Source organism: Plectropomus leopardus, chromosome 24 (genome assembly GCF_008729295.1).
Source record: "Plectropomus leopardus isolate mb chromosome 24, YSFRI_Pleo_2.0, whole genome shotgun sequence".
In the NCBI taxonomy this organism is placed as follows: Eukaryota; Metazoa; Chordata; class Actinopteri; order Perciformes; family Serranidae; genus Plectropomus; species Plectropomus leopardus.
Window position 1 is genome coordinate 5,248,750 of NC_056486.1, and position 107,779 is coordinate 5,356,528.

Here is a 107,779-nt window from a genome sequence, read left to right on the forward strand (position 1 = left end):
ACAACTCAAAGCAAAAACAAGCCCACGCATGAACGCCACTTTTACAAAGTGATATAAAAACAATGCAGGACTCACGTGATAAGTGAAGTTTCTTGTCGGTGTGGTAAATGACCGTAGATTTCCTCCCCTACATCCCCTGCAGCTCCTCGAATAAAACTCGGCTGTAGATTTTTCTCAATGAAGAGCTCTGATAGCTAGATCTAAAGCCGAGCCCTGTGCTGCTCTCCCATTGGCTGGAACATAAAGTCAGTCAACAGGCGAGCCAATCGTCTTCGAGACTGCTCTGACGTATGCTCCTTGTGTTTTTTATGAATGGCTGCGTTTCATTCATGGAGCCACAGCTCTCTTAAAGGGCCAAAACCACCAATCCATTAATTATTATTTTTTTATTTGTTGAGATACATAGAGAACCGATAACTGTATATTTGTATTGATTATTATCATTTTTTATTCATTTATTTATTTAGTTACCTACTGACTTATTTAAAGGATTAGTTCTTCTAATCAACAAATTATACATAGAAATAAAAGTGAGGCCTTGTTGCATGTTAAACATTTCTTCACTTAAGTCCACTGCTATCTGGGCATGTTTTTGGTTTATAAGACTAATTTCTGAAACCACTTTTGATGTAAATCTTCATTGTTTCTGCGTTTATCCATACATGGAGGTGTGTGGAGTGTTGTTTTGGGTGCCCACAGCATTAAATGTGAAAAATTCAACCAGATATCTTACCATAACAATGTCCTCAATATTGTGGATGATCCACAAACCTCATTGTGAACTGTGTCTTCCATAATTACTCTCATCCATAGAAATGTATCGAAGAGAAGGCCTTATGTCACCATCCTTGAAGCCAAATATTGCTGAAATCTAGAGTCTTTTGGCTAATAATGTTGGCAGCCGGCCCTGCTCCAGTTAGATCTCTTCATAGACCAAGCTATGACTTGTAAAACCGTTATAACTAATTTTACATCACTGTGTGCCAAAATTGGGTCCAAACATCCATTTAAACTGCAGCACTGTTGTCTCTGCTGATTCCTTTTGTGAGTCTTGATCAAACAACAGAAGCTTTCAGATTTATTCACAGAACGTAGCCCGTGATGTGCAGTCTGTACCAAATAAATGCAAGTTACAAAAGGTATTAAAATTAGACAGATATGTGTCCTTTAGATCATTTTAAATGCTTGTTAATTAATATAGTTGTTGTATAGAGTTCCTGCTTTGGTTAATTCACAGACATGGTTATTATTATGTTTTTATTATCTACATTTTGTTGTTTTATTGTTATGGTTGTTATATTTCTTCATTTATGGCAGATTTGTTTGTTATTAATAATCACTTTTTTGTCATTATTGACATACATTGCTGTTACTTACTTTTTTTTTTAAATTATTGCAGTTTTTATCAGTTATTCTGTGTCCTTCTAGTCAGTATGAATGTGAACTCAGAGCTTTGATGTAAAAGTGCTGTAAAAGACTTTCCATCCATTTGGCCAGATGCTAAATGAAATTCTTGTGACACATATGAAATAGGGGGGTTTGGGTCCTCTTCGAAAATATTTTGGGCGCCAAACGCTTATTTCCTGCATTCTGTTACATTTTATTTATTAATTTGTGGTGGAGATATCAATAATTTCATCAGAATAAAAGGAAACAGTCAAATATTTGTGATAAATTACATTTTGGACCAATATTCCCACTCATAATTCTTCAAATGTCCCTTCACTTCAGCTTCATCACCTCAAGATGGCGTTATTTCCCTACAAATAACAATAGTGGTCTCTTCTTCGGTATTTGTGAATAAGACATAACATAACACTACATTGTGGTCATGGTTTATGTTTTTTATATCACAACCAAAGTGCAAGAATACAGTTTTGCATTCAGTTGAAATTTCAACTCAATTGCACCATAACCACCACCACCTGATCCTCGTTTCTCCACCTTGCAACTGCTCATTTGCTTGAGACCACTCTGCTTCAACGGTTTAAGTGCGGAGCTCTCCACTTTCCAGGCGATGGCACTGGCAGGTGTGGATGGCTTAATTTAGCTTAGTTTTATCTGCAGACAGTAGCTCTGGGCTTTTGTTGAGTCTTACAGTGAGCCTGCTTTGCAAGAAGCAGTGATGTGCAGCCACACAAGCTTCAGTTTATTGTTGACTCAACTGCTTTGTTTTCTTCCTCACTGTCTCATAAATAAACAATAATCTACCAACTTTAGTCCTTCTCGTTGGTGGTTTAATGTATAACAATACATCATATTTATAAGATGAAGATTCATGTCTGTAAAGTAAATATGCATTAGAATTTATATGCAGAGGAGGACAGAGTACAATGTATACTTTCTTACACCGCTGGGAATAACATGCCCATTAGGACTCCTGAGGTAGCAATAGTGCAGCTGAGTGTGAAAATGCCCCCACCTTCAGAAAAAGCACCTCAGGATTTCACTTTGGAAACATATACAGTGTTTTTCTAACCGATTTTTGTGCTTGAATGACTCCTGAAGGCTTGAAGGGACGGAGGTCTGCCTGTGTGAGATTAGTGTTAGCCTCCAGTTCACTACACAGTGGCAGCCTCAGCCTGTCAGGCCACACCCAGAGGACACATCTGCAGTATGAGGACCTTTAATGTGGAGTTTTGATACACAAAAAGCCATATATAGAATGGCTACTGTTTGCTTAGTGAGTGTTTTTTAGTATAGACTTGTTAGTTTTGTCTGTGGTTGGTATCATGAATGGAGCTCAGATGAAATAACTTAAGTCTTGTTTGCCTTCGGTTCCAGGAGCCCAGCATTTAGCCCAGATGCCACAAGAAAATGTTTGCATTGTAAACTTCTGTCAACCCAGAGTATGTTACATTTGCTGATTTCGTATGTATGTTTGTGATGCAGTATATGAGCTGACTGTCATCACGACTTGGAGCGGATGGTGGATGGCATGACATGCAAAAAGCATGACAAGCTGTAGACTGACAAACAACAAAACCGGCTGTGTTTTAATGAGTCATTGCAGTGTTTCCGGCAGCTTTTTTGGTGCCAAACATCGTGGGGAATCGTGGCTTTTGTTCCAATAGCTTTCCAGACCCCAAATTTGGGTGATTTTTAGGGACTTAATAATGTTTTCCAACGCCAATAGTACCATAATTTTTTTTTTTTACATCAATGTGTTTCCTGCTGGGATACAAGCACAAAAAGTGATTTCTTGTCAAACTGCAGACCCCTGTTTGAGACAGCAAAGTTGTTTTTCCTGTGGCTTCTCAGTCCCCAGATGTGGGTGATTTTTAAGGACCCATGATTTGTTTTAACTGCATTTTTCAGCACCCCAATGTGGGCAATTTTTTAAAAACCTGTCACTATTTTCCAATGACTATGGTGCCATGAAAAGCCATAGTTTTTACATCGACATTGCTCTGTTTACATTGGCGGTTGCATTGGAGGTTACCTGCCAAGCTGCATACCACTGTTTGAGACCAACAAAGCTGTGTTTTCAGCAGCTTTTAATTCACCAAACATAGGCGTTTTTAGGGACTTGTGGCTCTCTTTCTTGCAAGTTTTTAGCTCCCAAGCAGGGATGCTTTTTAGGGACTTGTTTTTCCAACTGGGATAATGCTAGAAATTGCTGTGTTTCCTGCGAGGATATATCATGTCATGAAAAGCGGTTGCCTGCCAAGCTGCAGACCACTGTTTGAGATCAACAAACAGCAAAACTGGTTGTTTTTCAATGTGCCATTGTTGTGTTTTCAGTACCTTTTCAACCTCAAAATGTGATTTTTTTTCAAGGAGCCTATCGCTAGTCAGACACTATCCAGTAGTGATAGTGTCATGAAAAGTAGTAATTTTTTACTGAGACAGCGCTGCTTTTCTGCAGGTAGTGGCACACAAAGCAATTGTTTTTTCATGACCTCACGGCATTTTACTGTGACATCAATGCTTCTCCAGCGGGGATTGTTTCCCCGTGTAGCAAGTGGTTTTTAGACATAAAGTTTCAATGTATCAACAACACAATAATGTGCAAATGTTAATCTGTGGTTTGCAGAAACATACAATGCCAACATTTTATTTAGCGGCTGAGTTGCAGCATGACAGCAGGCAAATATAAACTGGAGGAATTGCTGAAAAGTGGATACAAATCATTTCACCATTTCTGCTGTATATGCATTTCACTTAAATTGACAGAAAAAGAATATTAAACAACATTAAGTGAGTGTAAGAGTAAATATGTGTTTTTGTTAACAGCAGAGATTTAACTAACAGATCCAATTGCAAAGTGCACACAAGCTTTATAGGTTATGAGTGGATAAAACAGCTTGTGTTCAACAAAATGACAGTGGGAGACATGGGCAGAGCAGCAAAACACATTACCTGTGACACACAGAAACAGCTGGGACCCTTTGAGATAATATAATAGGAAGTAATTGTCCCTTTGGGGAAACTTATCTTGGGATTAGTCATCCCCACAAACACCCAATCTATCATATTACATCTGGTACAACTGGTGGTTGCTACTATAGGGGGTGCATTATCTTTATTAAAGTCTATAAAACCAGCCATTCATTATCTGGAGCCGCTGTCCCAGTTTGCATCAGTTGAGAGGCGGGGTACACCATAGATCTCCAATATATGTAAGGGCTGCATATAGAGCACATTAATCAATGTGGCAAATCTCACACTGTAAAATTTGGTAAGTTGATTTTACTTTAAAAGAATTGGGAAACTGATTGCCTTGAAAAATGTAAGTCGACTAAACACAGATGTTAGTCTCAATTTATGCTTACTGTATAACACATTGAAGTTTAGTAAAACTTGAGTTAGATTATTTAATTTTGTGAAGTTGTTGCAACTTAAAATGACATGTTTAATAAAATCAGTCTTTCTGAATCTGAGCAACTTCAGTAAACCAAGTTTACTATGCTAGATATCTTTATTCTGCTGGTTGCAAACGTGTCAGTCATATTTGTATGCCTAAACATGTTGTGAAAACAGAACTCATAGATCCCCTGACGTCACCATTGTCAAAAAGTCAGACCAACTTGGTTTGCTGAAGTTGCAAACACTTTTTTTTTAAAGGTAAGGTAATTTTACTTGTAATTTTTTAAGTAACAAGAACTTTACAAAATTAAGAAATTACAACAAACTATTGAGTCAACATTACAGTTAAATACATTGTTAACATAAATTAAGGTTTGTAGCCATACTTTCCTTTTGGTTTCTTGTAATATTTCAACTGAGATCAACTTATCAGATTTTACAGTGCACATATGGGCAGGGGCATGCGGGTTTTGAATATCTCACAGGTGTAGCAGGCTTTTTTATATGAATGGGTGAATTTATCACTATATTTGTCCAAGAGGAGATGTTTGAATCTTTTGTCTTTGTGACACATTTTGCAGCCTGGAGTGTGAAACATGGCAGACTGCTGGAGACAATAATTTGCTAGAAATACCCAAAATGAAGACAATATCACACTTTGATTTCCCGCTGCAAACATGCATTCATCAAAGCATGAGAAGTGAAGAGAGACTGATTCAATTTCAGAGAGATAGAGAGAGCTGGGTGCACTGGTGGAGAAAATAGAAAAAAGAGATAGTGAAAAAGAGAGAAAGTGTTTGTGCACGAGAGAGGGAGAGAGAGAGAGAGAGAAGGGGAGGAGGAGGAGGAGGAGGAGGAGTAGATGGGGATTGCATTGCAGTACACCCGTGCGTAAATGTTACCATCCTCGCCGCGGTGCCTCCATCCATCCCTCCATCCCTCCGTCCTCTCCCCTCCAGCCTCCGGCGGCTGCTCTCTTCTCCTCTCTGGTCGCTGCTCAGTCTCGGACCGTGGAGTCCCGGGTGTCTCGGCTCGGCGCCCTCCTCCAGGGGTTGGGAGGGGGGCCGGGGACCTCGTCCAGATTCCTGCCGGGCTTCGTGACCACGGACAGCCAAGGCTCCGAGCGGCGCGAGAGACGCGGCTCGACCCGCTCTCGGATGCCCGTGATGCGCGGTCTGATCGCGCCACAAAACACCTTCCTGGATACCATCGCCACTCGTTTCGATGGGACCCGTGAGTAATCTCTTCGTTTTATGGTGCGCAATAGATGTTTCAAGCAGTTTATATTTATACATTTCTGAACAATATGTAAACTCTGTCAATGCAAAGTCCTCCAAAGACCTGAAAAATGCTTAAAAAGAACTGAAGACACTTAAAGTCATGAGCTTATACATTGACTGATGGATGAATTATGATGAGTGAAAGCACAGACTACTGTTTAATATATTAAGAATTCATGAAGTGTCTACCTGGGTCCCCAAAAAGATGAATTTGTGGTTCTTACAGAGCCAGCTGCAGAAATGAATGACATATTTTTGATAATTTATTCATGTTAAAGTGTGTTTTCTACAAACTTGACATGTTTACAAGACAGTTGACGTTCATTCAGAACTTACCTGCAGCCCTCTTTTGGACCTCGACCCTCCATTTGGGAACCACTGTTTACACTAAGGCTGTGAGTCAGTGTATTGATTATTATTCAAAGGAATTGGTTGAGTTGCAATTGACGAACTGTTAATGAGTTCAAAAAGTTGCAAATTCATGTGGATTTCCAATCTCATAGCCTTTTTTGTAGACTCGGTTATGCTTCACTTGTCATGGCTGAATTAACCTCCTGTGGGGGCCCAAATTAGCTGTGGGGTCCATGTCTACCCCCAGCTCCTCCCACATGTTGTGAAATGTGTACTTTGTTTTTGAGCTGGGTAAACCCAATTGTTGCATTTTACCTTTCTGCAAACCACTACATTACATTTGTACATTAGCAAGTACGTTGTGCTTACATTTCAACGCTGTGGTAAGATTCAGCACCGTAACAGAACATGTGACGTCCCCTGCAGCTAACCACGAGTTGAGCCCTCTCCTGCAGCACACAGCAGGCAAATTTGAACATCTTTCCTAGTGAGGACACTTATCATTTCAGATGCACAATGAAATTTAACAGACGACTATAGAACACTTGACACAGATTATTCTATTGAGAAGCTTTTGGGGCTTTTTGTCTATTAAGTATCACAACTGCTGCCAGCTGTTGGAGGGCTCTCCCTCTCCTAACAGTGGAGCTGCCGGGGCGCACACTGGTCTCTCTCATCTAACGCTAACACTACTGTTAATCCCAGTTTTTAAGTATAGAAAAAATGTTTTTTGTTCTCATGGTAACAGTTGTTGACATGCATGGGCGAGGCCCACTTGCAACAAAACTACTAAAAAACGTATACTATATGTCTCTTTAAAAACATTTGATATGTATGAAATGCCCAAATATAAGATATTTGTGGTTTGCAAAATCTAGCAGTTAGGCTTACTGGGTGCCTGAAGCTGCTTTATGGTAGTGTGATTTATCACATTCATTGAAGAAACTGCAAAACGTAAGAACAGAACTTAGTCATGAACTTCCTGAAATTAGATTTCGATGCAATGTTCAGAGTAGCCCTCAAGATGGGGTAATAAAGCAAGACCCACGCTTTGGTGGTTTCACAAACAAATTTTCAATTAAATTAGCGCAAAGTAGTTTAACAGCAGAGCGGTTGCCCACTTAGCCTGATTGAAAATCCATCCTCACTTAGAGTACTGTGGATTGAAAGTCATCCTTTTCAATTTGAAACTGTCTCCATATGACCGCAACATTTCAAACTGTTACATCAGCTACCGAAGACAACATAAGATCCATTCATAAAGTAAAGGTGGCACTATTTTTTTAAACTAAAATAATCATCATAACACATAATCCAACTTGTACTGTCATATTACCGACTTTACTGACAAACGCATCAGTGTGTGGATGAAGCCAATGTAAACGTACACAGAAATAACTGTTGATCAATATGCAAACTGCAGTTACCAAGCTTAACACTGTTATATAACACAGTCCCGAAGGCGCAAACTAACAGGCAGGACGGAGCAACAGACAGCATGTGTGGATGAAGGATACTGTACAAGGAATCAGAGCGGGATCTGTGTTTTTTCCGAAACAGAGCCGCAAATTAGATTACTGAAGCATCCCCGCTGCAAGGTGCTCCATGATGAGAGCGTTGTGTGGAAAAATCAGTCATCCTCTGTGGCATCTGTAGGTATCTGATGTGTCCTGTGTGTCCCCTGAAGGCAGCAGTTCAAGAGATAGCGTTAATTCAATTAGAATTTTTCATTGGGTGTCAACAGTGATCAGCTCTGCTCTAATCTGAGAGCAGAACAGATTGCACTTCTGTATCTGATCACTTCTTGCAGCTTCAGCGTGCAGACCAGCTGCAGGAGGTCCATTAGGACTCTGTTGGTGGAGCAGGAGTTGAGTTTTTCTCCTATTTTTATTGACTTAATGTCACCCATGAACTCAACAACAACAAAAAAACTAAAAAAAAAAAAAGAAAAAATCCCAAACATAACTGGTGGTCTTATTTTTCTGCGACTTTATACTGAGAATGGCTGGTTACACAAAGATTAGATAGCACAGTGTCGCAGCCCCCCACAATTTATATTCCAGGAGTGCGATCCTTCAAGATCTCCAAAGGACACAGCCCACAAAGCACATACTCAACATACAAACTCCCATGAGCCCTCCAGTGTGTGTCATTGCAAGGGTAAAGAGCTGGTCCCCTGTTCCACTACCAGCACTGAATACACATCTAGAATCAGAGGCTTGAAAGTCATCTGGATCCTCTTTTCCAACACGTTGCAGATATTTTTTCAATCATATTTTATTGTAAGGAACATTAGGTTGACAAAATCATACAAATAAAATGCAAATGAAAATTAGTATCTCTTTATTTTTTGGTATTTTTTCCACCTGGCCAAGTCCCACCCAACCATCACCCATTGGAGATGCAAAACGTCTAAAAGAAAAAATGAATCAAATCTTCAAATATTAATGACAGGTATATAAGGTAAATTCAAACATGCAACCCTTTAATGATACATTAAGTCAAATACTCAGTGCTCCAGACATAGTGTATTTGACCAAATAGAAATATCTATTTTGTCATTTTATATTTAGATTGCTTCTACATTTTTTATCTTATGTCTGATTCTATTTAAATTCAATATTTTTATTCCTTATTTATGTTAACTGTTTTGCACTAAAACACCAAGTCACATTTCTTGTATATGTAAATGTACTTGGCGATAAAACCAGACTCTGATTCTGATTCTGAAATAAGATAAAAAGGGCTGCCACAGGGGCCTCTACTAATGGCTCCTAATTCCCCTTAACTATACATTTTCATTTACCAAGTCTGTCTTTAAATCTTTAAACTGATTTAATCTAATTATATGTCAGAAAGTCCTAATGAACTCTGATTAATCGTTAAAAATACCTCACACCTGTTTGTCTACTTGTAAAACTCACAATCTGAACCAGCTACGTGAATGAAACTCTTGCTGCGTATAAAAACATGAATGACCAGCGTGTCCCCATTCTTGGTGTGAGAAAATCAAGTCTGGTATGATGTCGAGTTCTTCATTCATGATCACATTCTTGCTTCTCACCTCTGGCAGGCCCGTAGTTACAAACACAGCAGGAGGATTTTAATGAGGAGCTTCTCCGACTAAATAACTTTACAGCTGTCTACAGCGTGCTGACAAGGAGGTGTGTGAACATCAAGGGGTAGAGGAGTTGAAAAAACTATGATTTAGTTTAAATAAAAAGAAAACAGCAAGAAAAATGGAGGAATTTGAGATGCCACATTAAATCATCACGCTAATGACTCAAAGCTGCAACAGTGCAGGTTGAGAAATGCCAAGTCTGAAGCATCGAGGGCGGCACTTTAAGTCCCACTGTGACCAAACCTTTGTTTTATTCGTCACTCTGCACACTTAATAACAGAATACCGAGCATGTCCGTCGTGACTGATAGGGAGTCCTCAAGTAAGAGAAACCAGCAGAGCAGAAAAGTATTTTCAGGTCTGAAGGCTGGGATCTTCCATCTTTGCCATACAACATTAATGCAGCACGATAACCAGCGGCACTCCAGGGAAATCTCTCCAGATTTTTTTTCTTACATTGCCGTAGAAAGCTTCACTCAGAGCCCTGCTTTTTTTTTTTTAACCCAAAGATATCTTAATACGCTGCTTACATATTTATAAGAACAAAGGTTACATATTTTAATTAATCACTCAGGGATGGCAATGTTGGTTGGTCAACATTGCCCATAATGAAATACTGTCAGAAAGATGTTGTACAGACGTTAATGGCGCCCAGAAGATTTGGATATGGCTGCAACTAAGGTTTATTTATTGTTTGAATAATTTAACAATTCATTGCTTTGCCGGTAAAATGTCAAAAAAAAAAACAAAAAAACAATGACAAATACCCAAGACGCGCAGGGATATCCTCAAATTAAGTTTGCAGAACTGTCTAAAACCCCAAAGTGATTCAGTGAATCTGAGAAAAAGCAGCTATTATTCACACTGGAATCAGTAATTTCCAACTAAATCACCAGAATAAATGTTGGCATTGTATATTTCTGCAAACAACAGATATGTTTCATTTGTACATTATGTTGTTTCTTTATAGTTCAACAACACTTTGGTTAATATTTGGTTAGGTTTAGGCCCAAAAGAAAGAGGTTTTTTTTTTTTTTTGCCTACTGTTAGTGACACAATATTGGCGGGAAATGCAGCAATGTCTTGTAAAAAAGAAAGAATGAAAGAAAGAAAGAAAAAGAAAGAAAGGAGCACCCGTGTAGCATCATCTCAACAAAACACGAGACATATTTTGTTTAAAAAACAACACCCCCACTTTTCGTGGCACTATCAGAGCAGCGATGTTATGTTAAAAAAAAAAGAAAATCCCTGCTTTTCGTGGTAGAGTCCCAGCAGAAAAGCCAGCGACAGCTCTGTAAAATGCCTGTCACTTTTAAAACATACATATTAAGATATGTTAGTCTATTATTTGTTGATCATAGTGGTTTTGACTGGGCTTGGACATATCTTATTGCCCTAAGAAAAAAGTCTGTAAAAGTGAACAAATGAGACAGAGGAGTGACTCCAGACTGACAGATTTTCGTGTTTTTGTCAGGGGAGCTCCGGCACAAAGCTGTGGGCTGTAAAGTTTTGAAGCTGATGCAGAGTGAAAATGTGTTTTCAGTTCAGGTTTCGGGAAAACATCAGAGAGCTGGTTTTACAAATATTCCTGCTCGCAGGAATCATTGGGCCGTCACCGTTCATCAACTCATTGTTTGCCAGACTGCAGACAGCTGATAGATGACTAGTATTAAATAGATACATATAGATAGCATATTTGACTGCAAAGTAATATATTTCAACATGTTACCATACACATAATGACAATGCTAACATGCATTCATGATTACCATCTTGTTTTAGCTTCACTAGCATGCTGTGGATTATTTTGAGCAACCAGGTCATAATTTCTGGAAAGAGACATTGCTGTTGAGTTTTTCAAATGTATTTTTGGCACTTTGAGCTCCACAAGCCGAGTGCCATCTAGATCTATTATATTGGAGAGAAGGCAAACATCTCTACAGCCGATATCTCCAACACTTGGCAACTCACACAAAAACAGTCTAGATTGGTAAATAGCACTACAGGTAAGAGTTAGAATATGTATTTTTCATTTTGGGGTGAACTGTCCCTTTAAGGGTCCAAGGAATGAATGCAAGTCAACATAGCATCCTTAAAACGTGCTCTAAACAACTGTGTGTGGCATGTTTGTGTGTATATTTGTGCACAGCGGTGAATGTATTGTGGCGGGCTGTCGCTGTCAGTGTTATCAGCACCAGGGTTTATCGGGGTTCCCTAAGCTGCTCAGGGGCTGATTCTGAGTGGTTTTGTAGTTTCAGCTCGCACATTATTACACCTGGATCGTAGTGTGGATGTGACAGGCGTGCCTCATGCCTCCTGGGGAATGTGCAGAAAACGAGTACAACAAAAGAAACAGGAACCCGGCATTAAGCCAGAGTGGATGGAAAATGATGGAGCTGTTTCTCTTAAACCAGATCACGTCTGTGGGGGGAAGATGGACACTGTGTGCGCATAATGAACAATGTAACCTTGCACTCAGTGTAGACAGAAAACTTATAGGATAGAACAGGATAGGACTCTCAGTGCTACGTCTCTGAAAAACTGAAAAACAGATGCACGGATGAATTTGACACACCTGTGCAGGTTGTTGGTTGACTTAAAGGTCCCATATTCTACCAGAAATTTCAGTTCTTCTTGTTTTTGTACTTACCTTCACCCACTTATGTCATTATATCTATATTACTAAAAAACTTGAATTGTGTTAATATTTTTTTCAGAGTACCAATAGTGACACATCAAAGAGGAGTTTGTTGTTAACGATTTGCTTTTGAGGAGATTTAAAAATATCAAGATATGTATCATTTATCATGATATAGCCTAAAAATATCGCAATATAATTTTCAGCCCATATATCGCCCAGCCCCAGTGTGCATGCTCTTTGTGCCCCAAGATGTGGAAGATCTGAGGACTTATATCACAAAAAAAAGAGTTTTATGCTTCATGCACTTCTGAGCAGCTCTCATAGGAATGAACTGGGCCCCACCTCCATGCTGTATCCAGGTTTTCTCAAAAAATCCATGTTTAAATTAGCTACCTCCTGTCTGTAGCTTAATATTTAAAGGACAGATATGACAGTTGTGTCGATCTTTTCACGTAAATCTAAAAATAATAATAATAATAATAACAATAGGGTGTTTTTGGTTTGATTTTTAAAAAAGACTTTGAGGATTATTTTGTGAGTCTATCGTCTCACACAGTGGAAGCCAGAATCACATTTTGTTCCTCTGCTTTTCCCTGCTTTGCTTCTTCACCCTTAAAACAACGGACCACTGTTCGACTCGAGATTCAACAAGTGTGCGGCTGAGTTACTCATATATACAGCCGGATGGATTTGTAGTGACAACAGCAGCAGTGGCATCGACTGCGAGTCAGCAGGGGAGGGAGGCCGACCACGACTCTGAACACAGGAGTGATGCAGCTGGCGATTTTGAAGAGTGTGACAGAATATAATAGGATTTCATGAATCACTTCTCCCAGGGAAAAAAATAGGCTTGTACTTTTGAGATGATTAACTGGCAGAATTGAGGAATATATTAATATTTAAGGAGCAGTGCACAATTTGCATAAAAACAAGGTTAGTGCTTTTATATAAGGCAAGCTTTTACTGGCCTTCTTACACTGAAGCTTTCAGGAGAACGTGAAAGAAAAGCTCATATGTCATTTTTCATTTTTAAAGATGCATTTATATGCTGCAAGAACAGCCTCCTATTCTGTAAAGCTTTTTCAGGACATTTTGGAGCCTGGCTGCAGGTATTTTCTCCCTTACAGTCACAAGATTGTGTTTTATGGGGTTGAGGTCAAGTTCTTCTGCACCAAAACAATTTCTTTATGGACCTGGCTATGTGCACAAGGTCACTGTCATGTCGAAACAGTAAATGTTCAGCTTGTTTCACCACATTGTTCGGCTCGACATTGTGCCCTTCGTTGCTGATTTCTTGATTTCTTGAGTGAGTCATCTGTTTGTCATTTTCAGTTGATACAGAAGCAGAAAAAAATACAATACTGTGATTTTCCTTTTTACATCAAAGATCCCATATTGTGAAAAGCCACATTTCCACGTCTTTAAAAATATATATATGTATATAAACACTGTGAAAATATTAAAACAGCAAATCAGCAATCCACAGAGAAATGCACACAGCCCGTATTCAGAAAAGGTGCCTTCAAATGAGATGTGAGGAATTTCTTGAACTTGTGATGTCACAACTATACTATATAAATATAGAAACTGCGGTTAGAGTTTAGTTTCAGTCATTCCCGGTTGCAATTACAGTGTGAAAACACAGAGAGTGCGAATGTGGAAGACACAAAAACACATCAGAGCAGGCTCGACTTTTTTTGGAAGGGTGGCCTAACATTTCCCTGGTTCGCTTGTCCAAAAGCAAACAGGATTTTCATTGGATTTTGGATTATTGCGGGAACTCCTTGGCAAAAAGAAAAAAGTTAATGATACGTGGGCGCCTTCTTGTGAGGCATGCTCTTTCATCTCTATGACAGTCAAAAAGGAGACAGTTTACAATGTCTAGGAGTCGGGGTATTTCATCAGGGTCTGTAATACAGCTTTAAGTGACCAGGCCATATAGTTTATTATGATAAGTTTGTCCAAATACTGTTGCATGGCTCAGGTTATATACGATGCAACATCAATTAAGGGATGTACATAGACTGTATAAGGTTCCGGCTTTGTCAGTTCTGATAGACACCCAACTTTGCTGCTAGAATAAACTTGCTGTGTTCACGTGATGTTGGAAGGTCAGAGTTTCCGAGTTGGGAAGCTGTCATTCAACAGCATAGGATGTCAGCTGTACAACTGTTCACGCTTTGAATCCTGTTTTTAAACCTTTGAAAATCTGGGCAAAATCATTTGATTTCTTTTGAAAATAATGGGGGGAAAGGCAATGACAACTTGACCAGAAATTACCCAAAAAATTGCAGGAAATCAATAAAAAGTTAACAGAAAATTACCTAAAAATTAGTTTTGAAAAAATTGTTTGAAAAAAAATCCAAAAAAATTGGGGGAAAATGTCCAGAACACTATATTTCTAATTATTATAATCTTATATTTCAAATCATGTCACAGGGAAAAATATATAACAAATATATAATATAAATACTTTTGCTTATTTTTTGGGTAATTGTCTTGTAACTTTAAAAAATAAAATAAAATTCTTGCTATTTTTAGGCCTTGTCTTGTTATGTTGCTTATTGCCTTCTCCCCATATTAAAAAAACAACAACAAAAAACTCAGATTTTAAAGGGTTAAGCTCCACCCACTGACCTTTACCTTAACGAATAATGTTCATTCTGCCTTAGCGGTATAATTGCAATCTGCATGTTCACCCACAGCTTTAATTTCTCACTTTAAACCAACAGATGTTGCAGGATATTTTGTTTATTGTATTATTGTGATTCATAACTTGCTGTGCTGCTCTGGAGAAAATGTTTGTCTTCCATGAGCCTCCTGCACTGAGCGGCAGTTTGTATTTCTTGTCTGAGTGGCGCAGCAATGAGGTTCGGCAAGAGCGTTTACACTGGACGTGCTTTATTAATGCATGGATTATTCAATTTTATTGTCCCTGGTTCATCCCTTTGCAATCCCCCCTTCTGTGTGTCTCAGTAAATTTGTCTCTCCCTCCGTCTCTTTCTCTCATTCAATCACTCCCCTCACCCGCTCTCTCGTCCCATATTGCTTGCATTCTTCAAAGTGAGCGCTCCAGTCTTGCGGATTCATTTATGTATGGACTTTAATGATCTCAGTGGAATGAATGTCTTGGCTCTGTGAGTCACCTATCATACCAAATTCAGCTTCATAATGAATTATTCAAGATTATTCCCCATAACTCAGACTGTCAAACCATTTGTCATAGCTCCTGCACATTCTGGCAATCTGCTAACAGACACTATGCTTACATGCATGCTTTTACTTCTGCTGCACAGACCAGTAGTTTGGAAATTAAGTTTTTTTGTGCATTATTAAGCCATTATAAGACAGATGTTTTTAAATATATATTGTATTTATATTATATCCCATTATAAATTACAAGTATATACAGTTTGTGGCTGGTTTAAACACTGAGCAAACTGATTTCTTTAAAAAAAAAATTGGGAGAGAGCAACAAGTTGGCATGGCCCAAAAATTAGCAAATAAATAAATATATAAATAAAGTAAAAAAAAAGTTAGGCTACAAAAAATAACTTGGAAATAAGAGAAAAAAAATTGACCTTTAAATTAGTGCTAAAAGAAAAAAGGTAACATAATTTAAAATATAAAATATTATATAATATTATTTTTGTTTCTTCTTTTATTATTATTATTATTAGTAGTATTATTATTATTAGTAGTAGTATTATTTTGAATAATTTTCTAAAAATCCTTCCCTATTTTTTAAAACCAATTTTTTGGTCACTTTGTTGTCACCAAGACATTTCATGCTAAGTTACTAAATGCCTTTTTTTGTTTTTGAAAGAAATCCTATTAGGTTTTAAAGGATTAAAACAAGTTAACAAGTTAATTAACATCAACAGTTTATTTTTACAGTGGAGAAGGAAATATTGTGGAGGGCACAGAGGCAGAGAGAGGTGGGGAAAGGAGATAATTTTTGAAGAGAACAATAGTGGGAGGTAAAAAAAAAAAAAAGAGGATGAAGTGAATATCATTGGAAAACAGCAAGCATGTTAAATTCTCCCCGAGGACGAGCTCTTCAAAGTGAGCAGAATTACTCCGAAGCCTTTCAGAGCGCAGCAGCAAACATAAAGTGGGAATGAAAACTGTGGAAAAAAAGAAAGCTGTGCATGAAATTTTAATTGTGTTTTCTTTGAATTGGGTTGACATGTTTGTGAACTTGTAGATGATGACCACATAGTTGAGTAAAGCATTAGATTGGAAGTGTAATAAAACTGGAACAGACCACAGAAGTACCACTATCTTCTGCTGGTTAAATAATAGTAACATTTTTTGCCAAGGAGGCTGCCTGTGCTCTTACCTGTTGTAAAAATTGCCAATTTATTATCCCATAAAGTTACAGCTTTATTCTTGTAATATTAAAAGTTTATTCTCATAAAATTATTCCTTTTTTTCTTTTAAAACTCTGACTTAATTCTTTTAATATTAGTTTTTCTCATAATATTACAACTATATTCTTGGAGAAAGGAGTGATCCAACATGCCAATTTATTAATTGGCTTAATTAATTTTAAACCAAGAAGGAGCCAATCAAATGCGGGGGATAAATCATACCAATTTGCATAAATTGGCTATACAAATAAGATTTATCAGGGGGACAGAGTGCTGGAAATGGGACGTCATTGGACTATGTAGAACTTTATTTAGCCAACTACCTAATATGACCTCCTGAACAGAGAAAAACAAGGAGCAACCTTGTACCCCTGAAAAATACTCTTAGTTTTGCTGTTAATTTTTAAACATAATTGTTAATTATGAGTATGCTAGCATACCCTCGTGCTCACCGCTAATTACCTACCGTGAACAGAGATGAAGGTAACCTCAACATTATACCTACTAAATATTTTAGTAGCATTTTAAGTCTAGTGTCAGCATGTTAGCATGGTATCAGTCTCAAAAACGTCACTTCTAGCTAAAAAACAACTTTAAACCTTTAAAATATTATGTTAGCGTCCTCATTGCCAGGTTGTTAGCATGGTGACGTTAGCATTTAGCTAAAATGAACGGCTAACGAGCTGCTAGCCTGGCTGTATTTTTTTGTTAGCAGCTGTTATAAATGTCAGGGTTTTTCTTATGTTATTTTTAACAGTTTTACGGTAAGAGAACAATGTCTACATATATTTTATTGAGTAAATTAACTTGTAAGTGTAAAACTGAAAAAGAAAAACAGGTTAAATTTTCAGCGTTGTAAACTAACATTTAGTCCTAGGTTTTAACTTTTGTTCATTTTAATATTTAATAGTGACATTAACCCTTAGAAACCTAAAGCTACATTACTTTTCTTGTGCTGCTGTCAGACACCTTTCACAAGTATTTAAACCATCACACAATTGAAGAAGTTGGTTTGGTTTCTTTAAAAAAAACTTTGGAAAAAAGGGAATAATTAATAGCAACAATCCACTGTATTCATAGAGTGCTTTTCAAGGTACGCAAAGACACCTTAAATAACTTAAAATGATAATGGAAAACACGACTAAAAAGATAAAGCACAACATAAATGTCACATTAAAAGAAGTTCTTAAAAGGTGAGTTTTAATTAGTGATTTGAACAAGTGCACATCAAGATGCAGGGTTCCCTTGGTCATGGAAAACCCTGAAAAGTCAAAATTTAGGAAAATAATGAAGTTTGTAGTTTATAATGAAAGTTAATAAAACAGTTATGTATTCATGTTTCTGAAACACCGTCAAGCATCTCTCTTAGTGATGGATGTTCGTGGTCTTCTGACGTCTCACCATCTTTCTTAATCAGCTTTATCCCCATTTCTTTGTTTCCGTTTCCTGTGTCGCAATCCAGACAGTAACTTCGTCCTGGGGAACGCTCAGGTCCAGACCCTCTACCCCATCGTCTACTGCTCTGATGGCTTCTGTGAACTGACTGGCTTCGCCCGTGGCGAGCTGATGCAGAAGAGCTGCATGTGTCACTTCCTGTACGGCAGCGAGACCAGCGACCGCCTCACCTCACAGATGCAGCAAGCTCTGGATGAACGCCGGGAGTTCAAGACCGAGATCATTCTGTACAAGAAGAGTGGTGAGAGCAGATGACTGGAGGATAATGTCAAAATAATCATGTTTAACCCTTTCAAACCTGGATCGACAACTGTTTTCTTGTGCTGCATTAATTCTCTCACAAACATTTCAACTATATATACAGTATATATATATACACATAAAATTTGATGTGAAAAGTATTTTCTAAAATTATTCTCAACTTGCCTTAACCCTCCTTCCTAGGTTTTTATTAAATGAAATCAAGCCAATTTGCTTAAGTTTAAACAAGCTAATGTTTAAATGCTTTCTTTCAAAAACACAGGGGAAAAAGCGTTTTGGAGAGAAATGCCCCGCGAAATGTATGACATTTAATGAGGTTAATAATGAGAAAGAAGGAGAGAGAATTATTTGAAGTTAAAAACAGCAACTCCGGGGAAGTAAATAGTTAAAATTAGCATTTTTATTCATTTAAAATTGAGTTATAGAAAAATAATAAAAAGATATTTTATTATTATTATTCTTACTTGTTTCCAGGTTACTTTCTTTATTTTCTCTTCTTTAATATGCTATTTCTTAAGTAGGTTTCTAGCAACTTTTTATTAATGTCTTGCTTCCTCAAATCTTGGGTAATTTCTTGTCAAGTTGCTCATTAACACTTTTCTCAGGTTTCAGAGGGTTAATATAGTGTGAGTCAAAGTTGTCTCTCAGTCCACCCTGATATATTTGAGGATAATTTGTCTTCAGGCTGTAAAATTCAAATCTTTTTTTCTTTGAACAGGCTCCAAGTTCTGGTGTCTGCTGGACATTGTGCCCATAAAGAACGAGAAGAGCGAGGTTGTTCTGTTCCTGGTCTCACAAAAGGATATTACAGAAAATAAGGACCTGGACCACGGCAATGAATCTGAAACTGGTGAGAGAAAGCATAAAAAATATCATGAGGCATTTTCCAATTCCACTATAATTCACATGAAACCATCCAATCGAGGGTTTGCAGCTGGGGCAGGAATCTATCAGCAGCCCTGACCGCTGTTGTTATGGAGGCGGTTTGGGAGCAGTCACCAAGCAAATAACCTATTTTACTCTCTCAGCAAAACAGTACGTCGGTTATTTTGTCCAGATATAAATGGTAAATAATAAATTGCAGTTTCTAGAGCCAAGTTTGGGAGCCATAGATTTGTGCGCTGGCAGTTTCTCCAGTTTTGTGTCTTCGCTTTCAGACGAGGAAACTGGCCTTGAGATCCACCAGATCAGCCGCCCCCCAGGCTTCAACGTGGAGCGCCGCCGCAGCCGGGCCGTCCTCTACCAGCTGTCAGGACACCTACAGAAACAGGACAAAACCAAGAGCAAGCTGAAGATCAACAATGTGAGACATGCTGTCCTACATACCTTCTGTCCCACTTTGGATCTGACCTACTGTATTTTTTTAAGTGTATTAATGATCGGGATATTTTTGGAGGATGAATGTTTTGATTCCAATGACCCCGTGGCTAATGAGGATTAGACGGTGTCAGCAGATACATTTCACATTTGCTGAAAGGGGCAATTTGTGTGTCCAGACATGTTTTCAAGGGCTTCGATTTGCATTAATTTCTACGTCAATAAGATAAAAACTTGTAAATTTAAGCAGCTGAGATGAGACGTGCCCTTGCAGTGTGATCTGAACAACACGGGAATTAAGAGGCAAGAAATTAGCATAAAAGCTCTCATTAGTCATTTGAATTAATCATGAGGTCGGCGGATCAGGTGCAGTATCATAGTTAACAGGTTTCATCCTCTTGCATCAGTTAACTCATCAGTGGATGCTCAGTTAAAGAAACACTTGATTTTGTCAGCACATAATTTGTAGATACAAGATGTGCCAGTGTAGCAGAGGTTTTGAGGACGCAGGAGGCACTTCAACTGGCTGTGCAGCTTTACAGCCTCGTTGTGGCGGTGACACTGAAGTCATGCCAATCAGTGTAGTTCATATTTAGCATAACATTAGCATTTTGCTTCTTGTGATTGCATTTAAGCTTCAAAAATAACAAAAGTGGTGTTAATTTGTGAAAATTATCTTTCTACAGAGCTTATTTTTTGCAATAATCCAAAATCCAAAAGTAAAATCCCATAGGCTTTTTGTTGAGGGAAACAGGGTGAAGCTAGCATCTTTGTTGGCCTAGAAATAAACGAGATACCTGCAGCACTCTGTAAAAACATAAAATTAGCAGAGGACTCTTATTTTGACATTATAACAGACATTTCCAGCCTAAGTTGATGCAGAAAAGGCAAAAATTGATGCATAAATAATCATCAGAATGCAGGAAATGATGTGTTGATGCTCAGTTTTTTTTCTTATTCTTCTAAACTTTACCAAAGTAACCTTACTTGCCGAAACCTGCGTGTATGTGGTACGTGAAGTTATCCAAGGGGCACTACTTCTTTGGATATCATATGAACTGATAAATGAGGATATGTTGCTGAGACATAATATGTCATAGTCTGCGGTCTGTTTAGTGTTTTCTTTTCTCCCTCATGTTTCATGTCTTGTCTTCCTGTTTTATTTTGGTATCACTCACCTCTGTCTCCAGGTTCCTGTCTGCCCCGCCCCTCCTTTTCGGTGTGCACCTGATCCCTGATTGTGTTTCCCGCACCTGTTTCTCATCACACCCCATTAGTACCGTATATAAACCTTGTTTCGCTGCTCTTACCTGGTCTGAGTTTAGCATTTGGGTCCTACCTTCCTGCGCCACAGTTCATGACATAATATGAGGACAACATATTTTAAAACCTTTAAACCTTTGTGCTCTCTGATGAAGACTCCAGGGCCAAACGCAGTCTGTGATTTAGGTGTTTTATAGCAAATAGCCATGTTTTGAATAAATGCTTTTTAACTCATTTCAAGTGCATTTGATCCTGCTCCGCACATGAGTGCCTGAAGTTTGTTTTTTACTCTCATTTTTGATCACTTTCTGTTTATGTTTCCAAGTTTGACCAGTTCATTAAAATAAATATTACACTAGTAGCAGTGCTGCTGATGATGATAAAATATTTATGGTGGTCTAGCTGGTGGAGATATTCCCAACAGATAAAAAGACAATACATTATTCATTTACACCAAAAATATACCCTAATATAGCTAATATGTCTGTATTAATGATGTTTGTGTGTGTGTCCATTCACCACATCTAGAGTGTTCTTGGAGCCAACGCAAACCCGGTTCCAGAGTACAAGGTGGCAGACATCCAGAAGTCCCGTTTCATCCTCCTCCACTACGGTGCGTTCAAGGCCGGCTGGGATTGGCTCATCTTGTTGGCCACCTTCTACGTCGCCGTCACCGTTCCCTACAACGTCTGTTTCACTGCTGTGGAAATAAGAGAGGACGGCGCCTCAGCAGCACGTAACCCTCCAAGTGTCAGCGATATCTTAGTGGAGATACTTTTTATTATCGGTGAGGCTGCTTTTGCATTATTTCACAGAGTTGTCACAGAGTTAAACTATATCAGGCCTTAGCTACATCACCGTTACTTGTTAGTTAAATCAGTCCATTATTTATTTTGTTCTTTCCATGAAAGTTTTGACAAAAAAATTGTGGATTTAGAAAATTATTCATAAAAAGCTTGGGAAAATGTCTAGGGAAAAAAGAAAAAAGCTAGAAAAGAACTATATTTGTAATTATCGTAATTTTAATATTTAAAATAATGTTACAGAATTATTGTTCATTTTAAGCACTTTTTCCATTTCTCTGTTTTTTAAAATATCTTTTTCATTTATTCTATTTCAGTTTCTGTTTTGTTATTTGTAATTTTCAGAGACTTTTCTGTACTTGTACTTTTTAACTTATTTCTTGGTAAATTTTGGGTCATTTCCTCATTTACTGCCTCTTTTTTAGGTTTCAAAGGGTTAACTCATGCCTCTTGGTTTCTTTCCATTATGTGTTTTTCCACTCTCTCCTAACATCAGTTTAAGGGGCGCCTCCTTCCTGGTTTTAATAATCCAAACAAGCAGCTCTGAAACCACCTCTCCTTCTCTCCTAATTGGCCCAGTTAGCTGCACCGTAGCTTGCACTGCCTCCAACTCCTCCTCCCGACACACGAGAGCTGTATGCTAATTGACCCTCCTTAAAAATCTCCACTTCCTCTCCGCTGCATCTCAACCTGCTGTCTCCCCTCCGGCAACCAAGTCCACTAATCCTGCTTGAGGAGAGCTTGTTAAAGCAGCAACATGAAGATTTTAACTGGTTGTGAAACCGTCTCAGTTTAATACTGATGCCTCTATGTGACCTACATAAGCAAACGAGACAGTTAGCGAGGAGATTGGCTATTCCTATATCGTTATTCTTAATGCCTGTCCGTGGGTTTGACTCCCCACAAAATCAGACAAACTGATTGATGGCGCACAAACCAGTCGAGCCGGAATTTTTTTTCCTGTGATAATGTCATTCATAATGTTATATTTTGTGGTTTTGGTTGATACTACAGAGGGAAAAAGGAAATAATTGACATGGGTTGACAAACATGTCAACCCTGGTCTGTTATTGGACAGATGGAGAGAATTGTTTCAAAACTGATCGTGAATTGTTCTTTTTCTTCTAGACAGGTGGTTAATATTTCTATTTTAATTTATAAAATAAATTGGAAGACATTTTCCATCAGTATATGAATTCACATTGGTGGATTAAATAAGGTTTACATTGTTTCACTATCCCTTTATTGCAGTTATTAATCTTACATGTCCACATATAGACTCATTACCTCATCCTGTAGTTCCTACAGTTGTGTTTAAAAAAGAAAAATAGTATTAAAAATAAGCTGTGTCTTTCTTTTGCTCGTTTACAAAACATAACATTCGATAACATTCGAAGAAGCATGGCGATGGATGTTCAAAACATTGCAGCCACCACACTAGCCGTCATTATTTCTAATCGAAGGCGTGGTAGGCGAGTGATAATGAAAAGGCAAGACCCTTACATGTGGGAGCAGCAACATATGACGGATATCTGGGAGGTGATAGTCCACGATTTTACAGAGGAATTGTGGATTCAAAACTTCTCAATGATCAGCTCAACTTTTCAAGAGCTAAGTGACTTATGAAAGCCAAAAAATTGTTTCCATTGCAGTTTTGTGAAAAATGGCTTTTTCGAATTGCCTGAAACGCCAACTCACAAGTGGTGAGCTGAAAAACGGTGATAAATTGAAATTAAATTAACATGTTTCCATTGGGCATATTTTATATTTGCCATTTCAATTTTCGCAATTTGAGGGTTAATGGAAACCTGCCTGCAGATACCACTCTCAGCCTGTGAGCTTAGCTTAGCCTGGCAAAACTTGTGTAAACAGCTTGCTCGCCTTTGGGCAACATGTTGCTTTTACTTTGTTTTTTGTCTGGAAATGAACAAGATATAACTGATGTGCTCTGTGTTGCAGATATCGTGCTGAACTTCCGCACCACCTTTGTGAGCACGTCTGGTCAGGTCGTGTACGACGCCCGTTCCATCTGCATTCACTACGTCACATCCTGGCTGTTTGTGGATCTGATCGCCGCCTTGCCCTTTGACCTGCTCTATGCCTTCAATATCAGTGTGGTGGGTCTCTCTCTCTCCCTAACACACACACACACACACACACACACACACAAACATCCTAAGCATAGAGCTATGCAGTGTAGCTTTTAGTTTGTTTTATTATGTGTGCACATTCCTGTAAATACCAGTGTTGGGAGAGTGCATATAAATCCTACATATGTGACTGCTTGCACCATTGTATGTCTTTAGGGGTGATTTATGTGTGTGTGATGTATAGGCGGCGGCTGTATGAGCGCCAACAGCTTTAATAGACTTCATTCTTTTATCAGTTGCACTCTCCTGCTGTTTGACACTCCCTCAACATTAATTTAATAAGACCATGAAAGAGCCTGTAAATGCAAATGTTATTCTACAAAGAAGAGGCGAAGGAAAGTAAGAACTAATCAAACATTGTTTTTATCTTTGCTCCATGTTTTCTTGAAATCCTGCTCTCACTATTTGCTGTAGTGGCTTCGGGGGAGGAAAACTGAAAGTCTGAGCTTCAACAAGAAACTCATAATTAGGTAACCAGTAATTAAGCTGATGAATGAGTACGCTGATGACAAATTACAGGTACAGGCGAATAGATTAGGCTGATGATGCTGAGTGCAGAGCCTGCTCGTTGGATCCCTGAATCTGAGGGGTCACAAGATGATTAGATTTTGATGAGGAAAATGTTTTCTGAAAACAAAATTATGTAAATGTTGTCTGACTTTTCTTTACTTTTGGCCAGACCAGAAGTTGTGCGATGACCTTGCAGTTATGTGTTGCTGTATGGGCTTCTGGTAGAGCTGGATGTCGGTGTAATGAGTTTAAATGGACTTCTGAATATGCTCAGAAACACTTGTCTGCAATCAATACTGTAGTTAGGCAGAGAGATTACACACCTGTGCATTCTGTGCAGAATTAAATCCCCTGAATGGATCCATATCTAAATATATAGAGAATTAAATCCTGTCTGAGTCTGTAATTCATCTTTGTTGAGACCAGAGCTACTTCAATAAACAGAGCACTTACTGAACACCGAAATAAGCAAGGAATTGCAACTGGAGTTTATACAAAAGTGACAGGGGAAATCAATAAAGGGACAATTTGAAGAGGATATTTTTACTTAAGGAATAAAGGAATTCTCTCAGTTGAGGATGATAATGGCAGTAATTTTCTCTAAATGGATTTTCTGGTTAAAGCTACAACTGAAATTGAAATAACCCTAGTTATTTCTAGCGCTGAATTTGGTGTCCTGAGCACAGATGGATTATTAAACTGATGTACTGAGCCTAGAGCCAGCAGTCCAACCCCTGGCCTTCACCTGCAAAGAGACACAAAGAAAATACAAAAATGAACACAAAGACACACACAATGACTACAGAGAGATACAAAATGACCACTAAAATACAGAAACCAACTACAAAGAAACATAAAATGACCGCAAAAAGACACAAAGTAATACACAGAGGCTCAAATGACAACAACGAAAAATGCAAATCAACTACAAAGGGACTCAAAATGACTACAAATATGCAAAATGACTACAGTGAGATGCCAAATGTATGCAAAGACACAAAATAACTACAAAGACACACAAAGCAACTACAATGAGATGCAAAATGTCTATAAAGAGACACAAATGGCCACTAGGGGATACAAGACGACTACCAAGTGACTCAGAATAACTACAAAGAGAAAATTGCGACTAAGAGACAAAAACAACTTCAAAAAGACTACATGACTGCAAAGAGGCACAAAGCAACTACACAGAAAATGATTACTTTTATAGGAGGAGTAGAGGGGCCCTCTGCGTGTCTTTGGCCAGCTGGATCCGTTGTCTTGCAATCCGCCCATGGTCCTTTAGTGTTTCTTATCCTATCTAAGCGATAAGGTTTCACCTGTTTTTCTGCACCATGATTGAGATGGTGGGGCACGTCTCCCACTAACACAGCTCACTGTCAAGATGTTTGATTAAAATTCTCAGTGTGCATGGGTAATTTCTAATTGGCTCCAGATGAGAAACTTTTAAGATTAAACATGAAATATGGTTCATATTTATACCCTACCACACCCATCCAGGAGTAACTAATGCCATCCCAGTGAGCTCCATTTTCTATATCTTTGTGTTCGATGTGTTTATACCTACAAATCCATGACTCCTCTCTTCAGAACTTTGGAGTTCACCTGCTGAAGACGGTGCGCCTCCTCCGCCTCTTACGCCTCCTGCAGAAGCTGGATCGTTACTCCCAGTACAGCGCTGTGGTCCTCACCTTACTCATGTCCACGTTTGCCCTGCTCGGACATTGGATGGCCTGCATCTGGTACTTCATCGGACGCAGCGAGATCGAAAGTAATAGCCCCGCCTCCTGGGATATAGGTGTGTGTCTGTGTGTTCTGCAGTTTGCATGTTGCAACTTCATGAAAGGATTTTTATCACTGGAAAGATGGAGAGCAAAACAAAGATAATCTGCATCATTTTCAGAGATTCAGAGCAGAGTATGTAGACATGCTTGTATACAGTCAGCGTGCAGAGTGTGTGAGAAAACACTTCTAATTATGGAGATCTGTCTCCTCTCCTGCTGAGTTCCAAGCAACAATTGTGTGAGGTGATTGAGGCTATCCTGTTTAAATCAGCAGCGTGGAATGAGACAGGAGGAGATTAGAAGGGAGAAATAAGCAGAGAAAGCCTCTGCTGACACACAGATGTAGATGAGCTCACTTGTACTCATGGGGCGGCTATGGCTCAGGTGTAAGAGCGGGTTGTCCATTAATTGTAAGGTTGGTAATTGAGCGAAACAATGAACCCTAAATTGTTTCCGATGAGCAGAGCAGGGCTCCATTATTCTTGGTTAATGAGTGTGTTTGCACGGCTGAATGAGAGGCTTTTAAATGCACTTTGTCGTCCTCAGCTTGAAAAGCACAGTGTAAACACGATCCATTTATCAGTGCAGATTACAAGTCGACTCCAGTGCTCCTCAAACGGAGATTCATGACAGCAGAATTCACACTGGAAAATCAGTGATATCTAGAGGTTGCAATGTTGATTACAAATAAGAATAGTTTCTTGTATATAAATGAATATTTAAGAATGGAACCATCTGCTTACTCTTATTCCTGTATTTTTTTGGCTGCCATGCTGGTCATTTCATGTTCTACAGCCTTGCATTATGGCTTCATGTCTTTTAAGTTTATTTCAGTCAGTTACACAGTGACTCTGAGACTTTCTTGCATCATTAAAGGGGAGCACCACCTAAATTAAAAATTCCAATATGTTATTTCCATGGCCTCAGACAGTACAATGAGTATTTGTGAACATGAGCTACTCTCCCACAAAGCCAGAAACCGGAATAGAGCCAGGAAACTTCATCAAGTTTTAAGTCTGCAGCTGCTCCTCTGACAATGAATGGGAGCCTGCTTTTCTTTTCTTTTTTTAACACCTAAATTAACTAGTTTCTATTGTAGTGTTGTCAGTTTAGTAAAACAGAAAATGTACTCATGTAGTCAGTGCGCTCAGTGTCTTCTATAATGTCTTTTTCAATTCATCGTCACTTCATGTTGCCTTCATTTTTCAGCCCGGAGATTACTGCTTGGTCCAAGGTCATATTGTAAAACAATACAAAGAGACCAATAAACATTTGATGTCCTTTTCAATTGGTGTAGGGTCATAAGTGATTAAAAACAAAGAATATATTGAGATAAAGCATTTGAAGAACTGAGTTGCAAAAATATGAGAAAAACACAGACAAGCAGACAAATTTAGAAACTAGAGGAAGAATTTGCAGCATGCATAGACATAAAAATACAATCTGACATTATCAGACACATGGGCATGCAGTGTCTGGCCTTTACTCCTCCCAAACACACAAACACTGAAATAATTACTTTGCCCTTTCAGCCTCACTGCTAATGAAGCCTTCTAGTAAAAGTAATGGCTCTCATTAAACTGACAAACTCGTCTCTTTCTTTGCACCAGGCTGGCTCCATGAACTGGCCAAACGCTTGGGAACGCCGTACTTCCTGGCCCCGCTGACCTCCCTGCTGGGAGTCTCTGATTCGCCTCAAGGCACCATGACAGCAGGACTGACCAATCACAGCCAGTGGAACGGCTCGGGGTTGGAGCCGCTGAGCGGGGCGGGTTTGCTGGGTTCAGGCCAATGGAACAGCAGCAGGACCAGAGCGAGGACGCCCAACGGCTCGGGGACCACACTGAGCGGCGGCCCGTCTGTCAGGAGCTCCTATGTGACGTCACTGTACTTTGCTCTGAGCAGTCTGACCAGCGTGGGATTCGGCAACGTGTCAGCCAACACAGACTCTGAGAAGATCTTCTCCATCTGCACCATGCTGATCGGAGGTGGGCTAAACACAACATGAGAGCAGTCGTACTTTGTTGGCAGTGGAAACTAAATCCACAATGTTATGTCAATTTTGTATTTTGTACTGACTTAATAATGACAAAATTTTAATCTGGACCAATCAGAATCTTAACACTAACGTGGCTAGGGTAGCAAAGATGTTTGTAAACTATTTGTTTCAGAGTATTGACAGATCACCAACAAACAAGTTAACTTTGACTAAACTCTGAGGTGCAGCAATGTCCTCTGATTTAGAGCAAAGTAAATTTCAAGGATACTTTATCCTCTAATGGATCATTTGTTTATCAGTTGCTCACCCCATGTTGTGCTAAATTTGTACAATTACTCCATAAGTGAATTATTGCAGGAGTCTTTTATTGAGATATTGCTTTTTTTTCGCTTCTTCTGCAGCATTGATGCATGCTGTGGTGTTTGGTAATGTGACCGCCATCATCCAGAGGATGTACTCACGCCGCTCCCTCTACCACACCCGCACCAAGGACCTCAAGGACTTCATCCGGGTGCACCGGCTCCCCAAGGCCCTCGAGCAACGTATGATGGAGTGTTTCCAGACGACCTGGTCTGTCAACAACGGCATTGACGTCAGCGAGGTATTAAGATACACTCAGTGGTTAAATATCTCTGCCAGAAGAGACTGTGAACATATGATGGTTATCACGTTACTTTAAATCAGGCATGTCCAAAGTCTGTCCTGGGGGCCAGTTGTGGCTCTCAGACTGATTTTAAATGGTCCTTGGCTTGTTGTCCAAAATATATAACATGTGGCCTCACACAATATTAGTAAATAAAGCCAGATCACTTTGAATTTTTTCCATTCACCTCACAATGGCAGGACTAACACACTTTGTAGACATTTACCAAGTAGGAACTACACAGGTGGAACTAATGCGTTTTCATGAAAAGACAAAAAACGAACAATAACCGAACAGCAGACGTTTCCTGCTTGGCAGCAGACATGGCCACAGCAAAGTAGAGGTGTAAGAAAATGTCAGTCAACTCAAGTTTTGCAATTTTATGTTTTGTGATACAGTGACAGTGAATTTATCACATTTTATGCACGTCGGCGAATGTTCTTTATGACAATTTTCCTTAAAATTAGATTAAAAAAACACACTATATCTCCTTGCCTACAGTATTGCAGTATATCCAGATATATTGAATCGTAACCTGTGTTTCGGTATGTATCGTATTGCCAAGCCCTGAAAGTTATGCTTGTCTTATTTTTCTGTGATCTTTCTATTCTTTTTTTTTTTTTTTTTTTTTAAATAATCCATATGATGTGAGAAGCAGCTGCCCCCCAGGTATTTTCACATGATCTAATCCTTCTTCATTCAGAAATGTTTGGATGCCTCTTTCTGAAAATGTCAGACTGTTCCTTTAACATTCAGAGATGGGTATATGTGGGTTGGATTGACCTTGCCATCTACAATGCGATTGGCTTCTAAAATTGAAAGTGCAAATCCGGTGACTTGCCCTCCGAGCAGACAAAGTCACTGAGAGGATTTGGGTTTTGTTTTGGGTTCTATCACGCTGGGCCAGCTATCTTAATTTCATGGATTAATGACCTCATACACACTAAACTCACTCTTGATGTGTTTTACCGTGGCTTTAAATCTAGATAATCCTTTTTAAAGAGATAACATGATGAGGGACGCTAATACTTTAAGGTAATAACCCACAAGTTTCCCTCGCAAGGATTTCTGCTCTGCTACTGTGTGGCTCAAACAGGGGGAATTCACTGCATTTGAATTTGCTGTAATGAGTGATATTTGAGTAAATGTACACACAATGAAAATGAGCTTCATCCAGAAACTGTCATGTATGTGTCAGCTGTTTGTGACTGTGTGAGAAAGTGAAAGGTTCTGTTTCCTCCACCTTCCCACACAGTCACATTCAATAGATGACACACAAAGAAGAGAAGCTGCTAAAGCTAAGAGAGAGACAGAGATCCATCCATAGTCTGCGGTCAGATTGTGTATCTTTGTTTTACTACAGAAGGAAAATCTGTCCTTCTCGTTCCCTCCTCAGCTGCTGAAGGACTTCCCCGATGAGCTGAGAGCTGACATCGCCATGCATCTGAATAACGAGCTGCTGCAGCTGCCGCTCTTCGAATCGGCCAGCAGGGGATGTCTGCGCTCCCTCTCCCTCATCATCAAGACCTCCTTTTGCGCTCCTGGGGAGTTCCTCATACGCCAAGGCGATGCCCTCCAGGCCATCTACTTCGTATGCTCGGGCTCCATGGAAGTGCTGAAGGACAACACCGTGCTGGCCATTCTGGGTAAATGAAAGAAAAACAACTGGCCCTCTGTGTTAAAGGTGCAGTCAGTGATTCGATTCGAAAACACGTTTTGTCAAATTCAGCGAATATCTCCTCATGGTCTGCTAGCTGTGCATTCTGTGTGTGTGCTGAAAAATAATTTGGTGTTGATGAATAGCCCCGGCTCTGGAAATGGTAAACAAACAAACAATTCCAGCTAATAATAGGGGCGTTCATGCTCATGAACAGGACAGGGCAGAGGTCATGGCGAGGCAGAGGGAGAGACATAGCTGACCCGGTAGAGCGGACAAAATGCACATATTAGATCATTAAAACAAAACAATGTACAATAATGATATGATAAACATGCCAAACACAGCCCATATCACACAACATTGAGGTTCAGCACCGTGGATAGCTCCTGTATTCACAATAAGATACACATTACTGCCTTTGACAGATCTGCTCAGAATCAGGTTAAATAAGAAGGTAAGTACATCAGTGCTGTATCCTCCCACGGACAGTGAGTTTATGGGTTTGAGTCAAGCCTCCCGTTGGGCCTGCAGAGTGAGTGAGTCATTTTGTTACCTGAATCTTGAAGGGCTTCTCTGTCTTGGACTCCAAACCATAGAAGCCCTCCTAGATTCCGGCAGTAAAGTGACTCAGAAACCGGCGTCTACAAGAAGAAGAAGATGGCGTAACAGCTATATCCTACACAATAGCCATCCCCAAAGTGAGTGATGAAAAGAGTCATGGAAATGTTGTTTTCCTGGGAAAGTTTCATGTTTCATATCTGAGATGATGAAAGAGATGTCAGACTGAGGTGAAGCAGCTTTAGTTGATAATCTATCACACCTGGAGAGATGGATTGGTTGAGGGATTCAGTGGCACCTCAATAAAAAGCTACACAACGCTGTAGAGTTTGAGTATAGGGGCATAAAATTCACAAAATATACTGGAGCAAAACCACTAAGTGCTTTTCAACTAATATCCTCCTCTTTGGTCTATTTTAGAGTCGGGTTTCAGCATTATGAGCAGGAGATGAGAAAAGGCTTTTACATCTGAGGAAAATATTAGACATCCAGCACTTAATAGCAAGCCAGACAGCCGTCATGAAGAGGAACACGATGAAGGAGAGCAGTCTAGTGTTACAATATGATAAAAACTGCAATTATTCCCATATTAAACTGCCCCTATGGGCTAACTAGTCACACCCCATCAAGTGAAAGACGGAGTGTGACCCAGGCACTGATGGAGAGTTTGGGGAGTAGCCAGAGGCGCAACAGGATAAACAGTATTAATTGTTTTCTTTTTTTGTTTGTTTTCTTTTTTTGTCACTTTGTGAACCAACTTTAAACACAACATTGACAAATAATTGCCTCATAAAAGTTGCCTGTTTACACATCTAACAGTCATATCTGAGCATTATAATGCTGGCACATAAATTCAACACAACAAATGCCACCACCACCACCACATAATGCAGCATTAAGAGGTCATAAACATTTCACGAAGCCCTGTGAGTACAGGTTTGGTTTGTAAGAGGAGCATTGTGAGACATAAAACCAAAACAAGACGCTAAAAAGGCTTAAAACTGTAGGAATGCAGAGTTTGCAACAATTATCTGCGATTTTGGATACAGGTGACACCTTCTACATTACACATAATCATTTGATCTATTAAACAAAAGATGATTACAACTTCAAGTCACCATTTCATGTTATGTTGTTTTTATACTATTCCAAGACTGAGAAATATTGACCAAAAAAAACCAATGCAAATTCAGCAAAAATGCGATACTAACATTACCTACAAATACCAACAATCCATAATAAACAGGTGGGCAAGGTGAAAAGACAAGAAAAGGAGTCCAGCAGCCCCACGCAGCCAAAACAACTCCAGAATTTCAGAAAACTTCATTAAAATAATGCAAAATTAACAAAACACTACAACCAGAAACCTGCCTCCAGAATAAGAGCCTCTCCGGAGCCTTGTCCTACAACACATACACTCCTTCCTTTCTGCGTAACACCGATGAAACAGAATAAAGAAACACAAACAGACTCACAAACAGCTCTGGAATCAGTTCAGGTCCGTATAAAGCAGTGGGAGCAAATTGGCAACACTGCTTTTCATATTAATGATCTAACTGCTGTAAATAATGAAGTTACTGCTGCCTATGGAGGAAACTCATCAGCATGTTGGAGCCGCTGTGTATGCACATGCTCATATGTGTGAGTATATTGAAACAAACACAGAGCACTAGTTTCTCTAGTAGACATCCAAACACTCTTGCTCACTTTCTCCTGCTGTAAACACTCGCTGCAAACATGTTTTATTTTTTCAATTTTCCCCGCCTTTCTCTCTCTCTCTCTCTCTCTCTCTCTCTCTCTCTTTCTCTCTTTCTTTCTCTCGCTCTGTCACTCTTACACACACACACACACACTTGCACACACAAATTGTTTTGGCATTGCCGCTTTGGATTTACAGCTGCGGAGAAGGCAATGAGGTAGAGAGAGGAAGCAGAAAAACAGAATAATACAGACCCTCTGCTGAAATGTACAACAGTCTGTCTGAATTCCATAGTGAATACTATAGCACAAATATAGAGTAGGCTAACCATACATTTAGCCTCTCTGCTTAAGGGTTTGTCATCATCATTATTATTAGAAGCACAATTTTGAAAACAAGGCTTTTTACACACTGCTGTGCTTGATCTAATTTTCTGGGTTAGAGACAAAAACAAATATATTGATCAAACACAACACACAGGGCCAGTGCTGCTTACTGATGAAAATATTTATTTTTCTCTACATTAAGAAATCAATCAATACATCCAAACATATCTATCTATGTGTGTTATTTAATAATAAAATACTCTGTAATAACAGCTTCAGGTAAAGTGGGATATCCGGCTTATACCATGGCCAGTTGCCAGTAATTATTGCAAACAAATATTTTGGGGAATTGCGCTCTTTAAATGGGGCAGTGTGTTCATTACACCATGTTTTCGATATGGATTATCCCTTATATGGGAGCACCTCTTGCATTGTGGTCCATTGGTGGATGAAATATTCAGATTCTTAACTATAGTTAAGTACTTTTACAGCAAAGTCAAAGATATTCCATTACATGTAAAAGCCTAATTTAAAATCCTACTTTAGGAACTTTATATTGTTTGATCATGATGAAAATTCACTGTGTCACAGAAAATATTGGAGTCAGTTAAGGAAACACAATGATAGACAACATAAAATGCATTTGTTACAGTGAATTGTGGTTCATTTATCAGCTTCCAGCTTTAAGACTTCACATAAAATATTGGTTTCTGCTTTCCAGGTCGGGGCGACCTGATTGGCTCCGACTGTCTGACCCAGGAGGAGGTGATTAAGACTAACGCCTGTGTGAAGGCCCTCACCTACTGCGACCTACAGTACATCAGCCTCAAAGGCCTCCGTGAGGTACTCTGTCTCTATCCTGACTACGCACAGAAGTTCATCACTGAGATCCAGCACGACCTGACGTACAACCTCCGGGAGGGACACAACACGGAGGTAGGAGGATGACCAGTACTTATGTCGTCTCTCTAAAGTTGATGTCAAGCTGCTGACCACTTCACCTGGGCATTATGTAATATTTCATGCCTTTAATCATTCCTGAAATTTCACAGTGATATATGATATATGATTCTGTAAATGTGCGAAGCTAACACTGTGTGCATCGTGCAATACATTCAATGACTTTAATATAAAGAGAAGTGCCTGCATTTATGACATTTTTGAAATTGAAAAAGTGTACCAGTCAACACAAGCTGGCCTTTTTGGGAGGGGTGTGGTCAAAGAGACAGGCGCTCAAACAAAGCATTTCAGGCAGAGGGTAAATACAGGTGTTACAACACAGACAGTATGAGGAAAATAAAAAGTTTTTGAACTTTAAAGCATGTAGACATGCTGTAGTAGAAACCCAAAATACAATTATGAACCTAAAATTGAGCATAACATAAGCATTTAAGGGCCCTGCAGTGAAAATCTTAGTTTTGATGGTTAAGCGGAATTTCATCCATCCAGCTCTATTTCCTCCTGGGGGATACGAAGATGTTCCCAGGTGGTCGGATGAGATATGTCGTCCCTCAAGCATGTTCTGGAGCATTTCCTCCTCGTTGAACGTGCTCTGAGGAATCCTATTTAGATGCCTGAAGACCCTGACATACTTGGCTTCTTCTGCTCGGGGCAAAGACTCACTTCCAAACCAGAATCTATACAGTATAGCAGCCAGTCTCTCTAAACTGTTCAGCAGTGTAACAGCAGTGTCCAGCTTTTAGTATTTTGCATTTATAAATGTAGGATTATTACCTTAATTATTGATATTAATTCATAACTAAGCATTGAATCATCTCACGCTCTAAATGCCTTAAAGAAAACTCTGAGTAAGACTCCGTCTGTTTTTTAGATTAGACTCCGCCAAGCAGTGACCTCCTCCACCCAACATTTTATGCAATGCCGGAGTGATGGCTTTGCACTTGAAACGGATTAGCCATCTGGACTGGGAGTGAGGAGGAAGCCACGGCTTCTGCTTGAGATGCAGCCAACAGATAAAGACATGAGCTAAACATGGACGATTCAGATGCCAGGGTTTTACAGATGGATCTCAGCTGTGGCGCACACATGAATAACCAGCAGCAGATATACTGGAAATAACTAAGTCACATTTTCGCTGTGAGTAAGCTTGCTAATTAGAGCAGAGGTCCAAGAGAAATATCAGGGGATGAGACGGTATAGCAGCATGAAAAATAATTAAATAACACTTAATTAACACCCTAGCGTGAGTACATCAGCCTATGGGATCCTTCACTTTCTGCACCTTGACAGTTTATTGCCAAATTCATACATCTAGTCAACGTGGAAACATGTTGATTCCTGCTTTATTACGGCCACCAATCCCTCCTGATTGGCTGTAAGTCCACTCAGTCTTAGTCCACTCAATTTTTGATGATAAACAGCTTATCTCTATAAAACCAGTGAAGAAAAGGGAGCAGATGCAAGCAAATGAAAGGATGCAGTTCATTTATGGATAAAGGAATAAGGCGTGACGCTCGCAGCTATTATTTTAGCTCAGCTGTCAAGCTTCACTGGCTATTTATAAATGTTTTGCTTCAATTTTCAAGCAGGTTGAACAAACTGTTTAAAGTAGTGTGTAAATTAGGTGTGCCTCCAGCTGCATAGAAGCGTCAAAATAAGCTTCCTGTGCGTACAGTAGCATATGGACAAACATGCTGCATACAGTCTGTCAGCAAATTACAGTCATCAGTCTTAGTGGTGCTGTATACTGCCATGTCATAAAAAGCACTCCAATCTACTGTATGAAAAATTACAAATTATATCAAATAAAATAATAAAGGGACGGTGGACATCATGTGGTGATCATGGCCCCATGTGTTTTCCTGCTCCATTGCGGCATTTTGGGAAATAACCTCATGCACTTTTTTGCCAAGGATTAGATAAGATGGTTAAAATAATGCGTATGTTTGAAATATGAAGCTGGAGCTTGAATGGGGAATCACCTGGAAGAGTGGGCGCCCCATATTATCCTGCGCAGCAGCCCGCGTTCAATTGCGAGAGGAGGGGAATGATGCATGTCATCCCCCCTCAAAAAGTCTTAAGTGTTATTTTATAAATATTAAGTCTTGAAAGTCATTCATAACAGTCTTGAATGAATGAACATTTTATCTACATTTATCTGTCTTTTGATTTATTCTTTGTCCTAATTTTTGATGTTACAAATCTTGAACCCACTTGCTGGCAAAATGTAGATCAACCTAACTATCTCTAATAACCATATTCCTACATTAAACCTGCCTCTGCACAGGACCACATAAATACGATCTGTCTGTATATTTATCTGAAAGGCTTGACTAAAAAAAGATGTTTTCTCAAAAAATCAGTCTTAAATTTGGTTAAAAGATACCTAAAAAGGTCTTCAAAAGCATCAAAGTGTAGTTTCTCAGACGTGTAAACACTCTGAGATAAATCTGGGGTGCATTTAAGATCACTGGGATGTTAGTTCCATCAGTGTGTAGCATTGTGACAAAATTAAGCTTCAGTATGTCTGATTTCGAACTGATTACCTAAAAATCACAGAAAGTTTGATACTTATCTTTAATGATTGCAAGGAATTTTGTAGACGACATCCATTACTTCTAAAAAGCAAATATATAAAACTCAAGTTTAATCTCAGTGTGCACATAAAACTCCACATTCTTGCACTCATATACAGTACGTTTGTACATGCACCGTACTCAAGCGACGGTAGTAGAGCACTCTCCACCGAGCGTGGCGTGGGACTAAAAATAGCGCTGTCAGAGGAGTGGGGGGAGGGGCGGGTCATCCCTGACTGGATAAATATAGAACAACCAGATGGAGACGAGACGAGAAAACATCAGGATGAAAGGGAGCCGCAGGGAGGGAGAGAAAAAAACTCGCCGGTATTTGCATTCACGTGCCGAACACATACAACACACACACACACGCACACACACTGCAGACATTCACACATGCAGTTTACACATACCATAACACAGCAGATTTGTCCTTGCTGATACAAAATGATTTACACACCTAAACAGCATGCTGCATGTGGTGCAGATCTTATATGCATATGCATATACAGTGACCATATTTCAACATGCAAAACACACATACTCTCTGCCTTTACACCCGCAATGACACACACATAACTGGCTGATGGCCTTATAGTGGCGTGCTGCATATCAAGGGTGGCACGTGCTGCTCTCACACACACGCGCACACACACACACACAAATTCCAAACAGTCCCTTCTCCGCTCGGTTCCCTTCAGGCAAACCACTGCTAAAATTAAACCTCTGTGATCTAAAAATACCAGCCGGGCACGTGAGCCAAAGACAGGATGGAGAAGACAACAAACAGAGGGGAGAGAAAGGGGGGAGAAGGGGAAGGGTAGTGGTGGTGGTGGTGATGGTGACAGGGGGATGAGCAGAGGAGGAGATGGGGAAAAAAGAGGTGGAGGAGAAAATGGGATTTGTTTGAGAGTGTTTTAATCAGCTTTAAATTAAAGTCCACAGAAGATGCAATAAATAAACTCCAGTAACCAGCCACCAGTGACAACATGCTGACCGCAGGAGTTTCACTCTGAAAGGACAAACTTGACATGTTGGGAGTCATAAATACCCACAAAGGTCAGCTATATTCTTTAAAATGAGCTTACAGAAATCTTCAGAGGAGCTGAATGTCTTTGAATGGTGTCGATGCTTGCTTGGTTTTGAATGAGAGCTGTCCTTTGCAGCGCTGCTCTCAAACTGAACGGGGATCAGCACCATTGCAGCTATTGTGAATGGCAACGCTCTGTGAGACGTTTTAGTGGCTCAGCAGCTCCCCCATCCAGGCAAAGAGTGACTTAAACATTATTGACCTATTAAGTTTAGTCACCTAAAAAAAAGTTTAAATGTGAACTATATAAAGAATATTTTCACGGCTTTACATTTCTGTCAGACAGCGATTTTCGATAAGAAACTGAAGCTGTTATGTTGCTCTTTTCAGAGCCAGACTCCTTTGAGAAAAACAGTGATTTAACATCACTGAACACAGGATTTGCTGGTTTACTGCTGCCTTGATTAGAACGTTAGCTTGTGCTATTGTGTGACTTAAGTGTTTTAAAGGGTCAGTTTGGATTCACCAAAGTCACACTGTAACACAAAAAACCTTTACTGATTGAGGCAGTTGAAGACAAAATCACTGATTTTGTCAAAAGAGTCTGGTTGCCTTGACGAGAGCATAGATGGATGTGGAACTGAAGCTGTTAACACTTTTCCTGTTGCAACAGGCCGTCTGACAGAAAAGGTAAATCGGTACGCTATATTGAAAGCAACACTCTTAATAAAGCGCCTATTTGAATTTTATGCTTTTTACTAATTTAGATGAGTTGTTTTTAGGTAGCTAAACTATGTTCTGCTGCCACCCCCGTCCACAACAGTACATTTCTGAGCTTCCATGGTGGACTCCGCCTACAGTATGTAATACACTGTCAATGAATAAATACCTCAAACAGCCTTGCTCTGAAAAATCTGAACTATCTTTCTAATTATACAATGTGGTGTGTTCATGCAGCAAAAGTGCAAACTTATACTAAAATTCTGTTTACATCTTCAAAAAATAGAGAAAATCGCAGATGTAAGTAAAAAAATACTTATAAAAACAAATTATTACATTTTGTCTTATTCTTTCCCTTTTTTCACCCCTCAGGCAGACTGCGAAAGCAACGGAGGAATCATGAAGAAGCTTCCGTCCATCAAGGAGGACGAGGAAGGGTCCGGGTCGGAGGGTGAGCGCTCCCCTCTCCCAAAGATGCCTCCCCTGGGCAGGCTGGGCCGAGGTCTTCGCTCTCCGCTGCGCTCCCCTCTACGTTCCCCTCTGCTGCCTGCAAGAACCTTCAGACCAGCGAGCGACCACACCCGGCCCTCCAGCCTGCAGATCCCGGTGGTGAGCTTCAGCTGCCTGCAGCCGGACCTCAGCCCTCGGTGAGGAACGCTGATTTATTGATGAGGCACTTAGTGTTAGTTTGTTGATTCAGTGACAGGAACCCACTGCTGCTATTTAAGTTGAGCTCTTTGTGACTTGTGGCATTATTCATAAACACAAACCATCTACAGGCTCATTTGCATGGAGTCCCCAGAGAGGTGGCAGCAGACGCTCGGCTGGGGGAATCCGTTTATTCTGGTGCAGCTGTGTGAGGGCGCACACGAGCATGAAGTGTGTCACTGTGTCGGATTTCCAAAAAGATATTCAGGGGAAAACTTATAGTGGTCAAGATTGAGTCAGCTAATGTTGCCATCATCAGATCATTTATTCCTTGAATGAATTCTGATTTTAAAGGAAGTATCATGCAATCAACAATCAGCTGGATAATCACCACAAGCAAAGCAATGAGCAAGAAGGAAAGACCCAATTATTAGGAAGAAATTAGCAAAAAGTACAAGAAAGTTGCCTAAAAATTACCTTTTTATTTGTATTTTTTAATTTAATTTCTTGCAATTTGTTGAATGCTTCCTACCAAGTTGCTCATTGCCTCTTTTCCGTGTGTTTTAAATAAATATCACCAATTTGCTCAAGGTTCAAAGCTTTGCTCAAGGTTCAAAGGCATCTGAAAGCAGCATAAGAAAAGTGATATCTCTCCAGTTTTCAAAGGGTTAAAGAAAAAATGATTCAATAAAATTATCTTTATCATCGTCCTGGAGATCCTTGATGGAAAATTTGGAAGGGTTTTTGCATGATTGGTTTATTTTTAGCTTTGCAGTCCTCTAACAAAATACAATAAAATAAAATCATCAAATACCACAAAAGAAGAGCCCTTATGTGATATACTGCACTTAGAATCAGTGAATTTGCCAAATAAACCACATCCAATTTGTGCTTATGAATAATGTGAGGCCACAAGAGAAATGTGGGATTTTGTATGTTGTCAAGGAAAAGCCATTTTGAAATTAAAGTCATTACTTTATTCCCATGCTGTGACTACAGTACAGGCTTATTTTCCAAATAAATAAATTCAACAACTTCCTCCTCCTGTCTGTCCCTCAGGTTTGTGGACGGGATTGAGACAGAAAACCAAAGCGGTTCTGCTCAGAAGTTTGATTTTTCTCCCAATGCAACTCAGAGTTTCCTGCGCAGCCCTGATTCAGCTGCCTCAGGTTAACACACACACACACACACACACACACACACACATTAGACGAAGATCTGTAGAGCTGCAAAGATACTCTACTGACTTAATCACTAAACTATTCTAAATCATCAATCAGCTGTTGAAGTCCTTGCTTGTATGCACTGTATATGTGTATATATGCATGTGTGTATTTGTCCGTATGTCCACAGGGGACCATAGTGAGGCTGACACCATGGAGACTATCGCTAAGTTAAAACATGAAGTAAGTGTGGTGATACAAAGGTGGAAGTTTATTTCATGCTTTTGCTGACTTTTACAAAATCCAAATGGCCGTGATCTGACATTTAATCAATCATTCTGCCTGTTTTATGGGAAGTAGTCAGTGCATGTAATTCCCTTGTTGTAAAGCTCTTTGTGCTGCATATATTGCATTAGAGGTGTATTATAAATAAAGTTTATTATAATTAATTACTCAATCAAACTGCATTTACAAAGCACCTTTTAAACAAATCAGTGTGCTTCAAATTGCTTACAAGGAAACTGACAAAAAGCATGTTATAATAGTAAAATGTCTCAAAAAACAAAATAAATTAAATCATAATGATCATAAAAAAATCTCATAAAATCTAAAAGGGTATAAAAAATAATTATGACAATCAAATCAGTATAAATAATAAAGACACAAAGTTATAAAATGCCAGACTCAGTAGATCGGTTTTTAATTTATGTTCATAAAAAATCCATATTATCAGCTCCGCTCAGATCCCCTAGAAGGCTGTTTTGGCAGCTTGGAGCATAATGCCTGAAAGCAGCATTGCCAAATGTTTATGATTAAATGCCAAGACATATTTTTTTGTAAGTTAACGAGAAAGTTATTGAAGTTATACTGGAGTTTTGGTTTAACCCTATCAGTCCCAGTGCAATACCACAGATCCACCCACTGTTTAAATGAGTTGAACAATGTACTTTGCTGTCAATGTAAATCTTAAAACTGCTCAGACATTGGAAATGGGTATTTATGATTTCTTGTAACATCTTTGTTTTTTATTATTATTAGTAGTAGTAGTATTAGAAGTATTGTTGTGTATCAGAGTAACTTTAAACACTCCAGCATCACTTACTCTCTGACTCTCCTCTCTGCAGATGAGCGTCCTCTCCCATCAAGTGACCGCTGTCAGTCAGGAGCTGCAGGAAATGACGCGACTCCTCAAACCTCTTTTCCATAACCCCTCCATGCTGCTGATACCAAGCACAGTAACTCCGCCTCCCAGCGTGTCATCACACAGCTGCTCCCCGGCTCCGCCCCTGCTTACCCAACACGCACCCGTGGACTGTTTGGACGATCAAAATCCTCTGCCCATCATTATACCTAAGGCGTCCTCTCCTCAGCCGAGCATGACAAAGATGTTACAAGGAGAGTTTGATCCGCTTCACTGTTCAAACATCACCTCCCATAATCCTCCACTTCCTCATCAGGCCAGTACCGCTCCCCCAGTCTCTCATCGCTCCGCTCCACCGTCACTCAACAGCTCACCCCATGAGCACACCCTCGTACCACATCCCTCCTCCTCCATCCCGTCTCTGTCCTCATCAAGCCACCTGTCTTCCATCACTCCCCTTTTGGTAGACTTATCAGAATCCCATCACCCACTCCAGTTTCAGCCTGATTCCCAGTTCACATCCCAGTCATATCCCCAGCCCCTCCTCCATCCCTCCAACATGGCCTCACACCCTCGTGAACCCCTCCCGAACCTGCAGGAGGTTGAGTGGGAGGAGCACACCGCCCAGCTAAGCTTCATCAACGAAGGACGGCCGTCGGTGTGAAGACAGAGGATCGGGACACTGACACCGACAGAGAAGACCAACCAGCATGCCGCATAACTTACTGCATGACAAACGTTTGTTCAAAGTTTGGCATGTGAGTTCATAAATACATCGATTAAATTAATACGATCATGAGCACCAGTTGTATGCAGATCTGATAATAAAATAGTTTGTTTTACAATTTTATTCTGATTTGTTGGACAGGATAAAACTTCAGTAAGACACTCCTCTTATAGTAAATTATGTGAAAGAACTGATCTTAAAGTGACAGTTCACCCCCAAGTCAAAAATACATTTTTTTCCTCTTACCTGTATTTCTGTTTATCAGTTTAGATTGTTTTGTTGAGAGTTGCAGAGTGTTGGAGATATCAGCCATCGAGATGTCTACCTTCTCTCCAATATAATGGAACTAAATGGCATTTGGCTTGTGCTCAAATCTCTAAAAATTTGCATTTGAAAAACTGAACAGCAGTGTCTCTTTCTGTTTAACTGAATATCAGTGCGGTAAAGCACTTTGAGTGATTGCTAAGACCAGAGAAGCGCGACATGTTGAACAAAAAGCACCCGACAACCATATCACAGCACAGAGGGAAGCGAAATCTACTCATGGACGAGAGGCTTGTGCTACGACAGTACGAGATTATAATGTAATGTTAACCCTCTCTTCCTTCTGTGTGGTGATATGTTTGGCGGGTGTAGTTTGTTGGAAAGAAAATATTTCCTACATGAAACTTCCCAAATCAAGCTCTATGGATTATCTTGAGTAACTGGGTCAGGATGTCTGGAAAGAGACGTTGCTTTTCAGTTTTCACATTTATTTTGTAGCGCTTTGAACACCACAAGCAGAGTGCCATTATGTTGAAGAGAAGGCAGACATTTCTACGGCCAATATCTTTATCACTAAGCAACTCACACCACAAAAGTCTAAATTGATGAATAGCACTTCAGGAAAGAGTAAAAATATGTATTTTTTTACCCGGGATGAACTGTCCCTTTAACTCCCCCTCAAAATCAGCAGAAACTGGAGGACACTTGGAGCTACAGCATATTGCACTCGCACTGCCAGACCCTTCAGACACAGTGATGACACGGTCATTTCTCATCATTCAGTTTTATTGTCGCCACGGCTGCAGCTGCGTCTTTGGTCTCTCAGGTGACAATTGTGAGCCAATCAGTAGCCAAAGAAAGGATGGAAAAGAAGCACATAGCTACTCAGTAAGCTTTCTGAACGACTGTACAGTGGGACAGACAGCACCCCAGTCCACAGGCTTGCGGTACTCGCCTTTCTCCAGCAGGTACTGGCGTCCCTTGTAGTTCGGGTGCTCATAGAAGACCCACCAGCCTCCCAGCACCCTGCAGGAGTGAATCTCCCTCCAGTGGAAGTTCTCCAGCACAGAGGGACAGTCCTCAGTCGCCTCAAACACCCGACCGGCAAAATCCCCCTTAACATAGAGCTGGATCTTGTAAGGATCTCCACTGGCCTGGAAGAGGAGGAAAGACAGGAAAACGGAGAAAAGAAGGGTTTGGAGAGATGTGGTACAAACACGGATGGGAGGAGAAAAGGTTTACTGAGAGACGGATGCAGATTGTGAAGGATGTGTGGTGAAGAAGTGAAGAAATGCATGAGATATACGAAGTGGATGGCACAACACAAGTGCAGTGTCAGGGTAGGTTTTAACTAATATCATATGCAAAAAGTAATTCATTTAACAAGGCATTCAGTCATATTTAGACTTCAATACTTATATATCTATAAAAGCAAGAAGTAAAAGTTCTGCTTTTTCTGATTTTAAAACCATTTCTAGAAATGAGCATACAAATCTTTTAGAAAATGATCTTTCAAAACTGAAACTTTCCAAGTTTTTAAAAATTCTCAAAGGCTTACAAAGTGAATCATCTTGCAGGAGCAGACTCTGTCGTTGAGGCCTTGCCAGGTCTGGTAGTCGGGGTACTCGCCTCTCCTCAGGATGTACTGGTAGCCCTGGTAGTTTGGCCTCTCATAGATCACCCAGGTCCCATTCTCCACTCGGGCCGAGTTACAGCGACTCAGGTAGGAATGGAAGTCAGTGCAGTCGCTGTCACACTCATACCTGCGACCCTGGTAGTTCTTGTCCTCATAAAAAATGATCTAAAAATTAGGAATATTGGAAAGAGATGCATTTGTGCCTGTTATATTAGCCTTGTAAGCTTGTAAATTAGGGCTGTAGCTGTAAACTCTTAACCTTTGTGTTTCTGTCTCTAAAGAGGTATGTATCTAAACACTGACACTTTTAACAAATTCACAAAGTGAGGTTTTTGGGAAGGAGATAGGATTTCTACCTATAAATGTTAAATGACTTTCAAAAAAACTAAACCTGTTAGCCCAGACCTGAATCCAGTAACTTTCAGAGAAGTTGCAGGTACAAAACTGTAAGTACAGACAAAAAACTACTTTGTTCAGGCATCGCTTTTTGCATTATGTAGTATTTTACTGCTGCTTTATGTCTGACATCAAGACAAGAATTATCTACTGCATGTCTCTATCAAAGCCCAGACTAACATCAGACCACAAAGGCTTCGGATTTCCCGAAAAATAAATACCTAGCAAGATTTGAAAGGTAATTTAACAACACTTATTGCTGCTCCAAAGGAATTCCAATAATCATCAAAATTTGGATAAAAACATTTTCCATCTGCTGCATGAAACAACGTTTTAAAAGTTGTGCCACTTTTTCTGTAAACTGTCAGACTTTGAGATCCAGCCTGTAAACCATAACCCTCATCACACAACAAGCAACAAAACTTTACAGTTTTTTTAGGGAATCTGGTAATCACAGATTCGGTGTTAGACTGCTCAATCTGTACAAGGTGAACCAAAATCTTCTTTAAAGTTTTATCAGTACATGTTAATGACACTTTCCAACATTTTACATTTCAATTCAAATTACAAGTGAATAGGTTTGTTTACTTTGAAAGGCCTGGCAAACCATATTTAATCCCCAATGGCTACATGGGGCACATTCAATCTGAAAACACTTCCAGGTTTAACAACATGTTTCTTTAAAATGTTTCCAAAAGGTTGTGTGACAAGCTTTGAGGTACGATTTCTCGTGTTTGGTGGGGGCGTCAGAGATGTTAGCCAATTCCCAACGACATGTATAAAAATCAAATTTTAACAGATTTTTACTGACTGTAGGTCAGTAGGTCACAGTGTTGAGCGCACCACCGCTTGTGTTTGAATAAATGTTAAGCTACATTTTGAAGGGGCAGAGCGCTGCCCTGGATAGGAAATATAATTAGAACTTGGGAAACAGGTTTAAAATTAATCTTATGCAACAGATGGAATATGTTTTCATCCAGATGGTGAGAAAAGTCTTGGATGATCCTCAAAATACCTTCAAATATCAAAAAAATACCTTCAAAGTGTTATTAAAAAACCCTCTGGTTGTTTCAAAGGTTACTGGATATGAATTTGTCTAGAAAATTGGATGCATAGTGCTGTCACAGTAATATTGATTTATTAGAAGCACAAACTGAGGCTAGAAACAGGTGTTATGGTCACTTCTCACACTGAATGGCTGACTTCCTGTTTAAAACAAAATGTCAAAGGTCAACTGATTTACATGAACAATAAGATAACTTTTCATCTTCAGTTTCTACTCACCCTGCCCATCCTGAGACTTGATGTGCTCCGCCGTGTGGTCTACCTTGAATGTGTGTGTGTTATGTACTATAATTAGGATGTGTGCGTGTGTGTGTGCTTATACGCGCCCTCGTTCTCTTTTATACCTGCCGTGCCCTCTATGATCGAGACAAATGCTTTGTCATGAGAACGAGATCCAAAATTTGACTCAGTGGTTCCATTGCCGGTCATGTTTTCTAGAAAGAGGCGGTGGGATTATACCGCATAAAGACCTCAGGCACTGACCACACTGTCAACACACACACGCACAGATACACAAACACACTCTGACAGAAATACAAATATTATGGACATCTATTTGATGTTTGTATAGAAGTTAAACTGTTCATCTCATGCACTAAGGGAACAAAACGATCAATGAATCTCAAGCTGCAGCTCATCAAATAGCCACAAGATGTCAGTGTGGATTCATATTTTAAATTCCCAGTAATCCCCATATCGTAACCTGGACCTGACCAGTTATAAGGTCTTTGCGATAAAATGCTGTGGGAAACACTGGATGTTCTTTGAAGCATAAATAGACGTCAACACCAAACAAATCCTCCACCTTCAAGTTAAAACTTTTTACATCAATATGTGTGAAAGATTTATTTCCACCATATTAATGCGGCTATAAGAGCACTGTCAGTAAAGTAAAGTTTCTTGCCGCTGGAGCACCCTGTAGCTCACCTGGTATAGCGAGCGCTCCATGTAAATATGTGACGTCCTTGCTACAGCAGCTGTGGGTTTATTTCCACCCCCAGCCCTTTGCTGCGTCACCCCCCTTTCTCGCCAGTGATATCCAATTTTTTTTTTTTTAATAGTCACTTCAAATGTCTCAAAGACAATTGTGTGTGTGTCTTGGAACGTGTTTACACCTGATATTAACATGCGTGTTGTTTTTTCCAACACAAGTGGGCACACCTTTGTCTATCATACGCCTCCAGCTGACCACTTGTGTTTAGATATTGTTACTGCTTACGTCTTTAGAAAAATGTTTACTTGTCCTGCATATTTTAGATCTCTCCCTGCTACAACACAGCTGAACTAAACAATCGGCTTGTTATCAAGCAGCTTTAGGAGGTCATAACAAGTTGATTGTTCGAATCAGCATCCATAAAAGGCACAAGTTGATGCATGCAAATTCAGCAGATTGTAGGAAAATTAGTGTTTGACGATCAAAGTTTCATGGACGAGGACCCTCCCATAAAAATGTTGCAAATATTGGCACAAAACTTCCGCCCTTGGTCACCACAACGTGGCAGCATTTCCTCAGTGAAAAGACAACAGCGAGCTCTCCTCCTCAGAGGTTTCTTGCTGTTTGCTGTCATATATCACAGCTAATGGACTTTGTGTCACTTTATAAGGAATGTAGCAGATTAGAGCTTCAACACTGACAGAAAATGAAACAGCACGCATGTTAATATCATAATAAACTGAATATCTTTGGGTTTTAGACTGTTGGTCGTACAAAAAGACGACATTTGAAGTCTCCACCCAGGGCTCTAGGAAATTGCGATCCTGATTTTTCATTTGTTTTGGCCACCAGTGCCCGCAGAAGAAAATGTTTTACCTTGCCACTCAGGGCTTCTCTAGTTAATCAACTAATCTGAAAAATAAAAATAATCAACAGATTACAGATTACACAGTTCAGAGTCGAAAAAATCTCCTCTGCTCATATACAGCTTTTGGTCACCAGTGTGTACGACCTGACTCTCAGCCCACACTGTGTGCTCTATAACGAAATAAGAAATGCTTTAGTTAGTACATAAAAAGCTCCACATGGTCGTTTTACACCATAAACATACTCAAACATCAGTATTTGCTGTTACAGGTAACAAGAGATGGCCTGTTTTCATTGGAGCCTTGTGAAAGCACTCTTTAATTGCCACGCATGCCGTCCGCACACACACACACACACACACACACACACACACACACACTTCATGTTGAGCGACTTGTGGTGAGCTGTCAAAGATACTTAAGATGATGTAGGACAGACAAGTGTTGGCAGTTTGCACAAACACACACACACACACACACACACACACACACACACACACACACAGACCACAGAGGAGGAGCGACAGGAAGGCAGACAGGCGGAGTGGTAATGATAGGTGACTCTCTACCATTTAGAATAAATCAAGGAAAGCTGACCACCAGCTCAGCTCTTTGGACAGACACACAAACATCGACGTGACGGACGGACAGAATGTATGGAATAACTTTGCAGGATAGTACGGACTCTTACTTTAAAACAAGTTTTCATTTCATTTGTCTGCTCTTAAAGACAGTGACAAGCTTATAATATTACCATCATACTGAGCAACAACATTAAAAGTTTGGTCTTTCAGAATTAAAATTTTGTTTTTTGTCAAGGAGGTTTCCACTATCAAGGAATTTGTTTTGTTGTATAGGTGCATGAAAATACTGTGTGCTATAGACCTGAATAAAAATATATGAGCAGTGCAGGTTTAAAAGTATAGTTTGTGGTTTAAATCCCACCAAACGAAGGAATAAAATGAGCTTAGAGAAGAAATGTTTTTGGGAGTGTAAATTACTCACTTTTCTGAGATTAAGTTCAGAAAAAAATAATGATGTATAACAAATGTATAATAAAACAGTAAAAGCAGGCAAAAAATGCAGAGGGAAATGCCAATCCTGACTAGCAACCCTTGGAAAAATGTCTTTTTAATTTTTTTAACTTTTTATAATGAATTAATAATAATAATTATTTATTTAAAGTTGGTGCTAAAGATGGACAATGATTGCTTCACTTAACAGAAGATTTATCAGAAAGAAACACCCATATACAAAAGGACAAAATAATAGGAAAAGGGCGAACAAACAAACAAACTAAAAATAGGCAAACACTTCTGGAGGGTTAAGCACAGAAGCAATGGGGATTTGACTTTTATAGCAGTTTATATCCCCAAATCCTACTAATTATATATGGTTAAAAAGACAATGAGCCAAAGTCACAATATGAAGGATTAGTAAGGTATGTCCAAAACTGTCCAAGTCAGGTCAAAAACGTTTCTTAGAGCATATTTTTGTGCCTTTCAGTCCTTGAGATTGAGTTTTTCTCCACCAGTAGGGGGCAGACAGTCAGCTTCTGTATCACATCCATCCTGATCATTTATAACTTTTTAAATTCTGCGTTTCTACTTCTATTTAACAGTTGTGACATTGATAAACATCTGACATAATTTTTTTTCCACTTCTCCCCCTGCTTTCTGCTATCACGACATCTGGTAAAATGAATTATCCTTTCTAAATCTGTAATCACATAATTCATTTATGGCTCTCTAGAATAAATAGCTCTTTTCTTGCACACATTTTTCTATTAATTTAACACAATGTTTTCTGCTGGAGAGCTTTAATGTTACAGATAATCATTTGAAGACAGTAATAAATGTAACATTTTTTTCATGCATGTCAATCTGTCTTAGGGTTTCCCTCCCAAACCCCATCTCCTCCCTCCTTCTCTCTCTCCCTCCCTCCCTCCCTCCCTCTCTCTACATGTGTCATTTTACTGCTCTTTACTCAGCAGGCAGCAGCAGTCTGTCCTCATCACTCCGCGTCTTTATATCTCCTTACTCAATCTGCCGCTGGTTTTGCTACCAAGGGGGAAACATTGGAAAACTCATATTCTCTCAGGCTGGATTCACTCGTTTTCACCAATGGATGGAGTTTATTTCCCAGAGAGCGCAGTGACTTCTTAAAAAGTAAGTGAGCATTTTCTGAAAACTTGAAAAGTTCTTCACCTAACAACTGATTGAAACCTGCACATTAAAAAATAAATTAACAGTAAGAAAACATCCAACTGAAATAGTGAAAATGTAAAAAAAAAAACAAAACAAAAAAACATGATAGATAATGCTGCAAACTAGCCTGACAATGAAGTAATGTGACTTTTAAGGCAGTTTTGACTGATACAATATACAGTTTATAACAATGTAAGACTAATTTCATGTCTGCAAAAACAAATTATTTGTACGGAAGTAAATGTCATGCTTTTAATGCAATATATACGAGGAACAGTTGATCGTGTGAGCTTAAATGATTTAATTTATTACAGTAAAGTATAGAACTCACTCTAAAACCTCTAACACAACTAAATGCAGCCTTTACCATAAAAAAACACACTTTATCATCATTTGATGAAAATAAATAAATAGAAGAACAAAGCTGTCACATTTTATGAGAAATGATGGACTTTCTTTTTGAAAATTCAGTTTGTAATTGTGAAAATATGTCAAAGGTTGATGCATTAGCTAATATTTGATACACCCACAATTAATGTAGAGCATTATACTGTAATATTACGTTAAAGTGTTGGTTTGGATTAGTTTTTAATTCTATTTTTAACTTAAAACTGATTTAATATTTTTTCTTCAGAGAGTGTTACTTTCTCTCTTTCTCTTTAAACGCCATGACAATGCATCGCTTGATGAGTTTTTTATTTTTAAAAAAATACATTTTTATGTTGTTTTTTTATGTTTTGTGTTTTAAGTAAGTTGACTACCACTCTGGAGTATTGCTGAAGCTTTTAACCACCCCAAAAAATGAAATAAATCATATTTTCTAATCAGCTTTTACATTTTGCAATGAAACTTTTATGTTATCAAGTTTCATGTGAGAAAAATCGAAAAGAAAACTGGTACTAAATACTTGTTACTGTATGTAGCCTAGGGAAAAATGATTTTACAATACATTTTAATTATGTAGTATAGCTGTTAATTTAATCAACTCAAAAACACATGTGAAAGTTATACAACGGCTTTAAAAAAACCAAAAAAAACAAACCTCGTTATGCTAATAAATAGACTGTGTAAAGGAGAATAAAGTGTCAGTGGTCATACATTTATTAATGAAAAACTTGTTTTAAAGTTAAAAAAAAGAATCCAGCTTCAGTTAGCTTACAAGTTTTTTTCTACAAAGGCGATACCACATGATAAACTCAGTTCACATTTCTTATACATTCACAAAGGTTGGTTTTAAAAAATAAAGAAACGACTCTCCTGGATATTATTTTCATATCCTTTAGTTTGACTGACCCTTTTCACAGATGTGTACTTGGTTAAACATAGCTGCACCTAATAAAATTAGCCGTTATTAATGACTAACATAGCTAGCCTGAATGACTCATTTCGTGTGCCTTTGAGCATTAACAATAGGAGACTGTTTAGCCAGCGCCTTTTTTTGTCAGCGCTCGCTGCCATATTTTGTCAGTAGCGGTTCATTTGGCACACCTCAATCAAACTGAGCCATTATTTGCTTAATTTTATTAGCAGCAGCTGTGTTTGTCCTGCTGTGACACGTCAGGTGAAAAGATGCTGCTTCCACAGCTGCTAACATCCCAAATGATGCTGCGCGGAGCGAAGACAGTAGGGACTTCAACAGCTTTAAAGTTAGGACTGAATGACAGTAAAGTAAATAATTACTGGTATATGTATGCCGAATTTACCATAATGTCCTGAATATTTAGTCAGTATTCATAATATGTGTATAGTTACAGAAAGTGAGTAATAATTAATGAACCAATAAAATTTTGGGCGGTATTTGAATGGAATTCATTGCGCGTGAGACCAGGCAGGACTACATCTCTGTTGAAACTAAACCAGCTGTGTCAGCAAATGAGCCATTTAATAATAAACATAATGTAAAATTATGAAGATTTCAGGAGCAAAATCTGACTTAGTAATGATTTGTGACAATATTGTAGGCTGTTATAATATTGTTTTTTTATTTAATGCTGTCTTTTGCCAATTAAAGTATGAAAATACGATTATGACAGTGAATATTATTATACCCACAGTGTTAGGTGACTTAAACGTTATTTAATGTTATCATTTTACTGTATACAAGATGTCAGAACACAAAGCAAAGTTTTAAAGGCTTTAAAAACAAACAAACAAAAAAAAGAGTTTTTCAAATGTACAAGGCGAATTTCTGTTTATCAAGTGTGTTAAAGTATCTGAACCAAAACCTAAAAAACTAAAAATTTTAACCAATATCTTGGTTAAAATTTTAACCTTAAATAACCAAAATGAAAATTAGTTGTGATCATTTTAGGTCATTTAACCTAAATAGGAATTTGTGATATTTATTATAAAAAATACAGCTGTTTCTTTATTGCAGTGTTTCACATAATGAACCAGGTTTATGGCCATGAGAATACATTCATATTTAATGTGCTGGACTTAGTGTACTTCTTTGATCTGAAATTATGATTCTGAAAATAGAGCGTTGAATGTCTGGCATTATTGTAAACAAAGTTGACCTTCGCTTTCGGTATTAAATATGCCTGTATTGCATCGCTATTCATTTGCAGTAAGTGTGTTATTAGTGTATTTACTGGTTAAGAGTCCATCTTCTGCTAATTGAAGCAATTTATTACAAGAGTGTGTAGTTTTTTTTTTGGTGTAGAAAAAGCTCACAGTGAGGCCAGCGCAGAGCAGCTTTAAAGGTGCCTTGTGGAGTTTTCTTGTAAACAAACAAAAGCTTGATGTTTATATCTCGTGTTTCTCAACAGAACTCATTGCGTGTGTATCCTAACTCTAATCTAACTAATGTGATGAATGATATTTCCTCTTCATAAAAAAAACCTGTTTTTTGTGCAAGAGACACACAAAATGAAGATACAGAGATTTGACCTCTTGATGACAGTCTGCATGCTTGTGTGGTGTCCTTGAATCCACTCAAGAACTCCTTGAGCCCCTTTAAAACTCCCGAAGGGCTCCTGGAACCCTCTCAGGGTCATTTGCCCACAAACCTAAGGTGTTATCAAACTTAATTTCTATTGAACTTAACTCCAGTAAAATTCTGTCCTACTGTCACTGCAGGCCACTCAAGAACCATGTGAATCCGCTCAAGGACTCTTGGGTGTCATCAGACTTCACTTCAGTATCCCTACTTAGAGAATTCACAGTTAATTTAATTACAGTGAGCACCTTAAATGCAGTTAAAGGGCCTTGAAGCTCACTTAAAGACACTCAGGAGACCCCTTAAATTAGACCCTGCCGTAATGAATCTGCTGCAGTATTTGTGCAGCCAGCAGAGGTTTGTTTCTACATGATTTGTCAGTCAGAGGCTACTGAGTGTGACTGTACATTTGGCCTCCATGTGTGCTAGTTAAAGTGTGTGCTGGGAGTGTGTGGTCTCTTGGCTGTGCACCCTCTGAATGTGTCGCTTCAAGTGGTTTCATGTGTGTGAACGCGTGAGTGAAAGACACTTTTCAAGCGTAACAAGGTTTTACCCCCTTTTTTCAACCCCCCTTTTTTACTGTATTAATAACACAAAGGTATTTATATTAGCCTGGTCAATAACCATTTTCCGTTATATACATCTAATAATAATAGATTTAAAATTTTTTAATTCATAAAGCTCAAATTTAAGTGTTACATCAAAGTATAATGTCATATTGATGAATGCATAAAAGAAAATTAGGAATTAAAGCCATATAATAAAACTGAAAAGACTTAATTCACTTAACTCAACTTGAAGATAACAACACTGTGAGCACAATTGCATTAAACTTGTTATTACAAAAAAAACTCAATATGCTTACAGAGATGAATATGACAGATGACTGTTTCATGGCCTACATGTACAAACTTATTGTGATTAATTACATACAGGTATCTAAGCCGTACAGAAAGAAACCTGAGCAAAATTTTCTTTCTAAGGCAGTGAGCCTCAGACGGCCATGAGCAGCTAAAGAAGAAATGATGCAAAAATTACCAAGAAATATGTAAAAAATGTAACTATGTTAATTGTAAATAACAGACATAGACATTTTTAAAAATAATTTTATATATCTGTTAATTTCTTGCTATTTGTGAAGTAGTTCTTACCCATTTGCTGGTTGCCTTTTTCCACGTTTTTTGAACGAAATCACACCAACTTGCTCAGGGTTCAAAGGGTTAAAATAAAAAAGTGAAAATAGAAAAAGTGAGAGTTAAGTAAGAGACTTTTTTCAAAAAATAAGTTTAAGTTTATGCCAAGCAAATTGATTGGCTGGTGAATCAGATTTTGCATCTTGATCGATGCCATTGTTTTTAAGACACATGATCGATAAAATGCATCGTGTTTAGCTAAAATACATGTAGGGATGGCAAAGTTCAGTATAGGATGAATTCTTAGCCCTCTAGCCTGTAACAGAGACAGAGCAACTGACAGTATGTCAACAAATGGGCCACACCGTCTACCTGAGCAGCGCATGTGCATTGCAGAACCTCTTAGTTTTCATGGTAGTGTCCATGAGCAAAACATTTCAACTCTGGACACTGCAAAGTAAAACATAGAGCCTCTTCAAATACTTATTATTGATAGGACTTATATAGCTCTTTTATAAGTACTCAAAGATGCTGAAATACCGTTTATACAGCCGTGGCTCCTTTTTGTGTTTGTGTTTTGTGTCTGCTCTGTACTCCAGCACATTAAATTTAACTTTTTTGCACATGAATAGAATTTTAGGGATTCGATCTTATAGGAGTGTTAGGACATAGGAATAGGAGTGTGATATTTGATATGTGATTGCACAGAAAATAGGAAACAGTTTGACATGTCACAGTAAGAGAGACACTTGTGTACATGGTATATGTTATATAATATTAAATATGGTCTCCGATACTGGAGTTTAAGCAAACATGGAGCATTATGTTGCTATGAGCAACACAGCAACAGGCTACAAGTCATATTCAATGAAACATCAGTGATATGAAGCTGCATGTAGCTGACACTTAACACTACAGAGGGGTGAAGTGCACTACAATTTAAAGTTAAATTGCCCTCAACTTTTTTTCTAATAACACAGTAAAGCATCAACCAATCATATGTTTGTGTTTCCAGCTGTGGTGTTATCTAGCCTAGTTAGCTGACACTGTGCTAGCTTTATGTACATTGATTGCAGTGGACATGGGGATGCAACGGTGTGCCAAAATATGATGTTAAAATGGGATTCCTGCATTTATCAAAAGCATATGACCATAACTGATTTGACCAAATACAAACTAAAGATGATGTTCAGTCGAGGAGCTTTGTAGAGGACACACACAAGCCCGGGATGACAATCTGTGTTAAGAAGCACTTAATGTCGGTGACTCTGTGATAATGTAGCTTTCCACTATGTTGCTCGTAGTTTGAACGCTGCATTATGCTGGCAAATATCAAAACCTTTGACCGTTTAATAATAATAATAAATAATAATAAATAAAGTCTTCACCTGCAGACATGAGCGCTAACTTGATGCAGATATCTTCACGTGCTGCTTAAGATTTTTTAGTCAGAAGACAAATTTCATTTTCTCTAATAGAGAGACAAACTGTCCTAACAATTAAGAGCCTCAGACTGAAGACGCACATGTTGCTCTGTTACTGTATGTGCTATTTGTGTGCCTGAATTTACTGTCTGTACATGCTCTCTGAGTTTCTTCTAACACCACAACCATCTTTTTTCCCCCTCCACATTTTATGTCTCATTAATGAGTTAAACTAGTTAGAGGAGAAAATATGAAGGAAGGAAGGAGGCTGATTATCATCAATTGCCGCAAATATTCCAAAATTGTGTTTATTAAAAGCAGACCAGACACAAACTGAAGGAGAGAGAGCAGAAGTTGACATGCAGTCTAATACTTCTGCTTGCATGCGATACAGTATGTGAGGCGTCTGAGCTACACTGAACCGTGTTGTGTTCAAATTAATATGAAAAGTTTAATTTACATTCTGTTGTTTTAAAAAACGGCTTAGATGGAAATAAAGCACTTAGTTTCCTCCCTGGAGAGAAAATGAGTCCCACTAGGGAAAATTTTTTGGATTTTTTGGTATTTGGTGGCCTGGGGAATGCTCTGCAATCATTAAATTTGATTCATGATAATTGAATTGATGGGTAAATTAGCAAAGGCAGCGTGGGAGGGACAGCTGCACCCAGAGGGACAAAGATCAGCAGCAGGATCACCACTGGTGGTCTTTTGGTAATAAAACTGCTTTTAATTGTATATTGTTGCAAAACATCAGACATATTGTCTTAATGCCATTCATGTCTGAAGGAATGTTTTGCATTTGATTGTTGTCAGTTAGCAGACCAGGTTATTGGTTAATTTCTGCCACAACAGTGCTGATTTAGCACTATTGAAGCTATTGAAAAAAAACTGCAATTACTGTGTCAAGTAAACTGTAAATTATTGATAGTCCCTAAATCAACCTTAAGTAGTTAAACATGAGGATCCAGAGGGTTATCTTAACATCCTCCAGCTGCCAGCACAGTGTGAAAAAGATTAAAGATGACGCTGCTGGGTCCGGACTGAAATAAATAAGGTTGTATCTTGGGTACAATAATGAACCAAAATGAGGGAATAAATCCATTAAACTGAGGGAATGAATAGACCAAAACAAAGTAACAAATTAATCAAAATGCAGAAACGAAATGAAATAGCATCTCATACACTCTGTTTCGTAAAAGTGACAACGCTTTATTTATTTTTCCTCTCCACGGTACCGTCCGCACTCCATAGGGACCGGCCAGTCACACTGCTGTAACCTTTCCCTGCAATGTTCCAAAACCGTTTCATCTCTTTGTGAATCATCGGTCTGAACTGGACTTCGAGCTTTTAAGGAATTAGATATTTGGAAGTTTCATGTTCTTAGTGTGAGCCACATGTGACGTTTCTTTGTCAAAACTTGTACAGTGCCTGTATGTGCTGCGGACGTCTACTTGCTTCCATGTTTTTTTCGTCTTTTTGCGTTGTTCGTCCGATTGCCAGCGTATTTTCGAAGGAGGTGGAAGGCCTTCATTACGGTCTTGAAGAGGCTGCAGCATGTTGATTTTTTAAGCTAACACATGTATGTACAGATATATATGATAAATAACCAGCCATTAGTCAAAATAGCTATCACGATCGTATTTTTTGCCATGTAAATCTGAATTGGCTATTGTTCTTTGGCTCAGTGAGTGTGCTTTAAGCTACCAGGTTAGTCCATTAAGGGATTATTTCACTGAGCAGCAGCTCTCGCTCATTCTTTGGCTCAAGGTGTGTGTGCTTATGAAAGACTCCTTCAGCTAAGGGTATGTAGTGAACTGAAGGTGCGCTGAAAGAGTCTGAAGTAGTGGACTTGGAAAATAACTTGGCCCTTAGGCACAACCATGCATGCACCATAAAGAAGCTGGATTTTGGATTCACTCCCGCTTGGACATTGGGTCAACTTGTTCCTCTTTGTGTCTAATGATCGATTCATTCGTGAAAACATCACTAGCGGCTTCCCTGGTGTTTGTGCTGAACTAGGCAGAGCAAATCCTAATCCACCTGTGCAAATGAGTCGCACAGAGATTAAATCAATATCCGTCTTCTCATGAGGTTTTAAGGAATTGTCTGTAAATCTTAAACAGATACATCAAACACAAATACACTAGTTAACTTTAATTAATCAATGAATCTAAAGGCACATTTTGATATACATTTATTTCAGTCATGTAATGCCTCAGCTAACTGCAGTAAAGAGACACAGATTATAATGTGTGTTGTGTGGGAGGGCATTGTTAAGCTTCATACTGTGTGATTTTAATTTTATTTATTTTTTGTGTTGTTTTTGTTGGAAGGGCTTTTTTAACAGCAGCTATTAATTTTGCATGTGCATTTTATTATAATCATGTGTCGCTTTTGGGTTGAGATTCATGTGTCGCTGCCGGCTTTACAGTCATACCAGTGGAAACCACACAGTGTGAGGAAAAACAAAGCAGAGCGAGCAGGCAGCTTTCCCAAAGATACTGTGCAGGGTTTATACAGCCATGCATACTGCTGCAGGTTTTTGGTATAATAAAAATAAATAAGCTTTGCAGACTTTGTAATGTTTTTAAATTCGACTTTTAAACAATGCAATGAAACGGTTTTATAGTGTAGCAGATAACAGTACTGTACATGAGTGCAGTGTGTAATATAAGAAACTGATTAGGTCCAGTGAATATTCATTTACAGTTTCTGAATGCCATCCACTATGATGTGGTCTCTCCTTTTTGTCGTTTTGTTCAGTCATGTCGTTCAGTGATAGATCGCATTGCAATGTCCAAAAAAAGTAAAATAAAATCTTGTGATCATCAACAACACAGATATTTCCCAAGAATAATCGGATGCTTCAACTCAGTGTGTTAATCCAAATTTGTTGCAGATGTGGCTGACGTTTTCACTTGTTTTGTCAGACCTGGTGGGCCAGTTTACAGAAAAATCTAAGTTGCAAACTGATGCATTTAGTTAACTGTTCACAAAAATATGAGCACATTCAGTCAGCTCTTTTAGGGCATTCCTGCACAACATTGTAGATGTCACACTGTCATGTCCTTTGTCATGTTTTGTCATGTGACCTTTTACAAAAAAATCAGTTTAAATCAAATCCATTAAACTCCATGATAGTCTGCTCAGCTGAAGTCATTGTGGTAGCTCAATGGCAGATTGACACCATGGTTCACCATGTGAATTAGATAATTTCATTACTGTTTTTATTGAAGCCATATGGATAAACATGTTAATAAAGGAAAAAAGCTCTTAAAACTTTCCTGGCTTCTTACTCAGGATGTAAAGGCTTTTGACGACCATGTCTGCTGTCAGCGTTCACTCTTGGAGACTAACAACTCCTCTTAGTTGGCTATCCAATGATGACATGGCATTGAGTTGTGAGTGGAAAGAAAAAGCATTTATTCTACGGACATGACCAAATTTCAATAAACAAATATCCTCAATAGATTACCAAACTATTCAGACATACTGTCACTACATTTTCCATATTACATTTTCCTAATTATATTCATGCTGCATTTGTATATTTATCAATAGTTTTTATGTTTGTGTAGATTTGCTAAAAATTTGAGCAAATTGACCCGTCTCAATAAAATGCTTTAAATCATGAACCAAAACTGACACTAAATAACCTTACTACAACAAAACTGTGGTCCGCAATCCTAAAACAAATAAGATATTGCTCTTTTGAAGCCTAAACTTTATTAACTGCCTTTAAAGAAACAAACCCAAATTGTCCAATCACAGGACAGATTAGAAGAGATCAGGTCTTAATTGGGCAAAACACACATCAAAGCACACTTCACATCATAACCAATTACTTTAATTTGAATATGTGTATTAAACATTTTAAATGGCATGTAACAATTTACTAGAATAAAACACAACACAGCGTGACTTTTACAGATGATGCTAATACCATCTATATCATAAAAAGACCAGTATGTTGACAGAAAAATATACAATATTTAGCAAATCCTGCCGCAGTATACAGACTATTGTCATAGTTGTCTTTCATTATAATGTGTCGTTTACCCAAAAGTGTCTAAACAGGATAATATACTTGTCTGTATTTAGTCTGAGTGAACACCACTCGTTGACCTGTGATTTGTCCCAGATGCCTCTGACTCTGTGTCTGTTGTGGTAGCACTGCCTCTCTTCTATGTGAATAACAAAGAAATGTGTTCGCTGTTTTGCCTGAGGAGGAGCTGAACAAAGCGACCGTGTTGTTGATGAAACGGTCTGTGATGACTCTCGACTGTCAACACTGGCAGAATATGAAAGGCGATACACTTGATATACAGTGTGTAGGTGCATGAGGACCATTTCGGCCTGACTGTGTTTTCTGTTTGGGAGAGAGTCACTGATATAATAACTGCATACTCATCATCCTCTTTAACTCAAACCTTAAAAAATGGGATCATCTGTTTGCTTTTATGCAGGCTTAGTCAAACATATTCATGCTTTAATTAGGATTTGACATCAAAAACTAAATTATGCATCTTGAAAACAGTGCTTTTAGAATATGTTGTCTTTTGTTTATTTTTAATTGTTTTCAAGTTAAAAAAAATGTGCAAAACCTGATGTGCACCAACTGTTTTCCCTGTTAGGCACTAAAGTAAGTTCTTGTATCTCCTTCCAGCTTCACACTCTGTGCTGGGTGCTCCTCCTGGAGTTCTCAAGGCGATGGAGCAGCGCGGAGGTGCAGGCGGGGGAACAGAGAGCCCCAGCCTTCAAGACAGCGCCAGCCCAGAGGAAAGAGGGGAGAGCCCCTCTTCCAGTGGACCCCCGCCGTGCAAGTCGAGCCGCCTGGAGATCAATGGCAGCCCAGCAGCTCCTCGGACCAGACAGAACGGCACACCGCTGAGACCGCTAGGAGGTGGGCCATTAGCACAAATATACACATGCTTAGTTAAAGTTAAAGTTTGATACTTTTAGCCTGGACCCTATTTTTCTATGTTTTAAGTGACTGAAGTAAATAAAGGCAATGATTTTCGAAACTGGTCAAGTATTGAGCGAAAGTGCTGCAGCCTACAGCAGCAACACAGGTTGCAATGTAACTTCTCATTGTATGTTAGCAGCGTCACCTTATAGCCACTTGAAGTGCTTGTTTTTGCCACTGACAGGCTCAGATTGTTTTTAGTGTCTGATAACATAATGGAAAGAGACAGACCTTTTTTAAGAGTAAGATACGTTTTATTTAACCAGAAACAGCCCTGAAATCACTATTGTTAAACCTACCAGACACTATTAAAAAAAACCATTAATTTTAATGTGTATAGAGTCAATGTACAGTATTTTCATGTCTAAGTGGGTGAATTAAGGGGTTATTTAAAAAAAAAAAAAAAGAGTTGGTGATTGTTGGAAAAGTGGAAAAACAAACCAAGACAGCTCTTGTGAGTTTTATTTTGTTTCTATTGACTAAATGAAGTGTCTTATATTACGATAAAATATCACCGTTACTAGTTATTTTGTGGATTATTTAAATTGATAAATCTAGACCAATTACCTTTACTTTTACTTTAGGGATGTTGTGTGAACTTCTCTCTCAAACACAACTATTCCGTCAATTTTTGTATACATGCAAACAAGTACAACACCATGAATGACTTTGAGGACTCATTTGTGGAAAAAAAAAAAAAAAAAAGGTGCAGCGTTTGCCCCATTTAAATAATCACTCCTCTTTAAAGTTGCTGTTCTGAACAGCTATAAACATTTTTGACTTCTTGGTGCTTGGTTACGGCGTGCTAAAATGTTAGTATAAAGATGCTAAAAGTGTTAGCACAGTGCACCAAAATAAAGTCTACTAAGGACATGTGGATGATGTTGGTATCTATTATCTGTGGGTGGGTTGGCCACACACACACACACACACACACACACACACATACACACACTAATTTTTCAGCAGTATTGCCGAGCAGCATGTACACTCTAAAATACCTAACACAGAAAACACTCACGCACAAATGCCCATTATTCTCTCATGCAGTAGAAAACATCATCATGCATCATCAAACAAACATGTAACAGTCCACACACACACACACACGCACACACACATACACAGATATTCGGCTGGGTTGCCTCCCTCCACCCTTCCACTGAGTGGCTGTCTTATTGGCGGATAGCGTGCCTGGTGCTGCTGCGGTTTGGCTCCGGCTGATGTGTCGCTGCCTCGTCAGGAGGAGGATTGATAGCTTGTTAATTAGCAGTTCCTGTGGGACCGAGCAGTGGACTGGATGGGTGTGAATGGTTCCAGCTCTTGGGACTTGCCCAATAACAAGGCTAGACCAACGCGCAGGAATCGGTTTCACCGCTGGAGTTATGATATATATGTTACGTCCAGCAGTGCTTTGCGAGTGGTTCTGGAAACAAGTCTTATTCCTTGTGGGTTTTTAATGTGTGGTACAACACAAATACAGTTGTACAATCTTACATTCGCACTGGCAGCTGCCCAGTTTAACCAGAGTCTTCCAGTGAGACCACCAAGCAGCTATACTGCAGCACTGACACACTACGTCACCAAAAAGAAAGAAATTTTTTTGTCAGCTTTGGTTTCTGTTGGAATCTCTTTCACACAGGAACTACGCCCATTTTCAAAATTCATATATGTTATTCCTGTGGTTTAAGCAGTCCAAACATATTAGTAAACATGAACAAGTCTCTCCCAAATCCAAAAACACGAGTGCAAAAACTCAAATTTATGATGTCATAGAATATAAAGTCTGGAGCTGCTCCATAGACGGCGAATGGTGAGAGTTGCTCGAGGAACACCGAGGAGGGCGTTCTGAGTATATGCGAACATTTTCTGAGAACATTACAATAGAATAAAACTCACTGTGTCCCAAAAAGAAAACAAACATTCTGTAGGTCCACAAAACGAGGCTCCAATTCACTGTCTATGGAGCACAAGTTTGAAATTTACTTCTCTGGTTTCTGGCTTTGAGAGAGAGCAGAGACCTAAAAGAGAAAATCCTATAATAATCATGCACTGGTCAAATAATTTTGCAAGACAGTGTGATTAAAGTGATCATTTGGGGACATTTTATACATGTGAAACTAAGATGTTATATTTTAAAACAAAATAAAAATTTAATTAAGACAAAATACCAGCCGTGAATCACGTTTTTTGCAGGCCACCTGCTGGGTTAAGACTTCGATGCTGCTGCTGCTGCTAGCATTAGCAGCTGTAAATTCAGCTCTCTGTTGGCTAACCAGAGTTCTTTAGTTACGATTTCCAGATATCATGTTGAATTTTGAGGGTTTTTTTATAAGTAAATGTTACTTACCCAGTACCCAGTACCCAGTCCCCAGTAATGCTGTCTTTAATTAATCTAAAACTGTGCAATGTTTGGTTTGGATGAGGAAAAACAAAACTTAGGATAAACAAATGATGAACATGAATCCCCTTTGGAGAGAGGACAGATTACACACACTTACAAAAGGCTACTGTTCCCGTTAGGCTTTACTCCTATGACTCTTTCTGTCTGCCAGGTCTGATGATCCCGGTCTACTGCGTGGTGGAGCACGCAGATGTGGGCGTCGCCGGTGACTGTGAGGGGCACGGCGACCGTCACGCTGAGTTTGTGTTGGTTCATAAGGATGTCCTCTTCACACAGCTGGTGGAGACGGCACTGGTCGCTCTGGGATACTCACACAGCTCAGCTGTACAGGCAAGTGGTAAGTAGAGTCTATGTATGTGTCTGCGTGTGTGTGTGTGAGCAGGCGCACTTTCAAATCAGAACCACCTCTGATAACTCTCTCACTAAATAGTTAAAAGTAACCACACATTATTCATAAAAGTCATTAAAATAATCAGATTCACACTGATAAAATACTGTTTTTCTGATTTTAATGCAACTAATTCAACTGTCCCCAAACTCACCAGTCTGATTCTCTCAATCACATAAATGAGACTGTGTGTAATCACCACACCCCACATGACTAAAGGGCCGATCTGATCTGAAGAAGCAGAACTCTACAGTCCTGAAATTATGCATCTTTTATTGTGTCTTTCCATAAATTCCTTCCTCTGGATTCAGAGGTTTAAATACAGCTTATCCCTGCATGGATCAGGATCATGTTTTAGCCATACAGCAAAGGAATGCTCTGTACTTATGTTGACATGAACTATAATTTCAGTTTGTATTCAAGAACTCCTGTTTCGAAATGATAGATGTTGCATAACAGTGAATATCAGTCAAACTGCAACCCTGTCTGACAGTTCAAATGTTACAATTACGTATTTTTAAAACTTAAAGACGAGCTAGCGAACAAGGAAAGTAGTATCTGTGAAGACTCCAGATTACGCAAGGCATTTTACAGTGGACTGCCGCAGCAGTTACAGGGAGCCTTTAGACTGGTTTACGTAACATATTTGCCCAAAACTTAAGCAATATTTTCTGAAATGTCGATAAACACAATAGTGAGATGGCTGCGTTTCCATTGATTGATGTTATGCGACTTCTCCTCTTGTGATAACATTTCAAGAAGCATGGTGATGGATGTTCAAAACATCAGCAGGTTTATTTCTATTGCAGCCACCGTACTACATCATCATTTCCAATCACAGCTGACGTAGGCATGTTATGTGAGTGATAATGGAAAGGCAAGCCCTTTTTACATGAGAGCGGCCACATGTGACAGATTTCTGGGAGGTGATAGTCCACGATTTCACAGAGGGACTGTGGATTCAAAACTTCCAGATGATCTGCTCAACTTTTCAAGAGTAATGCACTGCAATAACACCTCTTTTAGTGATTCTTTTACTCTTGATTGTACATCATGTGACCTATAAAACAAAAAAGGGTTTCCATTGCAGTTTCAAGAAATATGACTTTTTTTTAATCACCTGAAATATTATCTCATGCAAGCATAAAAACTTTAAATACATGGGAGTTTTTTTTTTTTTTAATTAACTTGTTTCCATTGGTGTATTTTATATTCGCAAATTTAATTTGCGCAGTTTGAGGGTTAACGGGAACCCGCCTTATGATTGGCTTTGTTACTCCGTCCCTGACGAATACTGCTGTTAATACACTGCTGTAGTTCTCCATGTTTCTGGTAACATGTCCACTTGTCAATGATCAAATCAAATTGCTCCCAACATTACATCCCACCTTCCCACTCAGAAATTCAACACTTCAAGACACTTAAGCAAGATACTCTCAAAATGCATTGAGACTTTAAGGCCACGTCTTAAGAAATATTAGCTTGATTGACAGCAGGGTGGTTTTCACTTCTGCTCAGCTCCACCCAAGTCTCCTCCACTTTGACAAAATTTCGGATTTCTTGGCACCAAGATGAGGGCGAGCAACACACCCAAATCCAAGCTTTAGTGATGTCACAAACCCCTGTTTGTCTTCAGGTCATCATTATTGACAAATTAAAAAAATATTTTCAATCTAATTGACAAAATTTCATCAGCCTCTGCCCTCTTTACGTCACATCTGGGAAATGCGGAGATCAAAACTTTTCCATTATTACATGTTAATGGGAAACATCTCATGGTTCAGTCTCTCTCTGGTAATTGATGAGAAATTAATTATTTCCAGCAGCAGTTTAATAGCTGGTTTCCAGATGGGTGAGGTTTATGGCATGGGTACAATGAGTACCAAGATGTTTAGATGATCACAGAAAAGGTATTTACCATGAAGGTATTTTCAAGATAAATCTGCATTCTCTGACATTTTATCTCCACACCCAGCACAAAGGTTAAACCGAGCGCCAAGTCTGGATCTGTGCGTCTCAGACCAGCACCAAAACTTTCTCATCATTTTAAGATCAAAACAAGAAGGCAGACAACATCCAGTCAACCATGAAACAACAGCTCACACACACACACACACACACACACACACACACACACACAGACACACACAGTTTGACATTCCTGGTGTGTCCCGTAAACACAGGGCACTCTAACCAAGCGGCCGACGCCCTGCGACCCCCCTCGCCTCTCCCACACGGCTACTTTTTGTTCTGAGAAATGAGCCTTTTCTTCTCAAATAAATAATTTTTGGCTGGAGTCATGCATTTTTTCCCCCAGTGTGGTCACAACCAAAATTATACAGAGTCTCTTCTATTTTCTTCTGCCATTGAAATGCATCTTGCATAACTTTGGCTGGATGAGTATTTTTAAACTCTTAACTGGCACAGGGGTTTTTTCTTTAATCAACTTGCACGTTATGGCTAATTAAAAAGAGGCTATTTCTGATTTAGGGTATATGGTTACTGCTCTGGATTTAACATGGGCTTAGGTGAACTGCTGAGCAAAAAAAAAAATCAAACTAAAATTAACTTAAGGGCAATTTGTGGTTCAATTCACTGATATTACTCATTTAGAAATAAACATTTACCGTATTTTAAGGCTTGTAAACCACAAGAGGTTCCCAGAAACCTTAAGAAACAAACAAAGACAACATATCATAACCAAATAATTTTTTTTTCATAGAGTTTTATAGTATGTGAAGTTTATCAATCAGCAGCCTGTAACTCTGACACGGCAAGTTGCTCCAGAGCCACTGCAAAGCGCCGTGAAGCTGTGTTATTCATGCTCAGAGACAATGCGTTCACCAGAATGCAGAAAGTTAGTTGTTTAATGCTCAAAATTTTCTGGACCCCAACCCCCATGTCATGTGCCCTCAAGTATAGAAACCAAACCTTCTCCCTTCAGCCTGATGAAGGTTTTCAGTCATCATAGGCCCGCGTCCTAAGTTATCAGAATAACTAGCTGAGAAAACGTTGGTTTCAGCTTGGTTCCAACCGCTACCATAGTGAACAATGTCGCTGAAACACTCATTTTTGATTCTGCTTTATTTTGTGTTTTTACTGGTTTTTACTGGAGAGTAAGAGACCCCAAACCCTCCTTAGCAATTAACTATGAAGGCATTTTAACTTGGTGCAATGACAGCATTGCAACGTCTTTTATTATTGTTTTATTTGAGAGACCACTACAGGCAGAAAATGATATATAGTATGTTTCATTTCATACAATTCTGCGTAATTTGTTTGTTTTATTCTGTAGAGAGCTCAAATATATGCCTATAATATCAGCTATTTTGGTGTATTGTTTGGAGTTCTAGAGATAAGTGTGGGTTAGTTGGTAAAATGAGTTTTTCTTTTTCAGTCCTAAAATAATCTTCAGTACTGACAACATAACTTTTTAGTTCCATCATCGCATATATTTTGGGTCAGGAAGGGTTTTAAAATGTTAAAGTAGGTCTGCAGATTTATATCAAAAACCGGCTGATGACAGGTCAAAGTATTATCAGTCTTTTCTTAAGCAAAGTCAGCTGCAGGACACATAATAACTGCCAGTTATGAGAGGAAATATTGTGCTGTCAGACAGGAGAACAGTGACCTCACAGTGTTTATTCAGCGCATCAACATCTTGTTCACAGCGTGCTGCAGCCTCTAATGTTGAGCTGATTTTACATTTCTCCTCTGATTAATCAACTGTGGAGTCCCAAGAGAGCAGCCTTTGTTCTTTTGCCCCTATCACCACCATCCTCATGCAAGGAAGACACACACACACACACACAAGATTGAGGCTGGCAGGCCAAGGCCAGGCAGGATCTGTGTTTGATTTAGCAGATCCTAACGCGATTAGGCCTGTTTAGATTTGCACTTCCAGTCACGGTTGTTGGAAGGCCAGGGGAATGTTCACCCCAGGATGATGCTCCACGTCTCCAACACACACACACACACACACACACCGTAACACACACAGGTTTGGTTTCCATTGATAAGAAAACACAAGAACATGAAACTAGATTTCCAACAGCCAATACAATGCTGTTGTTTTAAATCAAGACTTTTAAAAAGACAACAAGTGCATGCTTTCATTAAGTATTTGTTCACTGTCTGTTTGTGTTGTGCAGGCATCATTAAAGTGGGCCGCTGGAAGCCGATGCCCATCCACTACCTGACCGACGCTCCAGAGGCGACAGTGGCCGACATGCTGCTGGACGTTTACCACATGGTCACACTGCGGATCCTTCTGCACAGGTCAGCATGTGTTACCTGTAAACACCATATTCTGTCCAAATTAGACCTTTTATCAATTTCTGATGAAGAAATGTTTCATATGTCGATATTTTTCTCGTTTTGAAAACATTCTTTGGACATGTATACAGAGCATTTTGAATGTGTGTCCCAGTTGGGGTTTTTACTGTAGTTTGCAATACACAAACTCTTACCTATTAACAGTCAGCTCTGTGTTGTGCACAAACCACCTTGCCATTAGTTTGCAAGTCTGGTGTAGAGATATATGCCTAAAAGGTAGGAGAAACACACCTACTTTAAAATATTATGAAGGAGTTTGATATTGACAGTTTTTTCAATGTACATAAATATCGCGGTGGTTGAGGAAATCCAAAAGGGAGGCTGTGTTTTCACATCCCAACTCACATGTTAGGGCACACTTCTACCCCTTTCACACCAAAACTAGCATGTGTATGCGGGTTTTTCAAACACGGCAACCAGCTGAATATGGGCAACAATTTTTATCCTGGAGCAACCAAGCAGGTTAATCCTGCTGTGGTAACAGAAAGCTCAGTTAAAGTTAAAGCAGTGTAATTGTGTCAATTCTGAAATACAGTGTTGGGTACCACAAGATGAAAAGCTCTGAACAGCAACAACAGACCTGTAAGTGTCAGCTAGCTGATATATCTTCAAATAAATATACAGTATTTCAGTGATTATGGCAGGTTGCTTGTTGATTTGACCAATGTCACAGCTTCTGTTTTAATTCTATCAAAGTTTGATTCAGTGTATAGTAAAAGTGTTTCACATGTGCAGCTTTGCGCGGCTTGAGGAGCTGCCGTCAGAGCAGTGGACCCACGCAACGGTGAGGAACGCCCTCAAAGAGCTGCTCAGAGAGACCAATCAGAGCGCGCTGGCCAAGGAGTGTCCTCTCTCACAGGTAAGTTCTCAACAGCTCCACAGCTACAGAAAATAAAGTCCACTTCATATACCAAGATGCAAAGAAGCAAATCCACACTGGAGTGGTTCAGAGATGGCGCACCTGCAAATGTCATATCAGCCATCAAACATAATAAAGCACAAACATAATGCAAATCTGCAGCTTTTCATGTAATAATCCCACAAATGTGATAAATTTCCTACAAACGTAAAAGTAGTTGCTTACTACAAAAGTAATACAAAATTTCCTGACAATGTCCAGAAAAGAAATTTATTTGACGTCCAGAAAAAACATCTATATGATGTCCAGAAAGGACATGTGTACGACATCTAGCAAAGACACCTATATTGTAAAGATGTCTTTTCTGGACGTCATATAGATGTCTTTTCTGGACATCATATAGTTGTATTTCCTGGACATTTGCAGAAAATTTGGTGTTACAGTTGTAGTAGGCAACTGCTTTTACATTTGTTGGAAATTCATTATGTTTGTGGGATTATTACATTAAAAGCTGCAGATTTCTATTACGTTCGTGGTTTATTACATTTTGGGGCTGTTGCTGCATTTGCGGTTGTTATAGAGATGTTTTCAGGTTTGTTTGTTTTATACATGTATGGATTTGGGGTATAATGTATATGCCCACTAGTAAGCAGTCTATTGTTTAGCAAACAAAGAAGAAATCAGTAATCAGTTTCAACCCGGCGACAAACCAACACAAAGCACTACATCCATGAAACAAATGTGAAGGACTGTGGAATGTAAATGGATGGAACAATGACGAGATGAGAAACGATATGTGTTTTGAAGGGGAATTAAGTTTCCTGTGCTCAGCTAGAAGATCACTTGTGGCAGCACTTTGGTGAAATGTACACCCAAATTTCCAGACAGGATGTTTGGTCGATCCATCAGCGTACTGGTTGCCCCTCTTCGCGTAGGTTTTCAAAGATGTTTATGTGTGCATCTTCACAGAAGCAAAATTCCAGTTTTAGTCTCATCAGCATTTAAAAGGCACTTTTAAAATTAAACCAGGACAAGTCTGAAAACTTACTTCACACATGACGAGAAAACTACAGTTGCTAAATCACTGGTTTGGTTGTGATTCAAAGCGGGTCTATTATGCTCATTTTCTGTGTATTTTGGGTTTGTGCAACGAGTATGTTTACATGCTTTAATGTTCAAAAATACCTCATTGTCCTTGCACTGTCGGTGTTAAATCACCTGTCTGAAACGTTCTATTTTAGCACCTGTCTCTTTAAAAAGCCGGAAAAGCCCAGTCTGCTCTGATTTGTCAGCATTTCCAGGTTAGGGTTAGGGTTAGGGTTAGGATCTGCATCTCAGCGTATTTCACTTTTTTTTCCCCAAGCATGTTTTGTCGAGTCCCTGCCTGCTTTTCTGTCATTAGCTAGCACTCGTAATGTCGATGTGTCAAGGGTTAGTACTCGTCAGTGAGTATGTGAAGACTCTGACTTTGAGAAAAAGGCAACGCCAGCATCTCTGCATCGTCATTGCAACTGGAAAATGAGTGTAAAGGGCACTGCACACCAAGTCTGTATTTTTTGTTGTTTTTTGTTATTGTTAAAAAAAATGGCGACCTCGCATTGTGTCAAGGTTGTGTCAGGTTTACACACCGACTCCAAAACTTTTATCTGTAAGTAAAATGTACGGAAAATGTTAGATTTTATTTAATTTAATTTTGCATCCGTCAAAAGCGTCAAGAGAGTTGTTTGACCAAGAAGCAGTGAAGAAAATATTGTATAACTTGCGGGATGCATACATCCAGGGTCCCCACGGTCATGAAATTCCTGGGAAAGTTATGAAATTAGGAAACCTGTTTTCCAGGCCTGGAAATGGTTTGGAATTTACAGAATGTTTTGGAGAAAAATTGAATAAACATTTTAGCTATTTAATGACGTTTATAAAATTCTCAAACCATGTCTAACCTAACCTATGCAAAATATGTTGCATTTAAAATCTAGTGCTGCACTGCATGATTGTCAGTGGGATTGTTGGTTTTCTTCTCCCAAAAAGAAGTTGTTGATATTTTGTGAAGCACAGATATGTGCTGGTCTGGTGTATTGGCATACGCAGCTAGTTAGCAGCAGTGATATCTAACTTGCAAATAAAGATAGCAACCGCTAGCAGTTTAGTTATTCTCAAATGCCTGGAAGGTGTGTGTTTATAAGTCTACCTTTTTTAAATGACTTGAAGTCATGAATTCAGGGTAAAGTATTATGGAAAAGTTATGGAAATTCATTTGTAAAAATGTGTGGGAACCCAGTACATCTTCAACAAGAGAGGAACAGGGTGCATGGTGTTATTTCATAGCTCAGATGTGTAATTGTGTAATTTAAACAGGTCAGAAAGCTTTATTCAGGTGAATTGATGATGGTGATGTCATAGAGGACGAAGACTGCACAGAATGAGAGAGCGACAGTGTGGAGACAGGGAGGGTGGACAGCTCAGCCTCTTCAGGTACCTGCGGTGCCAAACGCCAGAGACTGGCGACAGCAGGGAGGTACCTCCAGTGTAACGCTGTGCAATTATTTTCATTACATGACAGAGAAAAAAAAATGCAAAGAAAAGATTCAGACTTAGTGTGCAAATGCCTTAACGGAGAATAAATGCACTTTTTACCAAGAAAATTCACCAATAATTTTTTCTTAAAAGAAATCTTGACCACCGGAATTGTTGCCACAGAAATTTAATTCAAAATCAGGGAGAAATTAACAACATCAGCTTTTAAGATTACATGTTTCTTGATGTTAGCAAGTAGCTACATGTATGGGTTACTTTTACATACATTTTCCTAATTTTTTAAAACTTAAGCCACATTTAATATAACATCTTATGTTACAACAACATATATATGACAGTAAAAGGGATCCCTTTAAAATTGATTTTGTTGACTGCTTAGTTCAGATTCCTTCTTCAGTCATTAATTCACGGTCCACACAAAAGATAAAATACAATAATTCCAATTTTACTTTACAAAATGTAAACAACACATTTACTTAAAACAGAAAGAACTAAAACATGTTGCAAGAATAAACAGAAGCAGCACTTCAAAATACAAGCCCTGTGCTGAAAATTCACTGAACTTTACACATTCACAAGGCATTTGAGGTCTACCGTGAACGGACTTGCGACCCACTTTTGGACCACAGCCCACCTGTTGGGAACCACTGGTTTAGTTTAGTGGAATAAAGGAAATTAAGGGGATATTAGTTTAAAATCATTTTCTGATTCAGTTTCTGTCACACATCTCTCTCTCTCTCTCTCCCTCCCTCCCACACACACACACACACACATACACAGATAGCCGAGATGCTGCTAAGCATTTTCTCTAAACACATGTGGTTTCATCATCAGTACACCACACACTTAGTGCACTGTGTAATCTCTGTCTCCCTCTCTCTAACACACACTCACACACACACACACACACACACACACACACACAAGTATTGATACCATCCCATGGGAAAGGATGCAAACACGCACACCTCAATTATCCTGCTCACACACACCCTGCAGTCATTAGACTTGAGAGTGTGTCATTTCAACTTGTGATTTATACACAGGACTTAGTCATGATGTAATTAGTGATTAGGGGAAGTGTGTGGGTGGTGTGTGTTTGCAGCCTGACTCATGTGAGTTTTAATCCTTAGGGTTTCCCATGTTGGGCTCTCACTTCTTATGTAGAGTCTCCTGCTCTGTGCAAGTGGCCGCAGTGCGTGCTGGGAAAAGAAGGGTGCATGAAGAGTTTAATAAATCAGCACCGAGTTGGTCAGCTGCTGAGATTTCTCTTTTTCTGTAACAAAACTCATCACCCAGTCTCGAGGCACTGCCACTCCCAAACATACACACAGGCTTCCCATGAACTCACTCTTGAACAATTTCAAAGAGGAGTTTTAAACATTTCCAATCAATCAATCAATCAATCAATCAGTCAAATTTTAATTATATAGCACATTTCAAACAAATCAAAAACAATTTAAAGTGCTTTACAGTTTGATTGAAGACTCAAAAACAGACTTACACAGACAATTACACTTTGACAGAATGATTCAAAGAGTAGTATCTTTCAGTTCAAAAAATATGTTTAAGGAGAAAATTATTTGAGTTAATAAAATAAATTAATACAATTCTTTGGTTGACCAGTAAGGACAGCATTGGTGCATTAGTCTCTCCGTGTTGCTTAGAGAGAAAAATGGCCTGACTTTGGATTATCAATAATAGACTGATGAGAAATTTAACAGAATTGTATTTCAGCGGCAGCATTGTGTTTATTTTTGTCTAAGTAATTGTATTCTTGTTGTTTCTGTCTTTGTCTCTGTCAGAGTATGATCTCAGCGATAGTGAACAGTTCTTACTACATCAATGTCTCCACCTCTAAATGCCAGGAGTTTGGACGCTGGTACAAGAGGTACAAACGTATCAAAGGTAATTCTCACACCTCAAGCTCATCTTTTTTTAAACTCTGAGTCCTGAAGCAGCTGAGTGTTCATGAGGAGAAAAACGAGTTCTGTTGTATTTCTGAACAAGTGGATTTTCTTCGAGTGAAACAGATTTTGTGGCACAAAATAAATCTTTCCCTTTGAGCCCAAACTGCCCTGGAGCAAGTCATTAGGTGGTCATGTGCCAGCCAACAAATATACAAGACTTGCATGGTCATGGTATAATTTGGGAAATCAGACTCCTTAAAGGGATGGTTCAGATTTTTTAAGCCTTTAAAACCAGGGCAAATTGGTTTGATCTCTTTCAAAATCATGGGGACAAGGCAACGAACAACTTCACAAGACATGGCCCAAAAATTTGCAAGAAATTAGTGAAACAAGTAAAAATGAATTCCTATAAAATAATTAGAAAAAGACAAAACAAAATGACCTAAAAAACACTTACAATAAAATCTTAAAAATCAATGCATTTATATTATATATATTATAGACCAGCAGCTCCTGTGTTCAGCGAGGTAAGATTACTGTTTGTAATGTCTGTTGTCAGTGGAGTCTGATGGAGTCTGACAAGTATTCAAATATAGTGAACACTTAAACTCATTCAGATTTTTCTTATGTGGCTAAAACACGTTTTGCTGCTGTCCCCATCCATGGCACTACATTGCGGTCCTCCTGCCTTTTCGAAACGGGGGATCTGCCAACTGACATATACTGTATGTCATACACCCACTATGGATAAGAATATCCGAACTAAATCAAATCTTAAAATGACATGAAGTGAAAATATTAATACATTGGTGACCACAGATGAACAATAATTTGTGAAATTCAAACACAAGCTTACACATATGAAAATCTCTGTGTTCTCTATTGTGATCGGGCTACTGTGGCGTGTGTAAACACAATTTTTCACAGAAATCGGGTTCCTCGGGTTGTCCCAGGTGTTACTTCGCTGTGGTGGCAGCTTTATGTTGTACAGCAACTCCTCTGTGAAGTGTCGATCTATCGGTGAGCTGATGCAGTTCACTGCGACACGTTTCCTTGTTAAATTCTCCCACATTGTTAAAAAGTTTTACAGTTTAAGTGACCAACTCTCCTCCACCTCAACCATCAACTGTTCAGCTGTTTATACTTTATTTGCCTCATGTTGCTTTGAAAACTCATAAAGGTGGAGACTGTCAGAGCTCTTTTTGAAGCTGACACTCACTGCTAATCACAACTCAACTTAATATGACTCACCTGCCTGGCTTCCTTTGTTTTTGTGATGTAGTTTCTTTAAATGTGATGCTTTTTAATGAAGTTTCTCCATTCTTCTGTCCGCCCCCTGTACGTGTGTGTCAGCCTGTATGTGTCTAATCTGCTGCATGAGACGTCTGTCACTGACAGCTCTCAGTAGGAAGGAACTGTCACACATGGTTTGCATTAATGTCACCCTTAATACACATGACAAAACTAAATGCTCTTAACTCCTAATGGAAAACAGCAGCAACCCCTCAACACACACACACGCCACCAAAGCCCAGAAATAAGAGCTCTTACACACACACACACACACACACACACACACACACACACTGAGAAGGTAAAAATCTGAAGCCCTGCCAAACCTCACTCCAACTTTTATTCCCCTAATAACCCAAAATGTGACTCTGAACCAAACCCAGCAGAGGCATAATAAGAAGCAGATTTATGTGGAGACGAGCAGAGAGGCCGTTAAAATCCAGGAGAGCAGAAAAGTTCAGTGCAGTGATAAAGAGGGAACATTCTTCATTTATTTGATTTTTTGTGGAGACAGTAAGTGAAAATAGGACCTCAGTGTCCTCAACCAGAGACTTTGTGGTTATGAGATCATCCTTTAAACCACAAGACCAACCTGTGCTGTAGAAAAAAAACATCTTAGAAAGGTTTTCTACACATATTTTGTGATGCTGTTTTTAACTCAAACCATGTTCTTTTGATAATAGCCCTCTTAAACCACTAATAATAATCATGATAATAATAATCTTTATTTAAATAGCACTTTTCAAGCTTAAGCACAAAGTGCTTCCCAGATAAAAAGGTTTACAGAATGAAATAAAATGTCAGAAACCAATGTAGCTCCTCCCCAGCCCCCTTATGACATAATCAAAATTTAAAACATTAAGAATGTTAAAACACAAATTAAAGAATAACTGATAATAATAACTAATAAAAATGATTTTATAAATATGTAAGTAAAATGTGGATAAGATAATTAAGTAGAAAACCCTCACATCATGATACTCTACTGTCCATTTTCACAGATATTTGTCTTGCTTCCACAAGCTTTCAACAGTCAACAGAATAGCATAAAAACAATAAAAAAACACATTTACAATTAAGACATCATACATTCAAAGAAACCCTTATCCACACACAGTGTATGTGTGGGAGAAAAATATACGAACAATTAACAAAACAAGATTGTCTCAAGCAAGCGTGCAGGCCGCCAGCTGAGCAGCGTCAATTTTATGCAGGTGGTGTTTCTTCTCCACCACTGCCTCAGTCAATTAGTGTGTCAGAAAAGCTGTGAAAACAGTCTAAATATAGCGTACACTTAAACTGATAATGAATTTTTATGGGTGGCTAAAATCAGTTTGCTTGATCAGCTTCCGTACTAGTAGATCTGGTTCAAAGCAGCACAGTACTTAAAATAAGCACAACAAAAGATAGGTCAGACCACCGTGTTTAACTGTATATATTTAAACATTGCATTTAAGACTGAAAATGACAACAAAAACAAGCAGTTTTGATCATTTTACATATGTCCGTTAATAAAATCAATTGCCACTTGTCTACCTGGAAGCTCGACATCACAGCGTTAGTGATGGAAAAAATGTTGTGTTGGTTATTTCGCTTTAAAATAAACTGGTAGATCTGTGTAACTAAATTAACTTGATGCTCTGATATTTTGTCCTCAGGTGAATACATTGAGAAGATGTGGTCAGCACAGGACAAATCAGATATTAAAGGTATGTTATTTTTTCTTAGTGACTTTCCTATGACATAATGTGGTGGCCAAATGGGCCTCAGACTGCAGCACAATTAAAAGGTCCAATCTGCACACAGACTGAGGATTAATACTAAAGGGACAGTTCACCCCAAAATCAAAAATGCATATTTTGCCTCTTACCTGCTATTTATCAGTCTAAATTGCTTTGGTGTGAGTTGCAGAGTGTTGGAGATATCGGCCATAGAGATCTCATCTTTCCAATATAATGGAATTAGCTTCCATTCAGCTCGTGGAGATAAAAGAATCCTTTCGAAAAACTCAACATCAAGATTTCCTTCTAGAAATACACCTGCAGTAATTTGGGGTGAACTGTCCCTTTAAAGTCAGATTTAGTTTGATGTGCAGGTTAAGGTTTAGGAGTAGGAAAAAGGTCTGATGAATGAACAATATTCTGAAGTATATTAACACCAAACTGCGTGTGTGTTGAAACAGTGGAGAGAGATTTGGACCTGAGCGTCCTCAGCCAGCGCCTTCCTTCTCTCTTACCCTCCCCCACGCTTGGCGGCCCCGGAGCTCTATCCATCAAGAGCGGCCTCGGGGACACTCAGACCTCCACCCAGCCACACTGTCTGCCTCACCCCACCAGCCAGCACCACCCCAATGCACCACTGCGTCCCCAGGGTCCACCTCTCCTGGGCCACAGCGGGCTCCTGTCCCCACAACTCTCCCCTCAGCTCGTCCGTCAGCAGCTCGCCATGGCCCACCTCATCAACCAGCAGCTCGCCGTGAGCCGCCTGCTCGCTCACCAGCACCCACAGGGAGTCAACCAGCAGTTCCTCCACCACCCGCCCATCTCTCGGACCTGCAAGGGCTCTGGGGCCGCTGCTGAGCCCGGCCTCAACTGCTCAGGGGCCGAAGTCTCCTCCAGCATCTACCAGCAAGTCAGGAACGAGCTGAAGAGGGCCAGCATTTCTCAGGCGGTGTTCGCCCGCGTAGCTTTTAACCGAACACAGGTAAACTAGTACAAAATAACCCTACTGTTTACCAGAGATAATACAAAAACCTTAATGCTCACCCTTCTATGTGTGTGTGCGTGTTTGGCTGCAGGGTCTGCTGTCAGAGATCCTCCGTAAGGAGGAGGATCCTCGCTCGGCGTCACAGTCGCTGCTGGTTAACCTGAAGGCCATGCAGAACTTCCTCAACCTGCCAGAGGGCGAGCGAGACCGCATCTACCAGGAGGAGAGAGAGAGGAGCACGAACTCCAACCACAACCTCTCCACCAACCACATCGCCAACAGCAACACACACAGACACCCACAGGTACACACTCACAGCATCGCACAAATATGAGGACTAACCCCAGATCTGCACATGGATAGAGAGAGAAACAGACTAGATTGTTACACACATTTGCACAACAGAAAATGTTTAACTAAGAGCATCATCATCTAGATTTCATGATAAAATTGTACACATATTAAGAACTATGCAGCTAGATAAGGTCTTTTAAGGCTTTACAACTTGAACGTATATAATGTATATGTATACAATTTAACTTATACAGGGGGACCTAACAAGAACACTAGTAAGACCAGATTTCTAGCTGGTTTTCTAGTACTGTATGCATGTGATGTCATGCGGGCCAAACTTTTAGATGTTTGTCCTGCTGACAGTTTACGGCGGAAATGTGAAGTTCAGTGTCACGGTCAGGCTTTTCTTAACTTGGCTGCAGGTCGCAAAGCATCCACTTGGTTTTTTCACATTAAACAGTTTATGACAATATATAAGCATGGAGAGTGACAAATAAAATGTATTGCGAATACAGAATCATAGTTTCTTAAAATAATTTTCCACTCTTTTTTAAATGACATTTAACAACCCAGTCACCAGGAAAAAATGTTTCAAAGTGTTACAAGCATTTCGTTTTCACATTATAATGTAGTGAATATGTTGAAACTTTACATTTCAGCTATGCTGTGGTTAACTCGGTTTGGGCCCAAAAACCATTTGGTTCTGGTTAGAAAAAGCTCATGGTTTCACTTAAAATACCCTGTTTGGGGGGCAGGAAAATAAGCAATGTCTCTATAAAAAACAACAGCTTTTTGTGGCACTATCCCTACCGACAGGTCGCTACAAAACACTCACGATAGGATGGTAAATGGACCTGCTCTTGTAAAGTCTTTCAGCCACTCAAAGTATACATACAAGGTGACAGTTTGAAACATTTACACGAACTCACGCACCGATGGCACAGGGAACAATGTGGGGCTCCGAATCTTGCCTCAAGGATACTACGACATGCGGACTGGAGGCGGAGGGCATTGAACCACAGACCTTCTGATTCCTGAACAAACCTTGGAGGCTAAAAGCTGGTGGAAACAAAGCGATGACTCTCTAAAACACAACTGGTTTTGCTGTTTGTTTGTCTTGAAAAGTGGTCTGCAGCTTGGCAGGCATCTTGGCTTTGTTACACACCATCCACTATCCTCCTCCGCCACCTGATGACAGCTCATATATTACATCACGTTAGATTTTACAATGTCATGCGTATGAAATGCGCGTATGTAGATAAAACATGTTCATTGTTTGCAGAAGTGTTTAGTGCCAACGTTTTCTTCTGGTGACTGGGCTGCATTTCATGTGTTGTAAGTGTTACATTTACTATAATGTTACAGTTCATGTTGGCCGTAGATTTAATACAAAGTTTAGTTTAGTTTATTTGTTTCACATAATACAAAGCACAATGGGAATAAAACATATAAAAAGTACGTGAGGGTGTGGTAGAAACCTATACTGGCTTATATGCAAACCATACCCAGAAAACATATATATAGTAAAATACCAAATACCAAACCTCTCTCAAATATAAATCTGAATTAAATACAATTGTGATAAATGAAGAGAGAAAATGTCCACTTAAACAAATGTGGAATAAATTATACCTTTTTACATTCGTGTAACCCTGTATATATAAAATCCTCATTTTCATTGTTGTCTCCTGCTCTTTGCAGACAAAGTGCATGTCTGCTGCAGAGCTGCCGCTGAAGCTGGACTCGCTGGTGAACATTTCGTCAGGGATCTATGATGAGATCCAGCAGGAGATGAAGAGGGCGAAGGTCTCCCAGGCTCTGTTCGCCAAGGTGGCTGCCAATAAAAGTCAGGTCTGTCCCAAACAAACAACCATTGTTAAATGCTGAAAGATGCATTCCTTGAATTTATCCTACCACCCTTGAATAGGCGGCTTTAAAACTTAAAATTAAGTCCCATTTTTTAACAGTTGAGGGCCTCATCAACATGCTGAATAACGTTTGTATGAATGACATAAAACTTTCTGTAAAACATCCGCGTACACATGTACACAGTTGATGATGTTTGAAGGAGTTGATGAGGGCCTAAGATGCAGGTGTGTGAGTGTGTGTGTGGGCATGTGGGGGGATCTGATTACCCGCTGTGGCATACCATCATGTCTCCATCCTCAGATAAACAATGCGGGTGATGGGAGGCGAGATCAAAGTCTGCTGAAGGGAGAGGGAGGGGGGGGGGGCAAAGGGAGGGGGCCGATGGTTTTAAACTTCATACAACAATTTATAACCAACACAGCCAGAAAGGGTTTAAGAGTACATGTGTATTAATGTATGAGAGACACAGAGAGATAATGCCATAAAGTCTGAGATAAAGCCGTAAATGGACTAAAATTGAGCGAGGGATGAGGAGGGGACACAGCAGAGAAGGAGGAACAGAAGGATGCAAGACGGAGGAAAAGATAGACAAGATGACGGAGGGATGATCACATTATTACCATTAATTTCCAGGCTGAAGGCACCGCATAAACAACAGCTGGTGGCAGATCCTGGGTCAGCCTAGCAGAGATAATCCAATCTTCACTCACACACAGACACACACACACACACACACACACAGATACACACACGTACGTACACACTCACTGCTCCCCCCAGTTTTTTTTTTCTTCTGCCTTTTTTCTTTCTCCTCTCAGGGAACAACTGCTGTTACATTTTAACACAGTAAATAGTTTATTTATTTTAGGATTTAAATGAAACAATTTATACTCCAAAAATAGTTTTTGGAGTGTCGCCAGGGAAAGTGAAAGCCAATCCCAGCTTTTTTGCTTGGTGTTTCACTTTGCTATATTTGCATTTTTTTAGTGCCGTGTGCAGTTTTCATAGCTTCCTCTTGGACACGTGCTGTCTACAGTCTGGCACCTGGTCGCTACCTTTTTGTAAAGTCTGGATCTCACCTGTTCGCTGTGCCCAGGAACATCCCAAACAGCAAAATTAGAAGAGAATAAGAAAACACAGGCAGAGGGCCGAGTCTCTGCCGATAAATACACGGCCACATACTGAGAGTGGATCATAAGTGATGATTGAGAAGTATTGCGATAGTTCGGTCCAACTAGCAACACTTTGCTGATTTTAAAACACTGTCAGCAAAGAGAGAGACCAGCAGTGACGGAAACCACAGCCACACACAGGCTGGCAGTCTGCTCCAAACATACACAGAACAAACAGATGATCACATGCATCAAGTTCAAATACTCTCTGCTTACAGGACAAAAATAAACAAACAGAATCTGCCACAAAAGCTTTCTAAAAGAAAACTCTTTTATATAATCTTCTATCCACAATATAGTCTTAATTTTGCCTAAATCTGGTGCAGGGCTGGCTGTGTGAGCTGCTCAGGTGGAAGGAGAGCCCGAGCCCCGAGAACCGCACGCTATGGGAGAACCTGTGCACCATCAGGAGGTTCTTGGCGTTATCGCAGGCCGACAGAGATCAGGTCTACGAGGAGGAGTCGAGGCAGCAGCACAGCGACAGGCACCACACAGTCCTGCACGTCCCAGAACAGCAGGTACAGGGTTTTTTTAATATATCTGTGATTACTCTGAAGATTAAAACTGTTGAAAATCTCACTGAAGAAAAACGAAATCTGTGTGAAAATCAGATTTTTAAAAATACACACCCATGCTCAACCACATCGCAGCCATGTGCAAGAACAAGACACAAATCAAAGTGTTTTACGTGTGAGAAAATGTGAACATCGGGCTGTTTAAAAAAGTTCCCTCTCTCTCTGTCTGCGATTCCACCACCTGCTCCTCTCAGCAGCCCTCCTCTTTGTCATATTTGCGTCTCATAAGTCATTGAAAATAGAAGTGGTAAATGACCAGCCCACACACTTCCTGCTAAACACTCCTCCATCCCACCCTCTCCCCAAAACCCAAAATGCTCTCCCGTCTGGCCCTAACCTCAATATTATTCAGAACATTCCCTGTAATTATTGAAGCAGAGAAAAAGGAATTGCCATTATCTTTATTTAGGTCCTTTAATTTTGATGGACCACAGATTTATGGTGCTGGATTCCTGTGTTTGGGTGTGCTGGCCGCCCCGCCCTCTTAATAAGCTCGAGTAGTGTGGTTGTTTGTGTGATGGATTTGGGAGCTCAGCGTGCATGTTGGCGGGCGATGGAGGCTGGTCAGTCGCACTTCCGCTTGTACTACATTTTCTTTAATGACTCTGCAGAGAGAGGCAGAGCTGTTCACTTATTACTGAGGTCAGTACGGTAATTAACTCGCCATGAAGCTGTGATGCTGGATAAAACTGTAATATCTCACTTTTAACTGTTATGTTGAGCCCTTTAAGTGTGTTGAATCTGCAGAAATGGATGTGCTGGTGTTCACGCAGTGTCGGCTCAAGCCTTTGTCTCAGTCTGGGTTCATTTTTTTTTCATGGTCACAAAACAGCACCTCCCTGACATAAACACAGCGTTAATTTTCCACAATGATGCAGACAAATAAGTTGGTAGAATTAAGGAGAGGGTTGCTCTTAAAAAAAAGTCCTTTAGACTGTTTCACAGTTTTTCGGTGATGATAGAGTGCTCCAGAGATGACGCTTTTCTGTAGGCCGAAGAGGAAGTTAGCTTGGCTGTGGGTCCCTCATGGGAAAGCCTTACACCGTTTGTTCAGCAAGATAATGTTCACCACTTTTAAAATTTTAGAAGCTTAAATGCAATCGGCAGAAGTTATAAACTTTTGCTAGTTTCATACTAAACAGTGACAAACTGAGTGCAAGCAATTCAGAAAAAAATGCCGCGTCTTAAGCATGAAAAGTTTTACTTAATAGTAGTAAAAGGCAAGGCAAGTTCACATCACAGAGGAAAAGCAAGAGAAAAAATCTAATGATAGAAGTGTGAAAGTGTGCACTTGAATGTAGGTCACACACAGACTTGCACACTTAGTCTGATGCATTTTATTGTTTGTTATTTGTTGACAAAATGTAAAGACACATTTGCTCCCTTGCTTCTCTGCGCTGAAGTTACCTCCCTTGCTGTCCTCATCCTCTATCAAATCATCCTTTTTGTCATTGTTACCCACCCGAATTTTAAAATCTCACCTATTGAAGTAGGCTGTCTGATTTATAAAAAGACACTGTGTGCCCTGTTCCTTTTTCTTCTTGTGAATGTAAGCATCCCGCAGGTTACACCACATTTTTTTCACTGCTTTTCGGTCAAATAACTCTCTAAAGGCTTTTGACAAAAGTGAAAAAACACAGAAAATCAAATATTTTCAGAAAACTTTAATGATGGACTTGGTGTCCAAAGGTCTTAACTGGCATAAAAATACACACACACACACACAAATGTCCCCAAAGAACACCTCAACACCCCCTTTTAAAAATGATTGCCTTCAGTGCATTCTGAACGCTCCCCTTAAGAAATTCTAAGTTGGTGCCACAAGTACAAAATACTGAAGTTTTTAGACTCATTTGAGGTCCCTGTGGTGGCCCGAAGTGATCATTTAGTTTGTTTTGCATCAAGTCAGCCATGCCACATGCATTTTGAAACATCACTATGAATGTCTGACAAACAAAACAGTTACCAAGGAGATGGGAGGCGACTTTGTGTTTTATAAAGTTTACAAAAAAAGCTAAAGACACCAAGAAGTGGGCAGTTTATCAGAGCTGTGGTACTTCTGAGAAACGCAGCACTTAAATACCACCAGTGTTTCACAGAGTCTGGGCTCCACATAGATCTCTATCAACGTATGCTGATTGAGACAGTTAGATTTGAAAGCTCAAGAAAAGCAAATAAGTGGACCTTGAGTTCAGAATTCAGTTGTTTTTGGCAATAAAAGTCAAGAATAAACATTAATTATTTGTTAATAATCTGTAAAATGCCATAAATAACATCTTTAGACAAGGACTGCCAGTGTTAATGTGTTTTAAAGCTACAACAGTGATACTGGTATTGTATGAAACAAGAAGATCTAAAAGAAATCCAGCGGTATCAACCATGTCGTGCCACTCAGGAAGGAGCTGCATTACACTCCAAAGTTAAATTTTGGCAATGAAAAAATGGTATGGTTAATAGACAGGGGTCCCTTGACCTCTGACCTCAAGATATCTGAATGAAAATGGCTCCAGGTATCCACGAGTCTTCCCTTTACAGACATGCCCACTTTATGCTAGTCCCATGCAATTTTTTGCTGCCATTTGATTCCTCAAATTTGGTCAGTCAGATCTGGTGAGAGCTATTCGCCTTGTCAGTATGGACCTCAGAACTGTTTTGTAATGCGATTATTTGCGATTAACTATTGAAAGTCTAACATTAATCAGGTTTCGAAAAATGAATTGTTCATGAATGAATTGGACCTACTTTGGTCGTAGAAAATCATTAAAAAAAAAAAGTTCATTATTCTTTAATTTTCTTTTGTTAACAGGCGCTCCACAGACCACCTTTGCCACCTCTGACCACTCCATCTCCAATTCATGAAGACCCTCAGCCCATCCCATTGCTGGTCCTGCATGGCTCGGAAGACGCACCTCAGCATGGTATGAGTCCCGGCCTCGGAGGCGGAGGACCAAAGAAGGCCCGCTCCAGGACAAGGATCTCCCTTGAGGCTCTGGGAATCCTGCAGAGCTTCATCGGCGATGTGGGGCTCTACCCCGACCAGGAGGCCATCCACACCCTGTCAGCCCAGCTGGATCTGCCCAAACACACCATCGTCAAGTTCTTCCAGAACCAGCGCTACAACGTCAAGCACCACAACCAGGTCAGAGAGCCAGTACCCGGGGAGGACGACCGGGAGAGCTTGAGTCCCAGCGAGGGGGTCGTCTGCGCGGCGGAGAGTCGAGGAGAGGAGGGGCTGTCTGCGTCTGAGGAGAGCGAGGACGGGAGAGGATCAGTGGAGGCGTTCAGAACAGAGGGAGGAGACAGAGGAGAAGAAAGAGAGGTGGAAATGGAGACGGAGAAGGAAGAAGGGGATGATGGGAAAGCCTCAGGACCAGCGACTTCCTCCCTGTCCCCCTACAGCAGCCTGGACAGCCCCCACTCTGCAGAGCAGCAGAGATAACAGCAGAGAAAAACACTCGATGGAGGCAAAGGACAGCATCAAACTGTGACGTCCACACAGAAAACCTGTGAATAAGCACCCTTTGATCACCTGTACCAGAGCTGATCATCAGAGCTCGTTCAAATCTGAGGAACTGTGGAAACATATTTAAGTAAGTTTGACTGAAAAGGGTTTCAAAGGTACTTCCACTACCTACAGATACTTCCAGTATTCTTGGTTTGATGCTGCCTGTAATAAAAATACACAAAAAAACATACATCCTCCTAAATTTTGTTTTTTTCTGGTGAGGATGGGACCACATTTCAGTTGGCTTTAAACAACAAATTCCTCGAGTTGGGTTTTTTAATACCTCTGTCAGCTTTTGAAAATTTGACCATCATCGCTTTTCTTTTGCTGCATTCACAAACCTTTCACAAGTATGTAAACCTCTGAACCCTTAGAGAATCGGTTCGATTTCTTTCAAAAACATTAGAAAAAAGGAAATGAGCAACCTGGAAAAATGTATAGATTTAGAAAATTATTTTCAAAAAAGCTAGAGAGATAATTATATTATACATATAATTATATTTATAATTACCAGAATGAAATATTTTAAATAGTTTTACAGAATTGTTATAATTTTTAGGCACCTTTTTTCATTTCATTTGCTTTTTTCTCATTTTTATTTATTTTTTTTTGTTCTTTTCACTAATTTCATGAAGCTCATGCTAATTTCTGGGTCATTTCTTCTTACATTGCTCATCACCTTCTTCCCATGTTTTTGAAAGAAATCAGTGGCTGTAGTTCTCAAACTACACCTGCAGCACAATCCACTTATCTTACAGTTTAGTTTTTCTTACCTTAGTACTAATGCTGCCTTTCCACTGCATGTTTGGCTCGACTCAGTCACTGTTGCTACCACGTCTTTTTCTCTGTTTTGTTTCCACTGCAGATAGTACCAGCTCAGCGCAGGTGAGGTTCTCAGCTGATTGCCAAAGCAACACTGTTGTAGTAAGTAGTGTAAGTAGTGTAAGGCTCAGGTTTGCAAGCTGCCATATTTCAAATATTTTGGTCACAGTTGAAGGTAGTTTGCTATTAAAAATGGCAAGTTTGTACGGGGTGTCGCGTTACACCAGTGACAATTCTCTATAGCCAATCACTGGTCTGCAGTGTTTTAATTCCCCCGTCTAGTATTGGCTCGAGTTCAGCATAACCGTGCCGTACCATGTAGTAGAAATGCAGCATAAGTACACAACTTCCTCCAAAATCTTTGTGTAAATGCATGGAAGCTGTGTATTCAGCTGTAAAGTATTTTGGCAAAGTGAAACTTAATGTGTACGCAGGTAGAGAAGTGGATTGCGCTTCACTAGTGGTTACTAAGTTTTGAATTTTCAGCTACTTTAAGCCAACAAGAGGTTTATGTTTATTTACGTAGGTTTTTGTTTATTATATTTTCAGGTTAGGTTTTTGATACTCCAAAGAGTTTTCCTCTTAAAGTATGGAGAGGGAGGTTTGTTGATGTCAAGTTTATAATGAGAACAACAGTTTTTTAAATTGGTCCAGCATTGAGAGCGAGCGTTAAAGCTATAATGCATCCACTTGGGACATGTGTACTGTCAATTTACGTCCACTAAAAGTGCTTTATTTTTGCCACTAACAGGCTCAGATTATTATTATAAGTGTCTGCCGGCTGCAGCGCTCTCGCTCAGCACTGGACCAATTTTGTAAATTGTTTTCTCCATTTTTCACTTGGACATAAAATCATAGAAAAATAGGATCCATGTTGAAAAATACAAGAGTTACCCTTAAAGCTGGCAGTTTAGTTTACATATAATTAAATCTGGCATGTTCTCAACCAACAAAACAAAGAAATTATGAGTTTGTGACCAGAAACCAGAAATAAGTGAGGCATGATGTGACCACTTTTAGGCGTCTTTTTGTTGTTGCTTTATGTAGGATCATTTGACCTCCACTGTGACTCACAGGCTCTATAGCTGCTGTAAAATGACCAAATCTGGAATTGCCTACTTTTACCTCTTTGAAATTAAAAAAAAAAATACATTTTTTAACTTTGGGCAGATTGGTTTAATTTTTTTTGAAAACATGGGGAAAAGGCATCGAGCAACCTGCTAAGGAATATCTTTCAAATTGCAACAAATTAGCAGATTCAGATTTTTTTGGGAAATGTCCATTCAACTTTATTTATAATTATGTAATTAAAATCATGTTACAGGATTATCGTTTTTTCGTAAGCACTTTTTCAGGTCATTTCCTTGGCCAATCTCTAAATTTTCTCAAATTTTCAGGTATTGTTTTGGTTTTTAATTTTACTCTTTTCTCATGGTTTTGTATTTTTTGACTCATTATGTGCTATTTTGGGATAATTTCTTCTTAAGTTGCTCATTGTTTTTTTTACACCTTTTGAAAGAAATCAAGCCAATTTGCTCCGGTTAGAAAGGGTTATCATGCAAAGTTAAAAACGATTTGGAGTTTACGATTAACCTTACAAGCTAACCTCACTGAAGCTTTGAGTAAAATCATCCCAAACAAGTTATTTTTGTGGTCAGATATTAGAAATAAATACAAATAAATAAATAACACTTTGAGAAGCTGCAGTTAGAGAACTTTTATCTGAGCAGAGGTGGAATCACGGGGCTTGCATCGGTTTAGGGTGAGACGTAATTTGGGGACCAAGATATCGGGCAGTATACCTCGTGTGATGGGCATTTATCTGTGAGGCATGCAGGGCAATAACACATTTTACATTCTATAATTTCTTTTTAAATATATAAATATACTTTAGGAGGTCTCTTCATAAACTGAGCGCTATGTGAAACTTTGACAGTAAATCAGCTCCACATTTCCATCTCATTGATATTTATTACTACCTTTATATTTACCAAAATCTGAGTATTATTGCTGTAATTATGGTTTTGCTCTTATTTTCTTTGATATGGCTACAAATGTCTTTGTAAATGTGACAAAAAAAGAGGACGAGCAAATATGAAGAACTCTGTTACACAGTTTAAGTTTAAAAGTATTATTCTTTATTTCTAAAAATGATCCATCAAACAGTTTTCTCGTGGACATTTATGTACATTATGATGTAAATGTTGACAATCCACCTGCAAAACTCACCGTATGTGGGACGCAACCACTGTCACTGACACTGTTTTGTGGGATTCGCGCCACACAGGAACGGGGCATCACAACACATTATGAACATTTCAGTTTGGCAGTTATCCCTGTCCTGGAAGGAGCACGTTTCTGATTTGTTCTACTTTTACATTTTGCCGTTGTTCTTCGGTTCTGTTGTGGGCAGGACATGAAAATCTGATAAAACTTTTTTCAAAGTATTCTGTGTGAAAAGTTTTCCCCCGTTTGTCTTTTAAAAACCTCTGTTAGTGGGTCCCAGCGTGCACAGCTCTGTGTAACAGCCAGTGAGTTATAATTATCATTTGCTTCTCGACGACGCAGACCATGTGTATGTACCAAACGCCCCATAATCTTAAGGAAAAAGTAACGTCATTTGTTATTAACGGTAGAATACGGTACAAATACACTCATTTTATGCACATATATTTAAAAAGAATCTGTCGAATTTTTCTTATTTTGCTATTTTCTTATTTAAATATTCTCATTTCTTATTTAATATATCTATTTTATTTTTTGTTTGTTTTTTCAACATACATACTTGATTTTCTTTTCTCTTCTGATTTTCAGTTTTAACGAAACATTACATCACAAAAACAAACACAACATTCCCTGACAAAAATTAACAAACAAAAAAAGAAGTAAAGAAAACAAAATGATGACATTAATAGAAACTTCATCTATATAGTTTATTTATATAGCACCTTTAAAACACTGCTACAGAGTGCTTTACAATAAAACCAAACACATTAAAACACAGGAAGAATAAAACAAATTAAAATGTTAATAACAATAAAAGAGTAATAAAAAAAATTATAAATAGATCATTTAAAAATATACAAATAAAATTAAAATTAAAAAGTGATCAAAATTGTGAAAAATATTTTTTAGAAAATATATTTTAAAAAAGATGTGCATCAAACAGAAATAAAAAAAAAAGATGCCAAATGGCGTCATTTAAAAGTAGGCAGAGAGCTGTCGTTCCTCTCCTGATCCTTGGCCCTCACATACCATGACTCTAACCACAAACGTCATAAAAACAACAGCTGCTGAATGCAGATACAAAATGCACAGTCCACACCAACCGAACCACAGACGTATGAATGTAAAAACAGCATCTGTAAAATGTAAAACACAGTGCAGTTAAATGGGTGGGGGGGATACAGACTTATCTTTTTAAACCCCCTATATAACATGTATAGGGCATAGACTGTAAGAACTGGAGGGGGACATGTCCCCCATGTCAGGCTTCACAATAGTCACCCACTGTAGCTATGATCTATTTTAATATGCACCAAACGACAGTACATATTATTACGTACATATGACAGATTTACTGTGTTCACATTTCACTTCTTCTCTGGGAATCGTTAGAAACAGATTAATTTACGAGTCGTAGCTAACTCCCTGCAGCTTCATGTCGACTTTACTCTGCCAGGGCGTCTGATAACAATTTGAAACAATTTAGCAACTGCAACGCTAACAAATGTCTGTATTTCCATCTGTCAACCTCCGTTCCATCGAGTGTTTGGCTTGAAGTGAATGTTAGCGTGTGTGTGAGATGACTCAGGCTTTTCAGACCAGCTGAAGGACTGACTGCTCCCAGGGCTGCATTTGATTTCTGCTTTTTTCACAAGAGGTTAGACCATCACTTACCCTTAACTGCGGCTCGAACCTTTCCATTAACTAGTTGTAAACAGTTTTTCCAGATTAGTTACTTAGTTACGAGGTAAAAATGAACTAATTTAATCAAACAGGATGTAATTCTACCCTTCAACCTTCATTTCACTTCCAAATTAGTTTGACTAACCTGTCGGATTTGTTTACAAAATGCATGATTTTGGTTTTAGTGATTAGTTTAGATCTCAGTATGATCACTGATAGAAATATAAAAATAAATAAATAAATAAAAATAAAGTCATAATAAACCAGAGCCACATTTTGGCATTGTATGTTTCTGCCAACTAATGATATGTTACATTTTTACATTATTATTTTATGTGTGTAGTGAATATGTTGAAACTTTGTTCAATGTGAATGTTTCAACAACAACATGGTTTATGGGTGGTTTGGTTTAGGCACAAAAACCACTTAGTTATGATTAGGAAAAGATCATGTTTTGGCTTAAAATAACCAGTTTTGGTGGCTTGACAACTGCTGAAAGCAAAGCAATGTCCCGGTAAAAAAACAACCACTTTTCATGGCCCTAACCCCAGTGGAAATGCAGCAATCCTTGGTTTCATGGCCAAAAAGCTGCTGAAAATGCAGTAGAGTCCTAATAGGAATGGCATGGCGCAATCCCCGGTGTAAATGCAAAGATGAGTAAAAAATACCACATTTAGTGGCTAAAACACGGCTGAAAGAGGCAGCATGTCTGTTTTAAAAACGGTTGCAGATGGGTTGCTAAAAAACATTGCATTTAGACGCTAAAAAGTCACTGTAAACTCAACAATGTCTCTTTATAAAACAATTGCTTTTCATGGCACTATCCTCGGTGGAAATGCAGACAGGTCGCCAATAAGCACCCACGCTCGTCGGTGAAAAGCCACTTTAAACGCAGTGATCGAACAGCGGTCTGCAGCTTCCACCATTCCCTCCACCTCCTGATGATAAAGACATCCCATAAACCTGTATTTAAAACTACACTTTACAAACATTTACATGATACGTAGAAAGCATAAAAACCTAACATATCTGTGGTCTGCAGAAACTTGCAGTGCCAACATTTCCTTGTGGCGACTGAGACGTAAATTCAGACTATGTCTGAGTTTGATGAAGACGATTAGCATACATTTAGTTTCTGCTGCACATGTGATAAAAATGGATGCTTTTCATGCCACCAGAGTGCGGGCTACAAAACAAGATGCAGGTGTTGACCTGACGTGTGCTGCAGGTAGCGTCGCCTCGAAAACTCTCGTCCATTTGTGTACTAAACATTTTTCATACTTGCTGAACTGAGAGGAGTTTTGCCCAATAACAAAAGCAGAGAGTTTTTGTTTCCTGTTCCACTTTACGTTAGATGATTTTCAGCCCATCTCGGGTGGAAACCAGGATGAGAAAAAGTCAACTTTGTTGAGGAAAGTCATGAAAAAGTCATTTAATTTTACATGAGGATGCCGGTGGGAATGGTGATGCAGACTCTTTATCTTCCGATGATAAACCTGCATGAATCCTGTGTCATTAAAAAGTAGCGTTGTTTGAAAAAATCACAGCTAAAGTATAAAATGTCCTTTTTTCGTGTGTTCATCATAGTTAACTCACATCTAATATTACAACTGCATCAGTGAGTGTTGGTACGGTCCACTGGAGTTCTGCTCACACAGCTGGCTATTAGAGCCGTATGGCAGGCTGATACAGGGCCATTAGAGGTGTGTGTATGTGTGTGTGCGTGTGTGTGTGTGTGTGTGTGTGTTGTGGGACAGGGACGCAGGTGCTCAGTGCGCTGATATTACCCAGGATGCTCAGGGTGGGAGCGTAGGGGTTATGGGGGGATGGAGGCTCTCTGTGGAGCTCGCAAACACACCTGTGATCCCCTGCTATCACACACATACACACACTCACACACACACAGAGTACCTCCAGCCCCTGCGCTGCAGCACGTTAATACACACTCTGATAAACAGGCTAATACTCGCAGCGGCAGCACTTTACACACCATTGAACACAACACACAGTGATCACTGAAGCCAGCACGTGGTACTGTGTGTGATGTTTTGGAGGGGTGTGTGTGTGTGTGTGTGTGTGTGTGTGTGTATGCATTGCAATGCCATGCATGCATTACAACCTCATTAGGGAAAGTTTTGTGTGTGCAACAGAAAGGGCAAACGTAAGCATTTCAGTATCAAAAAGATAAGAAAAAAGAGAGGAAATTTAATCTTTGGTTTTTTTACTGTCTGGGTTTTATTTTTGTAGTTTTGGCCAACATTTTAGTCCCTTGCTTCATCGCTAATATCTGGGGATGCAAACCACACAAGCCATCTGATCTGTGTTTAAGAATTTAGCCCGTGTTTTCTAAACCACTGATTTAGAAGTGACAACAAAGAGGGAGTTTTAAAGTTGTCTAAAGTTATGACTCTGACTGTTTAAAGCATTTGATGAATTTTACAACTACAACTTCTTGAATTCTTGACCTCATGACTTCTTGTTTCAGCTTTGACCTACTGGTTTAAAAATGCAGTGAAAATTAGAATAAACATACATGCATACCATGCATGGAGGTAAAACTGAACCGGTCTACCGAGCATAGGCCCAGGGACAGAAAATGACCCCAAAAAGAAGCAAACAAATTGCAAAGAGACTAAAAATAACTTTAAAAAAAGGGGCAAAACAAAATGACCTCAAAGCGACACAGATTTACTTAAAAAACGACAAAACAACAACAAAGAGACACAGCATCACCAAAAAGACACAAAATAATCTAAAAAGACACAAATGTACCTAAAAGAGACACAAAACATCAACAAAAGGACACAAAACAAACAAATAGATACTTAACCGCAAAGAGACACAAATGTACCTCAAGAGATACAAAACAGCAACAAAAGGACACAAAATGACCAAAAAGACACTAAATTAACTCAAAAAGAGACATATAACAACAACAGCAAAGACACATAAAAAAAACAACTAAAATATCAAAATAAATATGCATCATGATCACAAAGATATGTAAAACAACAACATAATCTACTCCTGATACTATGAAGTGCTTTACTGGCGGCTGAACTCAGGCAACTACAGAACCCGTCTGGTTTTCTGATTGCTTGACTTCACTGTTTCACATGAAAGTAGTGATTAGAGTGTAACTGATTGAAACAAAGGCCAAACCCATGAAATACTCAACTCAACATTTAGCTGTTATTAAAACTAATGAAAAAACACGCAACTTTAGGTCCATGACACACAGACGCACACACACACACAGATGGTGAAAACACCCCTAAAACACCCAAAGATGAAACGAGTCGGAAAACAACCACATCACATCTCCTTCAAAAACAAACATTTAATTATGGCGGCTCTGGTGTATTAGTGGCCAACTGGCAGGTTTTGATGTGCGCCTCTACATTGAGCCAGTAACATTTTTACACCCACAAAAAGACATTTCAAAGCAAATCCGTTTAAGAGGAAAATGAAAAAACAATTAAAGACTAATAGGGCTTCTTAAGTCTGGAATCTGATAATTTAGTGTTCCATTTATTTCAAGCCATAAAAAGCTATATTTGCCTTTGATATAAAAAATAAAAACCTTGCCTGGGAGTAAATGTGAAGCTGTTTTAGAGTGTTTACTCGGGAAAATTATTTTTGAACAGTTCAATAATGCATGCAGTTTGTTTTTCATTCTTAATATCTCTTTGAAATCGATAGGTGGAGTTCCACAGGTCAGCACCTTGGGCCCCCTGTTTATGACCTGCGGAGGAACCTTGTTTCAGCACATTGTGACCATAGATGAGACTAAAAATGTTCAACATTCAGTATCAATGCAGGGACCAGTGTAATACTCCTACAGAGCAGAAAAAGAAGGTAAAACTTGGTTTTTATTAAATATTAATTCATGGCAGAATGCATACAAACGGTAAACTACTATTGGAGTTGATGTTAATTCAACAGAGTGTGCTGTAAAAATGTAATGGTCCAACACAGTTTTGCAGAATTTAAAACTTCTGTTTTGCAGCTCACAGAAAATGGATCAGTCTGGTAAACAGTAAGTTTGTCTCTCTCCTCAACAACAAGAAATAGCACTTAAAATATGTATGAAATGGTGGTAAAACGGCAGGATTGTACCTCTTAATGCCTCCCTGAGCTTCGACTACAGCACCGGCCTACTGACTTGCTAAAATGAGAGTCAATGAGCTATTAATTCTGTGATTACATAAGGCAGCATGGCTTAATTCACGCTCTGTAAATAATTGTGTCATTGCACAGTGAGTCCGCTCCACCACCCTGGATTTCACACTATATCACTAGAACACTACTCACAACTTTGGTGATTTTCAGTAGAATCCAACTCAAATCAATGATGAAAGCGCCTCATTGGAGAAGTCTACTTAAGTAATAAACGTTCACATTTTTAAACTTACCAAGCGTCAAGGTAACACCACCACCTGACTTTACGCTGTAAAAAGAGACTTTTGATTTGTTTTAAGTTAGTCGCCCAGCTGCCTTAAAATTTTAAGTTGACTGAATTAGAAAAGACTAGTTTGGGTAATTTTGTAACGATTTAACTTGTTTTCTCAAATTCAGTCAGCTTAAAATTAAAAAGCTGCCAGGACACAAACTATTAAAATTAAAATGAATAGTCTTTTTTCATAGTGTAGTTATGCAGTATGCTACAATAACAATAATAATAATAATAATAATAATAATAATAATAATAATAATACTGCATTTTACTTATAGAGCACTTACTCAAAGTAAAAGATCATAAAATAGAACACACTAAAATACACACTAAGATACACACAACAGTAAAAATACACAACATTATTCACACATTGCTCTAAAATAACAAACCTGTAAGTTCAGTCTAAGGCAATTTCAAATCTTTTCTGTACTTTGAAACTTATTTCTCTTCTGCCACCAGCAACTAAAACTTCATTTGCATTTTACAATGACATTAACTTACTGACAAGCTAGTAGCACGCTATGTGAGATATAGATTTGGTTATAGTGTGTCAGAAAGTGCATACAGATATTTAGCAAAAGTCCCCCAAAAAGCCGTCATTATCAGAATGGCAAAACAGTGTTTATGCTTTGGGATACAAAAACTCTCTCTCTCAGAGTGAAACAAAGTCAGTGACCATTTCTATAGAATGCAATCAAACAAAATGCATCCATAACAGTAAAAGTGTTTAAGTGACTGGACCACAGGTGATCACTTTAAAACAGGCCTGATCTGTCCCTGTAACCTCAGCGTTGAGCCAGTGGAGCCGTCGAGGAGGCACAGCTGGCCGGGTGGCTGTGGGCTCTCGACACCAGCTGCAGACTCTTGTGCAGAAAGAGCCACCAGGTGTCGGGGATTTCACGCTCCTTCCCTCCTCTGCTGGTTCCCACTGCAGCTTGCTGAACCGTTACTGGGTTGGATTAACACCGGCTGTTCCTCCACGGCGCCGCCATGGGCCCACGGCGCAGCGCTCTTGTCGACTGGTGTCTCTCGCACAAGACAGAACAAAATGTGTTTTTTTTATTTGTTTTCAAGTTTATTTTGTGTCTTTATTTTGCAACCTTTCTTCTGTGATGGTGTAAACTTTTGGCAGACAGTTTTTTCCACTCCTTCTAAGGGCACAAAAAAATTCTTCCAGGACCATTTAGTGAAACGTAAGAAACTGAAGGTAAGAAATGATAACTATGAAAATGAGCTGTAGGATTATACACCGTGGGCTTAAAGGGTTTCTTAACCTAAATTACAAATGTTCTCCTTCTCATTTGTTTATTTTTCATGTTGACAGATTTTCTTCTTTCGAATGCTTACAGACACCTGAAAAGCTCATAGATTAACAAGTTATGTCCTCCAAAAAAGTCAAAAACAAAAAGCATAAATATGGATCATCATTTCTGCCTGCAAAAACATCTTATATGGACTTATGTTGGAGGAGGACAGCCTCTTATATTTTGTTAGTTTATTATGTACAAAAACAAAAATAAAAAATGTTAAGTTGGTGACAATAAGACTTTGGAGATGCTGGTGGGCAGATTTTGTTACATTTAGACATAGCCAGGCTAACTGTTTCCACCCATTTCCTGTCTTTATGCAAAGCTAAGCTAACCCTTTTTTAAAATAACTTAATATTTAACCTACAGATGTAAGTGTGGCATCAATCCTCTCATCTAACTCTTGGCAAGAAAGCAAATAAGCATATTTCCAAAAAATGTCACATTTATCATTTAAATATAGTTGTATGTATGTACTTTGCAATTTGAGTGGCACCCTTTCCTCCCCCCTTACTCCTTTTATTATTTCCTTTTTCCTTCCTCCCTCTCCTCTGTCTATCCGATATCTAACCATGAGTGTTTGAAGCTTAGTTGGGATGTAAACAAAGAGAGGAGGTCTTCAGAGGGTAATCACACACAAACCATGCACACAAATCAATACTAGCACACACACATGCACTCATAGTGAAGGTGTATATTATATTCAAAGAAACACACACACAGACTTCAGACCAGGCAGCCCATGCGCACAGCCTGCAAACAATTACAACAATTAGTGGTTCGGCATTGCCAGCCAGCCACACTGCCTGTTTATAATGTGATCGAACACAAATGTCATAACAGTGAAGTTTTGAGACAAACAAGCTGCATTATCAACATGATGCCTGAGAGTCAGGTCTGCAGTGAACTACAGAGAAGAAAGAAACATGCCATCGAGCCAGAGATCAGAGAAACTGTGCACATTTACTGAATCTTCTTCTTTGTCTGCAAACGTTACAGCTTCTCACTCTCGACCTCCTTATCGGCAGCTGGGTTTGCAAGTCTGACATGCAGAGGTGGAATCTAAAAAGCTGGCACTTAAAAACCAAAAAAGGTGAGACTAACTAAAAATTATGATCTCTGGAGAGTTGTCCCCGCATCTGCTATAGGACATGAGTATATAATATACTGCAGCATACAGGACTAGCAGTAAATTCATAATGTATGATCATAAGTTCATAGCACAGGAAATGTCCAGATTCAGATTCCTCCACCAAGAATATCCACAGCAAGTTTAACAGAGATTTAACTTCATGTTAAAGGTCAAATGAGTGTGTAATACTTGGTTTATGTGGTGTGGCCGCAGTATCACGTCACGTCCAGGTGGACTGAAGTTTTCGGCTGCAGCAGGGGCACAGCAGGAGAGCATTAACGACTGCTGCTGTTGGTTTGAGGAGCTCTAACTGGATTAACTCAGGGAGGTGAACTTGCAAGTGACCAAAATGAGGTGAGTGGGCGAAAAGGAAGGAGTTAGTGTGAGATGATCACTGCCATTAACCATTTCAAACCTCAGCAATTTGGTTTGATTTCTTTCAAAATCATGGGAAGAAGGCAATGAGCAATTTAAGAAAAAAAAGGCCCATAAATAAGCAAGACATCAGTGAAAAGTACAAGAAAATGAAAATTAGCACAACAAAAAAGGAAATGACCTGAAAAAGGCTCACAGATAACTCATCTTTAAGCTCATTACAAAAATTCTACTAAAAAATCATTTTAAATATATCATTATGATAATTCTAAATATAGTTTTCTCTAGCTTTGAAAAAGAAGTATTTTCTTAATTGACTAATTTCTTGCATTTTGCACAACATTTTGCCAAGTTAAGGAACACAAAAACACACACCCCTGTAACTTTACTACAGTTTTTGCAGTTAAAATTTTGACATGTCACACACAGTAGGAAAAGCACAGGTGTAAAAAATGCTGTGAAAATCACCAAGAGCTGAGCTGTGACTACTCTTCCATCAGACTGCTTATTAGTTGTCTCCTCTCTTCAGGTCATTATTTTTAGAACAGGGTCTGGCCTAGGACTTACGCCGATAAATGTCAAGTAATCTGCACAAAACAATGTTGAATATTTAATTAAAAAACGCACCAAATTATTAATCCAAGCATCAATATTTAATATGCATCTATATTTGCATATGACAATTTTATTTTATTTAGCAGTCCACGGGGCATTTGTGTGTTCCCTAAGTATTTGTTATGCTGTTGCTTCTTTATTATTAAGAGCTTAAGGATTTGTTTTGGTGGACTCCAGAAAGCATTTCAATTATTGGATTAAAAGACTTCTTTTTCTTTTTAAATCATCAAACTGGACTATTCAAAGTTTTGAAAGGATTACGTCTGCCATGCCCGGGGACATGTTTCTACATTAAGGTCATAAAGGTTATAAAAGGGGGTCTCCCCAACTCAGGAGGCATTATTGGCAAGCATAGCTGGTATTAGTGCTCAGCCTGTTTAAAACAGGTTAATGGATGTGGCCACTGTGATGTCACTCACTGGTTTGTGGACTTCACTTTTGAAGCCTCAAGTCTGGCATTTTGGGTGTCTCTTCTCTGGTTTTTGGAGCCAGAATTGACCATATTTGAAGGAGAGGATGGAACTAAACATAACACGCCCTTAATTATCCGTAACCTCAAGCCTTAATAACCTGCAAACGGGTGACTTACCTAAAAAATTACTATTACTGTAGTTAGTTTTGTTGTTTGTTCGTTTTTTTTGTACCAGGCTGTAAACATGTTTATTTTTGCTGTGAAGTTGGCCATTTTATCACGGCGGTCTTTGGGAGTCGGCCTCAAGTTGCAGAGAGTAACTGCAGTTTTTGAACTCCACATTGGCTTCATTTTTCAACCCCATAGGTCGATGCTTGTTTTTTGTACTGCTGATCTAGAGGTTATGTGACCATCAGCTTCTGGATAGTTCGGGAAATGAAAATGAATTCAATCCTTTCAAAAGTCCTTCACCCAACAAATGTTGCATGTTTACATTTCTGCAAACTGAGAATATGTTACATTTGCATGTTATTATGTAGCGGCTGCGTTAAAATTTTTACATTTCAGCAACACTGTGGTTAATGTGTAGTTCGATGTAGACCAAAACCCACTTGGTCTGGAAAAGATCACGTTCTGGCTTAAAATACCTTAAATTCCTTTATATATATTTTCTTCCCTGAAGATGCCCCTTAGTGCTCATCTTCACTGTTGGTCTGAAAGGGTGACTTTTTGTCAAACTTTCTTTTTAGATAGTCAGTTACAGGAATTGTGATTTTTATAAAAGTCACAGCAGACAGCATCCTCTCTTTGCAGACTGTGGCTGTCTGTGCTGCCAGGACAGAATCCACAGGAACCAATTGATTTTGGGTATGTTGAAATCTGTGGTGCTAAAGAAAAACTATGGAGTGTGTCTTTAAGTATATAAAAAGCTACCCCTGTCAGTGATTGGACTTGATCACACTTTAAAAAGAAGACAAACTGATAAAGAAGATCCTGGATGTGTCGAGTAAACCACCGTGGCCTTACAGTGGATCGACAATGATCCAACTACATCTGTCTCTCTCTGTCTGTCCTCTTCGATCTCTCCAGTCGTCTGTCTTCCTGGCAGGCAGCAGTCTACCCTACACTGGGACTGAAGCCTCCTCGGCAGACAGCGGCCCTAATTTCATTAATTATAAACCAATATGCTGCTGGCAGCCCCTCTGGAGAGGACTTTACCCAGCGCTGGCATCTGTTCAGCGCAAACACAGCGAGGGATGAAGGGATGGAGGGAGGAGAAAACAAGGACATCTCTGACTCCCGCCATGGGTGAAGCATGGTGCTGTGCAGGGGAACGGATGGGGGAGATGAGGGGGTGTTGGTGGGGTTTTAAGAGTTCACGTTTCCGACGAGGGAACTAAAAGTGGCAATTCAAGACAGTTTCAAGAATAAATGTTTGCATTGTACATTTCTGCAAACCACAGACCTTTTACATTTGTACATTATTTTGAAGTGGAGATGTTGAAACCTTAATTTTCTGAACAGTGTTATAGTGAGGGTGAGAGTAGGTGTAGACACAAAATCACTTGGTTATATAGCTAAGAAAAGATCATGTTTTGGCTTGAAACACCCACATTTGGGACTGGTCTGTAAAAGTATTGTAAAAGCGCTAAAAAAAACAGGACAGATCGGTGAAAAACACGCTGGTTCTGTGGCTCCAGCACTGCTGCGATCACCGCAATGTGTTAGGGAAAAAGACCCAGGTTCTTTGGCTCAAACGCCATTAGGAAACGGCACAATTTTCTGCTAATCACACCAACTTTCAGTGGCACAAAAGCGGCTGGAAAAACCAGGACGGGTCAGTGAAAAACACCCAAGTTTGTTGGCTCCTATACTGCTGCAAAACGACGTGAAGTGTTGGTGAAAAAGAACCATGTTTTTGGCTCAAACACCACTGGGAAACGTCACAATTTTGCCTTAAAAATGCCCGTTTCACATGCAGGAATTCCAGTGTGTAATACCGCAATGTGGCGCTAAGAACAACCAAATTTGGTGCCAAAAACACGGGTGAAAAGCCACATAGGGTCACCAAAACCAGCTGATGTTGTTCTTTGTTGGTGTCGAACAGTTGTCTGCAGTTTGGCAGCCATCTAGCCTCAGTCCAAAACATCCAAACTCAAACCTCTCAAAATCAGCTCATTCATTTTAGAAACAATGCCAACATTTTCTTGTGGTGACTGTGCTGGTTAATTTAGATAGCGAGAGTGGGATCGTTTGGCAGCTACTATAGCAACTTTAAGAAGACAAAAACTTCTTGATTTGAAATGAACTGAATTACTGTACGCAGCAGTTTATCACGAGAATCAGGAAGGGCATTTACAGAAAAGGATACATGAAGTCAAATGACAGATTTCCATTTTGGGAAGTTAACAACCACTGAGACTTTCCATAAACTTACGAGGCAGTTTTTCTTTGGATTTCTATTGTCTTCAGATAAAATAGCCACTCACTGCTCTAAAATTCAATCCATGGCCTAAAGCTAATTTGTTTTTTTTTTTTCGTGGTTTACTCCACCGCAAGAGTAATAATCCTTGATTTTTCTCTGTTTCACCTTGCAGTGCATCTCCGATTCTTAAAAACGTTGCACTGTCCTCCGCAACACCTTTCTGTTTTTATCTGCTCATTCCACCTCCATCTGATTCAAATCTGCCTAAATGCTTATCAGGGCTCGCAGTACTCCTGTGGGACACCACAGGCACTTTGCATTGTTTCCCTTTGTTAAAATAGCAGTTGTTGATGTTGCAGATGGGTTGTAAAATGGCAGTTATTGTTTTGTGTTTGCTGAAGTGGTTCTATATAATCTTTGGGGCTCCATACTCTTGATGGCGATGCAACATATTACATCCAAACTCAGCATATTAAAACATTTCCTCTAATACCACCAAAGGGCCAGCAAAAAAAACCAGAAGGAAACAAAGAAACAGGAAACTTAAAAAGAGGCTGTTAATTCATCCACACCAGAACTGCTTAAACACACACACACACACACACACACACACACACACACACACACACACACACACATACACACACATGCATGCATTTAAAGTGCAAAAGCATGTCACCAAAGTGGAAGCTGTTTACTCCCTCATCATTCATAAATTATACACATAAACACACACATTCAGACACACAAAGAAGTGCTATGGTCCTGTTTTATTTCTGTGTTGCATCTGCATCAAATTATAGGACAAGAACTAATTAATGATGATTTAATGATCATTATTGTTGTTGCTGAGAATAGACATTAGGCAGCAATAGTGTAACTTAAATAAAAAGAAAAATGTGCGGCATGTGTGGGCGCTGATTTGAAGGGGACTCAAGTTGCTGAAAATAATCCCCTAAAATTAAAACTTGACCTTTATTTTGATTAAATTAAATACATGAACACCATAAACTGATGCAGAAAAGGCACAAATGGTGCAAAAAAAATCACCAGAATGCCGACATGTTTTCACTCTCACCCCGTCAAATACTGCTGCTTTGTTAGTGATCTTGGTGTCAGAGGCGCCTTTTGTGGCGGTATAATAAGCACAAGGCAGCAGTTGTTGACACAGCAGCAGGCAACAACCCAACTCGATAAATACCGCCACTTTGTCGGAGGACGTCAACATCAGACGCCGACACATTGATGCACCTTTCACTGTGCTGTGAAATGCAGGTTAGCGACAACTACCTGAGTACAAAGAGTGAGAAAGTCCATCGAGGGTGGGCAGGAGGGCTGGTGGATGGGCCAAGAGTCACGCAAAACTGGCACTTTCACCCAAGAGGCCACTTTTTGTTTCCCATGTAAAACAAAATGTCAGAAGAGTTATTTAGATAACAATATAGTGTGCTAGATGTAGCATGTGGTAGTGACATATATCACATGCCGTATGTGACGTTACGTGACGTAATAACAACTGTAGTTACTTTAAGACAAGCTGTGAAGTTCTAACCACAGACTTCTGTTGTCTAAACTTAAGGAAATTAACCCCTAAAAATGTAGCGTTATAAGACTGTTTGCATTGGATTAGTAGAAACTATACATTTCCTGTCAAAACTGAACTGTATCATGAAATTAAATTAACAAATTAACATGCCATCCCTGTATGTCCAAAACTGACACAAGACGAAGCAAACATGTATATTCCCCCACCCCCACCTTCAATAAAATAATGAAATTATCAGAGGACCTTTATAACATTTACATTTCCATAAATTGATGCAGAGAAGGAGCAATTTTATACATAACAATTCACCAGAATGTGAGAAAGTGTTGAAACAAAGCTCTTGCTGAAATGAAACGTGAATTTTGTGCATTCGTAGTCAAATGAAAATTAGTTAGCAAAAATAATTGTAGCAATAAAAAATATAACTTAATTTATATAGCACCTTTAAAAACAGAGTTTGCAAAGTGCTTTGACATACAAAGCAAATCAGAAATGGGATATATGGATGGAGGTACAACAACATAAAGCCAAACAGTTCTATTGAACACAAGCGAGAAGAAACTAGGGTTGACTTAGGATAAAATTAAAACCAGAGGACAAATGATGCAAGATACAGGACGCATAATGTCAATATAAGATAATACAAAGAAATAGTCCAAAAACAACAACAGAAACAATAAAAGCAATAAAAACACAAATAAAAGGGAAAAGATAAAAAAAAATAAAAGGTAAAATAAATAAAAATTAAAAAAAGAAATAAAAAGATGACATTCCATAAAAGCGAGTCTATAAAAATGTGTTTAGAAAAAGTTACTGACTCTGCGAGCCTTATCTCCTCAGGCAGGTCGATCCAAAGCAGAGGGGGCCTGCAAAGACACAGTCACACACGACCCGTAACTCCTGCCGAGCTATTTGTCTGTAAAACGCAGCCTGTTTATTGACGCTTGATTATTATAGTTACTTGTGTAGTACTGCTGCAAAGGCTCCATGCATTTCCAAAAGAAATCTAAAGCAGTGATGGGAAAAGGTGAGCTACTTCCTGTATCACAGAGCAGCTTTAATGTGATTTTCAGCTCTAATTAGAGTTAAGTCACTTAGTGTGTTGTAATGATGTTTGGCTCACAGAGCAGCAGACGCCGTCCATCAGCCAAATGAAATATTAAACTGACCTACCGCTGGATTACATGTGTGTGTGTGTGTGTGTGTGTGTAGGGGGTTTCATATTTGTCAGGAGACCTCCATAGCACACTGTGCGTCCATGACTGCCACATACAGTAAACACACACACATATACACACATTTGTGACCTACATTCGCAATACACAAACAACAGGGTGTCAGGAGGGGCAGGGCAACAAATATGTGTGTGTGTGTGTGTGTTGGGGGTGAAAATCTGCAGGTGCACTGGGCCGTGAATCTAATGCAAAATTAGTGTTATCTTGCTTCCAAATAATTCATGATTCCACATCCGAAATGATAGCAGAATGACTCGACTTGTCATCCCCTCGGTCTTTGTCACTCTCCCCCATGAACCATGTTTTATTCAAAATGTCACATGGAGCAGAAACTAGTAAATAAGTACAGCTACAATTGGCAGTTCCCTGCTTATGATCCCATGTGACTTTTAGGCCTGATTCGAGCCGTACACAGTATACCGGACTTGACTTATATTTAACCTTTTCTGCAGTTTTACAGCACACAAAGCTTCATGTAATGCCACACAGCTGAAAGTAACCATTACCAGCCAGGCTCCCACATGAAATAGTCCAATGAGCATTGTAGTGCGAGCTCACAGATACTTTAAAATGAGCTCCAGCTGGAGTGACTCCATGTCACAGAGTCTGACTTCTCTCCCAGAATCATGATAATCACAATTTTGTACCTGCTACATCCAATAAAAGAATTAAGGGAGGTAAAAAGAAACAGCAAAGAGAATTGGCTTCACTTTTACTTCCCTGGCTACAGCCCAGTTGAGTGTGTTTACTTTATTGTAGGTCAGTGTGTGCACACCCACTAACTATAGCCAGGGCCCCAGCATATAAAACCCTAAATAATATGTCTACATTTAGAGAAATCATCGGGTGTCGCTGTGGAATGCAACACCATTGTGGTGAGGCGTTTTCACAAAAGAGCAAACAACCACTGCAGAAAGCCAGAGCAGGGACAGTATAATGCAGATATGTTGATATGATACAATTTGGTCAATGCATATGTTTTATGGCATTATTAAAAAGTATGCTTTAGCTTTTAGTCTAAATATTGTTTGGAAGAAATAACTATTTTTATGAGTAACGCCTGTGTTTTTTCCCTTCTGTGACAAGTCAAAAAGGCCTGTTGACTTTCTGTCGGGTGTCACAGCCAATGCCTCCCTAAACTCGATCCACCATAGATAACCACAGAGGACGCAACTCCGCTCATTTCAACTCAGTTTATCAAAATGATGATCGTTGAAGTGGAGTGTTAGGTTGAAAACCTCAAAGAAAAAGAAAAGCAAATCATGTTAGTTCATTCAGCAAGTCAATTTATTTCTTGAAAGACATAAATCATATCAGGTACATCAACCAATCTATGCCTTAAATAAAATCACCTGATAAAATCAAATAGTTAAATGAGAACATTGTTTTATCATGTTGAATACCATATTCAGTTTAATCAATATCATGCTGTGCCACATTTTTATTAAACATATTTATTGTAGCTACTATTGATTACACCAGAGCGAGGCAGCATCTCTTGCTCTCTCTTCCTGTTTTACTGGGAGCTTGAGTTACTACGCTTTAATCAGCTCACTGCTACCCTCTTTTGCTACTTAAATAACATAATTCTGAGTCACAACAAAAGAATGAAGGGAAAATAAGAGTCTTTGAGTTCATGGCTTAACAAGGCCCATTGTATCATCTTTTCCTCTCTCACACCTGTGAGTTAAAACCTTTTCAGCTGTTTTTACCTCCTTCCACAGACACATAAACCAGCCTGAAGGCATCATATCTCAGCCATGCTGCACTGCCATCTATCAGGCATTTACAGATACATACCAGCACATACTTTTTACTTATATTTCCCTCAAAAACTGTATCCTTAATAAAGTCAGTTTCAGTGTGTAATGCAATCCTAAAATGTCAGGTAGGAGTTTAGTCACCTAAAGATTATTCTGTTTAAAAGGTGAAGGCAGCACAGTGCAGTGGTTCGCACTGTTGCACCACATCAAGTAAAGAGTAAAGAGTTTGCATTCAGCACCAACTCTGAAAAATGAAGCCAATGTGCCAAAAACTGCAGTTCCTCTAATGGCCACTTGAGCTTGCTGCAAAACAGAGACCCCCATGTTAAAATGCCTAACTTTACAGCTGAAATAAACATGGTTTCAAAGTCTGGTACAAATAATGGTTTTGGTTTCTATAGCTTATTTCAGCATCAATGACAACTGTACAGTAGAGCTCTGATTCTCTGCCTAAACCTGATTGGGCCCGACCTAACCCGCTGGCTTCGGGCTGGGCCTCACCATTCCCTCTGGCTTAAATCAGGTCGGGCTCGTGAAGATTTAATATTTATTTATTTATTATTTTTAACTGAAAACTTTCGTGAACTGACTTGCGCTTAAATGGCAGTTTAGCAGGAGTTTTAATAAAGAGGGAAAGAGAAAGAAAAAGAGGGAAAGTGACAGAGCAGCGTAGCACAGGTAGAAGGGGATGGAAAATGGCAGTGTTTGCTTCTGCTTCCCCAGCAGTCGGACAGATGAACGTAACATGCAGCAGAGTGGTAATCATCACCTGCGCTCCACATCGCTATAGATCACGGTGCACAGCCCGCCCTGTCGAACCTGTCATGCACGAGATGGGAGACTAACAGAAAAAGGGGAGGAGGAGAAGTTGTGCAAGGAAACACACCAGCCATTAGTTTGTAATACATGGATTAATATTAAAAATGTAATATAATGTAGGCCTACTTTTACAGTACGGATTCAGGTTTTTAATCGGGCTTAGGCCGAAAACTGCTGCAGTGGGTCTTGCTTGGGTTGGGCTTGGACAGAAACTGTGGGTTAATGTAGGGTCGGGCCTGATTTTTTTGGGCCCAATCAGAATAACTGTACAGGTGGTGAATATTTTTATAACTTACCGGTTTACATGTTATTAAGGCTTTAAGTTATGCATAGTTAAGGGTGCAGCCGCTTTGAGTGAACAGTGTCTTCAGTCTCCAACCTCTCTTCCAATTATGGTCACTTCTGGCTCCAAAATCCATGATGGCAACAGCCAAAATGCAGAATTTGAGGCTTTAAAAGGTGGGTTCACAAACCAATGGATGTCATCACGTTAACTTGGTTGATTATTTCTATACAGTGTATAAGTAAGATATATAAAAGGAAGCTCAGCAGTAAATTAACAGTTACTTTGAATGTAAAAGCACAAAAAAAAATACAAATTAGCATCACACTGTAAGCATAATGGCTACTTTAGTTAGCAATAAATTTATCACATTAAAACTAGATCAACAAATCACAAAGTAGCAACCACAAAACTGTTCTGACCAGAGATACCACTCACAATGATCAACGAACACAATATGCGTATTTATACAATATGCGTGACAAAAAAAGTACACACCCAGACTTTAAGCACATGTACAGAGGTCACCATCACTGCTGGTAGGTCTTTTTGAATGGGTTTTTCGATTTGCCACTGCGTCAGTCTTCTCCTTAAAGCAAGAAAGTGAATAAACTTTTTTCCAAAAATATCAAACTACTAAGAAAGAAAAAGTGAGAGACTGACCTACCATGTACTCATTTGTTTGAATTAATGGTTAACAAGAGTTTTAGTTGATTAACTGTAGTTAGAAATGAAGTGTTTTAACTCCTGAAACATTTAAGGACTTCATTTTAATGAGTTGTGTTAATATAAGATTTTTATAAAACCAAAACACAGTATAATTAGGGGGAAAAAATCCTAAATAAGATCTGGATAGGCAAAACTCCTCTGACAATTTCACGTATTGTGATACTGACAGAATTGGAAGAATTTGGTCTTTCTATTTAAAAAAAACAAAACTTGAATTAGTTGGGTCATCTGGCCCATAGTGCAAGTTAAAAAGTCTATTTCTCAGTGCAGCTTTGTATGAATACTTGTTGGAATAAGTTGGATATGAAGCCTGAATGCTGCGCGGGATACATATGATCTTTGTTTTGTCTTGATAAACAAAAGTCGACACGAAACATAGTCTTCAGGAAAGCTGTCCTCCTCTGATAACCTAAACACACTCGCATGCAAACACAACCACACACACATGATTGCATATTCACACTCAAAGCCACATGTCTAAGTTGATCATATTTGCCGGTGAAGTCCTATGATTGTAACATAAACAAACCAGAGCACAGAGAGGGAGGTCTGAGCTCTGTAGTCACCTGAGTATTCGCAGACATGAAGGTGTGTGTTTATGAGTGTGTGTTTTCTTTCGCTCGCTCCCTGTAAAGTAAGAAAGCGGCCGATCCTTGTCGCGCTCTGCCAGACTACAAAGTGATTTCATCTCAGTTCATACAAGCTCTTTTGTTGAACCATCACATCTGAGCCGCCACCTCCCCCAGCTAACCCACTGCCATTTAGAATAACAGATGAATAAATGGACGAGGGGGAAAAACAGTAGACTTGAAACCACAGTGGAACTCAGTAATGGTCAGCCAGGCCCACCACGCCTCAGCAAATGTTTGTCCAAACCTGTTATTTCTGGCATTGTACTGTCTCAAAGAGATCATTTTATTCTCCGGGAGGAATGCAGCAGCTATAAATAGTCTGGAGATGAAGGAGGGGAAATCAGAGATTTGTAGAGTAATTACAGAGCCAGAGTCGAACCCTTCTGTTATGGCTCATTTTTCATCAACCTCTGTCTCCACGACTGTCTGACTGACTGACCGACTGAGGTAACATGGCTGTTTTCTCGATGGGAAATGCATTTCTGACCTGATGTGTGACCTCTGTTCCTGCTTTATATTCTTTAATCTACTTAAAGTTTTAAAGGAACAGTTGGCATTTGAGGAAATAACCGGTTTGTCTTAAAACATAGAGCTGAATGAGGGTTGAGGTCTCACATTCCCAAGGTATCATGTTCCTCGGGTCCAGCCCGTTCTCATTCTGAACTTGTAAAAAGCATCGCTTTGTCAGTGCTTTTGGCATAAGTCTGTGACGCCAGCAGGCACCTTTTGCATTCACTTAATTCGCTGCTGAAAATCATTAGCTGAAAACACGGCTGGACAGAACCTGTAGCGTCCGCCTGATATGCCATTGGACGGCGTCAGGTTGAAAAGCTGCTGGTAATGATATAATATAAGTATAGCTACTGTCACAAAAATACAGTTCAGACAGGCCACTTCAGCCTCACATGTTAACAGACAAAGTCGTGAGACCAACAAAAAGTCAAACTTTGAACTGCGCTCTATACCAGGGCTCGCTGCAAATTATGCCGTAGCAGCACCTGACAAAGAACATCAATTCCGTAACAGAAATACAGTTAAGCAATGAAGAAATTAAACTAAAGACGTCCTGCCTTTAGGAGCATCAGATTAGATTGTGTCAGCTTGGAGTGTGATGACAAATTAGGACTTGTTGCCCAGTTGGCGTTTGACCTAATTTAGCACAAAGACTGAGAGGAACTGCTGGCTTAGCTCTATCAATACAAAGTTAAACACTCTTTTCTTTAAGTCCATAACCCCAAAATGCCCGTGTTTTTTCATCGGTTCCACAGTTACGTCAAACAGTCCTGACATTAGCCATTGCTTTCCTCTCGACACGCTGGAGCGCTGATTGGGATTTACCTGCATCTTACTTCTGTTGCTCTGTGTTTGGCCTGCTTCGCTCCAGCACAAAGCTCACTTCAGAGCCACATTACTCACATCCTGACATTTCAGGTAAACAAAGGAGATGACGAAGTGAATGACATGAAACAAAATGCTGTATCGAATCCTGAAGTGGGCTAAAGCTCAGGAGTTCATGTCCAATGGAAAGAAAATTTGCCATGCTCATCTGTGACCTTTTTTGTTTGATTTAAAGGGACAGTTCAATACATATTTTTCCTATTACCTGTAGTGCTGTTTATCAGTCTGGATTGTTTTGGAGTGAGCTGCAGAGTGTTGTAGATATCGGCCG

At 39.2% G+C, this 107,779-nt stretch overlaps 3 protein-coding genes across 4 annotated transcripts; 2 read left to right on the top strand and 1 right to left on the bottom strand.

Annotated features, from left to right (window-relative positions):
* The first annotated feature begins 5,966 nt into the window (after positions 1-5,966).
* LOC121962707 (potassium voltage-gated channel subfamily H member 3-like) lies at positions 5,967-42,003 on the top strand. Its single transcript, XM_042512961.1, has 15 exons — positions 5,967-6,042; positions 18,037-18,270; positions 19,009-19,140; positions 19,448-19,593; positions 21,399-21,657; positions 23,633-23,790; positions 25,927-26,134; positions 27,731-28,108; positions 28,521-28,720; positions 30,159-30,408; positions 33,727-33,941; positions 38,664-38,938; positions 39,999-40,108; positions 40,293-40,345; positions 41,227-42,003. The coding sequence occupies exons 1-15, from the start codon at positions 5,967-5,969 to the stop codon at positions 41,905-41,907; spliced, it is 3,375 nt and encodes a 1,124-aa protein (XP_042368895.1). The 3' UTR covers positions 41,908-42,003.
* A 1,112-nt stretch (positions 42,004-43,115) lies between these two features.
* On the bottom strand, positions 43,116-45,559 carry LOC121962997 (gamma-crystallin S-like). Its single transcript, XM_042513350.1, has 3 exons — positions 45,551-45,559; positions 43,793-44,035; positions 43,116-43,388 (listed from the first exon to the last, which is right to left on the bottom strand). Exons 1-3 carry the CDS (start codon positions 45,557-45,559, stop codon positions 43,116-43,118), a joined length of 525 nt encoding a protein of 174 aa, XP_042369284.1.
* A 3,641-nt stretch (positions 45,560-49,200) lies between these two features.
* On the top strand, positions 49,201-92,147 carry LOC121962630 (DNA-binding protein SATB2-like). Of its 2 annotated transcripts, XR_006107147.1 has the most exons (13): positions 49,201-49,299; positions 59,503-59,739; positions 62,358-62,543; positions 66,746-66,872; positions 67,665-67,788; positions 72,129-72,231; positions 75,185-75,235; positions 75,709-76,229; positions 76,324-76,536; positions 78,228-78,377; positions 79,894-80,085; positions 82,949-83,732; positions 92,081-92,147. XR_006107147.1 is itself a non-coding variant. In XM_042512847.1 (12 exons), exons 2-12 carry the CDS (start codon positions 59,547-59,549, stop codon positions 83,579-83,581), a joined length of 2,493 nt encoding a protein of 830 aa, XP_042368781.1. In that variant the 5' UTR covers positions 49,201-49,299; positions 59,503-59,546; the 3' UTR covers positions 83,582-84,009. The 2 variants fall into 2 exon arrangements, 1 of the variants encoding a protein (XP_042368781.1); XM_042512847.1 differs by lacking the exon at positions 92,081-92,147 and having other exon boundaries at positions 82,949-84,009.
* The last annotated feature ends 15,632 nt before the right edge of the window (positions 92,148-107,779 follow it).

Bases quoted from the DNA above. Each gene is read 5' to 3' on its own strand.
- LOC121962707 (XM_042512961.1), top strand. From the start codon at position 5,967: ATGCCCGTGATGCGCGGTCTGATCGCGCCACAAAACACCTTCCTGGAT. The intron at 28,109-28,520 runs GTGGGCTAAACA...CTTCTTCTGCAG, and splicing joins CTGCACCATGCTGATCGGAG to CATTGATGCATGCTGTGGTG. The intron at 28,721-30,158 runs GTATTAAGATAC...TTCCCTCCTCAG, and splicing joins ACGGCATTGACGTCAGCGAG to CTGCTGAAGGACTTCCCCGA.
- LOC121962997 (XM_042513350.1), bottom strand. The intron at 43,389-43,792 runs GTAAGCCTTTGA...CTCCTCTTCCAG, and splicing joins CCTGCAAGATGATTCACTTT to GCCAGTGGAGATCCTTACAA.
- LOC121962630 (XM_042512847.1), top strand. From the start codon at position 59,547: ATGGAGCAGCGCGGAGGTGCAGGCGGGGGAACAGAGAGCCCCAGCCTT. The intron at 72,232-75,184 runs GTAATTCTCACA...TTTTGTCCTCAG, and splicing joins GAGGTACAAACGTATCAAAG to GTGAATACATTGAGAAGATG. The intron at 75,236-75,708 runs GTATGTTATTTT...GTGTTGAAACAG, and splicing joins GGACAAATCAGATATTAAAG to TGGAGAGAGATTTGGACCTG.